The sequence below is a fragment of the Monodelphis domestica genome, chromosome 5 (assembly GCF_027887165.1).
Source record: "Monodelphis domestica isolate mMonDom1 chromosome 5, mMonDom1.pri, whole genome shotgun sequence".
Lineage (NCBI taxonomy): Eukaryota > Metazoa > Chordata > Mammalia > Didelphimorphia > Didelphidae > Monodelphis > Monodelphis domestica.
This window is the reverse complement of record NC_077231.1, coordinates 108,357,014-108,478,811: the sequence shown is the minus strand read 5'-3', so window position 1 is coordinate 108,478,811 and position 121,798 is coordinate 108,357,014. Positions and strand designations below refer to the sequence as shown.

Sequence of the window (121,798 nt, the reverse complement as noted above, 5' to 3'; positions counted from 1 at the left end):
GAAGCCCCAGATTTGACACTTTCTATACCTGATCAAGTGTGTGGCTGGTGAGGCTAGGTAGCCAAAGCCCTTTATTTATGTGGGTAAATGCAGATTTACTCCTTCTAGCAGGGGTCCTCAAACTATGGCCCAAAGGCCACATGTGGCCCCCTGAGGCCATTTATCCAGCCCCCACTGCACTTCCAGAAGGGGCACCTCTTTCATTGGTGGTCAGTGAGAGAAGCACTGTATGTGGCAGCACCGCAAAGCAAGGTGTCACTCACGCACAGTACTACTTCCGTTGGTGCCTTGTTCTGAGAGTAACTAAAGGGGAATGAAGTGCCACGCAAAGAATTATGTGGCTGCTCAATGGAAGACATCAGCATGGTGAGCAGTGATCTGAGGGAGGGGATTCTGCACTGTACTGTACGAATTTAGGGTTAGGGTTGGGGTTAGGGTTAGGTCTGGCTTTCCAATGGTCTGAGGGACAGTGAACTGGCCCCCATGTAAAAAGTTTGGGGACCCCTGCTCTAGAGGCTAGTTAGTATCACTCTATATCCCTGTATCTAGCCTGCACCCCTGCCACCAACAAGCTGTCCTTGTGAACCCCATAACAAATTGCTCGCTAGAACAGACAAAAAACTCAGAGCAACTTGATCTGGAACAGTGAATTGAGGACCTTTTATATAAAGGATGTACATTTTGTTCTGACAGTTCAAAAGGCTTATCCTACTAGATAAAAAAGGGAGGGAAATTCTGCTTATTTTGACCATTAGTTTCTGGGGTAAATTCTTCAAAGCTTCTGACTACTGGGTGAACTGACCCTACATGAATTGTTTTATTATATGATCTCATTTGGTCCCCTGATGACCACTGTCTAGCTCACACCTCATCTGTCTAGTTCACATGTTGTGAAAACCTATTGCCACTGCCTTAACTGATTCTTCCCTAAGCTTTCTGTTGCTTAGTCTTCTGCCTATCCCATCCTTACAATCATGGTTTGATGGTTCCATCTTTGGGATACTGTGTTTCCAACTTACCCTCCAGCTTATTGGTTTCTATCAGTCTACTGATCTCTGCTCCCTCCATATTCCATCCACCCTGCACCTCAGGTGAATATCAATCACCTGCCTTCCCTCTGTCCTGAAAGAGGGAGGGATGGACCTGGCCATAGCTGACATGCCGAACATATGAGCGGCACCATTGAGCCTTGCATAAATCTGGATCATGCTTGTTCTGACCCAATTCAATCCAACAAACATTTAGTTGTGGGTTTACTGTGTGCAAGAAGGGCATGTTGAGGCAGGTAAGTGACACAATGTATAGAGCTTTGAACCTGGAGTCAAGAAGACCTAAGTTCAAATCCAGTCTCAGATATTTACTAGCTGTAGAACCCTAAGTAAGTCATTTAGCCTCTGTTTGCCTCAATTTCTTCCAATGTAAATTGAGGATAATAACAACACCAACTTCTCTGTGAGGTAAGTGAGGATCAAATGAGATAATATTTGTAAAAAGCATTTAGCACAGTACCTGGTACATAGTAGGAACTATATAAATGCTTATTTCCTCCTTCCTTTCTCTCTTTCCTCTTTGCTAGGTCTTGAGGGTACAAAAACAAAATGGAAAACAGTCCCTGACTTCAAGGACTTTCCCTTTATTGGGAGAATAAAACGTGTAAATAGATAAATAAATACATGATTATTTGAGCAGGTGTGAGTGACCTGATTTAGTCCAAGGGAGTTTTTAAATATAGTTCCATTGGTTGGGTATGGATTCATTGGAATGATCATTACCATTTATCCTACTGGGCTTTCTCTTTCTTCACTCTTAGATCATTCTTTAGCCACTTTTGGAAAATCGCTTTCTTTACTCTTCTTTCTTTCTTTTTCTCTCTTTTTCTTTCCTTCCCTCCTTCCCTCCCTCCTTCCTTCCTTCCTTCTTTCCTTCCTTCCTCTTTCTTTCTTTCTTTCTTTCTTTCTTTCTTTCTTTCTTTCTTTCTTTCTTTCTTTCTTTCTTTCTTTCTTTCTTTCTTTCTTTCTTTCTTTCTTTCTTTCTTTCTTTCTTTCTTTCTTTTTCCTTTCTTTCTTTCTTTCTTTCTTTCTTTCTTTCTTTCTTTCTTTCTTTCTTTCTTTCTTTCTTTCTTTCTTTCTTTCTTTCTTTCTTTCTTTCTTTCTTTCTTTCTTTCTTTCTTTCTTTCTTTCTTTCTTTCTTTCTTTCTTTCCTTCTTTCCTTCTTTCTTTCCTTCCATCTCAGAATCAATACTAAGTATCATTTCTAAGGTAGAAGAGCAATAAACGCTAGGCAATTGGGTTGAGGGACTTGACCAGGGTCACACAGCTAGAAAGTATCTAAGATCAAATTTGAACCCAGGATCTTCCATTTCTAGGCCTAGCTCTCTATCTACTCAGTCACTAGTTGCCCCTTGGGGAAATTATCCTCTGACCTCATCTTTTTTGTCAATAAAACTTCTTCTTGGGGGCAGCTAGGTAGCTCAGTGGATTGAGAGCCAGGACTAGAGACGGGAGGTCCTAGGTTCAAATCTGGCCTCAGACACTTCCTAGCTGTGTGACCCTGGGCAAGTCACTTAACCCCCATTGCCTAGCCCTTACCACTCTTCTGCCTTGGAGCTAATAGACAGTATTGTCTCCAAGAGGGAAGGTAAGGGTTTAAAAAAAAAACAAAAAACTTCCTCTTTACTTTTGGGGAAATAGCAATTCTTGGGCTTTGGTTCTTTTCTGTCTATCTCTTGCCTTCAGGCTGAAGGGTCCTTCAGGCTTAAATGCTAGTTGAAAGAACATTAGAGGGGCAGATAGGTGGCTCAACAGCTAAAGAGCCAGGCCTGAAGAAGGGAGGTCCAGAGTCCAAAATCTGACCTTAAATGCTTCCTAGCTATGTGACTGGGCCAGTCACTTAACCCTAATTCCTGGTCCTTAATTGTTCTTCTGTTTTGGAATCAATACACAGTATTGATTCTAAGATGGAAGATGAGGGGAAAGAAAGGAAGAAAGGAAGAAAGAAAGAAAGAAAGAAAGAAAGAAAGAAAGAAAGAAAGAAAGAAAGAAAGAAAGAAAGAAAGAAAGAAAGAAAGAAAGAAAGAAAGAAAGAAAGAAAGAAAGAAAGAAAGAAAGAAAGAAAGAAAGAAAGAAAGAAAGAAAGAAAGAAAGAAAGAAAGAAAGAAAGAAAGGAAGGAAGGAAGGAAGGAAGGAAGGAAGGAAGGAAGGAAGGAAGGAAACAAACAAAAGCAGGAAGGCAGGAAGGAAGAATGAATGAAAAAAGAAAGGAGAGCATTAGATTTGTAGTCATGAGAACTGTGTACCAGTCCTAGATATGACCTAGCTATATGATCTTGACCAACTAGATTTTCTAAGCTTCAGTTATCTCATCTAAAAATTTGATTAATGATCATGGCATAGCTAGATTCAAAATCCAGAAGACCTGAGTTCAAGTACATACTCTTTCCAAGCTGTTTGTCAGGAAGGAAGGAAGGAAGGAAGGAAGGAAGGAAGGAAGGAAGAGAATCATTCAATTGTTTCATTGAATTGATCTTTGGAGAGGAGCAGCTCAGGGAACTCCACAGAGTGGTATGCTCATGGGAAATACTGTACCAACATTGGTGAAGTAATGGCATGTGTGCCAGACCAGCACAGTGGGGTGGTGTGGAGCTGCTCCATTCCCCCCTCTTCCCAACACATTTTTTGCATGCCCCATCCCTGTGTTCAGCTTCCCAAAGGTGAGCACTTCCTCCGTCTGCTCTCAGGGGTAATGCAAGGTGGAGGTGCTCATAGGCAACTTGAAATTGCAATTTGGGCACATGAACTTAAATATGTTTGCTAGTACTGTGCTATATGGGGGGGGGGTGACATGAGAATACCCTGAAAGAAGGAAAAGAAAAGAAAAAGAGAAAAGAAGAGAAGACCTTGCAATGACAGAATAGACAGAATTGTTACCTGGGTCTTTCTCTTCTTATTAATGCTATTCATGTGCCAACTCTTCCACTGACACCTCAATATGTGAATTAAGGGAGTAATGTTTTGTTTCTACTTATGATGTGCCATTCCATTAGATGCTTTTTCTTTGGGCCAATTGTGTCTTGGCTTCTTACTGAAGGTTAATTCATTGTTTGGGGTTTGTAAGCAACAGATACACTTATGTAAGGTATATGCTTCCCAAAGATGTATATATACATATTTGTCTAAAAGTATATACAGAGACCCCAAAAGAAGCAGATAGATATAACTCTAGTCCAGTCTGTCTCTCACTCAGAGACTCAGAGGAAAACAGAGACTCATTCTCGGCTCTAAATATTGGCTTGTCTAGGGACATGAATTTTAGATTCTAGATCCTTTCCTTGCTGCTATTTCTTAAAAGGGGAGAGTTACCCAAATTTATACCTGCAAGCTTAACTCCTTCCCATCAAATTCTAGTTTCACAGAAAACCATCACAAATAGCCAATAGAAAGTGAACAATGGAATAGACTCGGCGTAAATGACCTCAGCAAGACAGTCTATGACAAACCCAAAGACCCCAGCTTTTGGGACAAAAATCCACTATTTGATAAAAACTGCTGGGAAAATTGGAAGACAGTGTGGGAGAGATTAGGCTTGGACCAACACCTCACACCCTACACCAAGATAAACTCAGACTGGGTGAATGACTTGAACATAAAGAAGGAAACTATAAGTAAATTGGGCGAACACAGAATAACATACATGTCAGACCTTTGGGAAGGGAAAGATTTTAAAACCAAGCAAGACTTAGAAAGAGTCACAAAATGTAAAATCAATAATTTTGACTACATCAAATTAAAAAGTTTTTGTACAAACAAAACTAATGCATCCAAAATTAGAAGGGAAGCAACAAATTGGGAAACAATCTTCATAAAAACCTCTGAAAAAAGTTTAATTACTCAAATTTACAAAGAGCTAAATCAATTGTACAAAAAATCAAGCCATTCTCCAATTGATAAATGGGCAAGGGACATGAATAGGCAGTTTTCAGATAAAGAAACCAAAACTTTTAATAAACACGAAAAAAGTGTTCTAAATCTCTTATAATCAGATGCAAATCAAAACAACTCTGAGGTATCACCTCACACCTAGCAGATTGGCTAACATGACAGCAAAGGAAAGTAATGAATGTTGGAGGGGATGTGGCAAAGTGGGGACACTAATTCATTGCTAGTGGAGTTGTGAATTGATCCAACCATTCTGGAGGGCAATTTGGAACTATGCCCAAAGGGTGCTAAAAGACTGTCTGCCCTTTGATACAGTCATAGCACTGCTGGGTTTGTACCCCAAAGAGATAATAAAGAATAAGACATGTACAAGAATATTCATAGCAGCTCTCTTTGTGGTGGCAAAAAATTGGAAAATGAGGGGATGCCCTTCAATTGGGGAATGGCTGAACAAATTGTGGTATATGTTGGTGATGGAATACTACTGTGCTAAAAGGAATAATAAAGTGGAGGAATTCCATGGAGACTGGAACAACCTCCAGGAAGTGATGCAGAGCGAAAGGAGCAGAACCAGGAGAACATTGTACACTGTGGTACAACAGAATGTAATGGACTTCTCCATTAGTGTCAATGCAATGTCCCTGAACATTCTGCAGGGATCTAGGAGAAAAAACACTATCCACAAGCACAGGACAAACTGTGGGAGTAAAAACACTGAGGAAAAGCAACTGCTTGACTACAGGGGTTGAGGGGATATGACTGAGGAGAGACTCTAAATGAACACTCTAATGCAAATACCAACAACATGGAAATGGGTTTGAATCAAAAACACATGTAATACCCAGTGGAATCGCACGTCAGCTATGGGAGAGGTGGTGGGAGGGGGGGAGGAAAAGAAAATGATCTTTGTTTCCAATGAATAATGTTTGGAAATGACCAAATAAAATAATGTTAAAAACAAAAAGTATTTGCAAAACTAAAAAAAAAAAGTGAACAAAACTGTTTATCTAAGCAGAGAGCAAAGAGAAATCAGTCATAAAATAGAAAATACAACTGAAAAAATATGAGAGTGAATGAGCTATTTAGATGAGAGTGAGCTGAGATCATGATCTGCCAAGAAATAGGTCCCAAATGCACTCATCTTCCTCAGCCTAAGACCCAAGTCCTACAACTTCTGCCCTGGAGTCCTGGGACCACATGTTCCTGATTCTGTAGGTTTCATTATATCTAAGTGCCCCCATCCTATGCACCTGTACTTTTCATTCTTTCTCTTCGCATTGTAATTGAGGCAATGCTACGATATCTGGAAAGAACTCAATTGTCTTATTACTCTATTCACCATCCCTGGGACTTCCCCAATCAAAATGCTCCCTCCCTGGCCACTACTATTCAATGTGTGTTGTCTTCAACAACAATAATAATGATATTTAGCATTTGCGAAGCACTTTAATGTTTGCAAAATGCTTTACAAATGTTACCTCCTTTGATCCTCCCAACAACCCTGTGAGAGAAGTGCTATTATTGTCACCCTGTTATACAGGTGGAAACTAAGGTGGAGAGAGGTGAATTGACTTATTCCAGGTTACACAGCTAGTGTCTAGGGTGCTGTGTCATTTTGAGAAAAAAAAAACACATAATTTTGCGATAGTTGTAGTTTAAATAACAAAAATGTATAATTGTAATATATAACTATTTAATAAACCAAAAACCTTACCTGCTGAGTGACTTTTTTGTTCATCTGTCAGTCGGTTTCTTTTGTTGATCTTGATATTACTTAACTTGTGAGGGGTGCTGTGAATTAAGATAAGTGAGGGAGAGGTGGAATTCTTTAGTTAACCTCCCTATTAGTGACTTTTTTGTTGCTGAATTTCATTGGCTAAATCTTCAATTGAAGGTTGGTATTTTGTACACTTCAAGCCCAAGCAAGAGCTATTAACTTGCCTTGAACTGAACTCTGCCCAATGGAGAGTGCAGTGAGGCTATATTTTATGTGTCATAAAACGTGTAAAGAGTCTTATATAAGACTCTATAAAAGTCTATAAACTTGCTGTTTCCAAAACCCTGGAAATTCTCTTGGATAGGAGTTCTAGGATATACATGGTCTGAGCCCTCCCTTATGCAGTCAAAGTATGGGTAAAGAGGGCTCGGGATGTTCAGCTCATTCAGGGGGCTAGAAACTGAAATTCTGGGATCCTGTGTGGCTGGCTGGTGGTTTGCAGAATCTGATATGAATTGGAACTCATGAGTAATGGTGATTCATGTGGTTAAAAAGTACCTCTGACTCTGACTAGCTAAAGCTAAGCTCAGGTGCTACATCTGCCCCATTTGCCAAGCTGGTAATTTAAGTCCTTCCAATTTCATAAGAACTGTTCCAGTTTGTATTCTTCTTTCCCAAAGCTGATTGAGAGACTTCTAGTAAACTGATAATGATAATGAAAGTTAAGTTCTTCAGTCTTAAGAAAAGGGTCCCAAGTTTCTGCTCTTTGGGAGCTTATGATGTTATAATAAAAAATACAGGGGAAATGGCTTGGAATATATGCCTTTGATTAGAAAGAGATTCTCTAACAATAGGCCAGGGATTGAGATTTTTAACCCAGACTATGAAGAATATTTTCTTCTGTAGCATCAGAACTACTAGTTTTCTCACAGGTTTACTAATATCTTTAACAAATAAATATAAGGAAATTCACATCTCGGTCAATTACAGATATGTATGAGAATTTAAACTAGAATGGTTAAATATCTACAGCAGTCAACAAACTAATTTATAGCAAGGTAAGAAAACAGGCTCAGAAACAGACACTAGTGTCATCCAGCTGTTTAACAGGGTGTGGATGGGAAGAGGAGAGGGATAGGGGCTAAGCATTATTTAATTCCTTCACATTCCTCACAACACTTAATCCTCAATTGAACCTTCAACCACATGGGTGAACTGCAAAGATGAATAGTCTTTTTTTACTGTATTTATTATTAAATATTATTATGATCTCAGATACTTCCTAGCTAGATGACTCTGGGCAAGTCACTTAATCCCAATTCCCTAGACCTTAGCTGCTCTTCTGTCTTGGAACTAATACTTAATATTAATTCTAAGACAGAAGGTAAGAGTTTAAAATGAAAGAAAGATAGAAAGAACACTTTTGGGGGGTTTTCTTGACAAAGATACTGGAATGGTTTGCCTTTCCTTTTCCAGCTCATTTTACAAATGAGAAAACTGAGGCAGAGTTAAGTGACTTGCCCAGGGTTATATAGCTAGTAAGTGTCTGAAATCATATTTGAACCTAGGATGGTGAATCTTCCTGACTCCAGGCTTAGCAGTCTATCTATCAACTGTGCTACTTAGCTGCCCTAATATAATTTTTTTTGTTTATTTCCTTTTTAAAATCAATGCTTCTGGGAGTTGACCTAACAGTCTCATTAATATAAAATGATATGTTAGAAATAGAAGAGACTTCAGACATGAATCAGCGTAAACTCCTCTACAAATGAAGACTTAGAGATCTACACAAGTGAAGTGACCTCTCTAAAGTTACAAATTTAATTATTTAGAACTCCAGCCTTCCAATTCCCTGCCTCAGAGAGTATTCTTTCCATGACAACAGTCTCTCCCTTTTTTCTTCCTTTTCAGACTGTATGTGATTGTACTTTCAGGATATCAGTTTTTGAGACTATCCTCCCCTTTTGGATCTTAGACCAACTCCTATTTGATGGTTCTTACTAATGGGAATCTATAACTGTTTTCCTTTTCCTTCTAAAAATATTGGACTGGCACCCATATATTCCTTTTTTGTTGTTGTTGTTTTCTCCCTTTTAACAAAGAATAAAACAGAGAAAAAGAATAGTTTAGCTCTTCAACAGGAGTCCCATATTTATATGCAATATTATATACTGCACTAATTATAGAAGAAAAAAAGAGTAAAATTTCTCAACCCTTCTCTGGGCCAAGCTTGATTAGTATAATTATACTCTGCCCCAATTTGGTTTTATCATTCTTTCCATTTCAACTGTGTTAACAGGTTCCCCTTCACATCCTTCCCCACCCACTGCAAAGGCAAGCAATATAATATCAATTATACAGGTGTAATTATGTAAATCATATTTCTATACTAACTATATTTTTCAAAAGGCAAGAAAGATCAATAAAGTGAGAAAATTATACTTCAATTTGTACTCAGGGTTCATCAGTTCTCTCTCTGGAAGCAGATGGCATTTTTTCATCCTTAGTCCTTTAGAAATCTTGGATCATTGTAGTCAAGTCTTTCATAGTTAATTATCATTAAAACATTGCTGTTTCTGTGTCCAGTGTCTCCTGGTTCTCCTTACTTCTGTTGGTATCAATTCATATAGGTTTTGCCCAGTCTTTCTGCAACCATCTCCTTATCATTCCTCACAGCATAATAGGATTCTATCACATCATGCCACTTATTCAGCCATTTCCCAATTGATGAGTATCTCTTCAATTTTGAATTCTTTACCACCACAAAAGGAGTTGCTATAGATTGGCTAACATGATAGCTATGGAAAGTAATGAATGCTGGAGGGGATGTGGCAAAGTAGGGACATTAATGCATTGCTGGTGGAGTTGTGAACTGATCCAACCATTCTGGAGGGCAATTTGGAACTATGCCCAAAGGGTGCTAAAAGACTGTCTGCCCTTTGATACAGTCATAGCACTGCTGGGTTTGTACCCCAAAGAGATAATAAAGAATAAGACATGTACAAGAATATTCATAGCAAAAAATTGGAAAATGAGGGGATGCCCTTCAATTGGGGAATGGCTGAACAAATTGTGGTATATGTTGGTGATGGAATACTACTGTGCTAAAAGGAATAATAAAGTGGAGGAATTCCATGGAGACTGGAACAACCTCCAGGAAGTGATGCAGGGCGAAAGGAGCAGAACCAGGAAATCATTATACACAGAGACTGATACACTGTGGTACAATCGAACGTAATGGACTTCTCCATTAGTGTCAATGCAATGTCCCTGAACATTCTGCAGGGATCTAGGAGAAAAAACACTATCCATAAGCAGAGGACAAACTGTGGGAGTAGAAATACCTAGGAAAAGCAACTGCCTGACTACAGCGGTTGAGGGGGCATGACAGAGGAGAAACTCTAAACGAACACTCTAATGCAAATATTAACAACATGGCAATGGGTTCGAAGCAAGAACACATGTGATACCCAGTGGAATCACGCGTCGGCTACGGGGGGTGAAGGGGAGGAAAAGAAAATGATCTTTGTCTTTAATGAATAATGCATGGAAATGATCAAATAAAATACTATAAAATTTAAAAAAAAAAGGAGTTACTATAATTGTTGTTGTTGTTTACACAAGAATGTTCTTTTCCCTGTCTTTGATCTCTTTGGGATATAGACCTAGTAATTGTATTGCTTTTCAGGCTTTCCTTCCACAATATTCCATCATTTATGTCTTCCCACACTTCTCTGCGTTTTTCATATTTTTCCTTCTTTTCTTTTTTTTTTAAGGTGTAATGATATTCCATTCTATTCGGGTACCACCAAATTGTTGAAGCATTTCCCAATATCGTTTCCAATCCCCCCCCATCCCCACCCCAACAGAAAAGGAGTTACTCCCAATATTCGGAAGCATGTGGACCATCATTTCTTTTCTCAAAACTTTGATGTATACATGATAAGCACACACCAAAAATAACTGTGCGCACAATAAACATCAAACGGTCAAATCAGAAGTGCCTCCCGAAATAAAGGTCCATTTCACAGCACTTGTATCTGGTTCCCATTCTACCGGCTCAGAGTAAAGGCTTTCTGCCCCAGACTTTAGGTGGGGTAGAGATGTGACGGCTGGTGCATCGCAGGCTAAAGGCTATTTACCTGGCTCTCCCACTTTCTTCCGAGCTGAAAGAGATTTAGTTGCCACACCGCCTTGAAAGGCTGAATTACAGGCAGGAGGCAGCTTGTTGAGTTTCACTTTCTATTCTGGGGGAAATCAAAACTCAGCTGAGCTCACAGTTGCCCTCTTCAGAAAAGCTGCAGAACAGACGCGAGAAGGAACAGATGACTGCGGGACGCTTTCCCGAGAGGTGCTGAGGAGACTAGCACCACCTCAGAATCCGAACCCGTTCTGCCTCAGATGCTCCTCATTCCCCTTCAACTGTCTGCAGCGAGTAAGTGGAAGTCCCCTATACTTTCTGCACTTGCTTTGTCTCTAGCAGTGACCCAGGGCGACTAGGAATTCTCGGCAAAAAGTCCAGGGGGTGAATTTGACAGGAGAAACCATCTCAGGGGTTTTCAGCACCCGAAACCATTTGGATAGGTAAGAGTTTATTTATTGCATCGATTTACAAGAACTCATTTTTGCATGCATTATCTTGATATTTTAGAACTAAGAAATGTGTTTTTAGAAATTCTGCCTGGGAAAAATAGAATTTTAAATATTTAAACAAAAATTTAAAATCTTAAAAAAAAAACTCAATGATTAAATTCTGAGGATATCTAAAATGTGGGCCTTTAATGGAATTAAAGTCTGTTTTTCCACTCAAAATTAAGTAGCGTATGAGGGTGAGATTATCTTTTGCTTCTTTTTTCATCCTAAACGCTTAGCACGGTACCTGGCACATAGAGGATGCTTTATATGTGTTTATGGATTAATTGGTAGAAAAGGAGAATGAGGTGGTTATATTCTGATTAGAAAAATAAATAAATGTTTTGTCTTTGTCTATTTATGACAAAGCTAAAAAATCTATTTATTTATTCTTATAAAATAGAAGAGAATAGTGCCTAGAAAGTTAATATCAGGTTTCAACTCTTGCTTCTGACACAAAGAAAGTGAGGCAGAGAATTGAGACAGGTCTGTAGAGAATTCAAGCAACCCTTTATTTGCCTTTATGATCCTGGACTCCTGATTTTTATTCATTGAATTTTCTAGATAAACCAGGCAACTTGCTACAATTAATGAATTATTCTGAATGGATAGATGAAGTCTCTTAAAATACTTTTTTTAAAAACCCTTACCTTCTGTCTTAGAATCAATACTGTGTATTGGTTCCAAGGCAAAAGAGTGGTAAGGGCTAGGCAATGGGGTTTAATTGACTTGCTCAGGGTCACACAGCTAGGAAGTGTCTGGGGTCACATTTGAACCCAGGACCTCCCATTTCTAGGTCTGGCTCTCAATCCACTGCACTCAGCTGCCCCCTCTTAAGATACTTAAAAAAAAAAAAAAAACTTTGCCTTATATTTTTAATAGTTTCTAAGCTGAATTTTTTGGGGGAAAGAATTGGATTTTTCTACTTATAAGTTTTCTTAAAATAATTGGATCCTGACATATATAAGCACATTTATTATATAATTGCTTAAAATAATAGCAAACAGGAAAATCATGATAATGAAAAATATGAATGCTAACTACAAAATAAATCCACAGTGGTGTTAGCAATCCTAGCATCTTTTATTCATGTTGACATCTAGCCATTTGGCTGCAGGAAGTAATTCAAGAAATGAACAGAAATAATATGATGATAATAGTGGTATTTTATACATATATTAAGATGGACTCAAGGATTTATTAAGAACATTATGCTGAAATGATCAGATCCTGATAATGTTATTGGATAAAGACATTTCAACTTTTGGTACCCATACTGTTGCTGTAAGAATAGGTCAGCACAAAGCACATGGTGTATAACAAATATAGATCACATTTCTGTATTGCTTGAAGGCTTACAAAGCACTTTTCCCACAATAACCCTATGAAGTAGGAAGTACAAATATTATTATTCTCATTTTATGGATAAGGAGGCTGACTTTTGGAGAGGTGATCAGTTTAAAAAATTATTGAACCCTTTCTTTTTATTGCTACCATTTACTTTATTTTTAAATATATACTTTCTGTCCTAGTAATACCTCTAACACAGAAGAGGGGCAAATACTAGACAGATGGATTTAAGTGACGTACTTAGAGTCACATAGCTAGGAAGTGAATGAGGCCAGTTAAAAACATTTTTATTAAGTATATTTATTATTTGCTTGTTACATAAAGTTCCCATGTATTCCTCACCTCCCAGAGAAAGCATCATTGACAAAAAGTTATATTTATATATAAAACTATGTTTGCTTGTTTTTATTTATCACTTCTTTCTCTAGAGGTGGGCATAATAAATAAAGTTTCAAATGTTATTTCTATTTCTGTATATAATATTCTTTTGTTTCTGCTCATTTCCCTCTTCAAAATTCCATGTAGGTCTTTCCATGTTGTTGTTGTTTTTTAATTTTTTAAATTAAATTAAATTTAAATTAAATTTAATTTAATTTTAATTTCATTTCATTTTTAATTAACCTGCTCATCCATATTCCACGACTTTAGGGGGCAGCTGAGTAGCTCAGTGGATTGAGAGTGAGGCCTAGAGATGGGAGGTCCTAGGTTCAAATCTGGCCTCAGACACTTCCTATCTGTGTGACCCTGGGCAAGTCACTTAACCCTCATTGCCTAGCCCTTACCACTCTTCTGCCTTGGAACCCATACACAGTATTGATGTGTATTGGAGATCTGAGATGGAAGGTGAGGGTTAAAAAAAAAAATAGTAACCATATGCCACAACTTTGTTTAGCCCTTCTCCAGTTGATAGACATATCTGTAATCTCACAAATAGCAAATGCTAGAACCCAGTTTTTAACCTAGATTTTCAGATTTCACATCCATGTCCTTTTCATTATGCAATATAGTATCAAATGTATTAACCATTTCATAGAGTTTACTGGAAACATAACTCTTGCACACGAAAAGTTTTAGCTGCTTCTTCTGCTTTGTTTCTCTTCTCAAGCACAGGTGACCAAAAGCAGTACTGAGATGAGTATTTCTAGTCTTGAGGGTCTAGAGATTGGAAATCTTTGGGGGCTGGCTGACAGCAGGAGGTACTTTCCATAGCTATGGTCCTTCTTAGAGGAAATGATGAGTGTTGCCAGGAGAATGAAGCATGCTCTGGCTGACCAGAAGGCTTTTTTTTTTTTAGTTACTGCCCCGACAATGCAGTGCAGTGCAGATTGAGATGAAAATAAAATCTGTTTAGCAGAACTCCTGAGTTCTGTATCCTGAGAATCTTCTGACCTCTTGGAAAGCATATTAGGAGTGAAGAATTGTTGCTTTATACTTTCAGGATTTGCCAATGTTGTTTATTATAAGCATTTCTTTTATAGATAAGGAAAAAATAACTTCCTTTATTTGATCATTACTGCTTTGTACACTGAATAACCTTTTTTTTTGGAGAAGAACCTTGTTGAACTATTTTTAGACCTCAGCTAAGCCTAAGGTTTATGAAGTTTTCCCAGGACTCTAAGATAAGTGGCACATTGAGTCACTGAGTGCAAGACTTGAATTCTTTCTTTGGAGGCTCAGGCTCTTCCTTGATTGAGTCTGTCCATAGAAGTCCAGAGGCAAGAACTCCATATAGGAGAGATGTGCCCCTTGGGTTTCATCTGACATCCCCTCAATCCTGGTTAGAAGTCTAAAGGAGAACTTTTAGAATATCAAGCTCCATGTTTAACTAAACAACTCTTCTTTTCTCTCTCTCTCTCTCTCTCTCTCTCTTTCTCTCTCTCTCTCTCTCTCTTTCTTCCTTCCTTTCTTTCTTCCTTTCTTCCTTATCTTCTGTCTTGGAATAGATACTGAGTATCGGTTCCAAGGCAAAAGAGCAGTAAGGGCTAGGCAATTGGGGTCAATTACACAGTTAGGAAGTGCCTGAGGCTGGATTTGATCCCAGTATTTCCCATTTCCAGGTCTGGCTTTCAATCCACTAAACCACTTACCTGCCCTTGAGCAGTTCTTGCTTAGATGACAGAGATCTTTGATTTAACACCCCCCTACTCCTCCCACCCCTTACTCTCCCCCCTCCACCATGGGGACCAATCAACTAGTAGTCTCTACATACATCCTTTAGTAAGGGGCCTGAGCAAAGTGCCAACTGAAAGGGACCAAGGTTAAGGCTCAGCTCCATGGAAAATGCCCCAAGACTTTTTGGGGAATTCTCCTTTTACCACAATTGCAAATTCTTGGGAGAATTTTTTGGCAGTGAATTTTTTTAGATTATAGAAAAATCCTTCATTTGATTCAATGCTCAAACATTTTGTAAAACACATTTTAATGGATGTTTTTGGCTTTTCCCCATGGATTACAGTAGCACAATCTGACATCCCCCACCCCCACCCCCACCCCCATCTTTCTGAGAACCATTTGCTATTACAAAGAACAAAAAAATCCATTAAAACTAACCAGTGGCTGAGTGGGATGTATTCTTAGGAGAAACAAAGGCTAGAGAGAATTAGAGAAGATAAAACAAATAATTTTCATTTGAAATTGAAAAGCTTCTAAACAAACAAAAAAGCAATACATCTAAGATAAGAAGGGAAACTGGTCTAAAGGGAAAGAAACAACTTTGTATAAAACTTATCAGATAAGATTTTGGTATCCAAGATGACTAAAATACATTGCCCAATAGTTATGTAGTGAAAGAATATAAAGAAATCGTTCTCAGAAGAATTGTGAACTATAATAACTACATGGGGTTAGATAGGTGGCACATTGGGCAAAACATGGGACCTAGAGTCAAGAAGACCTGAGTTCAAATTTGACTTCAGACACTTATTAGCTATGTGACCATGGGCAAGTCATTTAACATTGCTTGCCTCAGTTTCGTCATTGATAAAATGAGCTGGAGAAGGAAGTGGCAAACCACTTCAGTATCTATACCAAGAAAAGCCTAAGTGGGGTTTTAGTCAGATACAACTGAAATGACTGAAGAACAACAATAACTATAGGAAAAAATATTTTAATAAGAAAGTGCAAATCAAAATAATCCTGAAATTGCATTTTACATTCATCAAATTGGCAAATATGGGGGGGGGGAGTCAGTGTTGGAAGAGTTTTTAAATATTAACAATTGTTGGTAGAGCTGTGAATGAGTAAAATCATTTTCAAAAGTTATCTGGAATTATGCAAATAAAGTAGCTAAAATGTCCATACTCTTTGACCCAAGGATTTCAACAGTAAGCATGAACTCCAAGGGGACCACTGATGAGAAGGAAATCCCCATGTACACTGAAATATTTGTAGCAGCACATTTTGGGATACCCACTGATTGGGGAATGGCTGAACAAATTGTGGTACATGAATGTACTAAAGTGTTACTTTGCTTTAAGAATGAGCAAATAAAATTAATATCAGGAAACCTAGAAAGACTTAGATGAATAGACATAAAATGAAATTAGCAGAACAAAGAAAATAACATATATAACAACTAGAGCAATGTAAATGGAAACAATAGTAATAACAAAATGATAGAAAATAAATGTTGTTGAATTGTCAACATGGAAATATAGAAATCCCCAGTTTATTTAGTTTGAGGGTAGAGACCCCAGGTTTTGACCTTGTCACAGGAGAGGTTTCCCCCTGAGGGAAGGTCCCTCTTCACCAGACAAAGACATCCACTTCAGCTTTGGCCAGTAGGTAGTACAGTCAGGTAGTCAGTCTCTCAAGCTGATCCTCGGAAGGAGGTCGTGATATACTGGGAGAAGCTTCTGGAGACAAAAGAGCTACTTGACTTTAGATGGGATTTACCTCCCCACCTGAAGTGGATTGTCCATTGTCTGGTGAAGAGGGACCTTCCCTCAGGGGGAAACCTCTCCTGTGACAAGGTCAAAAAACTATCCTCAAACTAAATAAACTGGGGATTTCTATATTTCCATGTTGACACCCCCCCCCCCCCCATTTTGGCACTGATATTTTGCCAGGTTTTCCTTATGACCTAAACTCTTCCTTTTAAGAAAAGGAAGTTTTGAACTTGCTTACTCATTCATAATGGCTAAAAATTTCTATCTGCCTCCACAATATCCATATTCTATGCCTTGCCTTCCTGAGAGGTGGTGTTTTCTCTTATCCCTTCTATGCAACCAGTTTGTTTTTTGTAATGTTACAACATTTATTTTCTATCATTTTGTTATTACTATTGTTTCCATTTACATTGCTCTAGTTGTTATATATATTATTTTCTTTGTTCTGCTCATTTCATTTTATGTCCAACGCTCCTCTTCAGGACTGCCCACTCTTTCACACCCCACTCAATGTATGAAATGGATGTTCATACCTTTTTGTGGTTAGTTCACACCTTTTTGTAGTTAGTTCATACCTTTTTGTGGTTAAAATAGGTACATATACTTTAAATACTGGGTTTACACTTTGGGGATTAAAATCTAAAAATAGACCAGCGATTACAATTTAATCTTCACAAGGAAGAGCTAAATGCCTTCTTTGTTACACTCAGGAGAGAGCTAAATCCAATCTTCACAGGTATAATTCCAAATTGGTTTCCAGAATGGCTGGATCAGTTTATAACACCATCAATAGTGCTTTCAGTGTCTCAATTTTTCCACATCACACACTCTTGTCATTTTCCTTTTCTGATAAATCAGAGATGGTACCTCTGAGTTGTTTTTAAATATACCCACCAACATATATATAGGTATATATATAATAAAATAATAACAGAACATTTATATAATGCTTACTATATACTATATGCTATGCTAAGTGCTTAACAATTATTATCTCATTTGAATAATCCTGGGAGATAGGTGTTATTATTACCATTTTAGAGATGAGGAAACTGAGGCAAATAGAGGTTGCCCAAGGTCACACAACTGGTAAAGTATACCAGGTTATACTTGCACACTATCCATTGTGCCCCACTCCTGTCTAGATCATTTTCTACACAATTGCCTAAATGATCTTCCTAAAGGTTAGATCGAACTATATAATCCCTCTTCTCCATTCCCAGCACACACTCAATAAACTCTAGTGACTGCTTATCATCTCTAGGATCAACTCTAAAACCCTCGGCATGGCATTCAAATACCTTCATGTTCTACCCTCTTCCCACGTTTCCACACTTCTTCCACCTTGCACACCATTCCTCCCCACTCTACAATCCAGTAACATTAACTTTGTTTTTGTTCTTTGGACCAGATCCTCCATCCCCAGACTCTAGGCATTTTCTCTGGCTGTCTCTCATGCCTGGAATTCTCTTCTCTCCTCATTTCAATCTCCTGGCTTCTTTCAGGTTCCAGCTAAAACCCCCAGCATAAAAAAAAAAAACTTTCCTAATCCCTGCTAGTGCCAGTGCCTTCTCCCTATTGATTATTTCCAATTCTGCCTATATATAGCTTATGTGCATATTATCTTCATTAGCCTGGGCTCTTTTAGAGAAGGCTTTTGTCTTTCTTGTATCATTCATTGCTTAGCTTAGTTTGGAACCTAGCTCATAGAAGGTACTTAATAAATAATTATTGATGATTGACTAATCCTGTGACCCTGACTATATAAATATAAAATAGGCATAATAATACTTGCATCTACTGAAAGGGATTATCATAAGGATGGAATGATATAATCCACATAAAGCATGTTGTAATGCTATGTAAATGTCACCGTTTCTTCCTCCTCCATTTTTTGTTAATCTTTCTGTAGGAGATGGTGCAGTAGATACACAGATCTGGAATCTGTGAGACCTGAGTTCAAATTTGACCACCAATACTTATTAATTGTGTGACCCTAGGCAAGTCACTTATCCTCTATTTGCCTGAATTTTTTCTTCTGTAAAATGGGAATGATAATAATAATAATAATAATAATAATAGCACCAATCTCCCAGAGCTGTGAGGATCAAATGAAATAATAATTGTAAAGGGCTTAGAACAGTGCCTGGCACATATCAATAGTTATTTATTATTATTATTATTCATTATTTCTCTCCCCTCTCTTTCTGACTTTCTATCATCTTCTTCTCTTTGACTCCCTTCTTTCTTCCTTTTCTCTTTCATCTTTTCCTCCTTCTCCCCCATGTAGCCTAGTACAGTAGCTGACCAGGGAATAAATTTCAATTGATACTTATCAATTAATTTTCTAGTCCTAGATAGCTCTGCTATCTGTGTAACTGGGAGCAAATTAGTTTGCCTATTTGAGCCCCATGTTTGTAAAATGGGGTGAATCATATGAGTACTTCTTCACAGGGTTGTGAAGAAAATATTTTTTTTCCTAGCATAAGGGAAATGTTTGTCATTATAGAATGAAGTTTCTTTTTGGTTTATTCCACTAGGTGGCAGTGTTACACGGTGAGTAGAGGCTGAGCTGCCTGAGTAAGTGAAGCCTGTCCTAGTTTGTCTCCTGCTTTTTGTAATCATAGTATGTATTATTCTTATTATTTTTTCTGTCGTCATAGTTTCTTCATAATTCCAATATTTGTCATTTCTGATAACAGTATAATCCATAACATTTCAGTATCACAATCTACTCATCCATTTCTCCCAATTATTGCATTTGTTATTTCCAATTATTTTGTTATTACAAAGAAAGTTTTTATGAATATTTTCATACAAACACGACTTTTTATCCTCTCGATAATGCCCTTAGGGACTAACCCTAGAAAAGGGATTCCTAAGTAAAAGAGCATGATCAGTTTTACAGATCTTAATGTATATTTCTATCTTATTATCTAAAAAACAATTCACAGCTTCTCTAGAAATGTAATATCAGGCCTGTTTCCCCATGTTCCTATTAGCATTTAATTTGATCAATTTAACCGGGCTGTTTCTCAGATAGCATATATTACCAGGACATATTTGGCTAGCTTGGTCTTTAGGCAGCAGACACAATCTGTTGCCAGGACCACTCTTTCCAAAACCAAGTCTTTCCAACTTGGTTATACTCAGTGAAACCTTTGTTCTAATGCCACAGCCCCTCAGGAATGCAGGATTACCTCCCTGGTATGATGAAATTTAAATTAAAATGTTTGCAGAATATTTATATTCTTTAAACCATAAAAAAGAATAAATAAAAGAAATAAAGATAAATAAATAAATAAGAAATAAGAATATCTGGGCCATCATCCTGAGTTGAAGATATATCTTTAATTGTAAGAAATTAGAGCTGTAGGTCTCACCAGGTCCAGCCTATGGCAAAGATCTTGTTTAGATGTACAACCATCTGTTTTGTAGGATTTTGACAATTCACATAAGTGATTAATAAAACCAAATGTATAGAATATGTTACTAAAGCTTGGGAATTATTTGCAGAGAGAGTTAATAAGATCCTATAAAAGTCTAAGACAGGCAGCCTCTATTTGCTGCCAGATGTTTATACCTGGTTTGGATAACTCTTTTATGCCAAATTATGAAGTTGTTTGGGAAAATGTCTTAATTTGATCAGAAGTAGCTCTGATTCACCTCCCTTATATCTGTATTCATCATATTTGTCATTCAGCTCTCTATTATTTTTTTATGAACTTTCCATCATTAGGTGGTCACGATAGGGACATGTGTTACTGGGGCTTTCCTCCTCTTTCCTATCCTACCCCTTACACCTGGTTTATGTTTCTTTCACAGAGGTGATGTCTTGGTAGGCTCCTAAGAATTATTTTTAGGGATTAATGCCTAGCTTTTATTTAGGACATTGCTGTTTATTAAGGACAGGCTTGTAGTATGGCAGTCTGGGAGCTACCATTAATGGGCAAGGCATCTTACCTTTTGAATAGAACCCAAGAAGAAGAAGAGGGATCTCTGAACTGGAGACCAAATCCTCTTGGGATAAAGCATTACTATGAAGAGGAAGACAAGGCAGCTGAGATACCTCTACAATGCTGGAGACTGCTATACAGGTTCTTATTTCTATTTTTTCCTCCCCACCTCTTTTGATTACGTAAGAACATTGAAGTTGTTGGGCTTTCAATATGGACTTCACCATGGACTTTCAATAAAGTACTCACAATTTTTAAAACCTGTGATCAATAATTTGGCATCCTTCATTCCCCTAATATTTTTCTGCTTTATTAGTCTTCTCTTTCCTGTTGACTCTATTTTAAGTCCTTAATTTAGAAATGATGAAGTGAATGGTAATGTGTTGATCTCAAGGCATAGTCTGCATAATGCCTCTAAAATAGGAAATGGCTATTTACATGAACAATGATAACACAGGATAAAATGTATCAAGAGTGGAACAAATTGCTAAAGGAATTCAGAAAAGGGAGAAATCACTTCTGTCTGAGGTTGTGGGGGTGGCAGAACCTTTTATTTGGGTCTCAAAGGATGTATAAGATTTTAATGTTCAGAAATAACATTGGAGTTATATTCCAGGAAGAATAAAAGGGGTTAGCAAAGATTCATAAGTTGGAAAGAGAAGATTTATTATGAAAATGGAATATTTTGGTCTGATTGGTCCATAAAAGTATTTGGAGTAGATGAGTTGGAGGCTTTTCCAATTATATCAAGAGAAATGCAAAGATGCTCACTATCACCAATAATATTTAACATAGTTCTAGAAATGCTAATTATAGCAATAAGTCAAGAAAAAGAAATGGAGAGAATATAGACAAAGAGAAAATCTAGTTATCACTTCTTGTGTTTGATATGATGCTGTGCTATGCACTTTTTATTTTTGAACATGGCTAGTATAAGAAGTTGCTTTGCCAGACTATGTAGATATGTATTGCATGAAGGATTTTTGTTTGTTTGTTTGTTTTAAATTTATTTAAGGGGGAGTTGTATTGAAAGGGACAGAATAATATGTATTAAAAATACCTCTCATTTGGAAAGTTAAAAAAATTAAACATAAAAACTTATAAAATAAAAAGAGGTATTGCAGAGATAGAAGACAAAAGGACCAATTGGATATGGGATGTGGTAGAGAAGTTAAGGTGACTTCAAGGTTTGAACCTGGTTGACTGGAAGAATTATAGATTAATAGTGAATTATGAGAGTAAAGTGAAAAAAGTCCTCACTCCAAAGGGGAAAGGATACTGAGGGAGGTACTGTCAGTCAAGGTTTGAGTGAGAAGCAAGGTGATGAGCTTAACTTGGGAGGCATCTTATTCAGTGGAGTTGAAACCAGTCAGGGCAGATGATGCAGAGTAGTGTCCAGCCTCATTTTCCCTTTAAATATCCTTTTTCTTTCTCCCTTGTTCTTCTAGCAATTATCATTTTTTAAAAAATAATTCATTCAGCTGTTAATCACATGTTCCTTGTGCTAACTCTCCTCTCATTATTACTTGATAAATACTTTTCACCTATTTATGGTTTTATCCTTCACTTGACTGCAAATCTCAAAAAACAGGATTATTTCTTTCACTTCTCGTCTCCCTCACAGTGTCCAGTGATGCCCTGCATGTAGTTAGTACTCAATAAATACTTGCAGATTTGAATGAATCTCGTCATACTCCGGCCTTACTGAGTTGTAATTCTTTTTTTCTGTCTGCCATGTTTCAGGCCCTGTTGGTTTGTACAATATAGGACAGACTTCTTGCCTTAACTCTTTGCTCCAGGTGTTCATCATGAACCAGAATTTCACCAAGATCTTGAAGAGGTGAGACCTTTTCCTGGGTAGTTAACCAACTTTTGGCTAAGAAATGGTAAATTAAAGATTTGCATTTTCTTTCATGTTTACAGGATAATTTCAACTGTTCATGGTGAGCTGGGGGCCTCCTGAATTAGACAAACATTTATTAAGCATCACGTAGTAGGACTATACTCATTTGTAGGGATACGAACACATCTAAACAAAGCATTGTCTGTCTTCCAGGAGCTTATACTCTATTGGCCTCTTCTTCCCTCCTTAGCTGCTGGAAGAAGGTCCATTCAACCAGAGACTCGGGTACAAAGTGCTTCAGGGTCTATTCTTTTGTATTGTCTACTGCTTTTAAGATAGTAGATTTAAAACTAGAAGAGATATTAAGCATTATCTAGACCAAACAGGATGAGGAATTGAATACAGGGCCACAAACTCCAGGATCCATCATTCTTTTCCAGTAACTTAATTTCTCAGTTTCAAGACACTCAAGTAGTCAGCTTATTTTGTTTCTTCTTCCAAATGCTTAATCTGTTTCCTATTTATCAGTTTGGACCATACAATTCAATTTATTTTAATTCAACAAGCATCCACTAAACATCTATTATATATAAAAGATATTCAGGAAATATATGTGTTTAGGGAAGACTAGAACCTCTGGTGGGAGGACTACTGAGCACTTTTCAGAACTGCTTTCTTCCTTTGATGTCCACTTGCCTCTCAGTTCTTACCTGTGACTCCAAGTAACTGTTGTAAATGTAGATGCCACCCTGGAGTAAACTCTTTTGGCTGGCAAGCTAAACCAGGTTGAGGGTAACTGAAAGGCTTCAAATGTGTTGTAAATTAGGGAAAGCATCTACCCCAGGTGTGAAGACATCCTTTAGCAGAAGAGACAGAGGAGAAAAATTTTTTCCTAAGGCCATAAAGGCAGCAGAAATGGTCACTATGGAGGAATTAGAGCTTGGTGAAACAATGAAAAATCCAAGGTCATCCACTACACCCTAAGCCATCACCAGTCATCTTGACTTTTGTCTTGCCTATGGACTTTGATGACTGGAAAAGAGAGTGAGGCTGACGATTTTATGTAACTGCCTCATTTAAATCCAAGTCAAAAAAGATCACCAATAATGTTATTTTGGCATTCTTCCAGTACATTGGCCAACAAAATTATGTGCTTAAAGGTAGCTAGGTGGCCCAGTGGATGGAGCACTAGACCTGGAATCAGGAAGACCTGAGTTTATATCTGGTCCCAGGAACTGTGTGGCCATGGGCAAGTCACCAAATTTCTGTTTGTTTTGGTCTCCTCATCTGTAAAATGAAAATCATAATAGCACCTACCTGTCAGAGTTTTTTGAAGATCAAATAAGATAATCATTGTAAAGGGTACAAATATATAAATTTTACTTATCATTTATTATTAAATTTATAAATGTATAAAATTCTATATATTCTACATGAACATAATAATAATATACATATGTAATATATGAATTAGCTATGTGACCCAGGACAAGTCACTTGATTCCCATTTGCCCCAGTTTCCTCAATTTTAAAGTGAGGATAACAATAGGGGCAAATGAGATAATATCTGTGAAAACACTCAGCACAGTGCCTGACACATGTAAAAGATAATCTAATTAAGCAACTTCAATTTATATTTACTGTTTCATGCCTCTGCATAACTGTATATTCTCTGTATGTAATCCCATTAGATAATCAGTATTTTAATGATAAGTTTTAAGGAATAATCCTAATTATTAAATGGTTGAATAATTGCATATGAGAATCAATAATCAATAACTATCTTAAGAAAAAAATCTCTTGAAATACCTTTGCAAAATACCTTTGTCAAGGAGAGTTGGCACATGTCTTTATTGCTTTGGAATATATTTATACTTCTTAGGACTGTGGTACCTTTTTTTTGGCTTTGAAACTGTGGGATAACCTTGGCTACTTCACCATATGTGATATAGGAGGATTACATGATTCTTCCTTATAAGAAGGTAAAGAAACAACCTGACCTTCTGGAAGAAAGAAACCTTCTAAAAGAGTAGGGGTTAGTGGTGACAGAGAGGAAATGATTTTGTCTGTCTCCTTGTTGGGAGGGGTGGGAATATTTTTTTGAGCTGAGTTCTTCTAGGAATCCCCACAGTGTATGATCCCTCTACTTTTTCAGGATCACAATGCCTAGGGAACTGGAAGAGCGAAAGAGAAGTGTCCCTTGCCAGCTACTTCTGCTCCTCGAGAAGATGCAAGACAGCCGGTTGAGAGCAGTATGGCCTGTGGAGCTGGCATTCTGCTTGAAAACCTGTAATGTGCCTTGTAAGAAAGTTATTTGTCTATGATGTTAGTGGTTGGGCCAGGAGAGGTGAGGATGGGTGGCTGTGTTTATGTGTGTATAGGTGAGTAGAAGAGCCATTCAGGGTGATTGGGAAGTCAAAACTGCTGCATTCAGGCGCTGCCATATTAGAAGACATTAACTCTTAGTCTCTAAGAGTTCCTATGTCTCCCCCTTAACCCTCTGAAACTCAAGCTAGTCTAGGCATGCCCATTGGAAGCTTGTGTCCCCTGCTATGTAGGTAGAGTTATTAGCCTCCTAAGATGATCAGTTAAAACTGGCCACACTGGGGCAGCTAGGTGACTCAGTGGATAGAGAGTCAGCCTAGAGTTGGGAGGTTCAAATCTGACCTGAGACACTTCCCACATGTGCAAAACTAGGCAAGTCACTTAACCTCCATTGCCTAGCCCAGGGGTCCCCAAACTATGGCCTGTGGGCCACATGCGACCCCCTGAGGCCATATATCCGGTCCCCACTGCATCTCCTGAAGGGGCACCTTTTTCACTGGTGGTCAGCGAGAGGAGCATTGTATGTGGCGGCACCACAAAGCGCAGAGTCCCTCACGTATAGTACTATTTCTGGTGACATAATCCTTTGTGTGGTGCCTTGTTCTGAGAGTAACTGAATGAGAATGAGGCACCACACAAAGGATTATGTGGCTGCACAATGGAAGAGGTCAGCATGGTGAGTGGAGATCTGGGGGAGGGGATTCTGCACTGTGTATACTGCTGCCCAGTTAGGGTTAGGGTTAGGTTTTTATAATCCGGCCCTCCAACAGTCTGAGGGACAGTGAACTGGCCCCCTGTGTAAAAAGTTTGGGGACCCCTTAGGGCTCTTCTGCCTTGGAACCAATACACTATATTGATTCTAAGATGGAAGGCTTTTTAAAATAACTATACCAATAAAGAAACAGCAATAACAGACATATTGGTATCATACATGCATAGTCAAACACAATAATAAAACAGCAGCATACCTCTGGGCATGTAAAAATTAATGCATAGTAAAATAAACATGTATAATTAAATTTAAGCCACACATTGCATGAATAAATGTGAGTATTTCCACTTGGTTACATGTAAAAACCACTTCGGTTTTCTCTGCAACATCAATGGTTATTCTGAACACAGGTTAGGTACTAGAGGCATCTCTATAGCTGAAGCTATAGGCAGGAAAGGTGATGCCTCTGGGTTTGGTATTCTGAAAATCTAATAATTGCTTAATATTGCTATTAATCTCCATCAAGCAGTGCTTAACTTGGCTCTGGGAAAATATGTGATGTGAAGGACATTGAGAAAATGGAGTATATTTAGAGCTGAGTTACCAGTATGGTGAACATAGTGGATAAAGATTAGTTAAAGGAACTGAATATGTTTAGCTTAGGGAAAAAAAAAAAAGACAAGATATAGTGAAGCCTTCATTTTCTGTTATCCCAAAGGAAAATGGGCTGCCTTTGGGAAGTTAATAGGTTCTCTCTCACTTGAGTTTTTCATGGGGAAATTGCATGATCATCTTTCAGGGGTATTATAGAGGGATTTCTATATGGTTTGCTTTATAGAAGTTATTTCTAATTCTGAGATTCCACAATTGTGAATGGAGATGGGACTCCAAATTTTAGGTCAATGAATTGCAATTTTGATGAAATCAGATGCCAGAAAGATTTCCAGTATTAACAGCTTCCCTAGTAGAGACCAGCTGGAGTAAGAAGTGAGATGACAAAAGACAGATGTCACTCAAGCAAGGCAACTGCAAAGGGAGCTCCACTACCTGAAAAGAATGCTTAAAATATCCAAAAGTTGCATCAGGTTTCCCCAGGATAGAGTATTTTAAGTGTATAGGATCACAGAAGCTAGAGCTAGAAGATATCTCAAAGACTTTCTCTTCCAACCTTTTTAGTAACAGATGAGAAAACCAAAGCCCCAAAAGCTTCAGTGCCACATTCAGTGCCATAATAGAGTAAGCATTTGAGTTAGGATGTATAATGTTATCTGATTCTAGATTTGGTGCTCTTCTAGCACATTAGAATTCTATTGAGGTTAGGGAAAAGACACAATGGTTAGGGCAAACCTGAAGCTAGATACCCAGACATATAGTTGAGGAGATGAGCTCAATTATCCTACTGACAGATCTTTTTGCTTCCTTTGGCAGTATTTGTCCAGCATGATGCTGCCCAACTATTCTTGACCCTCTGGAATTTGATTCAGAGCCAAATTACAGACTTAGACCTGGTAAGGACTTAGAATTGAAGAAATTTTAAGTGCTACTTATTTTAGGAGTCATTCAATGAATAAATATTTATTAAGCACCTGTTATATATTCCAGTCACCATGCTAAACACTGGGGACACAAAGAAAAGGCAAAAGACAGTCCTTGATCTCAAGGAGCTTGTAACCTAATGGGAGAAATAAGATGTAAACAACTATGTATAAGCAAGCTACCTACAGGATAAATTGAAGATAATCAACAGAGGGAAGACACTAAAAATAAGAGGAAATGTGAAAGGCTTCCTGCAGAAGATGGGAGAAAGAAAAAGGAGAAGAAAGTGAGGAAGATTGTTAAAAGACTTAGATAAATGTCTTGCATATTGTAGGTGCTCAACAAAATTTTTATTAAATGAATGAATGAAGGGTAATGTGAAGGGTGGCATTTATAGTTATTGTCAGAGCAAGGAAAACAGTCCCTGTTCTTAAGAAGCTTATCATTTTAATTGGGGGTGATGAAGAGGAGAAAAGAGAAGGCAAAATTTTAAGGGAAATATTTGGGAAGAAGCAGGAGTAGAAGAAGATAAGCAGATCTAATTATTACTTGAGCCTCTACTAAGATAACTTTTTCTTTCTGCAGTCAGAGAGGCTGAAGACCTTATATACTGTCACAGTACGGGAATCCCTGGTCTGCCTGGACTGCAATTCAAAGAGACACAGAGATAGCAAGATGTTGATCCTTTCTCTATCTCTTTTTGATACTGACTCAAAACCTCTGCAAACCCTGGTTAGTGTTTTTTTTTTCTTGGAGATTTTTCTATTCCAACTTTGGCATAGCCAAAGTCCTATATTCCTATTGAGTTTCTCTGTACTTTCTTTAGATGTCACATAATTCAAATTTTTAAGATACTTGGAGAAACCAGAAGAGACTTTTGAGAGACCAGTTTATCTATCCTTCCTTAAGGCAGAAATACATATAAAGCATCCCATATTGTGTCTACCATTAGATTGTTTTGTTTCATTTTGTTTTAACCCTTCCTTCCATGTTAGAATCAATACAATGTATTGGTTCTAAGGCAGAAGATAAGTAAGGGCTAAACAGTTGGGGTTAAGTGTCTTGCCCAGAATCATACAGGTAGGAAATGTCTTAGGGAGGATTTGAATCTAGGTTCTTCTGTCCCTAGGCATGACTCTCTATCCACTGAACCATTTATCCCCCAACCCTGCCCTTAATATGGTCTAAGATTTATCTAGGTATCCTTTGGCCTTTTCTTCTGCAAGTTTAACTCATTCTAGTTCAATTTCTTATTTGTATATCTATCATAATGAGATTTCCTCAGCTTGTCTCACTTTTGGCTTTAGGGCTGTGCTTAGGGGTAAAATGTGCATAGCTTCCAATCTTACTTATGACACCATATAATACTTTATGTAACCAAGCTTGAAAAATCTGGGTTACTCATTTAGTCTTTGGGTATCCATGATAACCACCTTAGATCTATATAAGGGGAATGGTCTGCCATTTTCAGTTTGCTTTGTTCCATTTGTTTATATATATTAATAAATTGTCTTAGATTCTTCTATTAAAATTGGCTAAATTATTTGCCTTTTAAAGTTTTCCTGTATAATTTTTCCTTATTCCCATTTTCTATAATTTCTACCTTTCTTCATCTTTTCCAATAACTTTCTTCCTTTGACACAAATCTCTTCTTTCTCTTCTTCCACATTCCTGATTTTAAAAAACATGGTTGGTTGAGCACAAAATGTGTAAGGAATGATAATAACTTATGTTATATTGGGCTTAATGGTTACAAAGTACCTTGCTTAGGATCACAGAGCTTAGATCTGGAAAGAACCTAAGAGATCATTACAGAAGAGGAAATAGACTCAGGGTAATCTGCCTTGTCACACAGAGAATAAGTAAGATGGGTGGGATATGAATTTAGGTTGCCTTTACTTTTATTCCAAGCACTCCCATAATTTACACTAGTTTAATAGTTCTACGAGGAAGAGATAAATGCTTCCTTGTCTCCATTTTACAGATGGGGAAACTGAAAGTTGGCTAGATAACTAACTTGCCCAAGGTTGAATCCAAGTCTTTTGACTTCAAGTCTGGTGTTCTTTCCTTCTTGTGTCCTGTGCTAGGAATCAAAGTATATGAAACAATTCCTGATTACTAAAGAGGGGGAGAGTAGCTAGGGAGATAAAGCAAACAAAAAAATGATGAACAACTCTAAGAATGAAGTGTTTTTTATACATAGCTGTTACATAGCTATTGCATTATGCAATACAGACTGATCTCCTTGGAAAGCTATGTCTTTGGCTGAAACCTTACAGTTCAGAGACCACGTTCATTTTTGGAAGGCTTTTTTGTTTTTGTTTTTGAGATCACAGTGGGACAAGTCAAATGTCAAATGAGGATAGAGCTACTGGCTTCAAAGCTATATAGCCAGCTGTTCCCTTCCTATAATCAGTATAAGACATTGATGTCTTTCTGCCTTGTTTTCAACTATAGGGTCTAATAGAAATGCAAAAGGGAATGGGTTCCTTTGAAATGGCTCCTAGAAGAGATAGGGAAGTTCTTTGAGGTTCCCTAAACTATAGAATAAGTCTTTATAATGCAGACAGAGGTAACCATCCAAAATACACTCATGCTGGTTTTTAAATTTTTTTGTTGATAACCTTTTCTGGGGGTCATTTTAAAAATTATGAACTTGACGAACACCAAAAAGCATTTACATTTCATATGTAAATGAAATACAAATATAATTGTATAATTGTCCTTATAGCTTGTTTTTTGAGATTTATATTAAATTTAACACAACAGTACCAGTCAGACAACAAATATTTATTAAGCACCTACTATGTGTCAGGGGTGTATGGGGTGTTCAGGGAGGGGTAGTATCTCCGGTATAGAGGGCTTGCCACCCTCCTAGGGCAGCTCTCCAGCCTCTGACCCCGACCTGACACCTGTCTATCTATCCTAACCCTTTCCACCCTCTTCAAGACCTGCAGCGATGGGGGAGTGGCGACGCAACAGGTGGAGGTGACCACTGGCAGTTGTAGTCACGATCCTGCACATAGGCAGCCCACGGACCAGTGGTCGCTCGGCCCTGTAGGGCAGCAGAGACGTTTGGCAGCATCCTGAGCAACTGAGTAGCCCTCTCTAGGACAGCACTGCTCACTCCAATCAAGGGAGGGGACTAGAAAAGGTGTCCCAAACATTGCCTGCCCTACAAACACCCAGTCAGCACACCGTGGCTGGCGGGTTATTCCTTTAAGTAGTTGAAACCAAAGAAAACACAATACAAAGAAACTCCCACTAGGAGCATGGAACATCAGAACATTACTTGATAGAGAGAATACCCCAAGACCTGAGAGAAGAACAGCTCTAATCGGTAAAGAACTGGGGCGATATAACATCAATATTGCAACCTTAAGCGAAACACGCTTACCAGAAGAGGGATCACTCAGCGAACCCACCACTGGATACACCTTCTTCTGGAAAGGTAGAGCCACAAATGAAGACAGAATTCACGGTGTTGGCCTGGCTATCAAGACCAGTTTGCTCAAACAGCTGCCAGACTTGCCTGTAGGCATCAGCGAGAGGCTCATGAAGATCCGTTTGCCTCTCAGCAAAGACTGGTATGCCACAGTCATCAGCGCATATGCCCCAACACTGACCAGCACAGAGGAGACCATCGAGCAGTTCTACTCTGACCTGAGTGCTATGCTGCACTCAGTGCCCACAAATGACAAGCTGATACTACTGGGAGCCTTCAAAGCCCGCGTTGGCCAGGACCATGAAAGATGGAAAGGAGTGCTCGGCAAACATGACGTGGGCAAAATGAACAACAACAGCCTACTGCTACTCAGCAGATGCTCAGAGTTCGAACTCACCATCACAAACACTGTGTTCAGAATGGAGAACAAATATAAAACAACATGGATGCACCCACGATCAAAACAGTGGCATCTCATTGACTACATCATTGTACGCCAGCGAAACATCCCAGATGTACAGATCACCAGAGCCATGAGAGGAGCTGAATGCTGGACAGACCACCGATTGGTTAGAGCGACTCTTCAAATGCGCACTGCGCCTCGCCATCCAAAATGCACCCAGACAGTTTGCGCATTTTACAATGTGAGTCGTCTTAGAGATCCATCTTATTTGCAAACATTCCAGTCATGCCTGGATGACAAGCTGTCTGCCAAGGGACCACTCACTGGAAGCTCAACCGAGAAATGGAACCAGTTCAGAGACGCAGTGACGGAAACATCAAAGGCAGTCCTAGGCCCCAAACAACACAACCACCAGGACTGGTTTGACAAGAACAACACTGCTATTGAAGACCTATTGAGCAAGAAGAACAAAGCCTTTATGGAGTGGCAAAATAACCCAAACTCTGCTCCTAAAAAGGACAGATTCAAGTCTCTCCAAGCCACGGCACAGTGTGAGATCAGGAAGATGCAAGACTGATGGTGGGGAAAAAAGGCAGAAGAAATCCAGCACTTTGCTGATACAAAAAACTACAAACAATTTTTCAGGGCCCTCAAGACTGTCTATGGGCCATTAAAACCCACCACCACTCCCTTGCTATCCTCTGACGGTGACACTCTCATAAAGGATAAAAAAGGCATCAGCAACAGGTGAAAAGAACACTTCAGTCAGCTTCTCAACCGCCCCTCTTCAGTCGACCAAAGCGCCCTTGACCAAATCCCCCAAAACCGCACCATTGAACAACTTGACGTCCCTTCTTCAATAGAGGAAGTCCAAAAAGCCATTAAACAAATGAGTGCAGGCAAGGCACCTGGTAAAGATGGGATCCCAACTGAGGTGTACAAGGCCTTAAATGGAAAGGTGCTCCAGGCATTCCACATAGTGCTGACCAGCATATGGGAAGAGGAAGACATGCCCCCAGAACTCAGAGACGCCTCTATCGTAGCCCTATACAAGAACAAAGGCACACGAGCAGCCTGTGACAACTACAGAGGCATCTCACTACTCTCCACTGCTGGAAAGATCCTCGACCATGTTATACTCAACAGACTCCTGTCATCTGTTTCAGAGCAGAACCTGCCTGAATCATAATGTGGCTTCCAACCAGATCACAGCACCATCGACATGGTCTTCACGGTGAGGCAAATGCAGGAAAAATGCCTTGAGCAGAACCTGAGTCTCTACATTGTCTTCATAGACCTGATGAAGGTGTTTGACACAGTGAACAGGGACGTATTATGGGTGATCTTTAGCAAGCTCGGTTGCCCAGCAAAATTCATCAAACTGATCCAGCTCTTTCATGTCGACATGACAGGGGAAGTCCTATCTGGTGGAGAGACTTCTGATCGCTTCAACATCTCCAATGGCGTGAAACAAGGCTGTGTCCTCGCTCCGGTACTATTCAACCTATACTTCACCCAAATATTATGACATGCTGTGATGGATCTAGACCTGGGCATCTACATCAAATACCGACTGGATGACTCACTATTTGACCTTCGCTGCCTGACTGCAAAAACAGAGACAGCAGAGAGACTCATCCTGGAAGCTCTCTTTGCAGATGACTGTGCTCTCATGGCCCACCAAGAAAATTATCTTCAAACCATTGTGGACAGGTTCTCTACCACAACAAAACTGTTTGGCCTGACTATCAGCCTCAGCAAAACAGAGGTGCTGTTCCAAGCTGCACCAGGGAGGCCAACTAACCAGCCGTGCATTATAATCGATGGCACGCAGCTTTCTAACGTCAACACCTTCAAGTACCTGGACAGCACCATTGCCAACGACGGGTCCCTAGACCATGAGATTAATGCCAGGATACAAAAAGCCAGCCAGGCACTTGGGCGGCTGTGCTCCAAAGTCCTCCAACACAGAGGTGTAAGTACTGCAACGAAGCTCAAAGTGTATAACGCAGTGGTCCTCAGCTCGTTCCTGTACGGTTGTGAGACATGGACACTGTCCCGGAAGCACATGAAACAGCTGGAGCAATTCCACCAACGCTCCCTCTGGTCAATCATGAGGATCGGATGGCAGGACCGAATCACCAACCAGGAAGTCCTCGACAGAGCCAACTCCACCAGCATCGAAGTCATGGTCCTCAAAACCCAGCTACGATGGTCTGGACACGTCATCCACATGGACCCACAGCGAATACCAAGACAGGTATTCTACGGTGAACTGTCAGCTGGACTCAGGAAACAAGGCCGACCAAAGAAAAGATTCAAGGACCAGCTAAAGTCAAACTTGAAGTGGGCTGGCAATTCACCAAAGCAACCAGAACTCGCTGCCTCTGTCAGAAGCAGCTGGCGAACCCACATTAACCATGCCGCCACCACCTTTGAAGATGAGCGACGTCTTGCCGCTGCGCGTGAACGCCAACACCAGGCCACAACCGCACCTCCCTAACAACTGGCGTCCCATGCCCCATGTGTCACAAACTTTGCGCCTCAGCCTTTGGACTCCAAAGCCACATGAGGGTACACTGTAGATGAAACTGCACAAAGACAATAGTTATTCTTGGTCACCGAGAGACTACCACTAGACTATGTGCCAGGCACTGTGCTAAGTTCTGGGATTACAACAAAATTTAAAAGGCACGTCCTGCTCTCTAGGAGATAATATGTGAATAGCTATATACAAAGAAGCTCTAGGATGAATGGAAGTGAGTTATTGAGGGAAGGCACTGGCATGAAAGGACACCATTCTTGTAGAAGTTGGGATTTTATGTGGGACTTAAAGGAGGACAGGAAGAAGAAGTTAGGAGAAGGGAAAGCCTGTGAAAATGTCCTGAGTAGGGAGATGGAGTTCCTTATGTGAGGAATAGCTAAGAGGCTGGTGTCATTGGAGGGCATTGAAGGGTTAGTGTTATAATGCGTAAGAAGCCTTGAAATGTGAGAGGAAGAGGAATTAATGAAGGGCTTTGATACTCCAGTAAATAGCCAAGAAAACCCCAAATGGAGTCACAAAGAGCAGTACACAACTAGGGAAAAAAAAAGTCATTATACAAATTGTTCTGGTTCTGCTCACCACTCTGTATTAATTCATAGAAATCTTCTTAGATTGCTATGAACTAATCTTTTTTTATCATTTTAATTACATAATAATATTCCATTTAATTTGTTTTATTTTTTAAGGCCCTTACCTTCTGTTTTAGAATTGATATACCATATTGGTTCCAAGGTAGAAGAACAGTAAGGGTTAGGCCATTGGGGTTAAATAATTCATCTAGGGTCACAGAGCTAGGAAGTGCCTAAGACCAGATTTGAAAAGAGGGCCCTCCTGTCTTTAGATCTGGCTCTCTACACTGAGCTAATTAGCTGCCCTTCCATTTCATGTATATATCATTATTTGTTCAGCCAAGGAACTCCATCTCTAGCTAAGTGAAGCCTGAAGGAGGGACACACTAGCACATGTGCAATCAATCACACATATAAAGAAGGTTACAGTGAGAAAGAATGAGAGACATTATTCAGGATACATGTGAATAGGCACCACCACAAACAAGAGAAATTCAGTGTAAAGGAGAGCTGGCAGAGGGGTTAAAGGTAGGATTAGTACCCAGAGCAAGCATCAGAGCTTGGGGGAGAGAGATCTAGTTACAGATCAATAAAGTATCAGAACTTTTTTATGGAAATGGGGTGGGCAGGAGGAACCCTTAGGAACATTATTAGTATTTTCCTTTTGTCATTTTAATCATTGCTTAATCTTAATCTAATTAGATATTTTTTAGGTATTTATAGATAATTTAGGCTTTTCTAAGACATTCCATGTCACCATCTAAACTAGAAGTCAATATCTTTTATTTTTCATTCCCTTTCCTTCCAAAGATATCTTTTTTCTCCTCTAAATAAAAGAAAGAAAAAATAATTTAGTAAAATTAATAGATACATAGCTGGGTGACTCTGGGAAAGTCACTGACCTCCAATTGCCTAGCCTTTACCACCCTTCTGCCTTGAAACTAATATTCAGTATCAATTCTAAGATAGAAAGTAAGTTAAAAAATTTTAACAGATTTATCAGTCATGTCTGATTTCAAGTATGTAGTGTTACATATCTCCAGTCTCCAAATCTTATAGGAGTCAGGTGAATTTTCTTTTCTGCTTTTCAGAGCCAACCTTTTTTGTTGTTGTTTAATGTTATACAATGTTCAGATTGATTCAGAAGCAAACATTCATTCTTTCTATTTATGTTATCAGTATGTATACTGTTCTCCTGGTTCTGCTTACTTCATCACTCTGCAGCATGTAACAGTTAAAAGAGTGGTTGTCCTAAACTGTGACCACGGAAATATGGTTTCAAGACATTGTCTTGAGTTAAATCAAATATAAAGTGGTCTCCAGGGAAACATTCCCAAATATGGAATATACTCAAGTCACTGGGTTTTTATGGAGATTTTAATTAATACAAATAAAGAATTAATGAGAGAGAGAGAGTAAGAGGAAACAATGAGAAAAGGGCTAGGCCAGCCCAGGCCAGCCTAGGCTAGCCTAGGCCCAAGCCCTAAGAGAGAGATCAGTCAGTCTTTAATCCACTCACCACAAGATTTGTCCCAAGCAAGATTCTAGTGTTCAGAGAGACCCAGCTATTCCAACTAGTCCGAGCTCCAATTCAGCTTTGGCAAACTGAATCCTCAGAGAGACTTCTCTCAGAGAGAGTTTTCTCAGAGAGCCCTTGCTCTCAGCTTCTGACCTCCTTTTAAAGAGAATTTTCTCCTATGTCACCTCCCTAAGTTTTCACATCTACCAATCACAGTAGACGTTTTCCAAAGGACAGACCATTATTAATTCACACCTGAGTATACTAAACTTTTGAGTAATTCACACCTGAGTAGACTAAAACCTCACACCTCTTTTGTTAAGGTTTATCCCTTACAAGTTTGCAAGTTGCCTGACCTTCATAGGTACTTAGCACCTTCCTAAAAATAGACTTAGCTTAAGGCTTTTGCTTCACTATAAGTATGAGTTAAGTGCTTTTTCATTGTTCAGTAAAGAGTTTACAACTTTATCTTCCCCTAAAGTATGCTTAAGTATGGGTGGAGTAGAGTTCTCACATTCCTAAGTCCCTTCATTGTTTAAAATGGGAAATGGTCTTAACCAAGTGTTCTGAAGTAGGGTCTGAGAATTTTTAAGATTCACAATCCCCCCTGATGATCATTGGGAGACTAGTCTCCCCATTGATCATTTAATATAATCATCTTGTAGTTCTAAACGCACTTCTAACTATACATGCATACAATATTCAATTTTATAAGAGGAAATTAGAGTAGTGAGGGATGAACAGAAAAGAAAGAAAGCAAAACCAATGTTTTGCTAGGCGCATTGACAGAAAGCCAAATTAGGGGCAATCCCTTTTAGCATAAATGTGTACATTTACAATTAATGTTCAATCAAATTTCAGTTCAATCAACCATATCCAAAGTTCATTCTTGATCTTCTTGATGTAGTGTGTATTTTCTGGCATCTTTCTGCAACAGTTCATTCTCTGGATGTAGGAGTTAGCAAGCTTCTTCCTTGAAGATCTTTCTTGAACAAAATAAAAAATCTTGGATTGTTATAAAAATACAATCTCAAACAAAAAATAAAAATTATTGGATTTTAAATTAAAATACAATCCCCCCTGAAGTAGGTGTTAAAAAAAAAAACATCCAGTTCAGCTCAGGAGGCAATGTTGAGCTATGGGGGTATATGAGTCAATTATCAAAAGAAGAGAAAAACACAACCAAAAAACATAAGGAAAAAGAGATTCAAAATAGGCCCTTTGTATAGGTCCAATTTAAAGTAATTTCTATCCCACAAGTCTGTAGGACAGAATACAATAATATTTCATTTACCCATTTTCAGCCAAGACTACAGGAAGTTGCCATACTATAAGAAAGGAAAAGAGCTAGAATTCTATTTTGATAGGGAAGTGTCATTCCCTCATCTGATTTTTGTCATTCTCAGGGATATAGGGAGCCAGCATGATAGTCAAATTTTGTACTTGTATGTGTACTTTCCAAAAAGTGTAGATACAAGGAAGTCCTACTACTTAACATATGTCAAGTGTCGCAACCTAAGTCCACATTAATATTTCCTGTGTGCTCTTTTTTGGCATTATTCAGGTTAAGTCTATGCTCCTTGTTTTTAGCCCATTTTCTAAAATCAGATACAAACATTAATCACAGTACCATAATATTTTATCAATAAATGGCAGGTTCCCATAGTTTAAAGCCTTTGGGTATGCATTGATATTATAGCAAGTATATATATATATATAAATCATATACTAAACTTTTATTACTGCAGAGAAATAATATTAATTGTATGTACCTTTAGTACAAGAAATGAGAAAAAATCAAATATTCTAATCAAAAGAAAAGCAATAATAAAAATAAGAAAAAATCAGGAATTCAATGTGTTCTCGAAAAACAGCATCCATTTGTCTATGGATTATTATCTCCAATGTATATGATAGGGTCCAGTCAATCAGTCCCAACAGAAGATGCTTTCTTCACATGTGAGCAATGAATCCAAGAGTCCTTCTCTCCAACCTTTATAGATGTTGGAGTAGTTAACAATATTTGGAATGGTCCTTCCCAGGAAGTCTGAGTTGCTCCAGTACACTTGAAATTCTTAATATACACTTTGTCTTTTGGGTTCAGGTCATGAAGTGAAAAATCTAGTGTTCTGGATTGTACTGCAGCTCCAGATTCATGAAGTTCATGTAGATGTAGTTTGTGCTGTAATTCCTGTATATAGGAAGCAATAGTAGTATCTCCCCCTAATAGTGATGTATATGCAGGGGGAAAAGGTTTAGCCTGTATAGGCGGATGTCCAAAAAGTATCTCAAATGGTGAGATATATAGGTCTCCTCTAGGCCTGCTTCTAAGATAAAATAGGGCCAGAGGGAGAATTTCAGGCCATTTTAAATGTGTCTCAGTGCATAATTTTCCAATCATAGTTTTAAATTCTTTGTTCATTCATTCCTACTATTTGGAGGGGAGACAAAACTGAAAAAAGGTTATTTAATATCAACAAAATCAATAGAGTCTAAGAAGAACCACCTTCATTATATTTGGGATGTTCCTTGGGCACCCCCCCCCCCGAGGGTCATTAGCACCTTGAGTATTTTTTGGACAAGCACCATTTCTTATATATTGTTGTTGGGTATTATCATTTTCTTCATTTTGAGCATTGTCATTATTTTCCCAAATCCTATTTCTATATTTTGGTTTCTAAAGTCCTTATTTCTATAGTCATTATAGTTGTTTCCATAATCATTATTATAATTTCTAAAATTTCTAAAATTCTGGTTTCTATGACTATTATCATCATTTCTATAGTTATTATTTCTAAAGTTGTTATTAAACTGCATATTCCTTCCAATAATCTTAAGAAAAGTTCTACATTCCATCATTCTGTGGCCCTTCTTCTCACAGAAGTGGCAGGTTACTGATTTATTTGTGAATTCCCGCAAAGGGGCTATAGTCTCTCCCTTATTTTTCAATGGTCTCTTTAACATTTCAATTTCTTTCTTTAAGTCTTCCACTAACATATTGTGTTCCTCAGGTCTTTTTACACAACCTTTATAAACATAGGTTGCTACTCTCCTCAATTCTTCAAGGTCCATAGAGTCCCAATTAGGACAGCTAGTTTTAAAGTAGTCTTTTACCACTGAACAACAATTCTCAATGAATTGCCTAAGTATTTGCCTAATGTCCCTTTCTCTGGATAAATCAAGGTCCATATATGTATTTCCTACATCAATAAGTCTGTCCATAAAATGGGAGGGTGTTTCATCAATATCTTGTCGGGTTCTTTCAAATTTTGACCATTTTCAGGTCTATCTGAACAAGCTCTCATGACTGTCAATAATGCTTCTCTGGCCTGGTTTAGTTTTGTGTGATCTAGTTCAACATTGGGGTTCCAATGTGGATCTTCAGATGGCCAATAATGTCCTTTTTTACCTCGTTTTTGATTAGCCAGAGAGACGATATTGTTTTTTTCTCTTTTTGTTAAAAATGTCTTTAACAAATTCTCAACATCCATCCAAGTGGGGTCAAAAGTTCTGAATATGTTCTCTAATATTTTTATAATTAATATTGGTTCTTCCTCAAATGATGGCATATCTTCCTTAAATTTATTTAAATCTTCAGGGCTAAAAGGTGTATGATGTCTTACAGATACCAAGTTTCCATTTTTATTAAAAGTGAGTACTTCCCTTAAAGGAAATAACCTATCTGAATTATTTGGTACTCCTGTTTCTGTTTCTAGGCTTTTTAATCCATTGTCAATAGGATAGGTATGAGAAAGAGAAGGGTAGGACACACTGAGGGAGAGGATTTGTTGTTGTCCCATAGTGCCAGAAGGATCAGAGGTAGGGTGTGAATTTAGGTTAGAGGCATTAGGATGGTTAGTATGGGTGGGGTGTGAATTTAGAGTGGATTGTGTAGAGTTGGAAGCATGGGTGGGGTAGAGTTCTCACATTCCTAAGTCCCTTCATTGTTTAAAATGGGGAATGGTCTTAACCAAGTGTTCTGAAATAGGGTCTGAGAATTTTTAAGATTCACAAGCAATTAATATGTCTTGACATATTTCTTTGAAGTCTTCATATTTATCAATTCATTTGTACAATAATATTCTGTTCCATGTATCCCAATTTATATCATCTTCCCCCCCCCCCCAGGGTTTTGCTATTACAAAGGGGAACCTATCTTGTTACAATGGGAGTGTGGGGGCATTAGGAGAGGGCACTCACCTTCTCTTAGTTCCTGAGGCAGAGCTACTTAATGAATACCTCAGGTTGGAGGAGTGGCTGGGCAGTTGTGAATAAGAAAAAGATGAACCTGATGAGTTAGAAGCCCAAACTATTAAGGTGCTTGTCTGACATCACATTTCCCTTTGTGTCTTCTGGGACAGGAGGATTCCCTACATTATTTTTTTCAGCCCAAGATGTTGTCAGGAAAAAACAAGTGTTTCTATGAGAACTGCGGGAAGATGACTTGTTGGCAACAGGTAATTGACTCTGTGAGGGCTGGCTCCTCCTCCCATACTTCTTGTTATTCCAGTGTTACTCTTGTTGGCAGTTTAGGATGTTACTGGATGAGGCAGAGTTCCCCTAAAATCTCATCAGACTCCTGAGGTCATGCCATCTTGGGTCCCTTGCTCCTGGCCCAAGTCTGACTCTATGATGAGGGTATGGGGATAATGTCAATATAAAAATGGAAATAGAGTTTGACAACTGTTGGTACAGCTCATTAGAGCACTTCATTCTTCTTTTTTTCTTTTTTTTAAACTCTTACTTTCTGTCTTAAAATCAATACTGTTTATTGGTTTCAAGGCAGAAGAGTGGTAAGGGCTAAGAAATGGGAATTAAATGACTTTCCCAGGGTCACTCAGCTAGGAAGTGTCTGAGATCACATTTGAACCCAGGACCTCCCATCTCTAGTCCTGGCTCTTGATCCACTGAGCCATCTAGCTGTCCCCAAAAATACTTCATTCTTAAAAGAAAGGAGTTTCAAAAGGGGAAAAAGGAAAAGAATGAGATATAATCTCTTGAAGACTGGAGTACCTTCATTATATGTGCTAGACAAAATTCTAGTATGACCTGAAAATGATAAATTTTTTTAATTGAATTTATTTAGTTGGGTATTGACCTTTCCTAAAATGCAAAAAGTACAGGCGAGTTTGTTGGCAACTGTCCCATTCTCCAATCCTGATTCTTCATCCCAACATAAATTGTGGGATGGATTCCCACATGGACATTCCAGGCTGACTTTTCAAACTTGTACTTTTCTTTCTTTAATTATGTGGATTTTCACTCTTCTTGGGTTTTATGTTTCTTCTCAGACCCAGAAATTAATGCATTTGCCCCCGATGCTGGCATTCCACCTCATGCGCTTCCCTTCTAAAGATTTCTCAAAGACTCAGAAGATCATCCACCCACTGAGTTTTCCCCAACACCTGGATATCAGTCAGGTTCTTCCAGAAGAACAAGATTGGTGGGACTCTGAAGGACAGGTAGGGGACACTGCTAATCCCAACCAGAGAAATTATTCTTTTCTCTTATGCATTTGCATCTCTGGATTGAAGAACCCTAGATCTAGGGCTCTTCTAGAGATCTAGATTTCTAGAATCTAGAAGATCTAGAAGCCAACACAAAAAGAAGTGACTCATTCTTTCAGAGGAGACATCTCTATGCATCTGCCTTGGTCTATATTCCTATTTCATCTACCCTAGTATAGTAATAATTATCTCTATTTAGGGAGGGGAAGAGAATAAGCATTTATTTTTATTTTTTTAAGCCCTTACTTTCTTAGAATTGATTCTAAATATCGGTTACATATCAGAAGAGTGGTAAGGCTAGATAAATGGGGTTAAATAACTTGTTTGAAGGCACACAATTAGGAAGTATCTGAGGTCAAATTTGAATCCAGGGCCTCTCATCTCTAGGCTTGGCTCTCTCCACTGAGCTACCTGACTGCCTCCAGAATAAACATTTATTAAGCAACTACTATGTGCCAGGCACTGTGTGCTAAGTGCTTTACAAATATTATCTAATTTAAACTCACACTAATCCAACAGGGTCAGTGCTATCATGAACTCCATTTTACAGCTGAAGACACTGTGACAGACAGAAGTTAAGTCACTTGCCAAAATTCACAAAGCTAGCAAGTATCTGAGACTGGATTTGAATTCAGGTCTTCTAAACTTCCAGCCCAGTGCTCTGTACACTGTGGTACAACCTAGCTGCTTATGGTAATTAGGACAGGCAGTGGCAAAAACAAAAAACAAAAACCAGCTATTGGCATGTTATTTTTAAAGGGACTAGAACTTGAAGTTACTATAGCTGTCTCCTAGTCCCAGGCTTTTACTATTTTTTCACTTTATTTTTTCTTGTTTTTTTTTTTGCAATATGGAAATATGTTTTACATGATTTCACATGTGTGACAAGGAAATCACTTTAAAAGACTGATGTATATTAATTTTAAGGTCGCCAAGGAATACAGCTATGTAATTCCTTAATGAAAACTCAAGTCAGCAGTCAACCTTTTATGGAGTTTAATTACAAACAGGAGGAAGAAAGGTATGAGAGAGAGAGAGAGAGAGAGAGAGAAGGGAATAGGGCTTAAATACCCTCTCTGTTTAGGCTGGGCCAAAAGGCCCAAGCCCTTAGATAGCTGAGGCAAAGAAAAGAGATCAGTCCCTATCACTCACGTGACCAAAATGGAGAAACAGTCTCAGGGGCCTCCACCTCCAGCTTCCTTCAGAGCAAGCTTCTCAGAGCACAACCTCTCAGAGCAAAAACTCTCCAACCACCTCAGTCCTCAGACCCCGCTATCTTTAAGGAAACCATCCAAGTTCCCTCCCCTCAGTTCTCACATCTACCAATCACTGTCCATGTCTTCCCTGTGCCAATGGTGGCTCTAGCTTAACCCAGGACCGCCCAGAGGTCTGTGGCTTTGCACATGTCTGTTGAAGGTCATATTCTCAAATAATTAAATCTTGATCCTTTGCTGCAGCCCTTCCTAAATCCTGTTACCCTGAGCAGGGTGGAGATTGGAAGTTCCAAGACCTGGTTCTGTCATTCCAAGTATCTCTATTGTATCAATTCTAAAATCAATCATGACTCAAAGAACTTCCTGTTCTATGCTTAAGCATAGGTCAAAGCCCTTTCCATTGTTCAGCAAAAGGTTTCTGTCCTAAAGTAATCTTAAGTAGGGAGGAGAAGGAACCTCCCATGCCAATGGGGTTCACATTCCAATAGACTATCAATAGGAAATTTTTCAAGTATGAAATTTCCCAATGGTGAAATTTCCAACATTTATAAGTCTAAGAAATTTTAAGGTTTACACATGTATGATTGATATCATATTGCTTGCTCTCTAAATGCTTTGGAAAGGGAACAATGGGAAGTGGAGAATTGGGAACTCAAAAGGAAAAAAAGGTTAAAAATAAATAATTAAAAAAAAGAAAACCAGCAGAATATTAACAACAATAATGGCAATAGCAGCTGATATTTATGTAGTGCTTTACCTTTGGGGGTCAATTGTTTGTTTCTATGTTTTACCTGTATGATATTATATTATTTACAAGGTGCTTAACATATGTTACATATCTCATTTTATCCTCATAATAATCCTAGAAGAAAAGTGCCTTTATTTCCCCTTTGAAGAACATAGTCTAAAGAGGCAAGTGGAGTCTTACAAATTGTATAGCCCTTCTATATCCCTAGTAGGCTATTTCTAAAAGAATCATAGGGGTACCACCTTATGCTTTGTTTCCTTCCTTCCCAGCAGTATGAACTTTTTGCCGTGGTAGCTCACATGGGGACAGCCAACTTTGGACACTACTGTGCCTATATCTGCAATCCTGCTGATGGCCAATGGTTCTGCTTTAATGACTCCAGTGTCTGTTGGGTGAGGAATGTGTCTTCCTACATTGGCCGATCATACTCTCAGAATATCCACGCCATTTACATTGGAATTAGAGCATACTAATGGAACAAAACCAATATTAGATGGGCTAACAATGCCAAAAAATGTTTGGGATTTGCCCTTTGGAATTTAGAGGGGTCCCTTTTGTAGTTTTGGAGTTTTTAGAAACTCTAAACTCTTGCCTCAGAAAGGTGCTTCTATTGAATTTATCTGTTGGGACCATTTCCAAATCCATGAGGATTTAGATTCGCTGTCCCTGATCTCTGACACATGTGCAGGGAGCATTAGGATGTCAGAAGTTATGACAAAGAACTGGGTTATATGAATACTAATGAAGTTTAAAACCACAGACTCAGATATTACATGATAAAGAGACTAAGCAAACTGCTATACAGACAGAATCAGAAGCAGTTTTGCAGAAAGGATGTCCTATAATTAGATGTTCCAGGATCTTGGGATCACTAGTGGTGAAGATGGTGGAAAAGAGCAAGCCTGTGTTGTACAGGACCATGCTTTGGGCACTGAATAAATATTGACTGTCTGGCTTTCTCTTTTTGTGTCCTTGTAGGTGACATGGGAAGACATCAAAAGGACCTATGGGAACTATAACTTATGTTGGTAAGAGAAATATTGTTTCATCAATTGTTCAAAAAGATTTAAGATTCCATAAAGAATTTTGGTGTTAACAGTATCGTGAACCTGAGTTTTTTTGATTAGCAGCTGGGCTGGGAACATTATTCACTCTTCCATTCCTTCCCTTTTATGTATTATCAAAAGAAAACTCGGAGTGAATTGTAGTTCCAATTTGCTATGTTAACTCTCTCTCTTTGTACTTTACATCCTGAGTAGAAAATGTTCTTTATCATTCAGATAAATTCTTGAGTGCCCTTTGTATGGGGTGGATATGAGGAAGTACTTTAACCGTGAAGTAGGAGAGAAACTTTTTTTTTTTTTGTAGAGGGGATGATTCTGGATTTTTAGTGGTGCCATTTTAAATGTAGGGTTTATTTCCAAAAGATGCAAATGAACCGGAGAGCAGAAAATACTCCTTTACTACCAGTGACCACTAGGTGGTTGAGTGGATAGAACCAAGCCTAAATAGGGGAGGTCCTAGGTTCAGATCTGACTTCAGGCACTTCCCCACTGTGTGATCCTGGTGGAGTCACTTAATCCCAGTTGCCTAGCCCTTACTGCTCTTCTGCCTTGGAACCAATACTAAGTATTGATTCTAAGATGGAAGATAAAGGTTTAAAAAAAACCCAATGCCTAGAAAATGGCTTGATATTAGCACTAGACTATATCTTCCAAACTCTTGTACTAACTGATTAAAGTTTTTTTCTTTTATTCCTCCTTTTTAGGGGAGAAACAGCATATCTTCTGTTTTATAAGAAGACTGAAACCTCGTCGGCTAGCTCTTAAGCCACTTTCAAGACTATCAGAAAGTCCTTTTCTGCCTTCAAAATGGTTGACTTTCAAAAAAGGATTCTTGTTGTCTTTATTATTTATTAAGCAATCATTTTTATATGTAGTTCCAGTAAAACTCAATCTTGGTTTGTGCCTATATAATTATGTTTTGTATGAATACCAATTATTTTTCAAACTTCATCAAATTTATATTCCTTCCTTTCTGCCTTTTTTCTCTGCGTTCCTACTTTCTACAAATGTACATTGAACATCTAATCTACTATGATAAGAGGCACCATACTAATGGTTGTGGAGGGATGAGTCCAGTGATGATAAACAAAAACACAGTTCTTGTCCTCAAGAAACTTAAAAAAAAAATCTATACATCTCATCTAGTCCTGTCCAGTGCGGGAATTTAGAAATTTGTCCTTTCTTCTCTTAGGTGAAGCACAATAAATTCTGCGCCAGCCCCTTACCTTTACCTTATGTGTATCTCCCTGCCTCAAATGTATTTCTTGTAAACAACATATTGTAATATTTTGCTTCTTAATCCACTCTGAGAAGCACTTCCGCTTTATGGGTGAGTTCATCCCATTCTCATTCACAATTATGATTACCATCTGTGTATTTCCATCTTATTTTTTCCTTTTGATCCTACTCTTTCTCTTTTCACTCTGTCCCTCCTCACAAGTATTTTGCTTTTAATCACACACTCCACTTCCCTCGCTTCCCCCTCTCTTCTGTCACCCCTTCTTGTCTTATTCCCCTCCTACTTATCTATAGGGTAAGGTGGGATTCTGTGCCCAAATGAGTATGGATATTATTCCTTCTCTGAGCCAATTATGATGACAGTAAGATTCATTTTGCCCATCACCACCTTCATCCTCCTTTCCACTGATATAATTTTTGCATCTCTTTAGGTGAGATGATTTACCCTGTTCTACCTCTCCCTTTTGTTTTCTTTCATGCAATCCTCTTTTTTTCACCCCTTTTTTTTTTGCATAACATGTCATGCTAATAAGCTTACTCCCATATTCTCTTTCCATGCATACTCCTAAAAATTTTAAGAACTCCAAATATTATCTATTCATGTAGGAATATATATATATGTATAGAGTTTGATCTTATTGAATCCCTTAATTTTTTTCTTTCTTATTTATCTTTTTATGCCTTTCTATAAGATTCTAGACTGTTTAGGTTTGGTCTTTTCATTAGGAAGGGTTGGAAATCTATTTATTAAATTATTTTAAAATATTAAATGTAAATTTTTATTAAAATTTTTTCTCCTGAAAGAATATAATCAGTTTTGTTGGGTAGGTGATTCTGGATTATAAACTTATTTTTTTTTTGCCCTCCAAAATCCCATAATCTGAGCCTCCTGATCCTTTAGTGTGGAAGCTACTAATTCTCTCTTCTTTCTATCAGGAATGATCACATTCTAGGCCAAGTGTTTTGGAGTCCATTTCTAATCTCTTTCTTCATCCAGAGGAGTTAATTCATTCAGCTTCAAGATGGATGAGCTATCCTAATTATTAGATAAATGAGTGGAAACTCACCTCAATCCCCTATATTAGTTTTTTATCCTTCTTTCCTCACATCTCTTTCAGCAATTTACCAGAACACCAGGTCTACGCAGGGCCTTACTCTTGACTTAGAAATAAAAATCAAATTGATAAGCTCATTGCATGGAAAGGATATGCCAAATTATTGTCCTTTGGCTATACTCAATTGCCAAAACTCAATTGCACAGCCACTGCTTGCCTATGTAGGTTGTATTTCCATGATAGAATATAAGCTATTTGAGGAGAAAGTTTGTCTCATTTTTTGTGTGTTTGTAGTCCTATTGGCTAGCACTGTATATGGTACACAAAAGATAATTAATAAATGTTTGTTAGTTGACTGATCTATACACAATACAAAGCAGCCCATGAAAAATTCTCTGATGCTAGAGAGCACCTCCCTCAAGGGAAGAAAGAAATCACTTATGGCTGGAATGAACAGAAAGTTAGCATTTATCTGAGCTTTGAAAATGGGTAGGGTTTTAACAAGTGATGTGAGTATTCTAGATTGTGGAAGAGGCATTGGCAAAGCTGCAAAGTAGAAAAGGGAAAGATGATTAGTTCAATATGGCAAGAAAGTGAGGAACCAGATGAGAATAATAATAAGTCTAGAAAAGGAGATGAGTCTTTACCAAGTTCAGTTATATACACACACATACATGAATATGTACACACACACACACATATATACATATAATACATATATAGACTAGAAAAGGAGATAGCCTTTATCAAATTAAATTATATATATATATATATATATACATATATATACATATATATACATACACTTCTATGGATTCATACATATAATACATATATGGAGTAGAACAGGAAATAGTAGCCTTTACCAAGTTCAATTTTTGTCTATCTATCTATCTATCTATCTATCATCTAGCCATCTATCTACCTACTTTATATTTCTATCATCAAACTATATATTTTATCTATTTTTCTATTTTTATCTATTCTTCTATCTCTCTCTATATCTTTCTCTTTTTCTATCTATCTACCTATCTACATATTTTATCTTTCTATCATCAAACTATTTGTCTCTCTGCATATATATATATATATATGGCTGGAAAAACTCTTTTCTCTTTCTCACTTTACTTCCCTTTACTTTGAGTTATTATTATTATTAAATATTATAAAAATAATACTTGGAATATTTGGATATTTAGTTTTAATCTTACTATAAATATATATATATATATACACACACAGAGAGAGACCAGAAAAAGAGATAGCAGCCTTTACCAAGTTCAGTTATAAATATATATGCATTTGTCTACACACATCTATAAATACACATGAACACACATATATACAGACTAGAAAATGAATTGAGTCTTTACTAAGTTCAATTCTCTCTATATATGTATATGCATAAATATTATACATACACAGATATATATATATGGACTAGAAAAGGGGATAGGAGCCCTTATCAAGGTAAAAAAGATACACATACATGTATATACATATTATTAACATGTAAATGTATGTATATATAAATCATGCTTATTTGTATGTAGGCAGATAAATAGATGTTATCTATTTTTTATTTGAAATTTTTATTTGATTGATTGATTAAGAGTATTTTTCCATGGTTGCATGATTCGTGTTCTTTCCCTCCCCTCCTCCCGCCCCCTCCCATGGCCAATGAGCAGTTCCACTGGGTTTTACATGTGTCATCATAGATAGATGATAAATGGTAGGATGTGGCAAAGATTAGGGTAAAGGAGAGTTCTGGAAAAAATGCTTGTGTGATAACCTCTGGGACCACTTTCCCAACTGGACTGGCAGGTTTGGTTCTCAGGTTGTTGGGGTAACCCCAAGGAGCTGTGGCGACTATTACTATTGCTCAGAAGCACTGGTATGCTTGTGTGCTTGCCATTATTAGCCCACGAGGCAACATCAATTAGCTTTTACAAAAGATGCCTTCCTGAGAAGGCATAGCAGGTACTGAAGTGACAAGAACATCTCTCAAACCTGGGGACACTCTCCTCTTGTACATACAAGTTTCCTGGGGACAGTAGGGTCAAACTAAAGCAGATGAAAGAATATTTCCCCACAAGGATCTCTGAGGGGAGTGGGTTCAAGACTGAATCACAATGATAATTAATAGAGCATACATATAGAGGATACATGGGACAGTTAGGTGCCTTGAACTGAGTTCTTTTCTCCACTTGAGGAGTTCCCACCAAGCTTGCTTTTGGGAATAGCATTGGTGTTGGAATTTAAAGCCTCCCGGCCAGCCAGAAGCTTTATGGTAGGAAAATAGAAACAGGATAGAAGTTTTTGAATCCCGCGAAGGGCGTGAAAGAGCCGACCTTTGAGATATGAGTAATGAGTCAGTAATCAATTATTATTAATATTCAGGAGTCACAGCCATGCTCGACCACTGGACGCTACTTTTAAGGCTATTCCCATCCAGTGATCCCAATTTAACACTGCACTGGTCAGAGAATAATACTAGCTCAGTAGGGAGAGAGATTAGAGACTGAAAGAATTAGACAATGCCAGGTATTAGCATAGGAAAAGAGAGAGACAGAGAGAGAGACCTGACTGAAGGGCCAGGCCTCAGGAAAGAAAAAGAGGAGAGAGAAAGGGGAGAAGTTAGTCTGTAGGGCAAACCTGTGGATGTCCTCGAAGTGGGCGGAGCTGGCTGTGTTCCTTCCTTTTATTCTCTTTGATACGCAAATGAACTCAATGCATATTGATAAGTTACATGATGCCTCAATACATATAGATGAGTTACATAGTGTATTGCCATTGGATAATTGCAAATTATGACAAGGTGAAGGTGGGGTTATTATCCTCAGGAGAGTGAGACAAAGGGAAGCAAGGTTTCGCGCCCTAACTTCAGCCTTGCTGGGAATAGAGTCCATTGCCATGTGCAGAATGGCCATGTGCTCACTCACAATCCTTGTCTCTCCACGATACCTATGGGCTGGACTGCTACATCTCCCCCTTTTTGTTTTACACACAAATGAATAGTGCAATATCAAAACGTAACCAAACACATCTTAACAAATACAAACACACTGGTGCACAATCACAACGTGATTCAAAGGTGAGAAACCAAACCAAATTATAAAACCCAAATATAAAAATCAAGTGTGAACATCAGCACAAACTGATTCAGTGATAAATCTAAAATTGAATTTTCTTTCTATCTATCTGCTTATCAAAATAAATGTATAAGATATAAAAATGTTGAAAAGAAAAATAGTTTCCACAATACTGATCCTGGTTTAACGAGGTAGAAGTTCTCTGGCTCACAAGATAGGTGCTTCAGTTAAACACGTCACTCTTCACCAGTCAGAGCCATGAGAAGCTGTCAGATCTCATCATAATTAGCAAAACTGACCTCCTCTGGACACGAAGGATAAATGCTTTCCTTCTCTTGAACTGATTCTGCATCTTTGGGATCTATTTGTGCTCTCAGCCAGATGCCTGTCACCTAGGAAACTGGTTGGTAGCTCGATGCCAGGACATCCAGGGACTGAGAGCGTCAGTGAGAAAACTGCATTTCCCAACCTTAAACATCCATTTCACATGGAAAACGCATCACCGTGACTTAGGCTGTCTGGTCCATAATGAAAGATTCATTATGATTCCCGTTTCATGCAATCAGACATCACTCTCCAGAATGGTCATCTGAAATTTAACAATTGCTGTCATGTTCTCATGGTTACGGACTTTTAGGTGACTGTAACTGCAGAAATACTTGCACCTTCATGATTCTGGATCAGAGCATTAACAGTACTTTCCTTGTACTTAAAGTTCTGGCAATAATAGTGCAAAAGAAAAAATCAAGATTGATTAATCAAAAGTGACTTTAAAAAGTGTCCTCTAAAATAGAAATACTGATCTTTGAGTAAAAATACTGATCTCTGTAAGATTCTTCTCCCTTTTTTTTTTGCAGGGAGAGATCCCTCTAAAGTGAAAACCTTCCTCTCTGAACAATTCAGGAGGGTCAAGCATGTGACACACCAAATATGCCTTAACATTCTCAGTATATAGTAAAGATTGTAATGAAAATATCACGATACTCTGGTCTTTCACATATTGGTTGTGTTCATTTCAACATTCTCACACAACAATTGTTGTGAATGGTGAGACCGTGCCATTTCTGGCAGTATGCCTTGAATGTAGGCTCTGTTTTTGCAGCTTCTACTGCAAAGTATAATCAAACCAATAGCCAATAGTATGAACAAAATGATAGTACCAATGCTGGTTAAGTTAGTTCTACCAAACCAATTTTGAGGATCCAGGGAAGATAAAGTGGCTTCCCAATTTGCAGCTATGTTTGCCGCTTCATTCTCATATACAATTTGGTCAAATTTGTTGATCTGCTGTTGCAGCTTAATAATATCCAGTGTGCTGTTATGACTTCCCCAAGCACCCTTGATGTGCTGAACAACCAGTTGCTATTCATATGACACATTATCATATGGCAACAGTGTAATACAATAACCCGTTTGATTGTAATGACAGGGGTAAGTAATTCTTGTGTGTAAAGCTTCAACCTCTTTACCTAACCAAAACACAGCATCCTTTAAACTGTCCAGCTCATCTCTATAAGCGAAGTCAATACTCTGCTGAGTGTGCCATAATTTGGAAGAATTAGATACCACTTCCTGAATGAACCCCTGATTCTGGATAGAGGAAGTCAATGCCATTGTTGCCATAGTTAATGAGGTAATCATGGCTATCACGGAGACCACGGCCCCGACAACCACAAAGACCATTCTCTTGGACCTGTGCATAACCATGTTAAATGCCTTTTGAACAATGTGCACAGTAGGTGTAGATGCCCACGTCTCTGTCAAGTTGACAGGTAACCACATTAAAGGCGGATGATACATAATAGCAACATATGAATCTTGGTGTTTAGGACTAAGGCATTGATGTAGGTGGCATTTAGTGCAGTTGATCTCATATAGACCTCGCTCATTCTTAGAAATTCGAAGACTATTACCCACTAGCATTACATAAGGAGCAAAAACACATGCAGTGACATTAATGGGACTGTCATACTCAAAATCAAGTCCTGAGTTTTTCACCTTGACTTTAAACTTGTATATTGGCTGTGTGGCAGCCACTATCTTCCACTGCGTGTTCTGTATGGGACCTGCTTCAATTGCAAGTCTAGCACCAGCCATGTCCACTTCTAGTAAGTCCTCAATTTTCTGAAAATCCTGACATGGCATGTGCCATTTCTCATAGTCAGTGTATTTGTCTAATCGTGTCAGTTGTTCAGAGCGACCACAACGTAACCTGGGTGCCCAATTGTAAACGTTAAAGTCTGTGGTTGCTGGGAACTCGGACAGAACCATCTGTCCATGGCAAGTCCTTTTGTACCGTACCTATCTGATTTGGACATAGGTACTTGTTAGCAGGGGGTTTAGATTTGAACGCTTTACGTGGTGACTCATCTCCCTTTCCTATCATACCCATGCCAATTCCTACATAACTCTTGTCAGTGGCATTTTTGACAATCCACGCTTGTTGCCTGCGTGGTACACAGTAAGAATTACCAATAAACAAATTTCTAAAAGATATACAAAATGGAGGATACACAGGAGATCCTGAATAGTTGTACAGAGCCCCTTCAGATTCCAGAGGAACACGTTTGGCTAGAATAGGGTGTGGTAGCCAGTCCGTGTTGTTAACATATACCAGAGGGGGCTTGTCCATCCAAGTTAACATTCTCAAAATAGGAGGCTTGGGTACGATGGACCAGTAGACTTCGGCATGACAGATGTTCAGCAAAGTCAAAATAGTGAATGTCATCGGAGTAAATGTAATGTCAGTGTTCAGAGTGCGTGCATTTACCAGTGTTGCCTTCGATCTCGGTGCCCTGCGCTTGACCATCAGGTAGCTGACTGGAGACAGCAGCGACGCTCGTCTGCTTCTCGTCCTGGTCTCGGCCAGCCGGTGCGGTGCTAGACTGGTGAGCCTGTTCCTCTGCTCCCCTTGCATCTGGAAGTGGTCCCTTCCATGGTTTGAGATGCTTACTGGGAGTCCAGATCTCTCTATCATCTGTGGAAACACAAGCATATCCTCGACCCATCGTTATTAGTCTGTTCGGACCTCTGTAATCTTTGTCTCCTGGCAATCTCCAAAAAACCCAGGGCTGCTGCACCGTGTCCATTTTATCATGGCACTCAAAATGCGTTTGCATAGGTGTAGCATTCAGCCCTTCTGGGATGGAGAAATGGTTGAGAGTTAAAAGTACCATCCTTAACAATTTGTTAGGAATAATAGGTTTGGGTTTAGAGATGCCACCCTCATAAATTGTCAGGTACTCTCCTTTCTGTTTTTGTATCTGGTTCTTGAGAGTCCTGTTAGCTCTCTCCACTATTGCTTGACGAGTAGAGTTAACTGGAATTCCAGTTTTATGGATTATATTCCACAATTTGCAAAATTCTGCAAACCTTTTGCTGGTGTATGCAGTACCATTGTCAGTTTTTATCTGATTTGGAATGCCCAAATGAGCAAATGTTTCCAGCAAATGTGCAATGACATGAGAAACTTTTTCTCCCATTTGTGCCGTGGCCCATATGACCTTCGAGTAAGTGTCAATTGCCACATGCACATATTTCCATCTTCCAAAAGGAGCATACTGAGTCACATCCATCTGCCAAAGCTGGTTAGCTTTGAGCCCTCGAGGATTAACTCCTGGGGGAAGAGGTGTAGAGGAGAACTGGGCACACGAACTGCATTGCTGGATTATCTCCTGTGCCTGTTTTTTAATAATGTCAAATTGGCATTTGAGAGATTTTGCATTTTGGTGCAATAAAGAATGTGAATTAACTGCTTCTTGAAAAGCAGATGCCACTAAGGTATCCACCTTAGCTTTTCCCTCCAATAGAGGACCCGGGAGGTTAGTATGTGAACGAATATGTGTTATAAAAAATTTGTTCTGCCTTTGCCATATCACCATCTGGGTGGTACGGAACAAGAGATATAACTCTTCATCAGGTACAGGCTTAATCTTCGCTGTTTCCAGCAAGTTAACCAAATTTACCACATACAATGAATCACATATTATGTTGCAAGTTTGTACTACATCCCTAAGTACACTGCGAACTGCTGCTAATTCAGCCTTTTATGGAGAGCCATAGGTAGTATCTAATAACATTATGCTATCTTGGACTAAAGCTCCTGCTCTCCCATGCTTTGATGCATCTGTAAAAACGTTCACAGCATCTACAATAGGAGTCATTGATGTCATTCTTGGAAAAATAATAGGAGTCAATTTCACAAACTGTAATATCTTATTAGCAGGAATGTGATTATCAATCTGTCCTGTATAATCTGCAAAAGCAATTTGCCATGGCAAAGACTGTGCAAATAAATTCTGAACTTGCTCTCTTGTTATGGGAACATGAATTGTACTAGGATCTATGCCAGTTAACTGTCTTGCCCTTTTTCTGATCTGAGTTATAAGTAAAATGATAAGTTCTAGATAACTAGTGAGAGATTTAGTTTGCTGATTTGTTGACCCTGATGCAAAGCACCTGTGGGAGTATACCTTGTCTGTAGAACAGATGCTATTAAGGGTAATGATGGATCAATTCTATACAATCTGGCTTTTGACACAGCTTCTTCCACTGCCTTTAATTCCTCCTCCGCTTTGGGAGAAAGTGTTCTAGGGGATGGATGATAAAGCAGAATCTCCCTTTAAAATGGCATAGAGGTTTTCTAACTGTCCTGTAGAGATTTTAAGAAAAGGTCTGAGCCAATTAATATCACCTAACAATTTCTGGAAATCGTTCAACGTATTCAGGGAATCTCTACGAATCTCAATTTTCTGCGGTGGGATTTCTTGATCATACACTAGCGTTCCTAGGTACTTGTGAGGGGGCGTGGTTTGAATCTTTTCCTTAGAGATGACCAGATTCGCCACTGTCAAGGCTTTGGTAGCGTCCGCTAGCAGTACCTCAACTTCGCCACTAGATGGCGCTGCTAACAAAATGTCATCCACATACTGGATTATGTGATAGTTTGTGTATTGTCATCTAACCTTTTCTAGAGCATTAGCTACATATTTCTGGCATAAACAGCTACTTACCCGCAAACCCTGGGGCAAACAAAGCCATTCAAATCTTTTGAAAGGAGTATTGTAATTGATTGGGGGTATAGAGAACGCGAATCTGTGGCAATCTTGTGGGGACAGGCGGATATTGAAAAAACAATCCTTCAAATCTGTGACTATCAGATTCCAGTTTATGGGAATCGGACCCGGGGAAAGTAATCCCGGTTGCCTTGTCCCCATGTCCACTAGCTGCTCATTGATCTTCCTAAGATCATGGACTAGCCTCCATTTCCCTGACTTTTTTGGAACCAGAAAAATCGGGGTGTTCCAGGAACTGTTTGATTCTCGTAGGTGACCTAGGCTTAATTGTTCCTGTATTATTTCCTCTAGATGTACTAATTTCTCCTTAGATATAGGCCATTGGTTAATCCAGATGGGTTTGGAATTTAACCATGTGATAGGGTCTGCGAATAACGGGGAGGTTCTTGCCACACCCACAAATTCTGTGTGCAGTTTGTCCGATGTGGTCAGAGTGATATTCATCGCGGACATTACTTCCCTGCCCCAAAGAGACTGGGCAATATCTAGCACATAAGGTTTAAATATACCCCTATGTCCTTCACTATCAGACCACGATAAAGTACTAGCTGGTTGGAGAATGTGCTCAGGCGTGCCTATGCCTATTAAACTTCTGGTGAGGTTCCATGACTTCCCATGATTCTGGCCAATCCGTAGCAGAGATCACCGAGATGTCTGCTCCAGAGTCCAGAATACCTGAAATAACCCTGTCTTCTACAAACAAAGACATCACCAATCTGTCCTGAGTTACTTTTTGAGACCAAAACAATTTGTGAGCTGTGGAGTCAGAGCTGCTTTTTTGCAGCTTGCTCTTTAGAGAGAAATCAGCCTCAGGGAATATAGTCAAGCAAGCTAGATTAGTGTACTTTGAAATGCAAAATACGGACCTTGCAGCAGCCGGGATGTGAAGCCCATTTGTCTCCTTATCCTGAAACAATGTGGGAAAAACTTCTAAACCTTTTGCAATGAGTTCAGGGTTGCCTAGTATTAACCCTTTAGCACCTTGAGGTACTGGAAAACGAAAGGTAGCTGGAATCCAAGTAGGTTCTGACTGCTCTTTTAATATAATGCTTTCAGCTGCAATTATAGGGAATCGAAAAGAAAACCTCATGGTTCCACCCTGATTTATTCCTGGGCTCAAGGCTGGCCCGAAGTCTAGTTTAAATGGTTGTTAGGCCCTGTGTAGGGAAAACTTCACTTATTTCCAGCTCTACACTGAGAAGCCCAATGCCTGCCCTTCCTGCATTTGGAGCAGACATCTGGAGCCTTTCCTGTTCTTTTATTTGGCCATGCTCTGCGATAGTGGCCCTTCCTGCCGCACGCATGGCAGTTCCCTCTAGGCATTCCTGTTTGCTTCTGCACTGTTAAAATAGCTCCTGTCTCACCCATGCCTATGTCTTGACATGCTCTTAAAAAATCTGCCAGGGATCCTGTAGCTTTAATGGGAGCCAAAGCCCTTCTGGCCTGCTCATTAGCATTTAAATAAGTGAGATCCCTAATTAAAACCTTAGCTGCATCTTCCTGAGGAATATATCTGCTCACTTCTATACTGAGCCTATCAACAAAGTCAGCAAATGATTCGTTTTGCTTTTGAATAATCTCTGTGTACAAGTTCTCTGAATTCTTTCCGGGTAGGGCTCGCCATGCCTTAGTGGCAGCGCTGGTTATCTGGTTAAAAACCTGCTCTGTCGCTGTAATTTGCCTAGCAATCGGTTCAAATTCTCCTTGCCCTACCAATTGTTCAAAGGGCACATTGATTCCTGCCTGCCTGTTCTCGGAGGCTTGTATGGAACATAGATCATGGAATTTTAGTTTCCAGGTCAAATAGTCACCTCCACTGAGGGCAGACTCAGCCGCCAGGTACCAGTCAGCTGGGGTGAGTGTCTGCTGGGTCAGATTACTGAGGAGCGCTAATGTGAATGGAGCGATTGCCCCGTTTTTCAATACACTGCTTCTGAGCATTTTCAAGACCTTACAATCTATGGGTTTATGCTGAGCAATGCGTCTGTTGGCATCGTCAGCATCTTCTATATATCTGACTGGAAAAGCAGAAATGTCCTCCTTGCCTTTTTGAATAGGCGATATCAGCTCCATCCTGAGTGAACCATGCTTAGAAGGCTCAGGTGAGCAAGGTGGGGGTGGAGTGGCCACGAGAGAGGGTCTTGAAACCAACCTGTAGTCTGGGGGAGCAGGAATTCGGAGGAGCCTGATTGTCTAAAGGAGGATACAGCTTTTGAGTTGCAAATGACTCTTTTGTATCACTCCCCTTAGAAGTATAGCCTGGGGCCTCTGGAGGTTCCTGAGACCACCTGAACACTCTCCTTCCCCTCCCCCAGAATTTGCCTCAGGAGCACTGGGTTTGAAATCTTGCTTTCTTAATTCCTGAGTCTGTGGAGTTTCCTTCTCCCCTGTATTAGTCACTGGAATAGCTAAATCCTCTAGGATATTTCTGATAATTGACCGGGTGTCAAATACAGTTTTCCTGACTCTGTTACCTTCCTTTTGATAGTCTTTTAAGCTTTGACCAATCCAGTCCCATTGCGCAACCTCTAGCGTTCCCATAGATGGAAATCCTGGGAAAGCCTTTTGAATTACTTTTAGCAAAGCTTTGATCTGTGCTTTGGAGACCTTTCTACCTCCCTGTTCAATCAAAGACATTAGAAGTCGTATGTAACCGGCATGGGAGGAAATAGTCAAACTCATATCTGAGAACACCTCACCTTTGGTTGGCCAGACCCAAAGGGACCATTCTCCCACTCTTTCCACACAAGCCTTGTTCCTTCACGTTCGGGGGCACGCCCTCCCACCGGCTGTGTGAAACAAAGGGTTGAAAGCCACGAGAAAGTGCCAGGTGTGAGCTCTGGTCACGTGGGCACCAGAATAAAGCCTCCCGGCCAGCGAGAAACTTTATGGTAGGAAAATAGAAACAGGATAGAAGTTTTTGAATCCCGCGAAGGGCGTGAAAGAGCCGACCTTTGAGATATGAATAATGAGTCAGTAATCAATTGTTATTAATATTCGGGAGCCACAGCCATACTCCGACCACTGGACGCTACTTTTAAGGCTATTCCCATCCAGTGATCCCAATTTAACACTGCACTGGTCAGAGAATAATACTAGCTCAGTAGGGAGAGAGATTAGAGACTGAAAGAATTAGACAATGCCAGGTATTAGCATAGGAAAAGAGAGAGACAGAGAGAGAGACCTGACTGAAGGGCCAGGCCTCAGGAAAGAAAAAGAGGAGAGAGAAAGGGGAGAAGTTAGTCTGTAGGGCAAACCTGTGGATGTCCTCGAAGTGGGCGGAGCTGGCTGTGTTCCTTCCTTTTATTCTCTTTGATACGCAAATGAACTCAATGCATATTGATAAGTTACATGATGCCTCAATACATATAGATGAGTTACATAGTGTATTGCCATTGGATAATTGCAAATTATGACAAGGTGAAGGTGGGGTTATTATCCTCAGGTGAGTGAGACAAAGGGAAGCAAGGTTTCGTGCCCTAACTTTAGCCTTGCTGGGAATAGTCCATTGCCATGTGCAGAATGGCCATGTGCTCACTCACAATCCTTGTCTCTCCACGATACCTATGGGCTGGACTGCTACAGAATTGTTGCTCTCTTTCTCAGTTTATCTGGCTTCTTCTAGGCAGTCAAAAGGTCTATCACACTATTGGGCTAGGTCAAGCAGGTTTCTTGACTATTACTTCTCTAATTCCAGTGGACTCTGCTACCTATTTCAATTGCTTGTAGGACCTCTGATGGCTTTCGAAGATCTCCTTCACTGACTGGCTACCTGGGAAGTTCTCTCTCAGGTATTTGTATACTGTAAACCTTAAAATTTCTTAGACTTATAAATGTTGGAAATTTCACCATTGGGAAATTTCATACTTGAAAAATTTCCTATTGATAGTGGGAACTCTATTGGAATGTGAACCCCATTGGCATGGGAGGTTCCTCCTCCTCCCTTCTTAAGATTACTTTAGGACAGAAACCTTTTGCTGAACAATGGAAAGGGCTTTGACCAATGCTTAAGCATAGAACAGGAAGTTCTTTGAGTCATGATTGATTTTAGAATTGATACAATAGAGATACTTGGAATGACAGAACCAGGTCTTGGAAAATACAATTTCCACCCCACTCAGTCCTAACAGGATTTAGGAAGGGCTGCAGCAAAGGATCAAGATTTAATTATTGAGAATATAACCTTCAACAGACATGTGCAAAGCCACAGACCTCTGGGCGGTCCTGGGTTAAGCTAGAGCCACCATTGGCACAGGGAAGACATGGACAGTGATTGGTAGATGTGAGAACTGAGGGGAGGGAACTTGGATGGTTTCCTTAAAGAGAGAGGGGTCTGAGGACTGGGGGGGTTGGTTGGAGAGGTTTTTGGTCTGAGAGGTGGTGCTTTGAGGATTGGCTCTGAAGGAAGCTGGAGGTGGAGGCCCCTGAGACTGTTTCTCCATTTTGGTCACGTGAGTGATAGGGACTGATCTCTTTTCTTTGCCTCAGCTATCTAAGGGCTTGGGCCTTTGGCCCAGCCTAAACAGAAGGGGTATTTAAGCCCTATTCCCTTCTCTCCCTTTTTCTCTCTCTCTATCTCTAATTCCTTTCTTCCTCCTATTGTAATTAAACTCCAAAAAAGGCTGACGGCTGACTTGAGTTTTTCATTTAGGAATTACATAGCTGAATTCCTTGGCGACCTTAAATTAATATATATCAGTCTTTTAAAGTGATTTCCTTGTCACAATACCTAACAACAAGAAAGAAGAAACAGAAGAAATAAATGTGCTCAAAGAATCATGGCAGGTGGTGGGGTAGAATATAGTTTGTCATTCCCCCACCTGGCAGCTAATAGTAGTTCTTCCTCCTTCATTACCAGGAAGGAAAAGAGCAAAAGGGTAATGAGAGGTATATTCTGTGGTGTGCTAATAAATGTTCAATAACTGGATATCTGAAAAAAAAAAGTAGGCATGATACACTTTAAAGTTTAACCTACATTATTAACATTTTTGCAATCACTTAAATCTAGAGAATCAACAAAACAATAAATCAAGCACCTGATATGTAGTATTTTGGTATTTCAGAGGTATTAATACTCATGCTAAAAATTTAACAATCTACTCTTAAGTACTAGCTTAAATGGGCTCCAGCACACCCTTGGGCATATTTATCCTTTTGCATCTGAATTCAGTTTCATCTTATCCTTCCTTTTGGCTCCTTATCCAATGATATGGTATCAGTCTCTCAATCAGTCATGGCCAGAAATAGGTCCACCATTGCAGGTATTAGATTGGAACCAGAGACTGAAGACTTTCCCTGGAACCAGGTATGAGGATAGGGCACTTGTTGGCCAAACCCATTCTACCTGTGAGAAAGTATAAGGAGAGCTTGCTTTCAGTTGGGTAAAATTTCATGAAATTTGTATAGTCTTAACTGAGTCTTGTGACAAGGAAATCACTTTAAAAGACTGATATATATTAATTTAAGGTCGCCAAGGAATTCAGCTATGTAATTCCTAAATGAAAACTCAAGTTAGCAGTCAACCTTTTATGGAGTTTAATTACAAACAGGATGAAGAAAGGTATTAGAGATAGATAGAGAGAGAGAGAGAGAGAGAGAGAGAGAGAGAGAGAGAGAGAGAGAGAGAGAGAGAGAGAGAGAGAAAGGGGAGAGAAGGGAATAGGGCTTAAATACCCCCTCTGTTTAGGCTGGGCCAAAAGGCCCAAGCCCTTAGATAGCTGAGGCAAAGAAAAGAGATCAGTCCCTATCACTCACGTGACCAAAATGGAGAAACAGTCTCAGGGGCCTCCACCTCCAGCTTCCTTCAGAGCAAGCTTCTCAGAGCACAACCTCTCCAACCAACCCCCCAGGCCTCAGACCCTGCTATCTTTAAGGAAACCATCCAAGTTCCCTCCCCTCAGTTCTCACATCTACCAATCACTGTCCATGTCTTCCCTGTGCCAATGGTGGCTCTAGCTTAACCCAGGACCGCCCAGAGGTCTGTGGCTTTGCACATGTCTGTTGAAGGTCATATTCTCAAATAATTAAATCTTGATCCTTTGCTGCAGCCCTTCCTAAATCCTGTTACCCTGAGTAGGGTGGAGTTTGGAATAATTAAATTTTGATCTATGCTGCAGCCCTTTCCATTGTTCAGCAAAAGGTTTCTGTCCTAAAGTAATCTTAAGAAGGGAGGAGGAGGAACCTCCCTTGCCAATGGGGTTCACATTCCAATGGTGAAATTTCCAACATTCACAAGTCTAAGAAATTTTAAGGTTTACACTTTCGCATCTGACCCATACTCTCCTTGCTCTTACTTCTCTTTCTAACATTCGCAGGTACCCGGTCCATGATATGTGGACATGAACACTGGGGCATTAATGGAGACATGGTTGTCCATTCGATTCCTGATTAAAGAGAGGTTCATTTGCCAAGAGTTTGGCTTACCTAAAGGAACCCGCCCAGTTGACTTCTGACTGAACTCAATGGGTTCTTGTGTGTACCTCATGTCAGTGGTCAAGCTGGCTGGAGGCTTAGGCAGCCATAACTTCGGCCTCCTAGCTGGCTCGCCATTTATTAACTTGGAAATAACACAGAACTATCAAATAGTCAGAAAAACCAAGTCTTTAATTAGGAGAGGGATAAGTCCAGTATTTAATTCTTTAATTTAATTTAATTAACAAGTTGTGAGCTAGGACCCTCTGGCAAATAGTGTCCTGCTCAGGAATTCCTCTGACCTTTGGATTGAAGATTTGGAAATACAGTAATCAATAAGTAACATGACCATGAGTCTGGTATATGAACGCATAAGATACAATATCAATACACCAATCATACTTTCAAGATGCTAATATACCTGGTATGCTACACTTTGCATTAATGCACAGAGGCAAAATTGGAGTGCAACTAGTATAGTAGGTTGGAATTTAGAATCCACAAAGAGTATCTGAAGATAGAGATGTGCAAAATAATATTGGAAAGGCAGGTTGGACGAGCTTTGTGCAAAGCCTTAAAATATAGATGAAACAATTTGTGACTTTTTTTTTCCTTTAGGCAATGGGGATTCAGTGAAGGTTTTTAAACAGGTTAAGATTAATTCTACATCTTTATGAAGGATGCATTAGAGGTAAAGAAAGACTGAAGGGCAATGAAACCATTTGGGAATCTAGTACAGTGATCTGGGAGAGAGGCAAGAAAAAAACAAGTACATATGTATTCTTGGTCAGAATCATTTACTTGTTTTCAAGGCAGAAGTTTTATAGATTTTAACATGTCTTTTAGAAGTCCCCTTATGGTCATTCCCAATGGCCACCACCCTAGCTCAGACCTTCATGAACTCTTACTTGGACTATTACATTAACTTCCTAATTAACCTCTGCTGAAATAAATCTGCAATAATGAGAAACAGAGGTGGAAAAGAGCCAAGCTCAATTAATTTATTGACAAGACAAGCGGTTATCAATAATAGAGGTCAGTGGTCCCTCAATAACCAAACACATCTAATACAGTCTGAGAAGTTTTTTAATACAGTTTTATAGTTACATAAGGCCAGAGATGTCCCTCAAACTAAGATTGTGATTGGTTCTTAATTATACTATCTGACCATCTAAGGGTCTTCATCTATCATGGCAACCCAAATTTGGCCAACATTCCTCTTGGAGGGCTTCATGACAGCTAACCCTATAATGCCTTCCCAGACTAGAGGTCTTCTAGAGTCAATGGTATTATGAAGTAGGGCACAGATTTAGTCATCTTCCTGTAACATCCTCCTCTACTGGGATATTGTTTTGTTCATTTATTGAGGGTTCGACATTAGCCCTGTATAGTAATACTCTAAGCATTAAAGCTTGGTTATGATGGTTACTGTTATGATGAACCAAAGTCTTAACTATAAATCAATAATTAGTAATCAATAACTAATTCCACACCTTCCTGTCTCATTTCCCCCCATTTCCATACATCCTCCACACAGTTGACAAAATGATTTTTCTAAAATACATGTCTGACCATCTCAGCCCGTGCCCCCCCCCCCACCACTTATTCAATAAACTCTAGTGGCTCCAATATTATCTCTAGGTCAGACGTATCTAGATTAGGTGATAAGGGATAAAGCACATTCAGAAGATATCCCACATGAGAATCATGCCCATGGCTCTCTGTCAAACCTGTACTTTGATCATTTAATTTACTATCTGATGCCACATTTGCATCACACCAGACCTTTGCCTGAGGTGCCAGTTTTTCTTACTTGAATCTCACACTTATTTTTCTTGGCTCCAGAAAGTATAATGGATGGAAATTACAGGGAGGTACATTTCAGCTTAATATGAGGAAATTTTTCTAAAAATTAGAACAGATAGTTCATCAGAAGAATGTGTTGGCCTCAGTACATATGTCCTTGGAGATCTTTCATTGCCAAATGGACAATCAACAAGCATTTATTATGATCCTACCATGCTCCAGGCACTGTGCTAATTGCTGGACTATATACTGAGCATCATAGAATCATTCATTTAGACCTTGAATGGAACCTAGAAATGATTAAGCTCCACCCTGTCATATATGAGAAAATTGAAGCCAAAAAATATGAAACTTTCTAAAGGGCACAAAGGTAGTAAATGAGCTGGAATTTGAGTCAGATCCATTGACTCCAAATCCAGGGTTCATTGAACCATGGTACCATGTTGTGGAGGAGATTCTTATTTAAGGCAGGAGTTAGATAACATGATTTCTTTTCTCTTTTTTAAAACCCTTAAGTTCTGTCTTAGAACCAATTCTAAGACAGAAGGACAAGGGCTAGGCAATTGGGATCAAGTGACTTGCCCAGGGTCACACAGCTAGGAAGTGTCTAAGGGTCCAAGACAACTTGAACCCAAGTTGTCTTGACTCTAGGCCTGACACTCTATCTGCCTCTGAATTCTTTTCAAACTTTCAAATTTGTACAAAAAATATCTTCCTAAAATGATTTGATTAAATATCAGAGGCTGGTAGTTATTGATTTTGTTGATGGAGTACTAGTTTTAGAGTAAGAAAGATTTTAATTAAATCCAACTTCAAACACTAGCTATATGACTCTGGGAAAGCCACTTAACTTCTGTTGTCTCAGTTTCCTCAACTACAAAATGGGGTTAATGACAAAGTTTACCTCCCAGGGTTATTGTGAGGACCAAATTAGAGAATATTTGTAAAGTACTTAACTCACAGTAAGTGCTATATAAGTACCTCTTCTCTTCCTTTCTCTTCCCCAGTATAGTTCTTTGAAGGCCAAGGCAAATTGGTCACTTAATAAACTGACATCTTTTTTTTTAATTTTCAGGGAGAAGTCTTTATTTTAACAGTGTACTAAGTGATTTCCAGGCAACTGCTAGATTTTTTCACTAGGATATTCTGCTTTTGCCTTAACCTCAGTATGTTTAAAATGGAATTCATTATGGTAGTCTTTCCATCATTATTCTAGTAACCTAGACTTGAAAATTTCTCAGTGACTATTATAAGCCCCAAAAGGTGGCCAGGCACCTGACTTTTTATTCTTGCCCTAGAATTTGGTAATTCTAAAAACTAACTTTTAAAAATGTTTATTTTTTACAAATTATATGTAATAACAAATTTTTTGCATAAGTTTTCCAAAGTTATATGATCCAAATTCTCTTTCTTCTTCTATTCCTGCTCTCATAGCTGGCAAAGAACTTGATCTGGGTTATGCGTGTATTACACATGTGATGTAACACATCACACAAAACATATTTCTATATTATTCATTTTTATAAGTGAATAATCTTATAAAACCCAAATCCCAAATCACATACACAAATAAACAAGTGATAAATCATATGCTTTCATCGTGTTTCTATTCCAACTATTCTTTCTCTGGAGATGGATAGCATTCTTTGTCATAAGTCCCTTAGAATTATCCTGGATCATTGTGTTGCCAATAACAGTTAAGTCTATCACAGTTGATCATATTGCTATTACTGTGAACAATGTTCTCCTGGTTCTGCCTATTTCACTCTGCATCAGTTTACATAGATCTTTCCAGTTCTTTCTGAAATCATCCTGTTCATCATTCCTTTTAACACAACAGTATTTCATCGCCCTCACATACCACAATTTGTTCAACCATAACAGATATTCCTTTAATTTCCATTTTTTTGCCACCACAAAAAGATCGACTGCTGTAAATGTTTTTGTACAAGCAGATCCTTACCCTTTTTTTTTTTATCTCTTTGGGATATAGACCTAGTCCTGGATCAAAGAGTATGAACTGTTTTATAGCCCTTTGGGCATAATTCCAAATTGTCTTCCAGAATGGTAGTTTTCTTTATTGTCCTTTCTATTTGATTTTCTTTCTCTCCCTGGTCAGATACTCAGTGAAGTAAGGACTTAACATAGGGAAAGCCAACAATTCAATTGAATAAACATTTATTAAGTACCTACTATATGCTAGGAACTCAAGTAAGTGTTAAGGATACAAAAAAGAGGCAAAATAAAGTCCCTACCATTAAGGAGTTTACAATCTAGTGATGTAGGTGACAGCTAGGTAGGTCAGGGGAAGAGAGCCAGGCCTGAAGACTGGCAGTCCTGGGTTCAAATCGGACCTCCAACACTTCCCAACTGTGTGACCCTGGGCAAGTCACTTAAACCCAATTGTCCAACCCTTACTGCTCTTCTGCCTAGGACCCAATACTCAGTATTGATTATAAGATGGAAGGTAAAGGTTAAAACAAAATGAAACAAAACAATCTAATGGGCAACAGAACATGTGAAGAAATATATACACAGCACACTATGTATAGAATATATAGGAAATAAAAGAGGGAAAGCACTGGAATTCAGAGAGGAAAGAGGGGCTTGGGAAGGCTTTCTGAAGAAGGTGGGATTTTAGATGGGACTTAGAAAGCCAGGGAGGTCAATAGCTGGAGCAGAAGAGGGAGAACATTCCAACAGAGGACAACCAAAGAAAAATTCCTAGAGCCAAGAGTATCTTTTTTGGGGAAGAGTCAGGAGGTCAGTGTCACTGAATCAGAGAATATGTGGTGGGGAGTAAGATATAAGAATATCAAAAAATGGAGGAGAGGGCTAGGTTATTTTTGGCTTTGAAGGCCAAACATCATTTTGTATTTGCTCCTGGAGGTAATAAGAAATCACTGGAGTTTGAGTAGGGAATGACATGGAACTATGCTTTAAGAAAATCACTTTAGTGGTTGGATGGAGAATGGATTGCAGTGGGAAGACAGAGAAGGCAGCAGGCTTTTGCAAAAGTCCTAGCATATGGTGATGGAGTGCCTGCACCAGAATGGAAACAGTATCAGAGGAGAGAAGGGGGCATATAGGAAAGATGTTACAAAGATCAAATCAACAGGCATTGGCAATAGGTTGGACATAAGGGAGGAGGAATAGTGAGGAATCCAGGATGGCTCCCAGGTTAGAAGTTTGAAAGACTGGGAGGATGGTGTGATTCTCTACAGTAATAGGGTAGGTAGGTTTTGGTGGAAGAAAATGAAATCTGTTTTGGACATATTGAGTTTAAGTTATCTACTGGACTTCCAGTTTGAAAAGCATTTGGAGATTCAGGATTGGAGGTCAGGAGATAGGGACAGAAAAGGTAGATTTGAGAATCATCAGCATAAAAATGGTAATTAAATCTATGGGAACTGAGGAGATCACCAATGAAATAGTAAAGAGAGAGAGGGAAGAGGATTTTTTTTACTACAGAACCCTAAGGGACACCTACAGTTAGAGGGCATGATCTGGAGGAAGATACAGCAAAGGAGACTGAGATGTAAGGTAAGAGGAGAATCGGGAGCAAGTGGAGAACCAAACACCTGGAGTGAATCGAGTGTCAAGAAGAGAATAATCAACAATGTTAAAGGCTACAGAGAAGTCAAGGAGAATAAGGAGGAATAAAAGCCACTGGATTGGGCAATTAGGGGATCATTAGTACAGAGCAGGAGCCACTGGAGGTTTCTTTTCTTTAGTTTTCCAGGATATAACCCCTATCTTTGTTAGATGGTAAAAGTACTACATACTTCGGTGTCATGTTTTCTTTTTCAAGCTTTGATATTTATTTAATTAGATTATCTTTCTAGAATTTATCCAATATATTATGATTAGAGGAAGAATATAACATCCTTAATAAATCTTTTTTGGTAATGTTAAATTTTATTTTTTTCAATTGATGAAAATCTGTCTTTTTCGTCTCAAACATCTACTCCCCACTCCCCTACTGAGTCCCATTAGTTATATCCAGAAATAAAATATATCTATTCTGCATCTAATATGCATGCTAGGCATTTCACCTCTAGTAGGAGACCGGAAACATCCTTCATCAAAAGTACTCTGGAATTGTAGTTGGTCATTGTGTTGATCAGAATTCCCTAAGTCTTTCAAAGCTGTTTGCCTTTGTCATGGGCATAGTACTCCCAGAAACTCAGATAAACTATAATCAGGGAAATTCCTCTGCTCCCTTGCACCCTCCCAAAGCAGCTGAGCCAGAGAGGATTAGCCTCCTTTGATTGTCCCATTGATCCAAATCTTGAGAACCACCCCCATGCCTACAGGGAAAACTCCTCCCCAATTCCTTGCCCCAGAGTCAAGTCCTCATTGAATATAAAAACCCCAGAACTGAGGCATTCCAGGACTCATGCTGTCTTGCTTGCCAAAAATGCAACATTACTAATAAACCTCTCTTTACTTTTAAGCTAAATTTGGAGTCTTGCATTCTTGCAAAAGGTATCCTTCCCCAACCCCAGGGGTACACATCTGCATCCCACAACACCTTTACCTAAAATACTATTACTATTGTATAAATTATTCTCCTAGTAGTTCTGCTCACTTCATTTGCTTCAGTTCATATAAGTCTTCAGGTTTCTGGAAAACCCTCCCCTTCACCACTCCTTTCAACACAATGGTATATATTCACATACCATAATTCAGTCATTCCCCATTTGAAGGACAACCTTTTAGTTTCCAACTTTTTGCCTCTTCAAAAAGAATTAATTTTTATATATCCTTAGAGGTTGGAGGGTTAATTTTAATTTTTTTTTTTTGCTCCAGGCTAAGCCATCTCTTAATCTACTTTCCCAGTCTCTCTTTCCCTTCGTCTCCTTCCCCACCCCAAGCTTGTTGTGATAGTACTGCTATAGCAACCATCTATTCCAAGGATAGATGGAGGGAGTGGCACTATCCTGGTCTCTCCTCTTTTCCCTCTGCTACTTTCATTCATTAACTTATCAGCTCCTATGAGTTTAATTACCATTTCTATGCAGATGATTCTAATTTAATATATAATTTTATATGTAAAATTATACAAATATATATAAATTAAATCATATATAAATAACATCTATGTTATTGATTAAGTATAATGTATATGTATATAAGTATAATTAATAAATGTAATTAATAATATAAAATAATATAGATGAATATTCCCCAATAACATGTAAACATTTTAAAACATTAATTGTTTTTTTAAATCCTTACTTTCTGTTTAAAATAGATACTAAGTATCCATTCCAAGGCAGAAGAGGGGTAAAGACTAGGCAATTCACTCAGCTAGGAAGTGTCTGGGGTTATATTTGAACCCCAGCATCTCCCACTCCAGGCCTGGTTTTCCATCCCCTGAGACACCTGGCTGCTCCTAAATATTCATTTTTGAAAACTGTGAATTCCATATTAGCCACATTGTGAAAGACAATACAAACAAAACCCAAGAAAAATAAAGATGATAAAAAACAGTAGGGGGGGGAGGGCAGCTGAGTAGCTCAGTGTATTGAGAGCCAGGCTAGACGGAAGGTCCTAGGTTCAAATTTGCTCTCAGACATTTCCCAGCTGTGTGACCCTGGGCAAGTCACTTGACCCCCATTGCTTAGCCCTTACCACTCTTCTGCCTTGGAAGGTAAGGTTTTTTAAAAAAATAACAGTATGCTTTCATCTGCATTCAGAGTTTTCTCCCTGAAGGTGGATTATGCTGAGGATTCCTAAATCTATCCCAATTTCCACTCAAATCTCCGCAGGCCTCTGATCTCCCATCTCCAGTTACCTTTCAGACAAGTTACAGTATTAATCACTATATTTCTTTCCATTTGGAAACAGCCCAACTAATCGTGGTTTCTTTCCTATTTGATTTAGCCTGTGCGTAAGGACAGCTGGGGTGGGGGGAGGGGAGAAGGTGGCGGAAACAAACAAATAAATAAATAAATGACTCCAGCGAGCAGCCAATCAAGAAAAGCAATTTAAGTCTCTTCCTGATCCCAGGGTGTCCCCGGTGGAGTCGCTCTGAGGTCATCTGGACAAGCCTGAAGCACGATGGAGAAAATACCTTGCCTGGGTCTCGGCACGTGGAAGGTAAAGGATGCACCCCTTACCTTTGGAGAGGCGGGGCTCGGCCCGACCCCCGCAGGGCGAGCTGCACACTTCTGCTCGAGCCTCCTGGGGTTTGGCCACCAGCGAGGTGGTGGCTTAGTAGAGATAGGCAGGGTGAAGGAGCCCTTGCCACTTAACGCTGGTTATTTCTCCCCCTTACCTTCTAGGAGCGTCTCTTCCTGCTGTATAATATACAGAAATGCTAATGAGTTGTACCGGTTTATTTTATATTTTGCAACTTTTGTTAGTTATTTCATTTACTTTTTAGTTGACTCGGATTCTCTAAGTGAGGCAGCATCGTATGCGGAAAGGGATCATTTTCCCTTGCTATGTTTTCCTTCATTTTTTTTGTCTTGTTAACTAGCATTTCTAGTACAATATTGAATAGTAATAGCGATAAATGGACATTCTTGCTGCACCCCTGATCTTGCTGGAAAGGCTTCTAGCTTTCCTTATTACAATTTACTCTTGGTTTTAGGTAGATATTACTTAAAAAAACAAAAACAAACAAACAAAAAAAAAACCCTTACCTTCTGTCTTAGAATCCATTGGTTCCAAGGCAGAAGAGTGGTAAGGGCTAAACAATGGGAATTAAGTGACTTGCGCAGGGTAATAAGCTAGGAAGGGTTTGAGGCCACTTTTGAGCCCAGGACCTCTAGATCTCTAGGCTAGGCTCTCAATCCACTGAGCCACGTAGCTGTCCCTGCTTTCTAGTGTTTTATCAGAAAATAATATTATATTTCGTACAAAGCTTACTTTGCATCGATTGAAATAATTATATAAATTTTTATTTTGATAGTATATGTGATCATTTGTAAAATGAATTGGAGAAGGAAATGGCAAAGCACTTTAGTATCTGTGCCAATAAAACCCCAAATGGGATCATGAAGAGTCAGGTCCATCTGAAATGACTCAACAACAGCAAAAAAGGAAATAATGAAGTCAACTTGGTTGTTGTATCTTTCAGGGAAAGGTATATGTGAATTTAACTTCTACATAGATGCAATCTTGTTGGAAGAGAATCTAATTTAAAGAAACATTTTGCTCTGTAGAGAAATTTGTTTTTATAGTCAGCAAAAAATAATTATAGGAGACACTTGTATTTTTTACTCCTTTCAGTCACGTGACTATTGCAGAATTTTATTTACAAAAGTCTCCCTGTGCCTGTCTCATCCTATTAAGTATGCTCTTGATATACATGTGTGTTATTCCCACAAGGCTTTTGTAAGGATGTGAAAATAGGCATATATATCAATAGTTATTTATATTTCCTCAGTTGCCTTTTGGAGTTCATAAGATCTGTTTTTCCCTAAATTTTTAGTATGTTGCCCTTTCAAATACCTGAGAATTGCTCCCTCAATGTCCTCTAAATTGTACTGGCTCTAGAATATAGAGTATACTTGGCTCTGTCCAGGTTTTATTCCCATGTGTGTTCTTTAGTATCTTGCTTTTTCCTCAAACAACCCTTTGAGAACTAGGATTAGAATCCAAATATGGTAGGGCTACTGTCCTTGGTGGGAATAGGACTTATTAGAAATTTTGGCTGACTTTTTCCATTTTTGTCTTTTTGTAATCTTCACCCCAGTTTCCTTCTTAACTGCTCACAACATGATTCTGCTTAAATAGGTCTCTCACTAAGCTCCCACTCACTCTTCCTCACTCCACCCATACATTCAATTAGTTGCCAGACATTATCATTTTTATCTCCACAAAGTTTCTTAAATCTGTTTCTTTACCTCTACTAAAGCTGCTGCCCTACTTCAAGCCCTCATCAGCTCTTTCCTGGACTATTAGTAGGTGTCCTTGGCTCAAGTCTTCTCTCTCTAATTCCATCTTTCACACACACCCCTGCCAAAGTGATTGTGATTTCCCTAAAGTGCAAGTCTGAACCTAACACTTTGCTACGTGGTTCCCAACAACTTCTAGGATCAAATATTAATTCATCATGTTTGATATTTAAAGTCCTTTAATCCATCAGTCAATCAAATGTGTTTTAAAGCATCCAGGCATGGTGCTAGGACACTAGAGCCACAAAGACAAAAAAAGGAAATCAATCCCTGCCTTAAAGGAACTTGGATTCTTTTGGGGAAGACAACCTGAACATAAAATTATAAACAGGAGATTTACATGATGATTTTTGTTCAGGAGGGTACTAGCAATTGGGAGATCTTAAGCTAAGTTCTTAAAAGAGAATTCTGAGTGGCAAAGCTGAGAAAGAATACTTTCTAGTTTATGAGAAAGAACACTATCCACATCCAGAGAAATAACTGTGGGAGTAGAAAAGCAGAAGAAAAACATCATTGATCACATGGTTCTATGGGGATATGATTGGAATTTTGGCGGTAAAAGATCATTCTACTGCAAATATGAATAATAAGGAAATAGGTTCTGAACAATGATGCATGTAAAACCCAGTGGAACTGCTTGTCAGCTCTGGGACAGAGGAGGAAAGAAGGGAGGAAAAGAGCATGAATTTTGTAACCTTGGAAAAATATTCTAAATAAATAAATAAATTTTTAAAAATTACTTTCCAGAACAAAATAGCTAGTTCCAAAAGCATGTAGATAAGAAATGGAGCATCCTTCATGAGGAAGAGTAACAGGCTAGTTTAACTAGTCTGTAGAGTGCTTGAAGGAAAATCATATTTAATAAAGCAGAAAAGGGGGGAGCAGCCAGGTGGCTCAGTGGATAAATGCCAGGCCCAGAGAGGATGGAGGTCCTAGGTTCAAATCTATCGTCAGATAACTTCCTAGCTATGTGACCCATCAAGTCACTTAACCCCTATTGTCTAGCTCCTATCACTCTTCTGCCTTGAAACCAATACACACTATTGATTCTATGATAGAATATGTGTTAAAAAAGATGCAGCACAAATACCATCTTCTACATCAAGCCTCAAATATTAGTGCCTTCCTTCCCAACTACCTTGTATGTATCTCACAAAGGATTTATTGATATTTGTGCCAGGAGTCATTTTATGTGTGCCTGCTGTGTCCTTCATTAGGACATAAACCCCTTTGGAGGAGGGATGGTTTTCTACTTTGTCCTTGGATCCACAGTGCCTCTCACAGTTCCTGGCATACTTAATAAATCTTTGTTGATTTCTATTCTTTGTATTTTCCTTAATTAATTGAGCATAACTGATGTGTCTGTAGAGTTGATTTTTCACCTGTTCACTGGCCTCTAGAAGCTAAACTAAAAGGGCATGGCTGGGCTTGAGATCTCACATGGAATTATTTTTATTTTTCTCATGCTGTAGGCTTCTCCAAATCAGGTGACTGAAGCAGTGAAGATTGCCATAGACCTGGGTTACCGCCACTTTGATTGTGCCTTTCTGTACCACAATGAAAAGGAAGTAGGAGAAGGCATCCAGCAAAAGATCAAGGAAGGCACTGTGAAAAGGGAGGACCTTTTCATTGTCAGCAAGGTAGGATTGTTTAGAGCCCTGAACATCATACCGACAAATTATTACTGTATTGGTCAGAGACTTTGTTTCTCTGCTGTGTTCACTCTGCCAAGGACCATGACTCAACAAATTAGGCCAAGTCTAATATAAATTGAAGAAAGCTATCTAGAAATTTTCATGAAAAGTGAAACGATGACCTTCTAGCAATGGCTATCAAATATTTTACTTCTCTAATATCTAATCTAATATCTAATAAAAATCTAATAATAATAATATCTAATAATCTAATATCTAATAAAAAGTGAAATAACCTGGAGAAAGTTCTTCTATGCTATTTATCTCACAGGCACTTCATGGGAGGCTATTGACTTGAATTATTGAATTACATATACAAATATACATGGTCAATTCTTACTTATCTGTAGGTAGTTGATCTATTTTATAGACTATGTAAAATATTTTATACTAGATTGTCTTTTTCCTTGATCCTGTGGTTCTTTCCAGACTGGTGGTTTCTTCCATCATGTAATATAGGTAGAGGAAATGCAAGTCATTTAAATATCAGCACAACAAACTTAGGAAAGAAAATTTCCAGCTCTTGCCTCTTCAGATCATATAACATGGTTTGGGATTGGGTAAAAATGACATGAATGATCCCACTGTGTAGATATTGCTATGAATAAATGGATATAAATGGATATAATCATCCCTGACAATAAGGAAGAGCATTCAATAAACAAGCATTTTTGTTTTAGATCTTTACAATTTCCTTTATTTCTCTTAAATTTTCAGTCACATTAACATCATTATTACAAAATTCTTCATTGTGATACTTATAGAAAAAAAGTTAGTTCTAAGTACAAAGGCATCTTTTCTGCCAAGTGATCTTATTAACACTAACAAAATCCTTGAATTTCAAAGAAAATGTCACTGAATCCAGTGACTAAAAAAACCATATATATTCTAGAAATAGCAGCCAAAAGAAAAATAAGACAATTATAATTAAAATTTCTGAGACATGAAGTTCATTTCTGATCAGAATAATAAAGAAAAGGGGAAGCTAGGTAGCTTAGTGAATTGATAGCCAAGCCTAGAGACAGGAGGTCCTGGTTTTAAATCTGACCTCAGACACTTCATAGCTGTGTGACCCTGGGCAAGTCACTTAAGCCCCATTGCCTAACCCTTACTATTCTTCTGCCTTAAAACCAATGCATTAGAGTCACAAAATGTAAAATAAATAATTTTGACTACATCAAATTAAAAAGCTTTTGTACAAACAAAACCAATGAAACCAAAATCAGAAGGGAAATAACAAACTAGGAACAACCTTCATAACAAAAACCTCTGACAAAGGTCTAATTACTCAAATTTATAAAGAGCTAAACCAGTTGTCCAAAAAATCAAACCATTCTCCAATTAATTAATGGGCAAAGGACATGAATAGGCAATTTTCAGTTAAAGAAATCAAAACTATTAATAAGCAAATGAAAAAGTGTTCTTAAATCTGTTATTATCAGAGAAATGCAAATCCAAGACAATTCCAAAGGACTCACAAAATAAAATACTATCCAACTCCAGAGAAAGAACTGATGAAGTCTGAATGCATCTAGATGGAAGCAATTTTGTAAAATTTTTTCTAGAGGTTTGTTGTTTTTTTTTTTTGTGGGGGGGGGGCAATTGTTTTCTCTTCAATAAAACTATTATGGAAATTTTTGCATTGTTACACATGTATAATCTTTATCAAATTGCCTTCTCAAGGATGGGGGAGAGAAGAGAGGAATATGGAACTCAAAATTTATTTTTAGAATGTTAAAATTTTTGTTTACATGATAGATCTTATGCAAAACTTATGCAAAACTTCATATGAAGAGGGAACTCAAAAGGAATTTCTATTTTGCCACTGAAATGTTCTTGACTTCACAGTTTCTCTTGAACTGGTGGTAACTCAGTTGGCTTAACAGAATTATGGAAAGCTTCAAACATAGCAAAACTTTTGGCACTGAGTTGTGGGTTCACTAATCCTTCCATTGTTAATAAAACTCCCAGGTGTCATACAAAAGCTTTCCTAGATATAACCACTAGAGAGCATTTCCCCAGCATAATATACTTTATTGATCTTTTTGATTCTGATGTCCAGAGTGATTCCCATAGTTAAGCAACAGAAACAAAGGGGGCCTCTTCCTACTACTCCAGACTGGAATCTTCCATTACCCCATCCCACCTATCTCCTCATTCTCTTCCCTTCTTTCCAGCAGCTAGGTAGTCATGTCAAGAAGCATTTCTTTTTGGGCAGAACCAATAGAATTAAAATGACAACCCTGCCTATACTAATCTACTTGTTCAATGCCATCCCAATTAAATTACCAAAAAATTATCTTGCTGAACTAGGATCTATATCTATCTATCCATTCATTTGTTTATTTATTTATTCATTTATTTATTTGTTCATTCATTTATTCATTCATTCATCCATCCATCCATTTATTTATTTGTCTGGTTTTTATTTATTTATTTATTTATTTATTTATTGATTGATTGATTTATGCATGCCCTTGCCTTCCTTCTTGGAGTCAATACTGTGTATTGGTACCTAGGCAGAAGAGTGGTAAGGGTTAGGCAATGGCGGTAAAGTCACTTGCCCAGGATCACACAGCTGGGAAGTGTCTGAGGCCAGATTTGAACCCAGGACCTCCCATCTCTAGGCCTGGCTCTCAATCCACTAAACTACTCAGCTTCCCCAATACCAGATTTTAAACTGTATAATAAAGAAGTAATTATCAAAACTATTCGGTAGTGGCTGAAAAATAGAAAAGTAGATCAATGGAACAGAACAGACTTACAACAAATAGTAGTAACATACTATAATAATCTTAGGTTTGACAAAAGTAAAGATTCAGACTTTTGGGTCTAAGAATTCAGTATTTGGTAAAAATTGGTGGGAAAACTAGAAATCAGTCTGGCAGAATCTAGGTATAAACCAATTATCTTATACCATTTACTATGATAAGATCAAAATGGATACGTGATCTAGACATAAAGGGAGATATCCTAAGCAAATTAGAACAGGGAACATTACCTATCAGATTTATTGCTTGAAGAAGAATTATGAATAAACAAGAGAAAGAAAACATTGTGAGATGTAAAATGTATCAATTTTATTACATTAAGCCAAAAAGGCTTTGCACAAATAAAACTAAGGTAGTCAAGATTAAAAGGAAAGCAGAAAATTGGGGTAAAATTTTATAGACAGTTTCTCAGATAGAGGCCTCATATCTAAAATATGTAGAGAACTGTTGAATTTGTGAGACTGTGAGCCATTTCCCAACTGATAAATGGTCAAAGGATATGAATAGACAGTTTTTGGATGAAGAAATCCAAAATGGAGACATACACCGTTGGTATAACTGTGGAACTGTGAACTGATCAAGCTATTTTGGAAAGCAATCTGGAATTATGCCTAAAGAGTTATAAACTATCTATACCCCTTGACTCAATAATATTAGGTTTATTTCCTCTGGGAAAAAGGAAAAGAACCTATACTTTCTTTTTAAAGCCTTACCTTTTGTCATAGTATCAAATCTAACACAGAAGAGTAACAAGGGGTAGGTAACTGGGGTTAAGTGACCTTCCCAGGGTCACACAGCTAGGAAGTGTCTGAGATCTGATTTGAACACAGACCTCCTATCTCCAGGGGTGGCTCTCTATCCCCTCTTCTACCTAGATATCCCAAGAACCTACCTCTATGTTCTAAAATATTTATAGCAGTTCTCTTTGTGCTGGCAAAGAATTGGAAATTAAGGGGATGCCTATTAATTGGAAAATGGTTAAGTTTTAGCATGTTATTGTGATGGAATACCATTGATCCATAAAAAATGCTGAGCAGGTTATTTTTAAGAAAATATGGAAAAATCTACATAAAATTATGAAGAATGAAATGAGCAGGACCAAGAGAAACTTATATACAACAACACAAATATTGTAATAGAATAACTTATGTATGCCCACCTCTAGGGAAAGAACTGATACATTAGAAACAAGCAAGCCATAGTTTTATATATACTTTTTTTTTTTTGGTCAATGATTCCTTCTTTAGTACAGGAAGGTGAAAGAGGGAGAAACATGAGAACTTTAATGTAATAAACAAAAAGAGTATAGCAAAAACAAAAGAAAACCCCAAGCGTTTATTAAGAACACAGTAGTGTTCCAAGCACTTAGGTAGGTTCTAAGGATTGTAACAAGAGAATCACTTTAAAAGACTGATATATATTAATTTAAGGTCGCCAAGGAATCAGCTATGTAATTCCTAAATGAAAAACTCAAGTCAGCCGTCAGCCTTTTTTGGAGTTTAATTACAATAGGAGTAAGAAAGGAATTAGAGAGAGAGAGAGAGAGAGAGAGAGAGAGAGAGAGAGAAAGGGGAGAGAAGGGAATAGGGCTTAAATACCCCCTCTGTTTAGGCTGGGCCAAAAGGCCCAAGCCCTTAGATAGCTGGAGCAAAGAAAAGAGACCAGTCCCTATTACTCACGTGTCCAAAATGGAGAAACAGTCTCAGAGGCCCCCACCTTCAGCTTCCTTCAGAACAAGCTTCCTCAGAGCCCAGGAACCACACCGACCACAAAATCAACCACCACCTCGAGTCTCCAGACCCTCCTATCTTTAAGGAAACCATCCAAGTTGCCTCCCCTCAGTCCTCACATCTACCAATCACTCTTCATCAATTTCCCTGTCAATGGAGGCTCTCGCTTAACCCAGGACCGCCCAGAGGTTTCTGGCTTTTGCACATGTCTGTTGAAGGTCATATTTTTCAAATGATTAAATCTTTACTCCTTTGTTACAGCCCTTTCTAAATCCTGTTAACTTGAGTATGGTAGAGATTGGAATAATTAAATTTTGATCTAGGCTGCAGCCCTTACTCAATCCTATTAGGACTGAATAGGGTGGAGATTTATTCCAAGTATCTCCATTGTATCAATTCTAAAATCAATCAAGACTCAAAGAAATTCCTGTTCTATGCTTAAGCATAGGTCAAAGTCCTTTCCATTGTTCAGCAAAGGGTTTCTGTCCTAAAGTAATCTTAAGAAGGGAAGAGAAGGAACCTCCCATGCCAATGGAGTTCCCATTCCAATAGACTATCAGTAAGAAATTTTCCAAGTATGAAATATCCCAATGGTGAAATTTTCAACAATTATAAGTCTAAGGAAATTTGAGGTTTACAGGATACGAAGTTAAAAAGTAAAATAATCCTTTATCTCCAGGAGATTACAACCCATTAATGAACAAATTAATGAATCAGGGTTCCATTTTGGATTATTTGTTAGTTTACTGGTGGAAACACTATCAAATTGTTGGTTGAGTCTTCTTTCAAATGAAAATTTAATTTATAAAATTACAATTTACTGGGGAAAATTTAAACACATTTAATTTGCTTATGGACTCTAATGGCTTCAACGAAACAAGATGATAAATTTCTTGTGAGTATGAATGGTTTCATTTTTCCTTTGAATCTATCCCAAACAGTGACTGGCACATAGTAGACATATAATAAATGTTCGATTGATTGAAGTAAGTTAAGTTGGAAATGTACTTCTTTTTAAAGTCACAGTTTTTATGTGTTTATATGTTTTAAATGCCCAATTTTTTTAAACCTTCCTATGAATCACCCTTTGACCCTAACATCACTACCACTGGATTTTTAAAAAGTGGGATAGTGCTTGCTGTGTTTTTTAAAAAAATTAATGTTTGTAACATTTAAAATAGTAGCTATTCAGTTAACTCCTCCCTCCTTCCTCTCCCCCATTAGAGAAGGCATTATTGAACAAAAAGATATCTACATATATAAAACTATGTCTTACTTATTTCTATTTATCAGTTCTTTGAAGGCAAGTATTAATTTTTATATTTGTCCCCTGTTTGCTAATTAACTTGCAGAAATCTCTTTGAATCATGGAACTTGTGTTAAATAACGTACTTCACCTCTGTCTGGGAGAGTCCAACGTGATAACTTAGCATGTTTATATGATGGTAGCTCTTTTACTCTCCCTCTCTATAGCTGTGGAATACCTTCCACCAGAAGGACTTGGTGAGGAGCGCTTGCCAAAATAGCCTGAAGGATCTACAGCTGAACTATTTGGACCTTTACCTCATTCACTGGCCTATGGGTTTTAAGGTACAGTATGGTAATTATCATTCAAACTTAGTCTCTTTTCTACCTCTAAGTATAGGGGGCGGCTGTTACTCAGATTTACAACCTTAGAGTCTATTTCAGAGGAAGCTGATGAAATCTTGTCTTTTCCCTGTTCTCCTTCCCCTGATTTATTTGAATTTCATTATAGAAAGTAGGCTTCTTGATTCCAAGGCAATTTTTTTTCTTTTTGGCTTTCTATTCCTAGCATCTAGAACAATATCTTGCAAATCATATGTACTAAATACATTTTTGTTGAACTAAATTCAGTGGGACCACTACGTTTTATTCCCAATTTTGTCATCAATTATCTAGATCCCCTCCTTTAACCTCTACAGAGCTGTTTCATCTCAGGAAGGATGGGGTTTAGATTAAATGATTTCAAAGATATCTTCCATCTCTAACATTCATGATTTTAACCTCCTAAGGTATGCAAAGCTTAGTTTCGTCATAGAGCTTCTGTGGTTAGAAGCCAACAATAGGCAGTAGAAATGCCTTCCCCCCTGGGAATAGCTGCTGGGGATTTGCAGAGCAATTTTCTGATGACATATATTTTCTCTGCTTTGTTTCTTTTGTACTATTATATCTAGAGCTTTTAAACATGTTCTGAAGTTGTTGGGACAGAATCTCAGAGAGTGGCTATTAGAAATAATAGCCTAAAGTGAATCAGAAAGTTCTTTTTCAGAACCAGAATGCTAACAGCCAGCTCCTAGGAGGGTTCCAAGAATGCGGTTACCTGGGGAGAGGATCAAAGCAGACACAACACAACACACAGTCTTCAGTGCTCCTGCAAAAGACAGCCCATATTAGGGAATATGAACAATACAGCCATATGATTCCTATTTCACATTGTAGGAAGGGAATTTCATTCTCCATTATGTTGCTTTGTTTGATGTCATCAGTTGGTGACCTGGAGGTCCTTTACCATTGAGATGTGCAAGTACAGAGAAACTCTCAGAGAAAGGAAGTTGAAACCAATGAGATGGGAAACTGATCACACAAACACACAGGCAAATTAAGAAACTATGATTGGTTCCTGAGATGTGACATGGGAGAACTAGTGGGTAGAGAAAATTGCTTATAAGGCAAGACCAAGGCTCTCTCATGCACTTGTCTGTCTGGAGCTTGGAACCTGAAGGAACCCCTGTCAGTAGTGAGCTTCAATGCATCAAATGGCAAATAGGGTAGTAAGCTAAGCTACTCTCTTATCTTTTTCTTACATTTCCCTCTCTTTACTATCACTACTTTGATGTAATAAAGCTACTAGCAGTCTTATGATTTAATTTTCACTATTACAAGACATTTACCAGCATCTGGATGTTTTACCTTTTTTTTTTCTGTAAAATCTTCAGACTTGGAATTGATCCTGAGTATTAGTTCTGAGGCAGAAGAGCAGCAAGGGAGTGGCAATAGGGGTTAGGTGACTTTCCTAGAGTCACACAGCTAGGAAGTATCTAAGGTCAGATTTAAACCCAAGATTTCCTATCTCCTGGCTGTCTATCCACTGAGCCACCTAGCTGTCCTAGGGGATCATTTACCTTTTCAAATAATTTAACATGCCCCAAACCTTCTTGGTTGTGACCAGCTTAATAATTATTTCCAGCAAGCACTTTTCTCCTTCCTTAAATTTCTTTATTACACACTGCCTCTGAACTTCCCGAATGGCTATGAATTAAGAGTTATTTCCAGACAGTGATGTTGATTAACTGAGTGACTTCTAGCTCCACTACTACCCCATTTTTGGTGCTATTACTTTGGAAAATGACCCTATGTGACAGGCATTTTGACCACCATCTTGAATTATATGTTCTGTTAGGTATATCTAGGATATCAACCCATATCCCTTCCCCCTTCTCTATAATTGGTCTTCAGCCTACTGAACTGACATATATCATACTTTTGAATCTTCTGCCAGCCTGGTTTCCTTGCTCTGTTCCACCTTGTCAGTTAAATTCTATAACCACTCAACAAACATTTATTATACATCTTAAAATTCCTACTCCAATGCTTCATGTGATATAGGGGTGATTCTAGCTTCTTAAAGGTGATGCCAGCTTAATGTAAGGTACTATTGAGATGAAAAGATTTTGGACCAGCTAGGTGACTCAGGTCAGACCTAGAGATGGGAAGACCTGGGTTCAAATCAGACCTCAGGGACTTCCTAGTGGTATGACCTTGGACAAATCACTCAACCATAATTGGCTAGCCCTTACTGCTCTTCTTTAGTGGAACCAATATTTAGTATCAATTCTAAAGCAGAAAGTAAGAGACTAAAAAAAAAGATGAAAATGACTTGGTGAGAAATAATTGGAACACTATTCTGAGTAGTCCCTGCCCATCCTAAATCAGATTCTGTCCCTGTGTTAATTTTCTATCAACATTACCCAGTTTTACATATTAATAGACTTTAACATATATTTAGTCAGTTAAAGATAATTAACTAGGCTTAAATCAGCATATAATCTGGAGTAATTAGGTTAGGTTTATAGTTGTCTAGAATGTTCTTTTATATTAAACTTTAACTTGTTTAACATGTAGAAATAAGTCTCCACCCATGATAGAGATGTCATAAATTTCAGTGGAAAGTTTCCAAGATATATTAAAGTCCCTTTTCACCCTTTGTGATCCTTTCTGTTACTCATCTGGGATAGCCTAGACCAGAGCTGGACGCAGGGCCCAGCACCCTGACCTAGATCACCTTGAATGCCTAATAGTCATTCTAAAGGTTTGCAATTAACTAATGAAATTACACCCTTTGTACTACACTGTGTGGACCATCTGGGATTCAAAGCCTATGATATGGGCCTTGAAAGATATAAAATCTATACTCTGGTATAAATTTGGGTCTCAAACAATGAAGAACGTCTAGGATCCTATTTGTTAAAGAGGGCCAGGTTCCTTTAATAGTTACTGGTTTAGAGTTCTGCCTTGGTTTTTTTTTAAATTGTAGATTGCACAAATTTTTGGTGTTATACCTTGTGTATGATCCTGGTAATAGATGTCTTCTGTCTTCTTAAAACATGTATTTTAAGATATTTTCAGGCATCTCCTAATATTTGTTAAACTCGCTTTTCTTAAATAGTACTGTCAGAACGCATGTAGAAAGTACTAGGTCTTAGGATCATAAATTCATAGATATAAAGTTGGGAGAATCCTCAGAGATTAGATAGACCAACAAAATTTAGCAAATGACTAAACAAAGTAAGGAGATCTAGTTATTTGCCGAAGGTCTCATAGATAGTAAATATCAGAAGTGGGTAAGGATTAGGAGATAAAGGACAAGAAAATGAAAGATCGTACGGCCATAAATAATGTTTTCATCACTGCTGCTGGGGGAAGGTGAGAACTGTAGAAAAGAAACAGTTAAGGGAAATGAATAGCTAAATAAGAAGATTGGTGCCTGAGACCAAGAGTTGGATTTATGGTTTGCAATAGAGAAATGATGAGCTCTTGAGCAGGGACTGGTGTTTAATAAGGGATAGAAAGAATTCATTTGCTTGTAGCCTTGCAAGTTTAATCGAAAGAACTTTAAATAGAAAAGGAAGAATAAAATCACTTATATCTGCCAAGCATACAGATTACCTACAATTCAGGAAGAAGAGCAATAGAGTCCCAGAAATTCACAGGAAACAAAAGCCAAAAAAGGAGTTAGTAATAAAAATCATGACCTCCAAATTTCATGTAAAAAATTATGCTGTCAATTATGCCTTACCAAATCCAGTCTTGTTTTACTTCCATCTTCCTCTTCTTCCTCTGCTTCTGTTTACTACTGAATAGACCTGAAGGAAGTAACACAACACAACTGACCTGTCCTGGGTTTATGTTATCTAACCTTAACTTTGTAGCAATCTTTTTACTCCTCCCTGAACCATTCTTTATTGCACTTCCACTGAAATAATTTGAGACCTTTTCTTTCCTCTAACCACTTACATTTTCCCTTTCTCTTCATGATCTCAGCTGAGGACCTTGTTTCATACTTTCCTTAAAAAAAAAAAATAAGCTACTCACTGTGAGCTCTCTCTTCTCTATTTTCAACATCTCAAAGCTCTTTCTTTATTCCAGTCTCTGAAGTTGGGAGAATTTTCTCCTTGACATAATCCTTTGTGCTACCTGTTCCTTTGTCCTCAACTTTGCTCTCACTCTTGTCTTCTCAGCATATTTCCTTCTCAGTCATCCTGACTCTCTAGCTTCAATCTCTCCCCATTTACTAATTTCCTCCTTGCTAACTACAAACATATCTAGGTCTCACCATCTTTAAAAAATGTTGACTAGAGGCAACCAGGTAGCAGAGTATGTAGAAAGCCAGGCCTGGGGTCAAGAGGATCTAGGTTCATATATGGCATCAGATATTTCCTATCTGTGTGACCTTGGGCACTTATCCCTATTTGCCTAACCCATGCTGCTCTTCTGCCTTGGAACCAATACACAATATTGATTCTAAGGCATAAAGTAAGGGTTTAAAAAGAAAAAAGAAAGCGAAGGAGAGAAAATCTTTGTTCTGCTCAATAAGGATCACAAAAAGAGAGCTATATTAAGCTAATTTCCTTATCTTAACAGGCAGGAGATGATGATTTACCCAAAGACGAGAATGGGATGGCCATTGCCAGTGACACAGACTACTTGGACACATGGGAGGTAAACCTAGACTCTTACAGATGAAAATTGCTTACATTCCACTTTTGGTTTAGGAAGTTGTATGGTCTTCATCAACATTGACTGCCTTGGAATCTACCAGAGGTGGAGCTAAGATAGCAAATTAGCAGTACAAACAGCTGGAACTGCTCTGGGAATCCTCTCAAACCAACTTAAAATAACACTTCAAAATAAATACTGGAGTCACAGAACCAACAAGGGGATGGAGAAAAATAACTCTCCTGCAGAAAACCATTTCAAAGGTAGGCAGAGATGGTTTATTTCACTGGACTGAGGAGAGCTGAAAGTAAAACCCACCACTGAGGAGTACAAGCCTTCTATCCCCTGCCTACTCTTCAAGGTTCTGAACCTGGGCACAAGCCAATTTCAAGACCCCCAAGAACCTACCTAATCCAACAGCAAAGCATTTTGCACCCACCCTTTGAAGTTCCAAACCCTAGCACAAGCCTATAGTGAGCCCCCAAGCCTTGGTGCAAAGCAATCCATATAATATCTTATTAGTTAAAGCCCAAGAGGAGGTCTAGTGCCCTTGTCCAAGCCTTCAGTGAGGCCCAAGTTCCATTGTATGGCAGTCTACAGGGCACCTAGCTGGAACAAGCACAGAGTGAGGCTCTAAGCCTCGGCCAAAGCCAACAATGAAGGCCTAGACTCCCACAGCAACTTGTAAGGGCCAGAATGTAAGGTGTTAATATAATAGGTTGGAACTGGATTATTTAAGAGTAGGGTTGCCAAGAATTTTAATCAATTCCAAAATGATTTTTTAGCAATTTATTTATAAAATGTAGAAAGAGTGAAAGTAAGAAAATCAGAGAGAGGATAGGGTATGATATCTAATCTACACACTTAAGTATTTTGCTCTGACCCCTTGCTCAACCCAGGCAGGGATAATTAGTCCTTAGCCAAAGGGATCTCAGTCTTGAGCCGAGGACCTGGGGATGCACAAAGACTCTCAAAAGGGGAGGCCTCACCTGAGCCTAGTCCCTTCAGAAAATCCAGGAAAGGAGTCAGCCTTTTTCACTCACTTCACATGGTAGTTCTAAGGGAAAAGTCCAAGAGGAATCTGAGGTCTCAAGCTGGAACTCCTTCCGGATCAAGTTCAAGGCGAAAGACCTCTTCACAGGAAGTTCTTGGCATTTTTAAAGACCATTCCTTTTCGTCACTTCCTCCCATTTTACATGTACCAATTATAGCTAAAGTTTTGATTAGGATTGTCCAGGGGACAGTCAGTCGATTCTGATTTGTCACCCACTATTGCACACGTGGGTCACAGACCTTCCCCACTCAAGTGTAAGTGGGGTGTATATACTTACAGATGGGAGAGTTAATACCATCTTCACAAACTCCAGGTTAAGGCAGGCTATGCGTGGCTGGTGCTAGCTTCAGGGGAGGCTCAGAGCCCTGACCAAGCCTACACTGAAGTCCCAAGCCCTGGGCCAAGCAGTCCGCACAAGTGTGCTCTGAGCCCTGCAAGCCATCAGCAATTCCTAAAGGAGTTTGAATTAGCAGTGGGAGGTGGCTTTCAAAGTTCTCAGCCCACAGGCCATCATACCACCTTGGAAGAACTGAAACCTTCAGAAAACTAAAACTAAAGTTGAAGGTAACAGCAAGGAAAAACTGAAGTTTAAAAGAATGTCCCCTCTACCCTGAGAAACAGAGCCCACTTTTAAGACAAAAGTAACAATTTTTTAAAAAGCCTGAGAAAATGAGCAAATAGCCAGAAAAGCACCAACCAAAAAACAAATGAACAAAAATCCATGTAACCATAGAAAATTTTTATGATGACAAAGAAGAGCAAGACAGACTTAAAAGGGAGACAACGAGATCAAAGCAGCTATAGGGAGAAAAAAATAGGGAAAAGAAATTAAAGTAATGCCAAAAGAAAAAAATAATAATAAATAACAATATTAATACAAACAAAAATAACTAATAAAAAAACCAGAATTGGCCAAATGGAAAAGAGGCACAAAAATCCAATGAAGAAAAGAGTTTCTTTAAAAGTAGAATTGGAGGGAGAGGGAGCAGTTGGGTGACTCAGTGGGTTGAGAGCCAGGCCTAAGATGGGATGCCCTACGTTCAAATCTGACCTCAGACACTTCCTAGTCGTTTGACCCTGGGCAAGTCACTTAACCCCCATTGCCTAGCCCTTACCACTCGTCTGCCTTGGAACCAATACAAAAGATTGATTCTAAAATGGAAGGCAAGGGTGTAAAAAAGAAAAAGAAAAAAAGTAGAATTAGTCAAATGGAAATAGATGTGCAAAAATCCAACAACAAAAAAGACCTCCATTAAATGAATTGAACAAATGGAAAAGGAAGTTCAAGGAAGAAAATTATTCTTTAAAAATTAGAATTGGTCAAATAGAAACTAATGACTTAATGAGAAATCAAGTAAAAATAAAACAATATCAAAAGAATGGAAAAATAAAAGAAAATCTGAAGTATCTCATTAAAAAAACAAGTGACCTAGAAAATAGATCCAAGAAAGATAATCTAAGAATTACTAGACTACTTGAAAATGATGATTTTAAAAAAACCTAGATATCATATTATAAGAAATCATCAAAGAAAACTACCCTGGAACAAGAGGGTAAAATAGAAATTGAAAGAATTCACTCATCATCTGTCTACTGCAATAAATCCCCAATGACAACTCTCAGGAATATTATAGCCAAATTCAAGAGCTCATAGACCAAGAAGAAAATACTGCTATTAGCCAGAAAGAAAGAATTCAAATATGGATCCACAATCAGAATTACACAGGATTTAGCAACTTCTACATAAAAAGATCGGAAGACTTGGTAATATTCTAGAAGGCAAAAGAACTAGATTTCCAACCAAGAATCACCTATTCATCAAAACTGACTATATTCTTCCATTGGAAAAAAAATGGTTATTTAATAAAATAAAGGTTTCCAAGCATTCTTGATGAAAAGACTAGACCTAAATAGAAAACTTGATGTGAATACAAGATTCAAGAGAAGTATTAAAAGGTAAATAAGCAAAAGAATATTTAAAGAATTCAATATAGTTAAAATGTTTATATTTCTACACAAAAAGATGATATTTATAATTCAAATTTCTTTATCATTAACAGAATAGTTGGAAGGAGTATGTAGAGACTGAGAACATGAGTAAGGTGGTTAGGATTACATAATATATTTTAAAAATCAAAGGTTGTAAAAGGGGATTGCACTGAGAGAAAAGGGAAGAGAGAGGTAAAATGGGGTGAATTATATCGCCTAAAAAGGCACAAAAAAACCTCTATTGCAATGTAGGGGAGAATGAGGATGGTGATGCCTAGTGCTTAAACCTCATTCTTATCAAAATTGGCTCAAGGGGGAAATAACAACCATACTCATGAAGGTATAGAGTCCTGTATTCCCTTATAGAGATGCAAGAAGGGAGTTGAGTGGGGAGGGGGATAATATAAGAAGGGAGGACTTGTCAGGGATTAAAAGCAAAGCACTTGTGAGGAGGGACAGAGTGAAAGGAAATAGAAAGTATAGGATAAGGATATAAGAGGGGAATACACAGATGGAAAATCATAACTATGAATGTAAATGGGATGAACTCACCCATAAAGTGGAAGCAGATAACAGAGTGGATTAAAAACCAGAATCCTATAATATGTTATTTAAAGTAAACACATTTGAGGCAGGTAGACACACATAGAGTAAAATTTAGGGGTTCAAGTAGAATCTATTGGACTTCAATTGAGATAAAAAAAGTAGGAGTAGCAATCATGATCTCAGACAAAGCTAAAGCAAAACTAGATTTAATTAAAAGAAATAAGGAAGGAAATTATATTTTTATAAAAGGCACTATAGATAATGAAGTAATATTTAACATATGCACCTGATGGTATAGCCTCCAAATTTTCAAAAGGAGAAATTAAATGAGCTTCAGGAGGAAACTACACTAGTGGGGAATGTCAACCTTCTATCAGAACTAGATAAATCTAACCAAAACATAAACAAGAAAGAATTAAAAGAAGTGAATCAAATTTTAGAAAAGTTATGATTCAGTAGATCTCTGCAGAAAATTGAATGGAGATAAAAAGTACCTTCTTTTCAGCAGTACATGTTACATACACAAAAACTGACCATGTACTAGGGTACTAAAAACTTCACAACCAAATACAGAAAACAGAACTAATAAATGCACCCATTACAGATAATAATGCAATAAAAATTACAATCAATGAGGGTTATTGGAAAGACAAATTAATTGGAAGCTAAATAAAATAATTCTTCAAAAGGGGTGGATTAAGGAACAATTATAGAAACTAAATAATTTCATTAAAGAGAATGACAGTGATGAGACAACATATCAAAATTCATGGCTATAGCCAAAGCAGTTCTTAGGGGAAATTTTCTATCTCTGTATGATTATATCAGTAAAATAGAGGAAAAGCAGATCAACAAATTGAGCATACAACTAAAAAAACTAGAAAAAGAACAAAACAAAAATTCCCAATTAAGGACTAAATTGGAAATTCTAAAAATCAAAGGATAAATTAATAAAATTGAAACTATTGAACTAATTAATAGGACTAGAAGTTGGTTTTATGGAAAAAAGAAAATAGATAAAGCATTGGTTAATTTGATTTTGGAAAAGGAAAGAAGAAAAATTATCAGTATCAAAAATGAAAAAGGTAAATTCTCCACCAATGAAGAGAAAATTAAAGTAATCATTAGGAGTTATTTTACCCAATTATATGGCAATAAATCTGAGAATTAGATTAGATGATTATTTATTTTTATTATTATATCATATATATGTTATATATAAAAACATATTAATTAGATGAATATTTACAAAAATATATATTGCCTAGATATAAAAGAAGAAATAGAATACTTAAATAATCCATACAATCAGAAATAATTGGAAAAAGAAATTGAATAAGCCATCAATGACTCCCTAAGAAAAAAAACCTCGGGGCTAAATGGATTCACAGTGAATTCTATCAAACATTTAAAGAACAATTAACCCCAATATTATATAAACTATTTGGCAAAATGGGCAAAGAAGGGGTCCTACCAAATTCTTTTTTGTGATTCAAATATGATGCTAATACCTAAGCCAGGAAGACCAAAACAGTGAATGAAAATTACAGGTCAATTTCCTTAATGAATATTGATGCAAAAATCTTAAATAAAATGCTAGCAAAGAGACTAAAGCAATATATCACAAGAATTATTTACTATGACCAGTTGGAATTTATACCAGAAATGTAAGGTTGTTTTAACATTAGGGAGACTATCAGGATAATTGGCCATTTCAATAACCAAAGTAACAGAAACCATATGATTATTTCAATAGATGCAGAAAAAGCCTTTGGCAAAATAAAACACCAAATCTTTGAAAGCATAGGAATAAATAGGCCTTTCCTTAAAATGATAAGCATATACAAATGATATACATATACAATGATAAAATGATAAGCAGTATCTACATATACAAACTATCAGCAAGTATCATTTGCAATGGAGATAAGTTAGAAGCCTTCCCAAGATCAGGAGTGAAGCAAGGATGCCCACTATCACTACTGTTATTTAATATCATACTAGAAATATTAGTTTTAGCAATGAGAGGAAAAAGAAATTGTAGGAAAGTAGGTAAGGAGGAAACTAAAATGTCACTTTTTGCAGATGATATGATGATATATTTAGAAAATCAACTTAAAAAATTAGTTGAAATAATTAATAACCAACAGATACCAAAATTTGTTCAGCAATTCCCCAATCAAAGGGCATCCCCTCATTTTCCAATTTTTGGCCACCACAAAGAGTGCAGCTATGAATATTCTTGTACAAGTCTTTTTCCTTATTATCTCTTTGGGGTACAAACCCAGCAGTAATATGGCTGGATCAAAGAGCAGACAGTCTTTTATCGCCCTTTGGGCATAGTTCCAAATTGCCCTCCAGAATGGTTGGATTAATTCACAACTCCACCAGCAATGAATTAGTGTCCCTAACTTCAGTAATTTAGTGTTTGATAAACCCAAAGATTCTAGCTTTGGGGATAATAACTCACTATTTGACAAAAACTGCTGGGAAAACTGGAAAACAGTATGGCAAAAACAAGGTATAAATCATTATTTCACATCCTATACCAAGATAAGGTCAAAAGGGGTATATGATTTAGACATGGAGAAGAGTTATGTTAGTATTCTTTTAGACTGCCGTTCTCACGCTTTTCGGTCTCAGGACCCCTAAACATTCTAAAATTTATTGGGGACCCAAAGAGTTTTCATTTAGTTAGTTAAATCTATCAATATTTTGGATATTAGAAATTAAATTTTATTTTTAATTAGTTAAAAATAATAAGAATTAAGTTACATGTTAAATATATTTTAATTAAAAATAGCTATATTCCAAATTAAAAATTATAAAAAGAGTGATTTTTTCATATTTTTGTAAATCTTTTAAATGCCAACTTAATAGAAGAAATTATATGCTCATATTTGCCTCTGCATTCAGTCTGTTGCATTCTGATGTTTTGGTTGAAATATATGAAGAAAATTAAGCCTCACAAAGATGAGGAGGGTTTAAGTTAAGTTAAGGCAAGTAACACCTTAGCATTTTTATGAAAATAGCTTTGACCTCTTCAATATCCTAAAAAAAAAGGTGTTCAGAACCACTAAGGATCATTTGAGAATGACTGCTTTACCCAATGAACCAAGCCTTTCCTCTTCTTTCTTGTCTTGTCTTTTTTTGTTTTTCTTTTCCTTTCTCTTCCTTTTCTCTTTTCCTTTTTTCTTTTCTCTTCTCTTCTTTTCTTTTCTTCCCTTATCTTCTATCTTAGTATTGATGCTAAGTATCAATTCCAGGGAAGAAGAAATATAGGATTGTAGTGGAAATGGAAGGATCAAGTGAGAGTGTTTTCATGATGGAGAAGACATGGGCATGTTTGTATGTAGCAGAGAATGAGCCAGAGAGTTTGAACATAGTGAAAGAGGAGGGATGATAAGGGGGGAGGCAATCTATTTGAGATGGAATAGAATGAGATCACTTGACCAAGTAGAGAGCTTGTTAACCTGGTTAAGGAGTCAGGCTGCTTCATCAGGTAATCCTAGGGCAAAGGAGAAGACAGTTGCAGAAAGCCCCTGAATAATAGGGCATGAGGAAGACAATAGAAGAGTGGGCTCAAAGTAGATGACCTAAATTTTTTTTCTATAAAATATGAGGCAAAGTTCTCATTTGAGAGAGTAGGGGGAGGGGGAGCCATGAGAGGTCTGAGGAGGGGTGAAAAGGTTTGGAATAACCATGGTAAAGAATGGGATAATAAACTGGTAAGAGAGGTAGTAGGATTGCCTATCAGCAATGAAAGCCCAATTGAAGTTGTATGATGTAAATTTGGGTAGCTAGGTGGTACAGTGGACAGGGCCTTGAGCCCAGAGTTAGGAAGACCTGAGTTAAAATCTGGCCTGATACATTAGCTGTCAGTACCCTGGGCAATTTATTTGACCCTGTCTGATTCAGTTTCGTCATCTGTAAATTGATCTGGAGAAGGGAATGGCGACCACCTCAGTTTCTTTGCCAAGAAAACCCTAAACAGGGTCATAAAGTATCAGACATAACTGAAACAATTGAACCCCAATAATATAAATTTATAATAGATCCTATCAGAATTGTTGCTTTATTTTCTCTAATATCACTCAGCAACATATGGATAGGAGCAAAGGTGGTAAATGAAGGGAGTAATTGGCAATTAACATGTCCTTTCTGGAATCATTGGCAATATTTATTTAATTACTATTGCCAGAGCAAGAGATAGAAAGCTGACTAGACTGGGGAAAGCTAAGAGAAGTATGAATCTGTGGCAAGACAGATGGCAAGATGACTGAAGTGGAAAGATAATGAAATATTTTAAGGGGTTATTACATATAATATGGCCCTTCCCTAGGGCAGAGCTGTCCAAAACAGTTAATCTACTCCAACTCCTCTTCTCCCCAGGGAAGCATGGATTTTGGGGGTCTGCTCTGATAGGAAGAATGGAGATAAAGAGGCAAGGTCATAGATTTAGCATTTATTTCCTGGGGTTAAAATGGGGATCAAATGAAGTAATATTAGTAAAATGCTTAGTAGTGCTTGGCACATTTTTTTTTTTAATAAACCCTTACCTTCTGTCTTGGAACCAATACTGTGTATTGGCTCCAAGGCAGAAGAGTGGTAAGGGCTAGGCAATGGGGGTCAAGTGACTTGCCCAGGGTCACACAGCTGGGAAGTGTCTGAGGCCAGATTTGAACCTAGGACCTCCCATCTCTAGGCCTGGCTCTCAATCCACTGAGGTACCCAGCTACCCAGCTGCCCCCGTGCTTGGTACATCTTAAGGACTTAATTACTCCTTCCCTCTCCCTCCTTCCCTCCTTCCCTTCCTTCCTTCCTTCCTTCCTTCCTTCCTTCCTTCCTTCCTTCCTTCCTTCCTTCCTTCCTTCCTTCCTTCCTTCCTTCCTTCCTTCCTTCCTTCCTTCCTTCCTTCCTTCCTTCCTTCCTTCCTTCTCTTATACGCTAAATGTACTTTCTGTTCTCTTATAGGCTATGGAGGATCTCTTGAGTGAGGGACTGGTGAAAGCTATTGGAGTTTCAAACTTCAACCACCAACAAATTGAGAGACTTCTGAACAAGCCTGGTTTACGATACAAGCCCACAAACAACCAGGTGAGTTGTTTGTTGTGAAAGAGTTGGAGAATTTGCCAATAGATACAAATGCCTTTTCAGTTTTATTCCTCCATTAGAATTAACCATTAACCCTCTGATTGCCCATGATAAATTTTTGGTCATGCTAACAGGTAGGTAGGCAAGAGCCTGTTTCCAAGGTTAGCTTTCCTGAAGTCAGGTGAGATTTTCTCTTGCAATACACATCCTGTGATGTAAAGTTCCCATGAAACAGAATCTGCTGGTTGTTTGGTTGTGAGCCAGCCTACATTTCTACAAGGGTCACCACATATTATTATTCAGTCAATAAGTCTTTATCAAACATTTACCATATGCCAGGAAATATGCTCAGGATACAAATACAATGAATGAAACAACCCCTAGTGGCAAAGAACTAGTTATAGGGTAGAATCCCAAATGTGCTGCTCCAAGTATATGGAGATTTCTTTTCCTAATCCCATGTTAAGGATGTAAGGTTTCAGGACTGCTGGATGGCTCAGTAGGTAGAGAAGCCAGATATAGAGATGGGAGGTCCTGGGTTCAAATTTGATCTCAGATACTTCCTAGCTGTGTGACCCTGGGTAGGTCATTAATCCCCATTGCCTAACCCATACTGTTCTGCCTTGGAACCAATATGCGGTATTGATTCTAAGAAGCTAAGAGTTAAAAAAAATAATGTAAATCTATTATCAAGAGAGAGACAGAGAAAAACAAAAAGACACCCAGATGTGCATGCATGCACGCACACACACACAGTCACAGACTTTCCTTCCCCCATGTCACCCAAGCTAAGTACATTCAAGATTAACCACTCCTCATCACTGCCAAAAGATTTCCCTACATCACTTAGGAATATCAGGAGACATCCACTAGCCCAGTGATAGTGAACCTTTTAGAGATGGGGTGCTGGGCCCTGCCCCCCCAAACTGAGTGCACAGCATGCTGGATGTGCCCTTCTCCCCCCCCCCCCTTACCACACATAGGGGAAGGAAGAAGAGCTCCCATTGGGCTGCTGGGTTGAGGGGCAGGTGAAGTGAGGAATGTCCTCAGCAAGTATAGAAAGGGGTAGTTGTGGCCCAACTGCTCCACTCCCTTCTAGTTCTGCTGCCTGTGAGGCGCCCACCTTCTCCACTGTGCACTCCCATTGGGCTGCTGGGCAGAGAGGTGGGGGATGTGAAAAAAAGTCATCAGGCACAATGGAGAGGGAAAGGGGAGCAGCTCTACTCAAGTCCTTCTGCCTTTCTAATAATAAACTCTGGGGGTGGGGGGTGGGGAGAGGAGGTGGTCCCATGCCCAGAGAGAATGTTCTGTGTGTCATCTTTGGCACCCATGCCATTGGTTCGCCATCACTGTACTAGACAAACGCTACATTTCTTAGACCATAAGCAGGATAGGCACGTAAAAAGCCAGAAAATGCTGGTTGCTTAGAGAGTGTTTTTCTTTGTTTTTGAAATTAAGGTTAAGAAGATCACTCAGAATTTGGAAATGGCTGCCAAAAGGCAGGCGTGTTTTTCTCTTGGGGACCGTTCCGATTGCAGAGTTCTGCCTAAATTGTAGCCCTGGATTCTACATTTTTCTTAGAAATAGCTCTGCCATTGCTAGGAGGGATGCTGGGGACTCTCTTCTTTATCCATATCAAATGTTTCCAACAAATCCTCTAGATGCCTAGAAATAGACACGGGGTGGTGTACAGGGTTTGGAAGAGGCATGGATTCCAGCCTTGACGGACTCATAATGCTATTGTGAGGACGTGTTACTATGAATGCTGGGCACTACGCAGAGCGTGTAAGGTGGGACCTCTTGACAATTCCTCCGGAGGTGACAATGAGATACTGTATATTCAGTGAACCTTAATGTACTCTATGAAGGTCGGTTTCTGCTGCTCCCCACTGGTTAAGTGGTACATCTTTTTTTTTAACTCTTATGCTCTGTCTTAGAATCAATACTGTGTATTGGTTCTAAGGCAGAAGAACTGTAAGGGCTAGGCAATGGGGGTTAAGTGACCTACCCAGGAAGCAGCTGAGGCCAGATTTAAAGCCAAGACCTCCCATCTCCAGGCCTGGCTCTGTATCCATCGAGCCAACTAGTTGCCCCAGTTAAGTGACTTTTAAAAAAGGTATAAACAAACAGTTTTGAAAGGAAGAACTACAAGCTGTATAAACATTTAAAATCTGTTCCAAATGACTAATAGAGACTGCTGTTTTGTTCTTTTTTTTCTTACCTTCTGTTTTAGTATCAGTTCTAAGACAGAAGAATAACCCAGGCTAGGCAGGAAGCATCTGAAGCCGGATTTGAACCTAGGTCCTCTCAGCTCCAGGCTTGGCGCTCTATCCGCTGTGCCACCTAGCTGCCCGACTAATAATAATAATAATACGACTAATAATAAGAGGAATGATAGATCACGCACAGTTCCAGCCAAAATTTGTTAAATGCCAACTATATGCCAAGCATTGTGCAAAGCAATTAGAATATTGAGAAAACGTAAAAACATTCCCAATCCTCAAGGAGCTCAGACTCTAATGGTGGAGACAGTATCAATAAATCTGTAACAAAAGATGCACTGAGAATACATAGAAGGTAGCCACAGGGGGAAAGGCATTGGGAGCTGTGGGGACTGTAAAGGCTTCCTGGAGGAGATGGTCCCTGAGCTGAGTCTGAAAGAAAGCCACAGATTCTAAAATTTGGAGATTAGGAGGGAAAAGCAATCCAGGCATGGGGAAAAGCCAGTGTTTTCAGAACCAGAAATGGGGACTGGAGTGTCTTTTGTGGCTTGAGAGAGTTCGGGGGAAGAGGATTATGTTAAAAGACTAGAAATATAGGAAGGAACCAGGTTATGATGAACCTTAAGTGCCAAACAGAGATTTGATCCTAGAGGTAATAAGGATTTTAAATAAGAATTTAAATAGGAATTTTTGCAGTTGGGGGTGGTGGTGATGGAGTCATATCTGTGCTTTACTTTCGCAACAGTATGGAAGATAGCTTGGAGTGGGAGATGTGAGACAGGGAATCTAATCAAAAAACTATTGCAGGGGCAGCTAGATAGCACCAGTGGAAAAGAGTGCCAGGTCTGGAATTGGGAAGACATGGGTTCAAATCCAGCCTCAGATACTTTCCCAGCTATGCCACCCTGAGCAAGACACTTAACCCTAATTGCCTAGCCCTTTCTGTTCTTCTTCCTTGGAACTAATACTTCATATCGATTCCAAGGCAGAGAAGGTGAAGAGTTTTTTAAAAGGCTAAAGCAAAAAGTAATGAAGACCTAAACTCAAGTGGTGGCTGTGTGAATCCAAGTGGAAACATATCCTATATGAGAAATGTTGTGGAGACAAAAATGACAAATTTTGGCAACAGACTAGATATTGAATAGCCAGAGGACTCTATGGCCCCACTTTCTCAGGCCTGGCTCCTGTTATACAATGCCAGTACACTTTAGGCTTTATTGTACCCAGTTCTAATTAAAACTGGCTGCTGAAAGTCTCTCCCTCGCTTGCTAATGGTTCACAATTCTAATTCTTCCTCCTTCCTTTTGAAAAGACCTTCTTTGTTCATTTTTAGAGATCCCCTTTTGTTACTCTTCTATGCTCTCTAACCCCATCACCCCACTGTGACAAGAAAGCTGTCACAGCAGAATCTTTGTTTGAAAACCTGTGTATACTAGGGACACTGGCAGCCATGTGTCTTCAGCTGTAGTTAATGCGTATCTCTGGTCATCCGGAGCACCACTTTGCACACTCTCCCATGGAACAGGGCATTAAGCAGATGGCATGCAACTCTCTGCCTGCTGAAATGGTTATTCATACACTGAAAGGCTAGACTTGGCCATGCAAATTAATAAACCTAGGGTTTATTAATCCTAGTGTTGCTGCTTGCGATCCACCCAAACTCTGCCCTAAATTTGATGACATATATGTGGTGTTGGGGAAAGTGAGGCATTGAGGATGATATTGAGCTTGTTAATCTGGGCGACCAGAAATATGGTGGTGCCTTCAAAAGAAGAGGAAAATTCAGAAGAGAGACAGTTTGGGTTGGGGGAGATTTAGACATGTTGAGTTTGAGATACTCTGGGATATTCAGCTCCAAATGTCTAATAGGTAACTGGCAATATGGGATTGTAGTTCAGGAAAGAAGCTAGGGTGATATAATAGATATGAATACCATCTGCATAGAGATTCATAGAGTCACCAAGTGAAAAAATATAGGAATATAGATCTGGTGGTACTCCCACAGTTAGTGGCTTTGGCACGGAGGAAAATCCTGCAGAAGAGACTGAGGTGTAGAAGTAGAAAGATAGGAAGTGATAGGAGATGAGAAGACATTTGTTATTTCTGTGTTAGGTATTTTGGAGGGTATAATGGAAGAGGATAGTAGATCTGGAGTAGGGTAGCATTATGGTGAATGTGAAAGAGTGACCAGTTGGAGTTGGAGAGGGAGCCAGGGCTTCAGTATCAGGTATGCTAGCCATTCAGAAATGAGTTCAGGTAGAGTAATAGCGAGGTATGCTGATAAATTTAGGCCTTCCACAGAATTCACAAACTTCTCACCTCCTATCACTTCCTATCTTTCTATTTTTATGGCACTCACCAAACTTGGCTCCTTCCTGATGCATCTCTGGCAACCTTTCTAGTACTGGTTATACTTTGTTTCATACCCCATCATGATCCTGGTAGAAGGAGTCTAAAGATTCCTTGATCCCCAAAGCCACTTCTAGACTCTCCCTCTATAATCATTCCTCAGCATTTTATTCCATTTTGTTTTATTTTATTTTATTTATTTGAGTTGCTCATGCAACTCAAACTTGTTACCTAATCTGAATTCAAGTACCTGTATCTACTGTCAACAGAACAATTCCTGCTTTCATTCTAGAGGACTTGAAGAAACAGAGCTATGTTCCTTTAGCCTAATTTTCCAGATTTTCAATCTACTCAACCATCATGACCTACTCTTCCAATCTACCTCAACTACACAGCGATATTCCACTTTCATGTTTAAGACCTTTGAATTTCCTTTATAAAATCATAATCCTTTCTCCTTCCATCTTCTCTATGTTTTATTTCTCAAACTAGTGTTCATTCTCACCATGATCTTCATTCTTGCTCTAGCTACATTCTCTCTCCTTCCCAATCTTGACCCCTTGTTGAGGAATTTACTCTTGAATGTCTTGTCTCCTTGTCCTATTGCCAATTATGTCTTGCAGAATTGCAACCCTCATCATCTCCTCTTCTACCTCCTTCATTTTTCTCACATACTGCTGAATGAAACTTGGATCTAGAGATACCACTACTAGGCATCTACATGAAGGAAGTCAGTGACAGAAAGAAAAGTCCATTATGCACCAAAGTATTCATAGAAGCACTTTATGTGTTAGCAAAGAATTAGAGAATAGAGCCGATGAACGTTAATTGAGGGAATGGTTAAATAAATCTGGCAAATGAATATAATGGAGTATTGCTTCACTGTAAAAAATAATGACTACAGTTGTCCCTCGCTATATCGCAGTTCACTTATCGTGGCTTCACTGTGTCACAGGTTTTTGTTGTTGTTATTGTTTTAAATTCTAATTCTGTATCGTGGAGTTTTCGCTATATTGTCGGGACCAACCACAGTGCTGTGTTCTGTATCCTGGGTGCTGATTGGCTCAGTGTTAATAAGAGTGTTGAAAGGGTTAATAAGAGTGTGGAAAAGGTTTATAGGAAGATTTCCAAACCTTCCTGTATGGAAACCTTTCTATATGGAAAAGGTTTATAGTGTGAAGGATTTATAAAGCCTAAAAATATATATATTTTAAGATATGTATATATATATATATATACACACACACACACATAGATATGTATGTGTATACATATGTGTATACATATAATGTGTATACATGTGTATACATATAATAAAATAAATATAACTTTGCAGATTTTCTCCCGCGATAGGTGAGGGATCACTATAACAAACTGAGAGAAGCTTGTGAGGCTTGAATGTACTGGTACAGAGTAAAGTAAACAGAATCAAGAAAATGATATATACAATTGAAACAATGTAAACAGAAAGAAAAAAAATGAAACCAGATGCTCTTTAATTCTAACGACAAAGCCTAGTCTCAAAGAAGAGGTGAGAAGCTGTACTTATCTCTTTTCACTGAAGAAGTAATTATGGGACTAAAGGTGTGAAATAATGCATGTACTATCAGATATAGTCAATGTGTGGGTTAATTTTTCTGAACTGCTTTTCCCCCCTTTTTCTTTCGAAATCCTTTTGTAAGGGATTGGCAGGGGGGGTGGCATATTCAGAAATAAATACCTGTTAAAAACAAAAGGTATAAATAAAAGGAAGGTACAATTCTTTAAAAGAATTAGACCTAGCTAGGAAATTTATCTTCATGACTGATTTTTTAAAAATATAAGTTGTGAATCTCATTTTAGATAGAGAGCCACCCATTTTGTACTCAGGAGAAGCTGATCAACTATTGCCGTTCAAAAGGTATCTCAGTGACAGTCTATCGTCCACTTGGGGGCACAAGGTAAGAATGCTTTGTTGACTCATTTCTGCTGTCAGGGAGCTCTCATTCTGTTGGGAGAAATGACATGTACACACACAAGTAAATATAAATTATAGATGAAATCATTTCCACAGGGTTGGGGCACTAGAAACTGGGTTGATCAACAATGGCCTTGTGTAGGAAGAGCACAAGAGCTGAGCTTTGAAGGAGGCTAGGAATTCTTCAAGTGCTGGTGAAGAGAGAGTATAGACCAGACCTGGAAGTGAGTTTGTACATGAGATAGTGTGTATATAGAATAGTAAGGAGGACAGTTTGGGTGGAATGTACAGTGCATGGGGCAAAGTAAGAAACAGTGACCTTGGAAAGGAGCCAGATTGTGAAATTTTCAAATATTTAACACTTGGAGTTTGTATCCTAGAGGCCACTGAAGCTTTTTGTGTGAGGGGGTGACAACATGAGCCCCTTGTTTTAATAATTAATTTGATTATTTATTATTAATTGATTAACCTAGTTCTCAATTAATTATTGATGCTGTTAATATATAGAAAGATGGATTAGAGAAGGGAGAATATGGAAGCAGGGAGACCTGTTAGGAGACTATTGTTAAGAGTCCAGAGAAGTGGTGATGAGGGGTTAGAAGAAGTTGGATTGGTAGTCAGTCTTCTATTTAATGACCTTGTTCTCCCTCTCTCTAGTAATGTCTTGGATGAACCCGTTATTAAGAAGATTGCAGAAAAATACAAGAAAACTGAAGCTCAGGTATAGGAATTAGAAAGTACCCCCGTATTTCATGATGATTCAACAAACTTAACTAAACATTTTTGGGTGGCTTCCATGTAAAATATACTGTACTGGGTTCTGTGGGAGATTCAGAGGTAAATAAAACTCTGTCCCTGCTTTCAAGGATCTTGGAGTGTATTAGAAGAAATAAAGCATATACTTGTGTTGGAGGCATAGCTCTAATGTCAGCACTGTCTTAGTCCAGTTTCAACTGGGATGAACTGAATCACTCATGAGTCAATGAACATTGATGAAATGAAGTTTGCTAAAACAGCAAGAACATGCAACATGTAGACAGTAGTACTTAGCTGCTCTGGACGAGGTCCCTCTTGTCCCTTTATGGAAATGGGAGTGATTGGCAGGTCATCAGAGTGACTTGTGTGCTCTTGGATACCTACCAAGCCTGAAAGGCTTAGACTCCATAGGACTGAGATTTTTTATACCCCTACTTGGTCAGAAATCTGGGGCAATAAGGTCCTGAGGCAGCTTTGTCCTGGATGTGCCCAGTGTTAACTGAAGGAGGAAGAGGGGAAGAGAAGGAAACTACATTAAGGAAAGGAAAGCTTGTCAAGCCCTGGAGGAACCTTTCTTTTCTTTTATATACATCTTCCCAAGTTGTAGGTAGAGGGAAAGAAGTTGCATTAGGGAATCCCTGGCCCTAACATATCTGACCCTGTAGTTGCAAAGTCTTAAGGAACTTCTTGAGGACTTTCCACCATTTAAATTCTTTAGAGGGCTTTTATTAGACAATCCTCCTGAGAGAAAAAGGGAGAAACAGAATAAAACAGAAAGGTGGAGAATAAAGACCAGAAATCCTAAGTCTTTCCTTTCTCCTTCTAAAGACATGTCTCAAATCTTAATCTGATCCCTGTGGTGAATGATGACAAATCTTGAAAGAGTCCTGGGCCTTTCAGGGTCATAAAGGTCTAAGGAGATAGATGGCTGGACAGCCTACTTTAGATCTTTCAGGGTTGTTATGTACCCTTCTTGAAAGAGATGACTCAGTATATGGGGCCATCAGGAAACCCAGGTGGGGAATGTAGGTTCTCTTAAAATCTAGAGTCAAATAAGTCTTTGGGCTTCCTTCTTAGATTGTAGAGAAGCCAGTATAATAACTTCTAAATTACGCCTGGAATCCTGGGTTTTCCTTACCTCCTTTCCTTACCTGTTTTCCTAAAAATTTGACTAAATGGATAGGACTCTGGATTTTCTTAAGGTTCATTCTTGCCCTTGTCCCTTGTCTCTGGTCTAGGGCCCGTGCCACAGTCCCCTCACCTTGCCCAGTTAACATTGTGCCAACAATGGCGTTTACATGGGTGTACACTATAGGAAGGGAGTCTTCTTTTAGGTCCCTGCCAGGTATAATGGGAATAATAATATGAGGAAGAGTCAGGCAGCCCTGCAGGACAGTGGAAGTATATAAAATTCTCTTCTAGGTAAAAACAAATGGTTTATGACTAATCTCAGTCACAGGGATAGAGAAATAAGCATTGGCCAGGTTAATAGCCCCATACGAGCCACCCTGGCCCTAAGCTACCAGACCTATAACATTGATAGACTCGGGAATAGCCATAGAGATGGGCACGTTGACTTTCTTCAGCAAGTACTACAAAGTGGAATGGTTCCCGTAACCCTACGGGTTCCCATTTGGCTCTATTCTAAATGTTGCCAAAAGGACTCACAGATACAGAGGCTATGATACCCCTTTCTTTCCTGGATTGCCCCCTGACTGCTTTAAGTGGGGCTACTTGTGCTAAATCTTGGAGGGTGAGTCATATTTACAGTAGTGGCATTGTAGTGCAGGAATGATGTGAATAAAAGCATAGTGGTGGGAAAGCTCTAAGATGTTTTCATGTGATGATCACTCATCTAGTTTGACTGGCGAATGAAGTATGTGAAAGAGAGTAAGGAGTATGAGATGGAGTTAGAAAGGCAGCCTGAAGCAAAGCCATAGAGAGCTTGAAAGACTGTGGCTCTGAGGGGACAGCTAGGTGGCCCAGGGGTTTGAGAGCCAGGCCTAGAGATGGGAGGTGCTGGATTAAAATCTGACCTTAAAAACTTCAGCTGTGTGACCCTGGACAAGTCATTTAACCCCCATTGCCTAGTCCTTATTGCTCTTCTGCCCTGAAACCAATACACAGTATTCATTTTAGGATGAAAGGTAAAGGTTTAAAAAAAAAAAGATTAACTCTGAACCTGAAAGAAGAGGGGGAAATGCTAGCCCTGTAGTCAGTTATTCTAGGTTCTCTCTGCTCACTAGTAGTTCTTGGTGCTAGATATTAATTTCTTCAAAAGATAAGGATATATTTCCTCTTGGAAGATATTTAACAATGATAGTAAGGCTATTGCTGACTCAATATGTGAGTCCTTTTGTTAACATCTAGGGTAGAACCTGCCTGAACCATTCCATTTTATACTTGCTACCATAAACTATCAGGTCTCTAAGAAGGGGAAGGAGATTTTTTTCTCTAGTGATGGGAATGAAAGAAGTTGCATTAATATCAACTTCTCTGACAACAACCCTGTGTTACCTGTGAGGATGCGTAAGTGGCACCTTGATTTTAACAATGATACTGACGGTGTTGACTCTTCCAAGGTCCACATAAATGTTTCACCATTTACAGAATCTAAAGTGTTCCTGGTTCCATGAACAGTTCCTTGTTTAACACTAGAATAAGAACAGAGGTATCTGTAGCATTCCCCCGCAAACTAATCCCTTCAGAATTCTTAACAATGTTATGGAAGGCAGAATTTATTACGAAAATTCATTTTGCTCTATTATCATAATTATTAGAGAGCTATGGCTCATTGACCTTTCCCATGTGATATAATGGCAGAATCTGGTTAATGAATTTCAGACTCTGGTGGGGATGGGTAGGTATTATCGTACACAAAAGTACATTCTTTGTATAAAAAAGCTATAATTAACTGAATTCACATAATCTTCCATATGTGGGTCTTTTCCGTAGGTTTTGATCCGCTTTCAGTTACAAAGAAATGTGGCAGTAATCCCCAAGTCTGTCACCCCAAGTCGAATAAAAGAGAACTTTGAGGTAAGTATTGCTGGCTAAGAATTCACCGGTTATCAGGCCAAAAGATGTTAAGGGAATTGTCCTTCTGCAATATCCATTTTCTTCAGGATCAGGGAACTAGAGATAGGAAGGAACGGGTAGGCACTAGACTTGGATTCAGAAGACCTGGGTTTAAATCCTGATTCTGCTACTTGCTGTCTATCTGACCCTGAGGAAGAATTAGAATGATTAGAATTAGGAAGAATTCCTTCAAGCCTGCTTCTTCCCCTGTCCAAATGAAGGGTTCAAACGAGATGATTACTAGCATCTCTTAAATTTTCTTCCAAATCAGTCTGTAAACCTCTGATGGAGTCTATTACGTTGTTATAAGAAATTCGGGGTGACTGAGGCCAAGATGCAAGAGAAATAGAAGAAATGGTCCCTTGTCCTTTTACTTGGTTATTTGGGAAAATAAATCACAAAGTTATGGTGTCCATATTTGCAAAGCAGCACTTGGGCAAATACAGAGAAACAGTGCAATTGAAGCTGAATACTGATGTGCTAGGAAAGCCTCAACTATGGCAGACAAGTCAGGCGGGGTTGGTTATGTTATGGAAGCTACAGATATTTATCAGCTAAAGCAAAAACATTGAGAAGCTCTAGCCAAACATGGAACATTTACCTCTTCGGCCAGGGCTCTGTAGTTAGTGCCTTTTACCTGAATTATTGCTGCTGCCAGAGACCTTCCTTAGATCTCAGACCTTTGTTTTTTGACACATACATACTTTCCTCCATCCCTTTATGTATTCAAATTCTAAACAAACAAAGACACCTACAAAACCCCCTTACCTTCTATCTTGGAATCAATCCCAAGCAGAAGAATGGTAAGGGCTGGGCAACTGGGGTTAAGTGGCTTGCTCAGGGTCCGTGTCTGAGGCCAGATCTGAACCCAGGTCCTCCTGACTCCAGGCCTGGCTCTCTAGCCACTGTACTTCCTCCAAATCCCATCTTGCTAAAGTCCTTTTAGGCTACCGTATCAAATTATCGTCTTTTGTCCTCCATTCAAAAACTCCCCCTTTGAGTCAAGATGATGGAGAAGGTACCCACCTGATATCTCCCGAATTACCTTCCAAAAATCTATGGTCCAACACCTCAAAATGAATTCTGGAGCAACACAACTCAGAAAAAGACAAGGTGAAAAAAAATGTTTGAGCCCCAAACGACTTAGCAGCATTGGCACGAAAGATCTATTGCACCAGGGTGGAAGTGGAGCACAAAGCAGCATGCCAATTGGGTGGCCCCACCATGGCAATAGGTCTTAGGGTGGCGGAATCAGCAGCAAAGACTTCTGGAGCTCTCAGCCAAAGACAGGAGGGGGGCGGGGGGCATTGGACAGCTGCCTAGAAGGAGATTATAAGAGTCCCATTACTGGCTCTGGGTGCCAGACATGCCTCATTGCCCATGTACAGATCCAGGTCATAGTCCTGACTCACAATTTCAGGGGGGAGGAGGAGCACTAGCTCACATAGGGCTTGTGGCCACAGGGGATCAGGGGATCCTGGTCACAGTTCCAAGGGAGAAGAGAGCTTGTGGTTACTCACAGGCCAGAGCACAGACCAGGAGAGTTTTAAACACATTTTTCCTTATGTCATACCACCTTAGAAAAATTGAAAGCTTATAGATCCTCAGAGCTAGTTCTGATAACAGCTGCACAAAGAACCTCAAGTTTGGAATAGTGTTGCCTTTACCACCATTATAGAGCCCAACTTTAACAGTTTTTTAAATTAAAAGAAAAGACTGGAAAATGAGCAAACAAACAACAAAGAAACTCAATATAAAAGTTATTTTGGTGACAGGGAAGGAAAAAACACTACAGAAGAAGACAACAAGGTTAATATTGCTGCATCCAAAAGCTCCAAGAAAAATATGAATTGCTTTTGAGCCCAAAAGAATTCGTGGAGATCAAAAAGGATTTTTAAAAAATCTAATAAGAGAGGTAGAAGAAAGGTTGGGAAGAGAAATAAAAACATACAGGGAAATTATGGAATAAAGAGTCAACAACTTGGTAAAGGAGGCACAACAAAATACTGAAGAAATTAATACTTTGAAAACAGAATAGGCCAATTGGTAAAAGAACCTCAAATATCCACTAAAGAGGAGAATTCCTTTTTGAGTTTCCTTTCACAAAAAGATTAAAATGAAAAAAGAAATGTTTTACATGATTATACATGTGAAATCTATACCAAATTGCTTGCTGTCTCAGCAGGTAGTATCACAGAACAAGATAAAGTGGGAGAGAATTTGAGACTCAAATTTTTTTTTCAATCTTGTAAACTGTTTTTCCATGTAATTGGAGAAAATTAAATAAACAGAAAAACAAAAATTCCCCTTCTCTCTGGGTGACAGAGCTGTTTAGTAGCTTATATAAGGGTATAAACAACAGATAAGTTTAACCCCGCCAATGTGTTACTGGATTTAAAAAAATTTCTTAACCCAGATGAATAATTAATTGATATACTGTATAGTAAAAATAAAAATTAGCCTGGCTTAAGAATTTAGAGGGCCAGATTTGGGGTCAGAAATTATACAGAATGTGTATGACCCTAAGCAAGTCACTTAACCTCAGACAGCTCTGACTATAAATTGCAGAAAAGTTTGCTGACCAGCATGAATAGAAGATCTCCCTAGGTAGGAGCTTCCTAAATCCATTGGAAACATAGACCTATATGCCTTCCCTTTCCCACCCTGAGCCCCACTGCCAAAATGGAAAAGATATTTTTGAGGGGGGGAGAAACTTCTTTTTTCCCCTGGCTGCTAACTCTTGCCCAGGGAAGGCAGATGAGTAGTATTGATAGCTTTTGGAGTTGTCTGCTCCTCTCTGGCCAAATTCTTACCTTTTCTCTTTTTCACTTTCTTTTTTTTATTACAGTGAACTTAATAATTATTAACAAACATTTTTGTGAGAGAGAGAGAGAGAATTCTAGAAGTAGGCAGCTAAGTGATAAGTAAATAGAGAGTGCCTGACCTGATCAGGAAGACTTGAGTTTAAATCTGACCTCAAGATACTACCTGCTATGAGACAAGTCATTTACCCCTCTTTGTCTTGGGTACCTCATCTGTAAAATGAACTGGAGAAGGAAATGGGAAACTGTTCCAGGGTCTTTGCCAAGGAAACTCCAAGTAGGATCATGACAGGTTAGACACAAAAATGACTGAACCTCAATGAAAATAAGAAATTGAATTTTATGTTTCTAAATTCTATGCTGCTTTTTTCTTTTAAAGAAGTATTGTATATGAAATTTAATAAAGTAGTAACAAAACTACCCTATTTCCTATTTTCTTTTTTTCTGGGCATTGAAAAATGTGCTATAGATGCTTTCTTTCCCTATCTATCACTTTCCAATAGCCTGTCACCATCATTCTCCAATTTTAGGGACTTATACAGTAAAAACATGATAGTTATAAAATATTCCAGCTTATACAAAAGTCATAAGAACTCCAAAAGGCAGAAGGCAGTCAAGGACCTGGTGAAGCTGGCTGAGACTCCCAAGTCTCCAAAGCCAAGAATTTCTTAGTTTATAATATATATAAGCTTTTATTTGAATCCTTGATACCTAAAGATTTTAATGGGAAACTATCAAAATACTGAAATTGTAAAAATATTCAGGGATTAATTGGTAAGGACATTTTAATAATTGGTTTGTTATCAGAGCCACGTCTCACAATAAACAAAAACCAATTGAGAAAGGAGTAACATTTCTAAAAGTTTTCTATGGACAAGATATAGTTATAATTTTATAGAGGGAAAGGGAAAGGAAAAAATGTATACATCAAAAAATGGATAGCAAAAAGTAAATGAACCATCCAATCAACAAAGGCTGGCCCTAAAGCTAATGTTTCAAGCCAGAATTTTGAAAATAGTGCAGGAACTGACTGGATAGTGCCAAGGCTGTAGCTGAGATGTCACTTTTGAGCTAGAAATTCTTAAATCACTGACCTGATCCTAAGTTTCCTATCTGAGCTAAATTCTCCAAGCTCCAGCCTGTTAGGTGACCTGTGCTTTCTGTCAGAATATCTGCTCTACTCAAATTCTCTCAGGACACTGGTTATGTAATGGTGACTTTGGGAAAACTCTTCCCTATTATGTTTGGGAGTTAATCACTTCTTAATGTGACATCTGTTGTGAAAGGGAAAATATTCAAGCTAATTCTTCTTGGCAACAGAATATTTGCAATCCTGTGTGAAATATAATGTTAGATTGGATCAGGTTAGGTTGGAACTCATCAATCTACCAGAACTAAGAGCAGACAGAGTCCTCCCTGCCCCCCAAAAGGTTACAAGGCAATCAATCAGATTTCCAAGTTCCTAAGTATTTGGAAATGTACTATTTTGGAGTTGTTTTTGAGAGGAGGCATCAGATCAGGGACAGACTTATTTCCTGGATTATTATACTTGAGCCTGCTATCATTAATTGTATTCATGAAAATATAACCTTATAAATATTTGTCACCCATTTTCCATTTCCTGATTCTAATTTAAGGAGATTTCACTCTTACCAGTATGTAGTGTAGCCAGAAGAGCCCCAGATTTGTAGACAGAAGACTTGAGTTCAGTCTTAGCCTTGATGCTTACTACCTATATGACCTTTCATAAGTCACTTAGTCTCTCTGTGCCTTACCTTAATTTCAAAATAAGAAGTCTGGACCATGTAGTGGTGCTGATTTTGATGATGACGAAAAGGGATTTAATGCTCCTTTATATACATGATCTTAATGTATCTTCATAATAAGCCTTTGCGGAAAGTACTATTATTTTCCCCATTACTCTTGTTTCCAGACCTGGCTCTCAATCCACTTGGCCACCTTGTTGTCCCTCTAACTTCAAGTCTATCCACTAAGCTTGCTGCCTCTCCATAGATAATGTTTAAGGTCTTAAACATTTTTTTAATTTAAAAAAAAACAACAACCTTTAGAATTAATACTAAGTATTGATTCCAAGGCAGAAGAGAGGCAAGGGCTTGGCAATTGGGGTTAACTGGCTTGCCCAGAGTCACACAGCTAGGAAGTATCTGAGATCAGATTTGAACCCAGAAGCTCCTTGATTGACACCTGGTGCACTTATTCCTTGTGCCACCTGGCTGCTCTGATCTAATCTCTTTCAGCAATAAATTTTATGATGTCCTGTACTTTCAGGTCTTTGATTTTGAACTCACAAAAGAAGAAATGGATGCCATCCTGAGCCTGAATAGGAATTTTCGATTGGCTGGATTAGCTTTGTAAGTTTAGCCTCCTCCCTTCTGCTTCCAACAGTGCATGTTCTGTTAATGATAATCACTGGGGATGATTGCTTATAGCAGGAAGGAGGGGGAAGGAGGGTATTCAAAGTTTCATTGCCACAATATAAGCCATTTCAATGATGATCAGCTTTGAAATGCTTCAAATGTGGTGACAGACCTTACCCCAGATTGATTCCACAGTACCTATAGTCTTGATTCTAAGATGGAAAATAAAGGTTTAAAGAAAAAAAAAAGAATCAATACTATATATTGCTTCTAAAGCAGAAAAGTGGTAAAGGCCAGGAATTGGGAGTTAAGGGACTTGCCCAGAGTCACCCAGCTTGAAAGTGTCTGAGGTCATATTTGAACCCAGGACCTCCCATCTTTAGGTCTGACTCTCAATCGACTGAGCCACCCAGCTGCCCCATCCACTGTTTTATTTTAGCCAATCAGAAGCAAATTTCTTCTGAGGTTTCTAAGTGTCTGAACTGTTATCCTCACCTGTGACATTCCCCTCGCCCCTTTTTCATTGCATGACTGGTTATTACACAGATGTTGGGAATGCTTTTCATCCTCTCCTTGGTGTCTTAGAACCCCTGTCTCTCTTCAAGGCTCAGTTCATGCTTGCCTCCTCAAAAAGACCTTTCCGGATTCTCCCAGGTGTTGATCCCCCCTCGCTCAAATGTCTGTACTTTGTATGTACTTCTCTCTGGGCATGGCGTACCATTCTAGTACAGTTAACATGAGTGGAAAGTGCTGTATTTTCCCTCAGGGACAGACATTCTCCCCTCCTTTGGAACCTCAGTACCTTTGGCACCTGATCCACATTAAATGAATGCTTATTTATTGATTTTCCAAAAGTTCTCCCTCCTGTTATCTAAAAGGGCATCTCAGAAATGCACAAGCAGGAAATGTGCAACCATATTTTATTTTGCCAGTGTAGATAAGGCATGAGGTGGGGTTAAACACATATTTATAGTTGTTGAAATGCTATGAGCTCTTGTCCCGCTGAAAAGTTAGGTGTTTTAGAGTAGACCCAAAACTTGATTCCTTCAGGTTCTACTTTGGTCTTTTGGAACTGTCATGAGGGGTAGCAGTGGTTGGATAGCATAGGCACACTCTTCTCATAGTCCAAAATATCCTATTCTGGGGAAGCAAAATGGCATTGCAATGCAGCTGCTAGTTCCATCTGGAGTCAAGAATTAGGGAATTCACCCTAACCCGATCAGCAATCATGCTTTGGTGGTGGATGCCATGACTGTGTCAGGATCTGATAAAACGGTAGGTGTATACTATTCTGTCTCCTGATCAAAGCTGTTCTGGTCACTTAGCCTTTCTCAATGCTGGAATCAAGGCAGAGAGCCATGGTAGAGCTGGAACATTTTGTCTAGAACATGAGGATCAAGTAAGAACTTCATTTACATCTGGAACAGACAAAGGGACCAAACAAGGTTGAGAATTTGGGTCCAATGCCCCCATGAATGGAGTGAGTTTTGGAGATGTAATTCACCTTTTTTGGCACAAAATACAATATTGGTACACGGGAAGATCAGAAGTGGATGGAGTTCAGTTTACTATATCCAAAAGCTCAATCAGAGTCTCATGATGTAGTATCTGATTTCTGGGGACATCTTCTTTGGCTGCCATCTTTTTAGTCCATCTGGAGCCAGAGGCTTGTCTTCCCAGTGAATAAAATGATATGTGCAGACACCCTTGGGGAAGGGAAGAGTAAGCTGAGGAATTATAGGCGTAGAATTGTCCAGGGGTCACCAAACCCTGTGGGAAATCTGTCTTTAACTGTGATGAAGCAGTAAAAGTCGCAAAGAATTTGTATTTATGTGACCAATCCCTTATCCTATTAAGGTACCTTTTTGTCATAAGGAATGGAATGTTATGGTTATACCTCACACTGTCTCCGCTATATCTACTACCCAGTAGTCCCTTATCTCTTAGTACACAAGTCAAAGGTGAGTAAAAGCACCAGGTCTGGAGTCCAGAGGTCTGGGGTTCAAATGTGGCCTCAGATACTTCCTAGCTGTGCAAATCTGGGCAAGGCACTTAACCCCAATTGCCTAGCTCTTGCTATTGTTTTTTTTGATGCTAGGACAGAAGGAAAGGGGTTTTTTAAGCTTCCTGATGGTAAAATTATTCCTGTTAACTTTTAACTGTTGGAGACATACTCTACCTAACATTTTATTATCACAGAAGTAAGTTTCACAAAATAATGACTAATTATAAGCAGGCTCCTCTGTACCATTATTCAGCTGATTGCCAGTGTTAGAGTGCTGCTTTTATGGAACTGGTTCTCCTGGTAGCATCGCTATGGTGGTTCTGCAGAACCAATTAATGATGACAGTGCCGACAAAACACATTGCTTGGGTTGAGTGTGACAGTCAATAATTTTAAAAAGTCTGCTAAGTTGTGCCTTCTTCACCAAACCATCTATACCTTCCTTTGTGCACTGCCAAATGGTCTTGAAAAATTATTTTCTTATAATGATTAGGGTTAACTAAAATGATTGAGGCAATGGGTGGGAACGAAAAATAACTGCTTGAATACATGGGTAGAGGGGGATATGATTGGGGATGTAGACTCTAAATGAACATCCTAGTGCAAATACTAAATGGATTCTGATCAAGGACACATGTAATACCCAATGAAATTGTGCGACGGCTATGGGAGGGGAGGGAGGAATAGAAAATGATTTTTGTAACCAAGGAATAATGTTCGAAATAGACCAAATTAAAAAATAAGTTTTTTTTAAAAAGAGGCAATGGGTGGGAGTAGAAACACAGAAGAAAAATGACTGCTTGATCACATGGTTCGATGGGGACATGATTGGGGATGTAGACTCTAAGTGATCACCCTAGTGCAATTATCAATAATATGGAAATGGGTCTTGATCAGTGACTCATGTAACAGCCAGTGGAATTGGGAATTGGCTATGGGAGGGAGGGTGTAAAGAGAGGAGGGAAAGAACATGAATCATGTAACCATGGAAAAATTCTCTTAAGTAAAATTTTTTAAAAAGAAGTAATGGGGCTTCTTGTAGCTAGAGACAAATACCAGTTTCAGGTTTTTGAGGGTAAAATCATTTAACCCCTCAGGAGCCTAGGGCAGAAGGGAAGGCAAACTAGGGCTCCGATAACCAAAAATGGCCTCTCGTCTTTTTTTTTTTTAACCCTTACCTTCTGTCTCAGAATCAATACAAAATATTGTAGCTGACATATCTGAAGCCAGATTTAAACCCAGAACTTCCCATCTCTAAGTCTGTCCCCTAAGCCCAATTACACTAATTAATGATTATCTAATTATTTTTTGGTAATTAGTTACCTAAAATTAATCTAATTGCCTCCTCCCCTCTATTTTTGCTTGACCTGAATCAGCAAAGTTTTACATTTTTACATTTCTAAATTAAAAAAAAAAAACTTACCTTCTGTTTTAGTGCTAATTGTAACACAGAAGGGCAAAGGCTAGGCTGTGGGAATTAAGTGATTTGCCTAAATCCACAACTAGGAAGTTTCTGGTCCTCTGAATTGTTTTTAAAAACAGGCAAGAGACCTCTATTCCCAGCAGCTTTCTGAGACTAAATCCCAGAGAAGATGCTCAGTAGAGGGGATTTCCTCATCTGGGAGTTCCCTATTTCAGTGAAATCTAGCTTGGTCTGGATCCTGCCCTTTCCCCCCCTTCCTGCTATACCTATGTTATTAAGTTTCTGGATAAAGTGTATTCCTGTACATTCCACTAAGTGGAGCTAAGATTAACTTTACACCATCAGGAAGGAACAATACACATAATTCAATTCAAATGTTTATTTATCCAATTTCTAACAAGATCTTCCTTTCTTTTTGCAGTTCTAAAAATCACAAAGACTATCCTTTCAACATTGAATACTGAGGAGGGTCTTGCCTGGACTTTCTGCTCTACCCCTCTCAGCAGAGTGAAAAGACAGAAATCTTAATCTCTAGAAAACATTCTGTAACTGCCCCAATCCCAGAAGGACTTTTGTGATTACCCCATAATGTGTAGTGGAACAGCTTTGGTTGAGTGTCATTTGTTCTACCAGCACCACGGGCCAAACTTGCCATTTTCTGCAAAGCCTCGAGGATGATCTACGTGACTGAAGATGGAATATTGAGAGATTCTAGAACACTGACTGATAAATTGCTAATGTCAGCCTGTGTGCTGAAATTTACTTTATCCAGTTAATTCAATGTGTAGAAATGTATTACTGTAAGTTAATGGTAAATGAAATAAAGAGGGTGCGATTTTACTGGAGTGTTTGGATGGCAGTATTTCCTCAGACTCAAATACGTGTTTTGCAAGTTTTGTTAATTGGGGAATTTCTCAACTGAAAGGGACTTGGCTCTCCAGCAATTGTTTTTCCCATCAGAAAGTCCTCAGACTATAAAGAGGTCAAATCAAGGGAATGAATCAAACTGACCAGGCCTGGTCAAGCATAGAGAATATCTGAACAATTTTGGGGATTCTAACCACACTTCTTGTAAGCAAAATTATACCAGAGGGCCAGGAGAAAGAATTCTTTTATGAACTGCAAAAACAAATTTATAAATTGCAAAATAATAAGTCTGGGCTATAATCAGGAAGACCTGATCTCAGCTAAGTTCCTAGCTGTGTAACCCTGGCTTATTTACCTCAGTTTCTTCTCCTGTAAAAATGAGCTGGAGAAGGAAATTGCAAACTATTCCAGTATCATCTTAGGCCAGAAAATTTGTCTGTTCATTTATTTTTGAGAGTTGGTAAAACTGATTAATTCAGAATGCTGGGATAGTATGACTCCTACCTGCATGAAAACAAATACTAATACTTTGCTCACATATATACTCATGTCTGAAATGCTATAGTACTCACATATAAACAACTGGTTGTTTTTTAAAGTTCATATTTCCTAGTGCTTTTCCTTTAGAAAAATAATTGCACACCTGAATGAAGCAACCCCAATAGTTCACTGATAATGACAAGCTTTCTAGTAGCCACAGAATTCCCTAGTATAACATGAAATTCTCTGGAGGCTATATTTTTAGTTTATAAATATTATATTAAAATAAGTATTATTAATATTATACTATAGTAATTATATATGATATAATATATTAATTATTAAAATAAAAATCACTATAATCTAAACAATCCAAACAGAGGTCACTGAACAGATGTCATAGAATTTGCAGATGGGTGAGAAGTCTGCATGGCCATTAGAGAGCTGGAATATGCTTGAGCTGAATTCATGCTTCTAAGAGAAAGAACCAGAGCAAAAGCCCAAGAAAAACAAAATCAGCAACTGGGCAAGAACTTGGTTGGCCAAGAAAGGGCTGATAGCAATGCAAGCCAATATCTCTCTCTGCTGATGTCATCACATAGTCCCTCCTCAGGACATCCCAAGAGGCTACTTATTGAACAACAGCTACAGAGGAAATGAATTCGAGAGACTTCTCTTAGGAAGTGAGATGTCTTTCTAGATGCCAAGTCCCTCTAACACATTGCCATATTTCCCTCCAACATGGTAGCTCCCTAGATGATTGACTATTTCACCACCCAAGTCATTTCTTGTTTGCAGAAAATCAAGGAGAAGTTGACCCACCTAGCAGTTTTTACATCTAGACAAAAGAAGAGAGGACCCAGCCTATGTTCTTTATGGGGATACATTGACCCTAGATATTGATTTGGTATTGGTATTAACCAACGGCTAATGATAATGGCTGTGAGCAGGTTCTTGGGTTGAGCTAGATCCAGAGTTTTATAGTTGATAAAGATGACTGATTCTAAGCAGTTGAAAGAATCCTGCTCAGACTATATATATAACTATTTATTATAAGTATAAAAATTTAAGAAAGGGAGAGAAAAAGGAAAAACAGGCAGGAAAGCATTTCTTATTGATATGTAAGTACCTTAATTTAATGAGCTCTATCCAAAACCAGCCCCAAATTTTCTGGCTTGTGAGAGCCTGCTTCTTCCTTGAGTCAATGCTGAACTCTATATATTCTTATCTTTCTAAACTATTCTAAAATTATTTACAAGTAATCTCTTTTCTTCTCTCCAGCTTAAGAGAAATCAGCTCCCGACAGGTTCCAGCAGATAGCTTACTCCAGGCCTGCTGGCCTCCTTCCCTCTTTAATGTTACACAGAGAAATCTCAGCCAATCTCTCTTCAAACCAATGATATAATCCACCAATTTTCCAATACTTTCCACATTCTTCTCAATTGTCACCAACTTCTCTCAGGATTTTCCAAGGAAAAACCAAAACACCTCCAACCTCTTAAGTATCACAACACACAGAGAGACAGTTATTTTTCCTCAGACCCTTAGAGCTCTTGGAAAATCTCTTAATCTTCATGGAAATTCTAGCTGCCTCAAATTATCCTGTCTGCAACCTTTCTCTAAACTGGAGACCTTATATACAACCTTGCTAATTAACCCAATTTCCTAATTCTTTTTTTAATTTTAAACCCTTACCTTCTGTCTTGGAATCAAGAAATAGGAGGGCAAGGTAAGAGGATAAGGAGGGCCTTTTAGGATAAGATAAGGGAGAAATTTTTAGAAGGGAATTAATAATATTGAGAAATAAAAGGTCAGGGTAGAGGGATACTTTTGGAACAGCTGATAGAATGAGAACTAGAAAGAAAGAGGGAAGGGATGAAGGGTAGGGGGATCCTTCAAATGGTGGGTTGATTTAGAACTAGGAGTGCAAGGGGAGAAGATAAGGGATTGATTCTTAGAAGGGTTGTTGATTGGAGAGGTAATGGTCAGAAGAAATTGGACCTCTGAGTGGATAGGGCAAAAGGAGAGGGACAGAAGGAAAAGCAGTGAGGTAAAATAGAATGGAGGGAAATTCACAACTAATAATTATAACTTTTAGTGTGAATGGTATGAATTCACCATGGAAACCAACAGCAGAATGGATTCAAAACCCAAACCCAACAATATGTTGTTTCCAAGAAATATGCTTTAAAATGAGACTCACATAAAGTCAAAATAAAAGGCTGGAGCAAAATATACCATGATATACAGCTGATACAAAGAAAGCAAGGTTAGCAGTCATGATCTCTGACAAAGAACTACAATAGATCTAATCATAGGAGGTAAACAGAAAAATTATACTGGGTTAAAAGATACCATAGATAATGAAGTCTTATCTATGTTATAGCATCCAAATTTTAAAGAAAAAGCTAAATGAGTTACAGGTAGAAGTAGAAAATAAAATTATATCATTGGGAGATTTCAATTTCCACTCTCAGGACTTGATAATAATAAAGTCAACGAGAAGTCAAGGAGATAACTAGAATCTTAGATAAGTTAATTATGAAAGGAAGTGAAAATTGAATGGGAATAAAAAGGAATATACTTTCTTCTAAGTAGAACATGGTATCTTTATAAAAATTGAGCTTACATTAAGGCTGTAGAAAAGCAAAAATATTAAGTGTATTTTTTTCAAACCATAATGCCATCTCCCCCTTGGAATGACAGGGATTCTATTCTCCTGGAGTCTTGTTCCTCATCAGCTACACTCACTGATGTGTGTTCCCTTCTCATTTCTCCTGAAGCTGCAGCCTGAGATATAGCAGTGTCAGCTTGCTTGAGCCTTTGAAGTCTTTCTCTTGTTCTTTGTCAACCTCTGAGCTGTGGATGGGTGGAAATCTCAAGAGTTGAGATCAGCTATTCCCAGGCCTCACTGCCTATTCATTCTACCAGTATCTGCCACTGGGATGTAGGCTTCCATGTCAAGCTGTCAAGGTGAGGCTGCCTGCCCTGCCCTCAGGGCTCTGGGGTGTTTGCCATTTAAGTATCAGTCAAGTGAGATGGAGGCCAGGGAAGTCAGAGACCTTCCTTCTAAGTTGTCCTTGGCTGTTCTGCTTTACTCCTAACTCCTATCTATTTTTGTGTCTCTTAGCATTGATCCTGTTGCTGTTGTTTTTTATAATTTGTGGGGGAATTTGGAGAGTGAGGTAGTCTCATGCCGTATTCTGCCATCTTCCCCAAATCCCCTGGAATTTCCTTTAACAGATCAATTTTTTTTAACTCTAACCTTCCAACTTAGAATCAATACTATGTATTGGTTCCAAGGCAGAAGAATGGTAAGGGCTAGGTAACAGGGATTAAATGAAGTGCCCAGGTTTGAAAAAAAATTTGAACCCAAGATCTCCTGTCTCTAGATCTGGCTCTCAATTCATTGAGCCTCCTAGCTTCCCCCTTCAACAGATTGATTATTTCTGTCTTTACTCTGCCCTCTGGTTTGAGTAGATCTGAGCACTCTACTTGGAATTTAGTATCTAGTATTGCACTGACCTCTGTTCTTAGAATTTGGCCCTGAATCTTTGGCTATGAGGTTCAGAGAGATGAATTTTCAGGGCTATCTATAACAACTTAGAGATTATTCAGATCTCTTCCACTTCAGTCTTGGCTATTCTGACCGGAGCTCAGTAGCATGGCAGTAGTTCTTCTTGTTGTACCTCCCCAGAATTTTTAAGGTCTGCATACTAGGGATCAGACAGACCCTCCATTCTTGATGAACCCAGGCCCACTACACTACAGTTGCCCCATCTCCATGGGCAACTTCTGGCTTTCCTTGGGGAGGAGGGAGTGCATGCTTTTCTTGTCTCTGGGCTGCTAGATGACTTTTTCTGCAAGGTTCATCAAGAATGGAGAGTCTGTCTGATGCCTAGTATGCAGACCTTAAAAAATCTGTTGAAGGGGGGAGGTAGGAGGCCAGGTCAGAGACAGGAGGTCCTGGATTCAAATTTGAATTCACGCATTTCCTAGATATGTGAACCTACACACATATCCTTCCCTCCTTCCTTCCTTCCTTCCCTCCCTCCTTCCAGGAAGTCCTCCAGACTTGACTCTTAATCCACTGAGCCATCTGCCCAGGGAGTTTAAATGATTTGCCCAAAATCACAAAAGGTAAGCATTCTCAAAAGCAAGAACTGAACTCTCTTCTCTAATTCCAGGAACATTGCTCTTTCCATTGTATTATTATCACAAAGATCCCAAAGCCTAGTTCTGGAAGCAGAGATACTTGTTCCTCACCAATCATCATGTTGAAATATCTGAAAAGGAAGGAGTTTTTCTAACATGTATTAGACATGGCACTTTTCCTATTGAAAATAAAGCTGGGATGCCATCTTTGGAGCTGCTACTTTATCTCAATGTAGATGGAAATTGGGAAGATTGTAGCATCCTATTCCTATCTCCAAGCCTCTTGAAGCTTTAGTCAGCTGCATAAATTATACTTTTATAAATCTCAATTTATTCATTTATAAAATGATGGGATTTGGCTAAATGATATATCTAAGGATATGTCTGGCTTGCATCCTCTAATTCTATGGCTTTGCAGTTAGGAAATGTCAACTAATTTGGACAATTTATTTTAATGTAATTTAAGGAAGCAAATGTGTTGAAGAATCATTTAATATATTTTGAAACAAATCTAAATTGTGGCAAGGGGTTCTTTGGAGTGCCTTTCAATTATACTGTGCAGCTGATTGTATATACTACCTATGCATAAAGCTGGCCCTAATGATGATGTACAGGAGTCTTCTAATTCAATAGTAATAGAATCCATGTTGAAGAGGAAGGGAATATATTTTCCTAACTCAAATTTTGTCTGGTCCTTTCCTCTCACCAGTTGTTTCCTTTTTAGCTATCAGGGTTCTGAGATCACTGGCTGCCAGGGTTCCATTTCTGGGAAGTCTAAAAGAGGAGGGCTCAGAAAGTTTTGTTAAGGAACCATTTTGTACTTAGTACCTCATAAGGCAAGTTGCCACACTAACTTATCTTTAAGATACACAACTCAAAGGAACCACTAAACACGGAAGGCAAATCGCCCAGGTGAACAACCACAGAGAGTTCTCACCTATCCTTTTCTCTTTGCTTTTGAAGGATATTATATATTGTATATATAATATATCATATTATATGGATTAATTTAAGAGCAGTAATTTAGAGACGAGGACCTTCCTTGCTTTTATAGGTGGTGCAATTTCAGCCTTGGAATGAGAGTGAATCTGAAGTGTCTCAACCAGCACAGGTTGTGAAACTGGGAGATTAGAATGATGTCCTTGCCCTCCACAGAAATCAGGAGGTTAGGGCTCTTTGGGGAATAATGAGGCAGATGGAGCATTTCTTGTTGAATAATAAGAGAAATCGAAGATATGCTATCAGAATAAGGATACTCACACAAAGAGATTAAAAGTGGCTGTAGCAGCTAAGTGATATGTAGTTTTATAGGTATCCCACAATCCCATAAAGATGTATATAGTCTAGAGCCTGATAGAGCAGCTTGTATCAGGAAGGGTCTTATCAAGTTTGGGAAATCATTGTAGGTTTCATAAAAACTGTTTTTTTTTTTAAACCCTTACCTTCCATCTTAGAATCAATACTGGGTATTGATCCAAGGCAGAAGAGTAGCAAGTGCTAGGCAATGGGAGTTAAGTGACTTGCATAGGGTCACACAGCTGCAAAGGGTCTGAGGCCAGCTTTGAACCCAGGACATCTTTTCTCTAGGCCTGGTTCTCCATCCATTGAGTTATCTAGCTGCTCCCTCATAAAGATTTTTTCTTCCTTTTTTCCAATTTTTAAAATTTTTTTACAGTTTCATATAGAAATAATTTTTACTTTTAAACAATTTTTGAATTTTAAAATTCGGATTTTCCCTCTCCCTACCCTGATGTGGTAAATAGTTTTAAGTAGGTTATACCCATACTTTAATACATATTTTGAAATTGCTTATATCAGTTAGTGTTATGGGCAGGAAGGATAGCCTTGGGGTTCGGGAAGAATGCCTTTTGCAAGCATGCAATGACTCCAAAACTTAGCTTAAAAACAAAAAGAGATTTATTAATTTAGAGAGTAATGTTGAGAGTGGCCAGGAGGATAGCAAGGTGGAACAGCAAGATGGGGAGCAGTTCCTGGGAGGACAGCATGAAAGGAAAGGCTGTTCCTCCATGGGGACAGCATGGATGGAGAGGCTGTTCCCTCCCCCCCCCCACACACACACACATACATCAGTTCTGGGGCTTATATACTCTTTAGACGCTAGGTCCTGGTGTGGACCTGACTGGTATGTTAGTCCTTCAGGCATTTGGTGGGGTGAGGTGGTCATCTGACTGGGGTCTGCCTGGAGGCATAAAGATTCATTTCTTTGTCCACCTTAAATCTAGAGAACAAAAGAGGGTAAACATCTCAGGACCCTAGGGGAGTCATTGGGTGTTTCTAGGTTAAGAGTCACAAGGATGCAAAGGCAAGGAGGTTTCCCTGGTAATAGTTGGCCAGGGTTTCTGGGGTACAGTGCCCATGTCATTAGGATAGAAGACACATATTGCACATACATTAGATATCTCATTAAGGAAATATAGTGGAAGATGGGATGCTTTGACCAGACTTCAACAGTTCCTTCTTTTGCTGTGGATAGCATTTTCATTATGAGTCCCTTGTGTTTGTCTTGGATTGTTCTCTTTGTTCTGCTCAGTGCACTTTGTATCATTTCATATATGTATTGTGATAAAGGATGAAAAGGTTTGCAATTTGCAAAACTGTTGCAAAAACAGAAATGCAAATCTTAGGGAATAATTGACAGTAGCATGTGACCAAGGGTCACATGGGAGCCTGAGCCTTGGGATCTGGAAAGATTCTATGCCCAACAGTTTGTCTTCTCAGTGTCTGCTCTCCTGGAAGACCTTGAAGAGGATTTTGCCTGTGATCAATGGAGGAAGGAGTTTTTCTGGAGCTGGCTTGTGACAGCATCAGTCTGGACTTACTTGGACATCTAACAACATCAGATCCTGTCTCTATTTGATTTGGACTCCTGGTGTGAGATTGGGATATTTGGGAAGTTAAGGTTTTAGATTAGTAACATAGTTTACATAGTTTAGTTAGTTATAATCTTTTAAATTAAGTATAACTATATTCCTAAACCCTTATTCCTTTCCTACCCTTCCCAAACAATAAAGCTGAATTTATTTATGTTTTCCTCTTGTTTTTTTCCTTACCCCAAATCCTACCTTAACAGTTTTTACAAGTTTTTCTGAACTCTTCCTGTTCATTGTTCCTCATGGGACAATAGCATTCCATAATAAGCATATATTACAACTTATCCATCCATTGTTTGCCACGTCAAAAAGAACTGTTAAAAATATTTTGGTATAGGTAGACTCTTTTCCTTGATTTCCTAAGCATATAGACCCAGTAGCGGTATTACTGAGTCAAAGGTTATGCATTGTTTTGTGGCCCTTTGAGCCTGGTTCCATATTGCTCTCCAGAATGATTGTATCACTTCACAGTTCTACCAACAGTGTATTAGTGTCCCAAATTTCCCACATCCCCTTACAACACTGATAGTTTCCCATTTTTGTCATATTAACCAATTTGATAGATGTGATGTGGTACTGAGTTGTTTTAATTTGCTTTTCTCTACACAATAGTAACTTGAAGCATTTTTCCATATGACTACCCTCAATTAATTCTTAAAAACAAAAACAAAAAAATGGCAAAATGCTATATAGATTGTTAGTCTTATTTTAAAGATGAAAAACTAAGATTTGAAGAGGTGAATGACTTTTATCAACAATAGCTAGAAGGTATCACCAAAGTTGATTGTATTTGAAAGTCTCTTTTTGGAGGGATCATTAAGGTTACTAAAAGAGTCTTTGAATATGCCAAGCTCATCACTCAAAAACTCTTTAAAATAAATATATTCATGAAATTCATGAACAAGACACTTCTGAGAGCAGCTGTGAATCAGCCATAATAAAGGGCAAAGGGGATGGAGGTCAAAGTAAAGATGTGTACAAAATCCATCTCTCATACTAAACTCCAACCAACCCACAACTGTCTTGAACTAAGCAAGACATCTGTGAGTAATCAGACACCACAATAATCTTTCTATTGTTCTGGGAAGAATGCATGGTAGATGAGGAAGTGGTGCCCTTGACCTGCTGAGGAAAAGGTCCCAAATACTATACCTATAGAAGGAAGAAGATGATGGGATCTCAAGACAGGTATATTTTTTTCTAAAGAACAGGAGCCACTCTTGATCACAAAAGGTCTAAAAGAGAAAGAAAAGGGACAACACTCTTGAAAAGCTGCTATCTCTTGATAAGAAATAAATGTGTCAAATGAAAATGACACTTGTTCCAACATCTTTTCTTCTTAGATATTTGATAACTCACTTCATGACTCTGAAAGTATAAAATGTTTGGGGAGAGAAGATAGTTCTCAAGATACCTAGAGGTGTCTTTTTTTCCTTGTTTAGATATTTTTCTTGTGTGAAACAGAAGAGTTTTCATATAAGAGAACCAATTCTTTATTTGAAGTTCAACCCATTCAGAAATCAGGGAATGTTGAGACAAATGATAAGAGAAGATCATTTCTTTACTAATTCTGACTCAGTTATGACTGGAAGGCAGTGTCCTTCTTTACAATACTAAATTAATGATCCTAATTAATGATACTATATGGCCTTTGGCCCTAAACTAAAAAGTCTTAAGCCAGCCACATCAAAGGACAGGTCAATTTCATGTCATTTTATTTCTCCAAGAAAATCTACCATGAATCATATTAATGTCCTAACATTAAGAGAAAATGACCAAAAGGTTTAAGTTAGATATGAATGATTTCTACATTAGAATGAGTAATTAAAGAAGGTACAGCAATTCTAGAGGTTTTTTAAGATAGAAATTCTTAGAGAAAACAGAATATAGAAAACCTCCCTGGCAAAGCTTATGAGCAGAGGAAAGAATTCTATGAATTTCTTTGCTATTTGTTCTTTGCTATTATTCATAGATAAAGACTCCTGAGTGTTGAGGGCTGTCCCCTGCTTGGCTCATGGGGTGTCGTTGTGTGTCTTAAAAAGCTAGCTTCTTCTCCCCCCACCCTTCTCCAAGGGAGACACTCCTTGTCAGAAGCAGAAACAGGAGATGGAGCTAAAGGCCTTCTTACTCTCCTCAGTGTGAAGGGGTACCTGGTTAGGATTACCTAGGTTATGTCTATCTGCTCCCCAAACTATTGTTAGCCTTTAGGATATGATCAGTTCCAATCTAACTTCTGATCACTCTGTCATTATTGGGGGAAGCAGGAATTCAAGCTCTATAACTCAAATGCCTTCAACCACTTGTAAACCTTAAAATTTCTTAGACTTGTGAATGTTGGAAATTTCACCATTGGAATGTGAACCCCATTGGCAAGGGAGGTTCCTCCTCCTCCTTTCTTAAGATTATTTTAGGACAGAAACCTTTTGCTGAACAATGGAAAGGGCTGCAGCATAGATCAAAATTTAATTATTCCAATCTCCACCCTACTCAGGATAACAGGATTTAGGAAGGGCTGCAGCATAGATCAAAATTTAATTATTCCAATCTCCACCCTTCTCAGGGTAACAGGATTTAGGAAGGGCTGTAGCAAAGGATCAAGATTTAATTATTTGAGAATATGACCTTCAACAGACATGTGCAAAGCCACAGACCTCTGGGTGGTCCTGGGTTAAGGTAGAGCCACCATTGGCACAGGGAAGACATGGACAGTGATTGGTAGATGTGAGAACTGAGGGGAGGGAACTTGGATGGTGTCCTTAAAGATAGCGGGGTCTGAGGACTAGAGAGGTGGTTGGTTGGAGAGGTTG

At 38.6% G+C, this 121,798-nt stretch overlaps 2 protein-coding genes across 5 annotated transcripts; both read left to right on the top strand.

Annotated features, from left to right (window-relative positions):
* Positions 1–10,824: 10,824 nt before the first annotated feature.
* On the top strand, positions 10,825–45,953 carry USP18 (ubiquitin specific peptidase 18). Of its 4 annotated transcripts, none has more exons than XM_007503861.3 (11): positions 10,825–11,086; positions 20,495–20,617; positions 22,220–22,316; positions 24,475–24,620; positions 26,785–26,864; positions 27,478–27,624; positions 39,735–39,830; positions 40,665–40,835; positions 43,112–43,234; positions 43,821–43,870; positions 44,611–45,953. In XM_007503861.3, the coding sequence occupies exons 2-11, from the start codon at positions 20,560–20,562 to the stop codon at positions 44,669–44,671; spliced, it is 1,029 nt and encodes a 342-aa protein (XP_007503923.2). In that variant the 5' UTR covers positions 10,825–11,086; positions 20,495–20,559; the 3' UTR covers positions 44,672–45,953. The 4 variants fall into 4 exon arrangements, with proteins under 4 accessions (XP_007503923.2, XP_007503925.2, XP_007503924.2 ...); XM_007503862.3 differs by having other exon boundaries at positions 10,939–11,235; positions 43,115–43,234; XM_007503859.3 differs by having other exon boundaries at positions 10,939–11,235.
* Positions 45,954–68,572: 22,619 nt separating this feature from the next.
* On the top strand, positions 68,573–111,438 carry AKR1E2 (aldo-keto reductase family 1 member E2). The gene is made up of 10 exons (XM_001366836.3): positions 68,573–68,689; positions 71,967–72,134; positions 78,163–78,279; positions 82,852–82,929; positions 91,490–91,612; positions 98,023–98,120; positions 98,795–98,858; positions 101,849–101,932; positions 107,083–107,165; positions 111,020–111,438. The coding sequence occupies exons 1-10, from the start codon at positions 68,651–68,653 to the stop codon at positions 111,060–111,062; spliced, it is 897 nt and encodes a 298-aa protein (XP_001366873.1). The 5' UTR covers positions 68,573–68,650; the 3' UTR covers positions 111,063–111,438.
* The last annotated feature ends 10,360 nt before the right edge of the window (positions 111,439–121,798 follow it).

Excerpts from the sequence above, each read along its gene's own strand:
- USP18 (XM_007503861.3), top strand. The coding sequence starts at position 20,560 with ATGAAGAGGAAGACAAGGCAGCTGAGATACCTCTACAATGCTGGAGAC. Across the intron at positions 20,618-22,219 it reads TGCTGGAGACTGCTATACAG|GCCCTGTTGGTTTGTACAAT; the intron begins GTTCTTATTTCT and ends GCCATGTTTCAG. Across the intron at positions 24,621-26,784 it reads GAAAACCTGTAATGTGCCTT|TATTTGTCCAGCATGATGCT; the intron begins GTAAGAAAGTTA and ends TTCCTTTGGCAG.
- AKR1E2 (XM_001366836.3), top strand. The coding sequence starts at position 68,651 with ATGGAGAAAATACCTTGCCTGGGTCTCGGCACGTGGAAG. Across the intron at positions 72,135-78,162 it reads ACCTTTTCATTGTCAGCAAG|CTGTGGAATACCTTCCACCA; the intron begins GTAGGATTGTTT and ends CCCTCTCTATAG. Across the intron at positions 91,613-98,022 it reads ACAAGCCCACAAACAACCAG|ATAGAGAGCCACCCATTTTG; the intron begins GTGAGTTGTTTG and ends ATCTCATTTTAG.